At 39.7% G+C, this 141,994-nt stretch overlaps 9 protein-coding genes and 3 long non-coding RNA genes across 26 annotated transcripts; 8 read left to right on the top strand and 4 right to left on the bottom strand.

Annotated features, from left to right (window-relative positions):
• The first annotated feature begins 979 nt into the window (after positions 1-979).
• ephx4 (epoxide hydrolase 4) lies at positions 980-11,438 on the top strand. Of its 2 annotated transcripts, XM_067597882.1 has the most exons (8): positions 992-1,544; positions 1,699-1,826; positions 3,236-3,321; positions 4,943-5,100; positions 7,498-7,626; positions 8,016-8,119; positions 9,039-9,187; positions 10,510-11,438. In XM_067597882.1, the coding sequence occupies exons 3-8, from the start codon at positions 3,290-3,292 to the stop codon at positions 10,748-10,750; spliced, it is 813 nt and encodes a 270-aa protein (XP_067453983.1). In that variant the 5' UTR covers positions 992-1,544; positions 1,699-1,826; positions 3,236-3,289; the 3' UTR covers positions 10,751-11,438. The 2 variants fall into 2 exon arrangements, with proteins under 2 accessions (XP_067453982.1, XP_067453983.1); XM_067597881.1 differs by having other exon boundaries at positions 980-1,826.
• A 1,717-nt stretch (positions 11,439-13,155) lies between these two features.
• btbd8 (BTB domain containing 8) lies at positions 13,156-40,730 on the top strand. Of its 3 annotated transcripts, none has more exons than XM_067597884.1 (19): positions 13,159-13,259; positions 14,171-14,289; positions 17,010-17,189; positions 21,245-21,369; positions 21,766-21,883; positions 23,677-23,766; positions 24,475-24,555; positions 24,641-24,737; positions 25,554-25,642; positions 26,670-26,772; positions 27,254-27,436; positions 27,523-27,693; positions 30,348-30,477; positions 31,461-31,522; positions 32,374-32,917; positions 33,570-33,654; positions 35,334-35,455; positions 35,550-37,505; positions 39,815-40,730. In XM_067597884.1, exons 2-19 carry the CDS (start codon positions 14,186-14,188, stop codon positions 40,312-40,314), a joined length of 4,740 nt encoding a protein of 1,579 aa, XP_067453985.1. In that variant the 5' UTR covers positions 13,159-13,259; positions 14,171-14,185; the 3' UTR covers positions 40,315-40,730. The 3 variants fall into 3 exon arrangements, with proteins under 3 accessions (XP_067453986.1, XP_067453985.1, XP_067453984.1); XM_067597883.1 differs by having other exon boundaries at positions 13,160-13,531; XM_067597885.1 differs by lacking the exon at positions 39,815-40,730 and having other exon boundaries at positions 13,156-13,531; positions 35,550-39,766.
• Positions 40,731-41,226: 496 nt separating this feature from the next.
• On the top strand, positions 41,227-65,816 carry LOC137188290 (protein SPO16 homolog). Of its 3 annotated transcripts, XR_010929343.1 has the most exons (7): positions 41,227-41,386; positions 41,629-41,722; positions 42,088-42,259; positions 42,658-42,736; positions 42,844-42,992; positions 46,532-46,575; positions 65,730-65,780. XR_010929343.1 is itself a non-coding variant. In XM_067597898.1 (6 exons), exons 1-5 carry the CDS (start codon positions 41,321-41,323, stop codon positions 42,949-42,951), a joined length of 519 nt encoding a protein of 172 aa, XP_067453999.1. In that variant the 5' UTR covers positions 41,227-41,320; the 3' UTR covers positions 42,952-42,992; positions 65,730-65,816. The 3 variants fall into 3 exon arrangements, 2 of the variants coding, with proteins under 2 accessions (XP_067453999.1, XP_067453998.1); XM_067597898.1 differs by lacking the exon at positions 46,532-46,575 and having other exon boundaries at positions 65,730-65,816; XM_067597897.1 differs by lacking the exons at positions 46,532-46,575; positions 65,730-65,780 and having other exon boundaries at positions 42,844-43,174.
• Positions 43,107-52,833, bottom strand: LOC137188288 (glomulin-like). Its single transcript, XM_067597892.1, has 18 exons — positions 50,296-52,833; positions 49,355-49,480; positions 48,328-48,438; positions 48,143-48,251; positions 47,355-47,604; positions 46,698-46,788; positions 46,419-46,585; positions 46,252-46,305; positions 46,131-46,161; positions 45,939-46,028; positions 45,508-45,549; positions 45,329-45,402; positions 44,724-44,808; positions 44,472-44,581; positions 43,820-43,883; positions 43,592-43,727; positions 43,380-43,474; positions 43,107-43,285 (listed from the first exon to the last, which is right to left on the bottom strand). Exons 1-18 carry the CDS (start codon positions 50,332-50,334, stop codon positions 43,208-43,210), a joined length of 1,752 nt encoding a protein of 583 aa, XP_067453993.1. The 5' UTR covers positions 50,335-52,833; the 3' UTR covers positions 43,107-43,207.
• gfi1ab (growth factor independent 1A transcription repressor b) lies at positions 64,961-71,679 on the bottom strand. Of its 4 annotated transcripts, none has more exons than XM_067597896.1 (7): positions 71,516-71,679; positions 68,790-68,908; positions 67,979-68,182; positions 66,890-67,260; positions 66,417-66,554; positions 66,114-66,279; positions 64,961-65,869 (listed from the first exon to the last, which is right to left on the bottom strand). In XM_067597896.1, exons 2-7 carry the CDS (start codon positions 68,899-68,901, stop codon positions 65,691-65,693), a joined length of 1,170 nt encoding a protein of 389 aa, XP_067453997.1. In that variant the 5' UTR covers positions 68,902-68,908; positions 71,516-71,679; the 3' UTR covers positions 64,961-65,690. The 4 variants fall into 4 exon arrangements, with proteins under 4 accessions (XP_067453997.1, XP_067453995.1, XP_067453996.1 ...); XM_067597894.1 differs by having other exon boundaries at positions 67,979-68,185; XM_067597895.1 differs by lacking the exon at positions 71,516-71,679 and having other exon boundaries at positions 68,790-69,368.
• LOC137188293 (uncharacterized) lies at positions 68,007-73,289 on the top strand. 2 transcript variants are annotated; one of them, XR_010929347.1, is made up of 3 exons: positions 68,007-68,093; positions 69,368-69,578; positions 73,111-73,289. It is a non-coding gene; the product is annotated as an uncharacterized lncRNA (long non-coding RNA). The 2 variants fall into 2 exon arrangements; XR_010929346.1 differs by lacking the exon at positions 68,007-68,093 and adding an exon at positions 68,985-69,074.
• Positions 71,781-106,018, bottom strand: evi5b (ecotropic viral integration site 5b). Of its 5 annotated transcripts, none has more exons than XM_067597886.1 (20): positions 105,806-106,018; positions 98,737-98,957; positions 91,872-92,061; positions 88,343-88,567; positions 88,055-88,129; positions 87,788-87,913; positions 87,548-87,691; positions 86,864-86,953; positions 86,509-86,606; positions 85,275-85,335; positions 85,134-85,187; positions 84,054-84,086; positions 83,468-83,620; positions 82,463-82,594; positions 82,188-82,328; positions 81,783-81,941; positions 81,223-81,369; positions 80,676-80,771; positions 75,862-75,957; positions 71,781-73,834 (listed from the first exon to the last, which is right to left on the bottom strand). In XM_067597886.1, exons 2-20 carry the CDS (start codon positions 98,886-98,888, stop codon positions 73,553-73,555), a joined length of 2,454 nt encoding a protein of 817 aa, XP_067453987.1. In that variant the 5' UTR covers positions 98,889-98,957; positions 105,806-106,018; the 3' UTR covers positions 71,781-73,552. The 5 variants fall into 5 exon arrangements, with proteins under 5 accessions (XP_067453987.1, XP_067453988.1, XP_067453989.1 ...); XM_067597887.1 differs by lacking the exon at positions 105,806-106,018 and adding an exon at positions 99,785-99,915; XM_067597888.1 differs by lacking the exons at positions 98,737-98,957; positions 105,806-106,018 and adding an exon at positions 96,058-96,177.
• On the top strand, positions 73,598-86,501 carry LOC137188292 (uncharacterized). Of its 2 annotated transcripts, none has more exons than XR_010929344.1 (5): positions 73,598-73,738; positions 74,526-74,624; positions 81,765-81,959; positions 82,206-82,337; positions 82,478-86,501. It is a non-coding gene; the product is annotated as an uncharacterized lncRNA (long non-coding RNA). The 2 variants fall into 2 exon arrangements; XR_010929345.1 differs by having other exon boundaries at positions 73,600-73,738; positions 74,530-74,624.
• A 5,958-nt stretch (positions 106,019-111,976) lies between the features above and the next one.
• LOC137188295 (large ribosomal subunit protein uL18) lies at positions 111,977-117,510 on the top strand. Its single transcript, XM_067597901.1, has 8 exons — positions 111,977-112,108; positions 112,591-112,660; positions 112,751-112,866; positions 113,063-113,197; positions 113,671-113,873; positions 115,851-116,028; positions 117,014-117,102; positions 117,367-117,510. The coding sequence occupies exons 1-8, from the start codon at positions 112,106-112,108 to the stop codon at positions 117,461-117,463; spliced, it is 891 nt and encodes a 296-aa protein (XP_067454002.1). The 5' UTR covers positions 111,977-112,105; the 3' UTR covers positions 117,464-117,510.
• On the bottom strand, positions 117,374-126,047 carry LOC137188294 (divergent protein kinase domain 1A-like). The gene is made up of 5 exons (XM_067597900.1): positions 125,786-126,047; positions 119,537-119,671; positions 119,296-119,403; positions 119,043-119,219; positions 117,374-118,889 (listed from the first exon to the last, which is right to left on the bottom strand). The coding sequence occupies exons 1-5, from the start codon at positions 125,897-125,899 to the stop codon at positions 118,077-118,079; spliced, it is 1,347 nt and encodes a 448-aa protein (XP_067454001.1). The 5' UTR covers positions 125,900-126,047; the 3' UTR covers positions 117,374-118,076.
• Positions 126,048-126,216: 169 nt separating this feature from the next.
• On the top strand, positions 126,217-133,930 carry LOC137188296 (uncharacterized). Its single transcript, XR_010929348.1, has 5 exons — positions 126,217-126,561; positions 126,656-126,719; positions 129,830-129,899; positions 130,968-131,039; positions 132,426-133,930. It is a non-coding gene; the product is annotated as an uncharacterized lncRNA (long non-coding RNA).
• A 105-nt stretch (positions 133,931-134,035) lies between these two features.
• Positions 134,036-136,384, top strand: si:ch73-389b16.1 (coiled-coil domain-containing protein 18). Its single transcript, XM_067598139.1, has 2 exons — positions 134,036-135,159; positions 135,265-136,384. Exons 1-2 carry the CDS (start codon positions 134,979-134,981, stop codon positions 135,480-135,482), a joined length of 399 nt encoding a protein of 132 aa, XP_067454240.1. The 5' UTR covers positions 134,036-134,978; the 3' UTR covers positions 135,483-136,384.
• Positions 136,385-141,994: the final 5,610 nt, after the last annotated feature.

Consider the following 141,994-nt stretch of genomic DNA (forward strand, 5'->3'; position numbering starts at 1 on the left):
AGGAGTATTTTTTTTTTTTTTTTTTACTCAATATAATAAAGCTATTTTCACTAAGCGATCTGCATCACTTCATTACTACATCCAGTCGTAATGAAACACATCACATAGAAATGGAAGATGGATTCTTCCATGTAATACCAAATAATTTGTTTCCAGTAATTAAGCCCATTTTGATAAATCCAGCTTGTATCTCAGGGCACGTCCATCACTGGAGATGCTGGCCCTGCCCTGCTCTATAAGGAACAATGGGTTGTATAGACACAGTCATCATTGTGTGCGTATCTCTTGTATGTCAAGTGGATTTACTAATACTGATGAATACTTCACTTATAGTATACAGGAGTTGCATGATATTGTAGTTTTACTGTAATGAGACTTATTACTGTGGAGCCCTAAAGTGATTAATGTAGAAAAAGGTTGTCAGACAAATCAAGAAAATGGCTGAATACATAAATAAATAATACTATTTGTTAAATAATTAAAATGGACTGTAATAAAAATAAAGCATTTACACGTTTTCTTTAATCTGCAAAGAAAAGTCAGTTTTATTCTTTTCTTTTACAACCAAATTTTGCTTTGGGGGAAAAAGGGAATAGATAAATGATTAAATGTGTGCCAAGACCATAAAATAAATAAATTAAAAAAACAAAGGAGATTTTTTTTTTTTTTTCAAAAATGAGCTGGTGAAAGATGAATAGCAGAGTAAAGTCAATTACATTTTAGTTTATAAATGACGTCAAAGTAAAAAATAAAAAAAAAAACCTAAAAAAAAAATCCAACTAGGAAAGCTTTAGCTATATTTATTTTTACAATCCATTTCATTTTAATGTATTTATGTATTCAGTTATATTTTGTCAGCCTCGGGGCTCCATATGTCGGCGCTGAAGAGTGCAAAGATCTTAATCTGTTACACAGCAGTCACGTGAGAGATTAGGCTAATCTGAAGTTGGTTAACTGGCTCTATTATGTGTGTTATCGTGACCCCAGTTGTGTTTTCTAACAGAAAGTTGAACTGCTCACCTGTGTCTGGTTTACATGACCTGATCATCGCACACCTGCAGAGAAAAACACCAATCAGACTTGCTAATTAAATCACGTGACAGACACTTATTGTTCTAGACCTGCCTGGTGATATAATGGAATATAAATACAATTATTTTTCATTGATGAACAGTGAAATCATGTTTGAACATGTGCGCGCTGTCTTTCTAATAACACCGGCGTGAATCCCCGGTGGTGTGCAGAGATATCTGCCTAACAGCGCCTCTTAGCTGCGCTGAAATCTCTGTAAAGCGCCGCATCGCATCTTTATCGCTTGATTTCGGACTTGCCTTGTATAGTCAACAACACCGTCTCCTGCTAAACAGCCACTGCTGTCACACGCAAGCGTGAAATCTGACGTGATGCTCTTGCCACCGTCCCATTCAACCGCTTGTTGGGATCCTCCCTTCAGACAGTCGTGCGTATGCGCTGGTAACGAAACAACGGCATTGTCAGAGCAGTGCTTAAACAGAAACGACCAATTAACAGAAAGAAATCAATAGGTAACGTGATCTGGATTGATTTCCTGCGGCAATGTAAAGATGGCGAGAGTGCTCCACAACTTGCTCTTATTTCTAATCAGACTTGCGCAGAAAATCAGAGTTTTGGGGTATTGGTCATTGATATACGGTTATTGTGCTCTTTGCACCATCGTAGCCCTGCTCAAACTTTGGTGGAACATCATCTTGAGGCCGACAACAACCTTCCAATGGGTGATTCGTGAAACTCCCCCGGCTTGCCTGAATGACACGTCCTTGGGAACCCACTGTTATGTTCGGATCAAGGTAAGACACACACACACACATGCACTTGGACATGAAAGGTGTCTGGTCTCTGTGAAGGGGAAAAAGCCCATTGTGTGTGTGTGTGTATGTGTGTGTGTACGTGTATGTGTCTGAGCCTCTCCCGTTAGGATTTTCAGCTGTGAAATGCTATAACACCTTGCTTGCCGTGTCGCGTCGTGGACAGCCAAACAGGCCTGATCTTTGAGCAAATCATGAGGCGTCTGTTTGTGTTTTTTGAGACGTTTTCGGCGGAGTCGCGGCTTGCTGGCGCTGCGCTCAGGTGGTGCTGAAAGAACAGCTCCTCCGCCTCACGTCTGCACATGCAGATATCAGCGGCGGGCTGCCAGCCTATAACTAACAACCCACTGTGTGTGTTTAACATTATGTAATTAAATACCCAGGCATGTCTGTTAAAAAAAGCCGAGTGTCAGTAGTGTGAGAAGCATTCAGATCCTTTACCAAGGTTAAAGTACTGCAATATAAAGATACTCCGTCCTGCATCCAAAATATTTCTTAACTAGCTGTATCATTAGCAAAATGAACTTTAAGTATAAATAGTTGTAGTACTCATTAAGCAGCAGGATTGTTCTTGACATTGTTATAGGATTATGATGATTGATGCATTAACATGTAAGAAGCATTTCAAAGTTATAGCTGGTCGAGGGAGATCCAGCACTGTATACCTCTGTTTGGATAGTTTAATCTGTAACATTGCGTCACATTTAATAAGCCGATCATAGGTTTTGTGTGTTAAATGTTAATCTGCAAAGTAACTACTAACTATAGCTGGATAAATGTAGTGGAAGGATTAAAAAGTGCTTTCTGATATGCTGTGAAGTAAAAGTACAAAGTAGCACAAAATGGAAATACTCAAGTTACTCTACATCAAACAGGAAACACTGTCAGGAGAAACAAATGACATATTTTGAAAGATTCCCACTCCGTCTGACTGCAGAAGCCTCATAAATTATCTTCAACTGACTCTCACAATGCATTTTTAAAACAGAACTATTGATTTTCTATTCCCATCGCTTAAATTGGAATTGCTTTTGGACAACAGGAAAAAAACTCACAGCATGTAGGGACAGAAGGAACAACTGTAGTGACCAAGAACTCTTTCATTGTACATTTATGGGCATGTCAGTATTGTCTTAAGAAAGACTTAAACAAATGTGAAGCTATTGGAACAGTTAGATAATATTCTAAGAAAAACAGATCCACAAATATGCATATTACAAGATTGTGATATACTGATTCTCATTTGTGCACTGATTCAGATAATTATATTACTGTCCACTTATGAGGTCATTTATGAATGCTGACTTGTTCTTTCGTGCCCTCTAAGTGGCTTCAGCTAAGACTGCCTGCTTGATGTTTAAGTGCAAATATCTGTGTGTCTTTCCATACAGGAGTCCGGCCTTAGATTTCACTATGTTGCTGCAGGAGAGAGAGGAAAGCCACTCATGCTATTTCTGCACGGCTTCCCTGAGTTCTGGTAGGTCAAAGAGCAATCAGGGTGGGGGGCAGTTACGGTTACAGACAAGCAGACTGTAAGATTTTTTTTTCCCTCAGTGCTCAGCGTTTGTTACATCAGTCAACTCTCTAAAAAAATTCCCCTAACTATGAGAAGTGCTTGGCTCTCTAGCAGTACTGTTAAATCTCTGCGGTTTGGCTCCCGGGCTGCAAAAACAAATCCACGCCAGCTAGGAGTCCTCATTCACACACATGATTTGCCAATGGGGGGGGAAATGGTCTAAACCATTCAAGATCTCTTCCCCCTGATGTGAAATGAAAAACGTTGTCGTTACTCCTGGATTGGGGCCAAAGAGGCTGTCAAGAGCTGTAAGGCTGTCCATATCTCTAACATACTATCTAAGCTGCAGACAGGACAGGGATTAATTAGTGTGTAGAGGGGAGCTGTTTCTGCTTCACTTGCCGTATTCTTCACAGGAATGATGAACTCAACTCTGCTGAGAGTGAGATGGTTGGAAAGAACTCTTAACACTTTCTTAAAATGTGCTAATTCCCTCTTAGAAATGAGAAGGTAGGGTGTGTGTGTCAGAGAGGCTTACTTTGCTTTAAACCTCATCTATATTCTAAGATCTGAGGGTTCAGCGCCGGGATCTTATCCTGACTCATCAGAATCACAGTCAGAGCTCTGCATCATGCTTTCCCCCTTGCTCTGCAGTGGAGGAGGAGGAGGAGGGGGATTTCAGTCCTGATGAAGAGCCTCTACAGCCGACAAGATCTTCAATTAGGAAGTCATCCACATGATCAGTGGGCGGATTCGAATCTAAAACAGCTTCTATTATACTGAGGTGACCTTCACTCAGCTGGAAAGAAAGCTGAGTGTTAGCTTTGAAGAAAAGTTTGTGAAGTTAGTTTGTACCTATCCTAAAATTTGGACAGTATAAAAGTTTAAAGAGGGATGATGCTGATTTTACACTTAAAATTCAGTGTACTTGTCACGCAGAGTACTACTCAACCTGTGCGTGTGTGTGGATCTGAGTATGAAAAAAAGAACCCTGATGATCTAATCAGGGTTGTCCGAGTTTGGGCTTGAAGACTCAACATTCTTGACAGAAAAATTACAAATTTTGCATGACAAACTAGGGGTGTGGATCTTAAAAGACATGCAGACTTACCCAGCAGGGAGGAACAAATGCAAGACACTGTCAAATTGCATCATGGGAAACACAGGATTCAGTGTTTTGGGGGCTTGACCCCAAAACTAGGGACTAGAAGGGGGGGACTAGAAGTCCCTAGTTTTGGCCATTCTTCTTAAAATCTGTCTCTTGTGAGTCCCCTAACTTTATGAAAGTGCAATATTAAATCAGTGAAATACCCCTTTTAAAGGACAGTAATGCTGCTCTCGTATAAATTATATCCTTTGTCTCACCACATATTGAATCATCTGGACCGGCAGAGCCATTTTGCTGGTGCACAGATGTCTTGAGTAATGAGTTTCAGACTAGATTAAGTAAAAGGATAAAAGTGCAGAAAATGTGTGCACTCAGTTTTTGATGCAAATTGAAGAATGTCTCTTTAGGTATGTAAGTAGTTAAAAGAAATAATAGATAAAAGAAGTAATCTTTGTATCTGTTTGTGTGCCTCAGGTTTTCCTGGCGCTACCAGCTGCGGGAGTTTAAGAGTGAATTCCGTGTGGTGGCCATCGACATGCGGGGCTACGGGGAGTCAGACTTGCCACTCTCCACTGAAAGTTACCGCTTCGAGTACCTAGTTACCGACATCAAGGATATCGTGGAGTACTTAGGTGAGGGAATTGTGCATCTGCAATCTGAAATAACTCCAAGGAGTGGACGGATGTTTTGACAGTGTCTAGAGTCAAAAATAAACTTGTTTATCAGTCTTAAACTGCGGACAGCCCTCAAGCCTGGAGAATAGCATGACAAACTTCCTGTGACTCATTCTTACTGAATATGGGACATTGTGCAGATACAGAGCCCACAGCCTGCTGACTGCATGCTAACACTACGGGGAAGCTTCCATGGCTGGCCCGAGGCTGTCTGCACACACCAGCATCCCTTCATAATTATCTGGTCAGAGTGACAGTTTTTGCTCTTTTGCTGGCCAGCACATCACACTTTTTGCTGTTATTTTAGCACTGGTCACAGACTATATCAGATAACCTGTCTCAGCATGGAAACATCAGGGAAATGATTTAATGACTCAAAGTACAGTAGATGGTGTCAAGGAGCTGTTTTGTTGTCTTCTTCTTCACACCTGTCACCTCCTATTTAAGTATATTAAAGCTTCTGTCATGGGGCTGATTACATGAAAACTGAAATAATTCAGACAGTCATGTCTATATTTTGCTACACAGCACAGGAGTCAGGACACATATGCACTGTCACCACTTGTTCAGTATTATTTATTAAAAGACAGTTTTTACAACTTGGGGCTTATTTTTTTATAGATTTGGCCATCATTCCAGTCATTAATGATAACATTGTACTCACCAGGTTAATTGCTGAGATACAGAAAGGTGTTGACTTCACTAAAAAGAAGTCAGATGGGGGAACAAACATGAGCAGTCAGATAATCAGATGGTATTTGGGAGAAAACGAAGGTGAATGGCAAAATTCGTATCCATACTGCCCGTTGTAAACATCCATCAAAGTTTGCAGACAGACTTCTTGCTTCAAAATTGACCTGCTGAACTTACTGTAGTTCCAGCAGTTTTTTTTATCCACTTCCTCCAAATAAAGTGGTTTAGGAAACATGGCTAAACTGCAACCTGTCGGATTGTCTGACTGCTCGTGTGTGTTGGACTTGTCTTTGTGATGGTGTCTTGTTCCCAGATCATATCTTACTTTGGTGAATACAGTGTTATTATAACCTATAGAAATGATGGCCAAGACTATGAAAAAAGGGAACCAAGTTATAATAAAGCGAAATTATCCATTAATTGAAAAATTTCTTACATTCTTCATAATTGATTTTTTTGGGCACTTATTGACATTTCTCATACCTTATAAAGTTGCTGTTGCATCTTAGCAAACAGTTGGCTGTTTAACACATCCAGCAGACAGTGGGCAACATTAGCATTCATGTGGAGACATGTTTATGTCCGCCTGGCGACTGCAGAGCTGAGGAGAACTGCAGAGTCCAGTGATAATTCTCTGTGGGTGTGGGTTCATCACTATGAGCGACCCCTTTCACAGTACACACAGCCAACTGGTCTGCCACTGCTCATATAAAAATACTGAGCAGAGCAGCTTTAGATATGGCAGTAACAAGTCTTTGTTCTACAATTCTAACCTAATGAATGTCCAGAGGCACCATAATGGCCTGTAAATATGCTCAAGTGGCTTTTGAACATGTCTCTCATAAAAAAAAATTACATTCCCTGAGAAAGTGCTGTTGAGAAGGTGTTGTAGTTGATGTTTTGTAGCTTCTTCCATTATTCGAGTTGTTAATTTCTTAACAGACTTTCAAGAGCTAAGCACATATCTGGTGAAGCACATTGCTGTCCAAATGACTAATTTAATGGACATTTCAGAGGAAGTGGGATGCTCGCATTGATGATACTGTGTCATAACTGCTCTTCTCCAGTCTGTGGTTGGACTACAGAAGCCACATAGTCCACATTGTAGTCCACATTTACACTGTGCTGTTCACTAATCACAGGTTTGTCCTTTGACCGTGCATGGCTAGCAGCATTCCCCTTTTCCCTCTTTGGTAACAACTATTAGCACTCTAAGCAAACACTGAAAAACAGTCAGCAGAAACAGCTGTGGCCCTCTTGTCATTTTCCAAAAGTGGCTCCCAAACTCAGCTGTATGACTACCCCTGTCATATCAATGTTGAGATGAGGCTTGCTGGGATGATTCATACCAGTGGGTGTAATTGGTGGTAGGGCAGGTAAGGGGATTAGTTTGTTGGAAGTGGATCCGTAATATGATCAGAATCCCTCATACGGATGCCTTGACCTTGATCTGCATTTGGCTGTATGTCATGAAATACATCCATTTGATGGGTGTCAATGTCCTCTGAGGGAGGAAGCCAGCAATAAAGCAGCAAGAACAGTATTCAGGCAATGTTATGCTCTCATAAACATTAGCATGAACATCCAGCTTCTGTTGTTATTGACAGAATGCTGCTCTTCTATTACATTAACCGTCTAATGTGCATTTGATTTTCTTCCAAGGATACAACAGATGTTGCCTCGTTGGCCATGACTGGGGTGGGACCATCGCGTGGCTGTTTGCTATTCACTACCCAGAGATGGTGACAAAACTCATTGTCCTGAACTGTCCCCATCCATCTGTGTACGCAGGTATGATTCCACTGTGAGCAAACGAACAAACAGATCCTCAGACATTATTTTTAATGTTGTGAAAGAAAACCAATTTTCTTCATTCTAATTAGCGAGGTTCTGGTTTGGCTCTTGGATTATTACCATGATTATTATCATTAATTAGGAAGAATTATTACATCAGTTGCATGTTTGCATCCATCTGGCAAATCTTCTTCTACCTTAAGGGGAAGATGATGAGAAGCTAATTACAGGAGGTTAATGTGAAGCTTGAACAGCTGGTTTAACGGATACAGACCGAGAGGCTAAGTCATTGAGAGTTATCACGTCCACAACCCTGCAGCGTGTACAAACTTGCCCTTTAATTGCAATCGAACAACTGAACTTCTCTCTCCTCTTCTCTCCTTCAGATTACGCTCTGCGTCACCCGAGCCAGCTGCTGAAATCCAGTCATTTCTTTTTCTTCCAGCTGCCCCGCTTCCCGGAGCTCATGCTCTCCATCAATGATTTCAAGGTGGTCTATTGTGTGTGGGCTTAAGCGGTTTCAAGGTCAAGGTTGTGTGTGTGTGTGTTTCTCTGTGTGTGCATGCATGGGTGTTTATATGCATGTGCATTGGTATATGTTGCATGTTGTAACAGTCTATTTTTAGTGTTTGCATCATTGTGAACTCTAAAAATAGTCTGCTGTTAAATAGGTTATTTGTAGTGAACAAGATGATCATACTGGGGAAAATGTATAAACGTAGAGTATTAACAAATCATATGTTGACCTCATTAAGGCCTATATTGATTTTTTTCTTTATTGTTTTTTCTTTTTGCTATTCAAATTCAGTAGCATCACTTACAATACTGAAACATTATCAGTTTTATAATTATGTCAAAAGTGCTCACAGTTCAGGGTTACAAATACAGTTTGGGTCTAAAAATGTTGAATTTAGATTTTGTGTGTGTGTTTTTTTTTCTTTCAATTTATTTGAAGTAGCAGCTTGACATTTTTGGAAATACGCTTATTTACTTTCTTGGTGAGAGTTAGATAAGCGGACTGACCCCACTTTGTAGAGAGTGGGATTGATTCTCTCATCTCTGCAAGAAAGCAAATAAAATGTTTCTTTTTTATATCTAAATCCATTCTCATTGTAAGGACACTGATTTAGTGTTCTCCAGTATTTTAGACATTTGCTATTTAAATGTAAAACTTCATAATATTCCCATATGCCTGAGTTGGAGTTTTCAGGAGTAGAAGCACAGCATGTATTGTTGTTGAGCCAGCAGTTAGTCACGGTGCCAGAGCTTTGACTGAAGGTCATGAAAGCTGATTTCACCACCGAAGTACCTTTTCTGACTCGTATTACAGTGACATGGACGCCCTTCTGAAAATCAAACTGCACCAATCGCACAAACTCACCCGCTGATTTCTGCCGTCTTTTCTGTAGGCTCTGAAAGCCTTGTTCACCAGCCGCAGCACAGGGATCGGGAGGAAAGGCCGATGGCTCACTGCAGAGGACTTGGAGGCATATCTGTATGCACTCTCACAGCCGGGAGCTCTGACTGGAGCCCTCAACTATTACAGGAATGTCTTCAGGTGGGGAACATTTCACTCACCAAAAGACGGATAAACATAGTCATAGTGCAACCACATCTGACATAGCTGATATGTACAAGTCGATTCCTGGATACAGGGATGTTGTACCAGTCTTGTTTTGTAGCGCCCTCTACTGTTGGAGCACTCAAGGGGCGCAAAACCAAACAGCATCTCCCTCTCTCAAGGCCACAACGAAGTCAAATATTTATATTTACAGACACCTTCACTGTTTTATGTATAACTGACTAGCTGGCCAAGACTAATCATCACAAATCAGATCAAAAAGAAAAATCTCAGTGAATGTATTTCTGACATGTGAACTCTACGTGCATGGCTGAGCACGCCATCTGCTCCCTTCTCAAGCAAACGAGTTATCTCAGAATAGCTTTTATATGCTTATATAAAAGAAATATCACTGACCCATGCCCAATTAGCCTCTTCACGAGCGCATACTGTATCTAAGCAGCAGGGACACAAATACATAAACTCATAACAACATCCATCCATCCATTTTATTCACAGTATATTCACGTATCCTGTCCAGGGTTGTGGGGAGCTGGAGTCTTTCCCAGCACGCACCTGGTGAGACACAAAGAAATTCTTTAAAGTTAATGAAGAGGAAACTCTGACGATACGATTCCAATATACTCGATGATAACGTTGGAACCAGTCTCTAAGAACATAGATGACTTACTATTTTTATGTACATAAAAAAACTGAGTGGAAATGCCAGAAATGTGGGAGAAAAAGTGGAAATATCTCAAAACAGTTTACACGCTTGGCTGAAGTAGAAAAGTTGACACTATCACATTGATCTGAGGGTGTTTGCCTCTGCGTCTTCACAGTTACATGTCCCGACTTCACAAGAAAGACCAAAACACCTTTCACGCTGTCAGAGACACATTTGCTCATTCCAAAAACAAGAGAAAACACAAATACTATATTAGGTGGGAGGCAGCAAATGTCAGGATGTATGGCAGTTACTGGTGCCAGGGTAATTATGTTATCTTGTCACATCCTCTTAGCTTGTGGAAACACTCACTGATTCAAGTTTTATTTTGCCAAAACTTTAGAAATTTGCTTAAAAATTGCACAATAATGTAATGCAAACAAAAGTATAAGGCTGTTCACACTGTCCTGGAGACAAATTCATGCTATGAAATTGTCTCTTATTAACATCATATTAATACAACTCATTCTGATGGAATACAGTCAGTGTCAACAAACTCCATAATCACTGAAATATCACAGTGTAAATAATTTTAAAGTTTTCCCTTTAAAATCTCTCAAACAACAAAGTTCTTTTCTCTTTCTGTTCTTAGCTCCCTGCCCCTGAACCAGAATCACGTCAGGTCCCCGGTGCTGTTGCTGTGGGGCGAGCGCGACGCGTTCTTGGAGCAGGAAATGGCCGAGGCATGCCGCCTGTACATCAGAAACCATTTCCGTCTCAACATCATTTCTGGGGCCAGCCACTGGCTACAGCAGGACCAGCCTGATATCGTGAACACCCTCATATGGACCTTCCTCAAGGAGGGAGAGGGACGCAAAAGCTACAGGAACTAAACCCACACCGAGGCCTCCTCCAACCAAGCCCCTCTCTTCCCCTCTCACTTGCCACTCCTGGAAGCCTGGAATATGCCTGTGATACCAAGCAACATAGTGATAATGCAATCATTCTTTAAAATCTTACACATTTCAAATATTTTTTAAAGACGTCAGCAGTAAAGGAAAGAATCAAAGCACACTTCACTGGAGAGGACACTCAGCAGTACGCGTGACACATATTCAAGATGTTTTTTGCACATGACATCCGCCTTAAAGTTTGTCGGTTACAGCATTACAAATGTGTGGCAGAATCTCCTTGTGACTTGTATTGTGTGGTGCCTTTTAACTTTCGAGTTGTTGCAGTGTAAAGATGTCCTGAGAGATTGGGATGTGGCATCGTCTGCTATACTTGTATGTTTCACTGGGTCGCTCCACTCTACTTTGGGCACAGTCCTTTGGGAGCCGTAACTCTCCCACTCCCTTTATCAGGTAGTGTTGTCTAAAGGATTTTTTCTTTTTTGTATATTTTCCTTAAAGATAATTGCTCAAATGTAGAGAATGTTGTTTTCTTGATCTTCCTGTATAGCAATGTCAGTGATGGTTGACTATTGTGCTCTTTTGTATCTCTTCCTACACACTGCATTTTGAAATTCACTGAGCCAGGTCTACACCATTTGATTTTATAAATAAACTAAGTAAGTGTCAATCTGTTGGACTACACAGCTCTTTAAAATTTCCGGCTGGTTTTAAGAAAATAACAGCGGTGGTGTGATTGAAGTTCTGTGGTGTGTCTCATGCCCCCGTGTGTTTGGCACTGTCTCAGAACAGTCCCTGCAAGCTTTTATGAAAAACACCAGAAATAGAAATAGTAAAGAATGTGATGTTAAAAATAGCACTGAGCTGAGTGACACAGCAGTTGAAGTTGGTTATTTTGGGTCTAGTCTGTAGAACAAACATTTAGATATTTTTGAAGGTTCATATTTAAACCTTCATCATGTGATTATATGCCAACAGACCCATTGAGGTGTGTATTCATCAGTCAGATACACAGTCTTACATAAACACACACACACACACATTCACTGCTGGGCCAGTTAGAGAAGCGAACACTCAGACAATGCATGATTATGTCTGTTTTAAACCAATACAAACCATTTACAATTTAGAGCTTTTTTTTTAAAAAAAAAAAAATTGTATTGGATTTATTGCAGTCCAGAGGAGAATACAAGACAAATATACACCTGCCAAATGGAGTTTTTTTACAACTGGGAAACCCAAGAGTTGTCCTTATTGAAAGGTCATTATTTATAATCTATAAAGCATTCATGAATTATTTAAAACCCATTAGTTACAACTTAACCCCATAATGTATGCCTTGTTAGTATTATAAAGTGGTAGTAATATTGCATTTGCATTGCAGTATATCAATGTGTAACCAGACGATTTTTCATCTTTTGTGTAATGCTGATTCAAACATTTACAATCAATTTTTGCACTGACATCATACAATAGGACTAATGATGCAGGAGGAGACAATGACATCAAGGGCAGCTATCGGCAAGTTCTTTTGCTGCCTTCAAAGACAGTAGGAAATATTAAGATTACCAGTTGGGGGTATATAAATGATATTTTCCAGGTCAGTATTTCAAATGAATATTGTACAGATGGGAGTGTATTTCCTCATAATTATTATATTTAACTTTTAGGATGTTTTTGTTTCATTCATAAGGAAATCAATGAGACTGAATACAGAGTTTATACTATAAAACAAAAGCCTATAAGTCTACTTTTTAGCTGTGAATTTTCTTATTCTTACATGTGTTAAAATCCCAACAGTCCAGCCATTTGTCCAATCTATGCTGCTGCTGCTGCTGCTGCAGCTGCACAAACATAATTATTTTCTAGATGATTTTCCCTTTAGGCCCTGTCTATATAAGTGACTAGGTTTTCTGCTGAGAAACAAATTAAAATCTCCACCTCTTATGTGCTTGCTCTCATAGCTGGATCGATGAGTAATGAAGCCAGTTTGCAATGAGCGTTGTGATACAGATTATCCAGGATGACCAATGGCAAATCTTTTCCAGCATAATAGCTGAAGACAAGGTTTTTGGGGGAACATTTAAAACAATACAGAAACAAAAAAGAACCAAGTTTAGTCTGATTAACTGCAAAACAAATAATATACATAGTTTCAGATATGAATGGCGTTGCTACCCTGATATCTCAATGCAGCCTCGTTGATATTCTGAGTCATTCCTTTCTGAGGTAGGGAGAGCACCACCAGAGGACGCTTATGTCATATAACCTTCCCATTATCACCGACCAAATCAAATGCGTTTGTATTGACTGTTTTCTTTACAGTTTCGAGCACGTGAAGGCATCATTTGAGGGCACGACTCACTTCTTACTTGCACTGCGCGTGTGCAGCAGCTTTCAGGCTGTGACGAGTTGTCCGCTCCTTCCCCTTTTTGCAGACCGTGTCTTAGTGGGTGGCGACCAGCGTGCAGCGGTGATGTCAACAACATCGGTTAGTGTGTCAGCCCGTTTACGAAGCTACTACTTCTGCTTTTCGCCGCACCTCATACTGACAGACTGCAGTTTGTTCCTTCAACTCCGCTTTTTGTCACCAGGCATTAAGGGTTTAAGGTTCAAGAACATAAGTAACTCGTAGCGGTGGCTCATGTGTAAAGCTAGCGCTAGCATGCTAGCCGAGAGAGGAAAATGAGAGTGTTTGTAATATTGAGCTCACAGCAAACACAGTGCCGGGCAAAGCGAGACCAAATATATGTGTCTGCGTAGGTATGTGAGTGTGTTTTATTTTGGATGAGGGTTAATTATGAATAAATGAAACTTCTTCTTAAAATGGAAAGAAGCTGGTTGTTTTTGGTGATGTTATCAGTTGTGTTTTCTCCTGGAAGCTAAGGGAGTCTTCCGCCACTACCGAAGTTCGTATAGTCTTTTTAATAATAAGGATAATAATATGTTAAATCATAGACTTGGTCGCACAGCAGTTGCTGTACGTTTCTTAAATTTTTCATTGATTCTCCTAAAATGAGTAAAACAGCGCCCCTCTGGGTTGAAACGGCTGGTAAACGTAAGTCAGTCTGTGTGGTGAAGAAAGGTATTGCACTCTTGACAGCAGTCGACATCATGTTAAGTCATTGAGGGTATCTAGGTGAGGTTAGCATCCGCGTCCTATAATTAAAAAAGAGTAAAGCATATGTGGCTTGTTGTATTCTGTCATATTTGATAGTAAGGCAATGTCAGCTGGCATATTTGCCACAATTTAAGCCTTTTGCCATTTCTTATAGGCCCTGTTTCACTTGACTATACTTGAATAACTCAGTTGTTTTCACATAGCAGCCACTAGTTATCTGGTAGTGTTTTTCTAGAGCTGCTTTACAATTTTACAGGCTAAGCTTTTTGTCTTTGTTTTAGAGAAGAGAATAAACCATGATCACCACAGAGGCTGCAAGAGAGTTCCAGGCCAAAGAGCGCAAACACAAAGAGCAGCTAAAGAGATGTTTATCATCTGCTTTGTCTGCAGACCTTAACAGGTAAGTTACATGACAGTATGCACTCAACTGATTAGACCTGGGTTAAACGTTGACCCTTGTCTTCATGTATTTCCACCCAAGTCAAATCAGTACAAGGCTGTGACACAGAAAAACTCAGATTTTGTGAGCTTGTAAAAGTCAGTTGGCCTTTTCTTTCTGCTGCTGCTTCTCTCTTTAAGGTACTTGAATAGTCACCCAGTCACTAATGGCTTACCAGTGTAAAGAACCTGCTGGTAGATCAAGTTTAATCATGATGATTATAGTCATAGAAAAACAAGTCTAACACTTATTTTCTGGCCCAACCTGCCAGGCAGGTTTATTGATTGCAGGTTTGGTGTCACATTGAGATATGTCCAGCACACTTATGACTGAGTAAAAAGAAGCAGAAGTTTTTCTGTTATTCAGGGAAAATGTGTTTCTTTCTCTGTAGAAGAGGAACTGTGGAAAAAATAGATACATTGTTGCCTTTAAATTCTGTCCTGCTTTGTGTGGATATTGACTTATGACAAATGATCCAAGACGTGTAAACTGACAGTCATATGGACTTTGTACTGTAATGTTATGGGGTTAGTTAGTGTGTGGTCACTGTATGTTTCACCTGTTTAACTCTTTAATGAGGAGCAGCTAAAGTAGACACGCAAATCTCACTTTACATACCTCACTTTGATTTATCAGAGAATCCCTGCACTCACATGCTGATGCGCAAATGTGTTATCATGATTACCAATTATCTTGTATAAAAACAGGCTGTATATTGCTTGTGCAGATCAGGAGATCACTTCCTTGTTCGTTCACAATTAGCAGATGGATTTAATAGTAGTTTAGCTGTAATCCTAAAGTCACATATCTACTATCACAAAATCCAATATATTTAGACAGCATTGACACCAAGCCAAACAAAGAAATGCAAAACCAACTGTGAAACCAAACTAAGCCAAGACCACCTGAAACTGTCTCAGTCTTCTTCCAAGACTCCGGTGTGGTTTATTTGTGGTGTGAAAGTGAAAACTATGAAAATAGATATGTGATTTTAGCAGGGCTTCAAACGCTTAACTACTGTTAAACTCATCATCTGACCCTGAGCTGTCAAGAAAGAGATCTTATAAGAAATGTAAGTAGTCTGTGACTGTAAGTAATCTGTATAAGCGACTGGTCCGTGTATATTTTATGCAAATCATTGTGTAACCATGGTGCAGTGGCTATTTGTCCATAATTATAATCAAACTTGGATTCAAATGACCTCTGATGCACCACAGGAATGTTGTGTACCCAGGCTGAGGAGTCCATTGTCCAAACAAAGTCTTTGCGCTTTCTGGCAAGCAAGCCAGCAATAGAATGAAGAAATCATGGTTCCTGCTGCCTCTCTTGCTCTGATTTAAAAAAAAAAACGACAAAAAAAACATAGATCATCCCAGATGCATTCTGGTCCTATACTTTCTGGTCCTATACCTGACCACCTATATAAACCCTTAGGAGCCTTAAGTGTTTCTCTATTCTTCTTCAAATCTAAATAAACCAAACAAATAACTAACATAAGAAAATTCTAAAAAAGTCTAGTATGAATTATGCAAATACCTTGAATAATCAGACACTCAAAAAATACAAAAAACAACTAACTTGTATGTATTTAAAGCACAGGGATGCAGGGATTTGCCCCAATCAATCATAAAGTCAAAAGAAGTTGAAACAGAGATGTGTTGAGCTTGTGTCACACTAGCAGTTTTAAAACGTAGTTACCACACAGCAACTATCTCTTCCTATAATATTATTATTACTATCTCTATCTGTTAGTATGATTGGTCATAATCAGTTATTTCTTCATGACCTCTTTGTGACACCAGAGAAAATAAGTTGGTACAGAAGAAGCATGAAAGTGCAGCATGACCTGCTGTCAGACAGCAGAATAAGATTTCTCCACATAGCACTGATGATGCAGGATGACAACCACAAAAACCCCTTGATCCAGACAAAATGAACCATACAACAGCTGTGAAAGCGACCCACGTCTTGAGAGCCATAACAATTCACTAACTGCGGAAAAAAGGAGACAAAACAGTCGATGGAAATTTTGTGCAATGGAGAAAGTAAAATCCAGCTCTTTATCACAAAAGTAGTAGCCAGAGGTGGAGTTTTTCCTCAGATAGTAGGATCAGTCAATCTGGAATAGAAAACTTGGCATAGAGCAAAGTAGCAGTAAATTACTCTGATGACTGGAGGCCCACAGTGAACTAGCTCACGTGCTCTTTGAGCAGTTCATGGGGTTTGAGTCAACAGTGATGTGAGTCTCCTTGTTGCACGAGTGGCTCAACGATTTGGGCACTCAGAGGGTTTCAGAGATGGACACAGCACCAGCATTTGAACTCATACCAGCCAATTGGCCTTAAGCGGACTGATTTCTGGGTCACCCATATCAGTCATCGAGGCGCAAGCTAATGATGGTGAAGATGAAATGGACCGCCTCAGGACTGTGCTTGTCTTACTCTGAAGTGGGGAAAATAGGCCATCAGATTAATCTTTGAATTTCATAGATCTTTGAGGTCACTTGAGATGTTAACAAAGCCTCAGTTCATTGTTTATGTTCTTTGTTTACTACATTGAATGTGAAGTTCTTGCCACCTTGTCTCCACCCATAGTTTTGGTATTTTTTTTATAATCAGTAAGAAAAGCTGTTCACGTTCCCCCTGATAAAGTGTTGTGTTTTCCGTAATGTGTTTTCCCAGGTTGCTGCAGGAGGAGTTGGAGGCTGATGTGTGTCTATGTGCTGGCTCTGGCCAACTCCGAGCACACAGAGCTGTACTGTTGGCCAGAGCTCCTAGTGTCCTGCAGGGGCAGATGCACAAAGACCCCAACATCATCCATCTGCCTGACTATGAACTCTCTGGGCTGAAAGATTTCATCAGGTAGGCAGAAGGAACAAGTTATCTGTCATTTGATGGTCACAGCATATATTTTAGTTCTTGAGCTATGCGGTTTCTTTTTCTTGCTCCTCCACAAAGAACTTCTAATGTCTCTTATGAATACAAGCACCTCTTAATAGTGTCATTTGTAGTCTTAACGCCACATCTGCTTTTTTAGAAGGGGGCCACAAGAGACATCATTTATCTTTCCCTCCAAGAGTTGCAGTTTCAGTGACTCTCTGACAGAGGGCGCCAAGTGCTCCTCTTTAATCTGCAGGATGTGCTGCTGCATGGGCACTATGTTGGTTTCAAGGAGCGTTGCAAATGCTGCAATGCTGTTAAATAATAAATTACACATCACACTCTCATGTTGGTGTTGAGACACAATTCCCAAATTGAGTGAGTGTTTATAATGAACTGCAGTAAGTTTCTAATGTAGCAGTTGCCTACTTTTCATCAAGGCTTTGCAGTGTGGTCTCTTAGAGTGCACAAGTCTTTGATCCACTGATTTGTGTCTTTGTATCTTTGTCTCATTAGCAATTTATAATTAGGAGTAGAAGAAAGAGTTGTTCATGTTTTTGCTACATGACCGTGGAGTCAAAGTTTGTTGAAAGGGGACCTATTATGCTTTTTCTTATTTTCTGTCATACATATAATGTTAGTGTTGGATGTCCATATTGAACGTGGCCAAAGTGCCAAATAATGAGGCAAACGTATGTAGACGTAATCTCTGTGAGCAAAAACTGGCTTCAGACTGCTCTGAACGCTCAGTTTCCAACTGTTTTTTCTACTTTCAGCCTGAGCTGACGTCGGCTTGTGACGGATATCTTTATATGGTCATCTGCTCCACACACAGCGTGCGAGTTCACTGCTGGTGTCTTGTCATCCCGGGGTCGGTAGAAAATGTGTTTGGGATGAACAGAGATCTTCCCTTTGATGCCTCCTGGACAAAATTTATTTATTTATTTATTTATTCATTTTAAAATATTGCTTAGCAAATGACAAACTGAACCCAGTGCTGACTACAATAGAGTGCGTCTTCTCATGTTGTTACTATAGTTACTATCACTGGCTGGCTACTCAGCTGGAGACCTGAAATGTTCCTGCGGTACCATCCATCTATCCTCTCAGTCACAAACAGCTTGCTGACAGGACCTCACAAATATGTTGCGCTGGTTAAACAAAACACAGCGCTACTCTGGCTGTGTGTGAGTATATTAGCTAAAGCATAAGTTTAGACCATTTCAATATATTGTTGTGGTCTTTTTTGTCATAAACTAAGCCTTAAACACTTATCAAACATAGTTTATATGTGGACAGTAGTGATGCATGATTGCAGTTATATCTGCGGGCACCACGGTTAATCCGCAGGTCATAAAGAATTACATTCTGATTAAAGCTGGGGTGCAAGACTCTATTCCCCCTCTGGCAATGAGAGTAATTGCAAAAACACTGTTGACATGTGCTCACGTTATAGGCTACGCTGTAGCCTAATTCGTCGCTACTGTTGCGGCTGTAAAATGGTGGATAAATTGCCACAAGGGTCACACAGCCCCCGCGAAATGACTTGTTTCACTATCAGAATTTGATCCACTCAGTCCGATAACATTTGGAAAGACTAGAAGAGCCGCACGATTAAATTATTTGATCCCCGTTCAAGTTAGCAGAGGGCTAACCAGAAGTTAGCTTGCTTGGCTGGGGGATATTTCTGGGTGTGCATTCAAACAGCCAGTGCGGGAATGTCCCTCCCAACATGAGATTTAAAAACTCTGTATACTGTGAAATAAAGTGAGATTTATCTGGCCATGATAGGCTTAATCAGCATTGTGTGAACACGTTTGGCAAGGGCTTGAAAGTAATGGACATTCATTTATATGTAAAAGTTCTGCACTGAAGGTTTAATAGTGGATGGGTCACGAGCGGTGAAATAATACATCATTAATGAGGAAAATATTAATTTCATTCTCTAAAATGTGAACGTAGCAGAGCAATGCTGCAGTCTGCTGCTGCTCTGCAGCAATAACGATTATTTCTGCAGTTATACAAGAGAGATTGCTGGTAAAATTGTTGCGCTCAGCATGCTACAATCTTTCCAGGCTACATGGGTTATCAGGAGCAGAAACAGGACCGCAGCAGGCAGCATACATAGAGGGCTACATAAATATAAAAATGTATTGCAAAGACACAGTTCACACAGACACAGCAGATGTAGTGATTTGGGGGGGCCCAGGTAAAATCTGTCTTACTTTACAAAGTAAAGAAACAAGATTTTGATTTTGGGATGGTTTACATTCACTTTGGGACAGTTAAAATTGTTTTTCAGGATGGTGGTGAAAACAGTTAGTCTGGAGCTCTGGTCATGCTGAGCTATGACTCCAGTCGAGCTGGAACGTTGTGAGTGTTTTTCCATTACGCAACACGGCAAAATAAAATAAGTTGTTTACCTGTTGGAGGTGCTGACCATCTGTCATCAAACATCATCATCACTGTGGCTGTTTCTGCTTGTACTATTCCTCCCTGCACTATTTCTAACTGATGCACTGAACAAAGAGCTCCAAATATCTCCATATGTTTTTGTGACGACTGTAGGGATGTCAACAGTTTACCGTTAATCGGTTAACTCCTGAGAATATTTTTGAACGGTCACGCATGTCGGTCTATAGTTTAATTTGCATACTAGGGTTGGGTGTTGAACTCATTAGAAGAGAGTGGGTTCATCGGGAGGTCTTAAAGAGACAGTAGCTAAGACAGCCTGTTTCAGACAGAGGCTGAACTGAGGGGCATAAAGAGCCAGAATAAGATAAATAAGGAGTTTTCTGAACTATGAATCCTGCAAAGCTACTCTAGTGGAGTCCAGAAATAAAAATATAGAGCCGGAAATGAGTATAATAGGTCCCTTTTAAAGGTCATTTCACACATGGAAACTGTAAAATTGCAGAGTTCAGCTGTCCAGGAGAGGTAGAGGTTTTTGGCTTTCACAGTTCGATCACCAACAATGAGATGTTGAACCACAGGGCATCACTTACTGTAGATGGGTTAGGCTTTTTTTATTACTCTTCATGGTGACAGCACTGCTGGAAAACAGCAGTACGTTGGCAAATTACATTAGTAACACTAGAACAAGAGTGACACTGCTGGGAGACTCTCCCCTGCTTCAACACTGCACAAGAGATGTCAGAATTCCCCATAACAACCAAAGACAATTTAGCATTAATAAAATAGTCTCTTAAATATGACACCGTTTAGAATTAGATTGCTGTTAGCCCATTTTTTAAAATACTGTGAGCAAATGAGATATAAATGAAAAAATGCTGAGATTGAAACCATTATTATACCTGAGTTTTAGTCCTCTTTCAATATCTTGGTTTGAGGAATATAAACACGTTTTTCTACAAAGATTTCAACAAAATACACCAAACTTTTTGTTTCATCTGTGTTTGTCTTTGCCTTAATACAAGCAGCTCTACAAGACCTTTGCATAACTCCAACATTACTTTACATCTCACCAATACCTGAAAAAACAAGCCCTCACCAATGCAGCCTCTTACATTTTTTAGTTTTGGTCTGAACACTCAGTAAGAAGCTGACCATGCATTTGACGCTTTTGAAACTTGACAGTTTTCTGTATTCCAGTCAACTGGGCACAACTGCCTGGTAGGTGACAGAAGGGGTTGCATCTCCATGCTGTGCTGGGAGCATTTGGGGATCTTGCAGTAGGAGGAAGCTGTTTGGGGGGTAAAGATGTTTGGGTTGCTCTGCTCACCTTTTTGTCGCTGTGAGAATAAGCAGGGTGAGCAATTTGAAAACGGACACATGTATAGACAGTGAGGAACTGGAGGAACTAGCCAGAACGCTACAGCATGATTTTGAAGTAGGGAAGGTAAAAGTTGCCTATAATGCAGAATCATTCATAAGGTTGCCACCTCATAGGAAGTTGCCGTTTGGAAGGAAAAAAAAAAAATTCTGTGTAGTTGAAGTCACAGTGCATCAAATGGGATTGTAATTTAAAGGTGTAAAAGGTCTAGTTTTCATTAACCTTTAAAATCTCTCCCCCGCAGGCGAGTGTACACAGCAGACCAGAGCATGCGCTCAGCTGAAATAATCCCACACACGGAGGGCTGTGAGCCAGAAAGTACGCCGTCTGCTCCCGACCCTACGCACCCTCGTAGTTCCACTGACTCAGGTAAACAGATCAACACTCTATTCCACGGAGGGCTTATTCTAGGTTATGTGACCGTTCAGCTGCACGCCCCTCCCTCCCGCTTTCTTCACATCATGTTATCTCAGCCATAATCCACTTTTCCACTAATCGCATTTGGATCCCTGTTGTCGTTACTGCTAATTGCAGCACGGCCAGCGCTACGGATAATTCTAGATTTAGCTGTGCCTCAGAAAACTTTTTGTCAGAAATGTTGTCAGTATTTTCAGTGAAGTGGGTTTTAATGAGAGCTACTTCTGCTCGTTCACACACACAAATACCAGTGTATATGGCTCACACACACACACACACACACAGCCTTTCTCGTCATCACCCTCTCCTTCCTGTCCTTTCTCATTATCCGAATCAACTTCTCCTCAGACGCTGTCGTTCTTGAGCCGGCGTCAGGCCTCGGAGCCGACTTACTGGATCTGTACCAGAGGGGTGAGCAGTGTGACATCACCATCCAAGTGGCGGAGCAGGTCTTCTCCTGCCACAGGTTAGAACTATTCACTGTTGCTCTGAGACATCCGTATAGAAACATCTGGAATACAAAAGCACAATCTCTTAAAAATGTCTTCAGGTGTGGTCAGATTATGTTTATTTCACTATATCTCAGTCACATTTACCAGATGTAACACACTCCAGCTGGAGGTCGCACATCTGCTGCTGACTCTGCCAGTGTGGAGAAGCAGTGGGTGGTCATTCAGTGATGCAGAGGTAGTAGTAGCCGGTAACCATGGAGACTGGTTTCTCCAGGCTCGTGCTCAGGGGAGCAGCCAGCCAGCGAGCGCTTGTCAGAGAGAAGAAGCTGGGCTATTTTTTGGTAGCTCTGCAGCAGTGATCTGTATGACGGCCCACTGTTAGCTGCTGCAGTTGCCTACCAGAGGCTGAGCCACGGCTTCTCCTGCCCCACGCCCAAACCCCCCCCCACCCATTACTGTAGAAAAGACTGCCTCTCACTACTTTGAGCTGTTAATTTTTCTAAGCAAGAGGTATATCTGCTACACATCATGGAGAGTAGAACGGGACAATGAATCAATATGATACTTATCAATATATAAATATGATATGACAAAGATTTAATATGGTCTGGGATTTGGTTATCACAATATCAAGATATATCTCAGATTTAGCTTTTCTAAAGCACTGATGGTTATCCCCAAATTATATTGTTGTATATTGATATTGAGTGAGCTTGTCAACATTCTGAAGGCTAATTTGCCACCTGTATTCATCTATAAAGGATGTCTCAGTTGAAAATATACCGTGCAGTATCACAGTGTACACCACTGTTGTGGTCTAAAATTACATGTATTGCAATAAAGGATTTTATCCATATTGTCAATCCCTAGTGAAGTCACACAAAGGATTAGCAGTGTGAGGTAGGTCAGAGGAGAACGTGATCACAAGGTTGCGACAACAGAATGAACTGACTTCCATGATATGACGGCTCTGAAATGCTTTTAAAGGATAAGGCTAGCATTACTCTATCTCATTCTTATTGTCAATAAACACCATGAAAAGACCAAAGTATAAATGCGTTAGTCTGTCTCTCAATACTCTCTGACTCTCTAACTCTGTGGCAACCAGCCCGTTGGTTCCTACTGAAGATGTAAATTTAAATTTATTTTATTATATTTATAAATAACTGATGTGCTAAAACAGCTGGGCACTGTAGTTTTTCACAATCATTACACAAACAGGAGGAAATAGTGCATTTGTAAGGGACTATTTTCTGTCGCAAATCACTGCTCATTTGGCGTGGTAGTGAGCATTTACAGCAGCAGGATGGTGTATGTGCAATTGAGTCATAATAAACTTCAGTGTGTGTGTTCATGGTAATGAGCGGACATGTCACCCACTGCAACGCTCATTAATGTTATTTTAATAGTTTTTAGACAATAATGGAGCTCCATGGCACAGAGCAATGAGATATATCAGAGTTTGGATACATAGATAATACTTGATAGAAGGATCATTTCATTGTTGGTTTTGTTGACAATAAGATAAATAATAAAAATCACCAGTCTTATCCTTTTAATGTAGCTAATTATGTGCTGTAAACGCCTCATTGGCTGTATATTTCCCTTTCAATGACAGTACAGTCTAGAAACGTCAGAGAGAATAAACAGTCTCCAGAGACCACACAACACACAATAGAATTTTTTTAGTTCTCTTTCTTGTCACTTCAAAGCCACTTAAGTACACACAGGCCTGCCGGATGACATGTGAAATATTAAAATGGTGGGTGGATCTGACATGCAACTGCCTGCTTTATTGGGTTTCTAGGGCAATTCTGTGTGCGCGGTCTCAGTACTTCCGAGCCATGCTGAGCGGGAGTTGGATGGAGAGCTCCAGACAGTGCATCACTCTGCAAGGGTAAGACTGGTTCATCAGCATCAGCAGGACACAGGGATCAATAATACACCTCCAGTCCTGGTCTAACAATTCTACGCTTCGTTCTCGAACAATCAGTTGAATTTCTACATATACCGCATTAATAATTCATGCCCTGCAACAGAGCTGGCTCTGTACAGTATGGGGTTTCACTCACAATGCCATGTTTTAACTCCACATACCCAGACACACACACACACTGGCAGTGGCTCGCTCAGATTTCTATCAACTAAGGTTGCACTGCCTCCTCTGTGAGGCACACAAATGTCTTCTCATCCACTGCCTGCCTGCTGAAAAGCCCCCCCCCCCACCACCACCCAACTCCCCCACTACCACCCGCAGTCTCCTTTCAGAGCGGCAGAGGCAAATGAAGCCCATTTTTTCCTCCGGGGAAAGACATGTCACTCGCCTCACCATTACTGATCTGAGGGTAACGGGGGAAGACACGCCTGTCAGAATAGAGAGCGGCTGGGCTGACGTGCGGGGGAAACCTGTGAAGTGGCCCTCGGGCTGCAGTCACGTGGACCGAGTGCTGCATGATATGTGGATTTTGTTTACAGCATTCTCAGTTGTGTTTATGGAAAGATATGCAGTATTATTGACAGGAAAAAATACATCTACACTGTGTGCCTGAATTCACATAGGGAATATCAGGCTGTGGTTAACAGTTTTTAATGTCAATCTTTTCAGCTTAGGGCCAGAAGAGATGGAGATCCTGCTCCAGTTCATGTACGGGGCAATTGTAGATCTGCCCTCCGGAGCCAGCGCCAGGTACTATATGTGAACAGACTGTCCAAAATTAGAACACAAGCCCAGAAAACAAGCTGACCTGTATTTGGTGTCTTCTGTCCTTTAGTCAGGTGGTGCTGGCAGCAGACATGTTGGGTTTGGAGGGCCTGAAAGATGTAGTGCAGATGGTTCTGACTCGAGACTACTGCCGCTTCTTCCCCAAGGTCAGCTATACTGAAGAGAAACAAATGAATGCCTTAAGGAATGGGTTTCATAATCTTGTGTGTATGACATTAAGAGCAACCTGCCAAATTTAAGATGTGCAGCATTTTGATTCTTCAGAATATATATGTTGAATTTAGGATTATGATAAATATGAAAATAATTTCAGGATGCACATTTATTATCAGCATTATTCTTCCAGATTTGGAAACAAAATTTCAAGAAAATTGATTCACGTCAAACAGTGTGTCTGCCTTAACCCAAGCATAAATAAAATAAAACTTGATAATAACAGTGTGCCACCATGGCATGTAAACAAATTAAAAAGCTTTAACACCTATGTAAAAATGTAGTTGCATTATATTTGCAGGTGTGCTGGGCACTGTAATGTCTGTTGCTTGTAGTTGCAACTGAGTTTGTGAAGCAGAAACCAGTTAAAGTATGTTTGAAATGAAGGCTGATGCGTCACCTGTCAATAGAGTGTTCAGTTGATATACATGGCATGCAGTCTAAATATAAAGTGTCAATATTGTACCATTTAAAATGTTATTAATTCCAAATCATTATTAGGATTTTCAGCATAGTGCTCTCAGTGCAAGACATGTAGCAGTATGTGGAGTATCTGAGATTACAGCTGTCAACACCAAGAACAAATCCCTGTTATTCCTTTTGCTTTGCACTTTATTCAGTGCCTGCATGCTCAGTGTCAATAATTCTGTAACAGCTCTCTGTTTACTTCCCATGTTACTATATGCCTGTTTCTACTGTATGTCACAGAGCCATTAGAGCATCACTGTCTAAAATAACTGTGTTTGCAGCCAATGGATGGGGTTCAGAGGACGGTTCTGGAGTGCCTGTCCCTCACACACGCCTTAGGCCTTCAAAACCTCCACATGCTGTGTAAGAGGTGAGTGTCAGGACTAATTGTTCCACATTTTAGATTTTTTGGAAATGTTTGTAATACAGTGTATACATAAACATTTGGAAAAGCAATTACATTTTATTTCAGGGTCCCTTTATTTTTCTCAAGCTTGACAATAAATTTAAATGTGTTATTTGGAAAAGTGCACCAAAATTGGGGAAAATGCTTGTTTTGAGGTCATGTCACACAATGCAGACCTGTCGCCGTTCCTGCCATGGCAAGTTACATCAGCATCTTGTTGCTAGGTTACCAGCATCCAGCTGCATAATTCTGTATAAGTGACCATGGCAGATGACTGTATAAATGTAAAGAATACACATGCAATTTCAGGCAAAGTGTGTTTACATTCCTGTTAATTTTATTTTTTTAAATCGTAAAAGTTAAATTTATGTGTTGAATTTAAACAATGCTGTTTGTCAGTGTTGTATTTTATAGACACTGCTGCATCAAGCTCAGAGAAGTTTGCTTTTGCACTCAGATGAGACCATTAGTGTGCCTGTAACTTAATTTTTCACTTTGAGACTTCCTTTAGCTGATACTACTGCATGCTAACCGCTGTGTCGCACACTGCAGTGAGCAGGCAAGAAGTGTGTGAATGTAGGTCAGGGGGATAGGATGTGTTGAGCGAGACTGTGAGCTGGTTCTGATTTGAAGTGGTATGTGTGGGGGGTGGGGGGGGGACTTGGCCTTGCCGTGTTGTCTCTGCTGAGTCTGATGAGTCACGCGAGTATGACGAGGAACCGAGCTGCGCTGCTCTGTGCAGCAGTGCGTTACTGACCTTCTCATCCTCACTCATTCTGCTGTTCCCTCAAGCAAAGCTCTGCCAGCCGCCGCTCAGAGCCTCAGGGTTTCTGTGCAGAGATGTAGAAAAAGCATTCATGGGTTCATCTGACTCTGACTGGGGGAAATATTGTGAAATTGCTCAGAATCCAAACTACCCTGTTTAAAAAAAAAAAAACCCCACAAAAGCAAGTAATCTAGTACAGTGACTAAACAACACGTGTATTTTCAGGTGGGTTGCTGAACATTTTGTGAAGACCTGGTGTGAGAGAAACTTTTCCCTCTTGCCCCCTGAGCTACACAGAGCCTGTCTAGCAGCTGTAACTGAAACCATGGTGAGTTCCTCCTTCCTAGAGTCATCAACTATGCCGTATTCATGTAATTGCACTAAATATCATCTAATCATTCTCCAGTGTTTTTCCACAGGAAGGAAATTTGAATGTGATCTAATCTAAGATGACCTTTATTAAATTCTCAGTTATTAAAGGCAGGCTAATTTAGGAATATGATGTCGCTGTAGACAGATGGGGAGTGATCCAGGCTTGTTATTGATAGCCCAATATGTCTTGCATCATTACAAAAGATGTGGTGTTCGTTCTATGAGTAGAGCAAGACAAATGCACCATTGTTCACGTTTGGCAAGTACTGAGATTCAGGTGCCGGCCAAGAATCATTACACAATCAGGGAATCCCTCTACTGATCAGTAGGTCCCTGGCAAGAATACCAGTGAGATTCTGTGTAGGATTGTGTTCATCTGATTTGATTTTGTGTTCTCAGTGAGAGAGTTTGTTTAGCTGATAAATGTTTTCATTCAGACTGTGCAGAACGCAGTAACCATGCTCTGTGGTACTGAGCAGTTGATTGGCAGTCTCCCAGAAGTCAAGTGGGCTCAACAGGTGAGGAGTCTGGCAACAGAGCTGCAAGAGGAGAGCCTCAATGTCATTGTCCAAAACCTCCCCAGAGTCGTCCTAACTCAAGCCTTCCACGACCTTCGCAGGGTAAGGCAGAGAGGTAGAACACTCTCCTTTTTACTGTGAGGATGTTTGGAAAGGTTGTTTTCTCAGTGTTCGTTGGGTCATTACAGAGGGAAGAGTTTACCCGAGAGCCGACCTTGTTGAAGAAGCTGTGTTCAGCTGTCAGAGAAGGTGTGACTGTGGACAACTGCTGTGAACTCTTCGCTGCTGTGCACTATCTGTGTGGAGATGACGTGGAGGACGACTTTCCTCTGGAGCAGGGAGGGCAAAAACAAGAGGAGGTGAAATGAAGCAGATTCTTTTTACTGACCCTTTTGTCGCTCTCTTCAAAAATAGAACCATTGACCTAATGTGACCATTAGGTTGTGTTCACACTCACTAATATGTGTAATGCGGTTAAAATTAAACTTGCTCATTTAGTTCAGTCCATTCAGAGAGCAGCTGCAGACCAAACTAATGCACCAAGACTACCTGAACACATGGGGTTTTGTCTGCTTCTCAGCAAGATGTAGTTTGACAAAAAAAAAAAATCACTCATGGTCCACTTACTAGCTTCTTTTGGACTTATCTCATGGTCCTCCTCAGTGGATGGAGTTTGGAGTAAAAAACATCATTTAAAAACTCTAATTTTAATCAGTGGTGTGATTCCCTGAGAAACTAACTCCTAACGTCTAACTATTTAACTCAATCCATTGAGGAAGAATGTGAGATGCAGTTGAAAGCTACAAAAAAACTAGTAAGTGAACCTTGAGTTATGATTTTGTTTTCTGTCTGCCTGTTGCTATTTATGACAGATAAAGCCCTGTTCATTTTTGATTAATGCTCATATGCAGGTATTTATGTGTGAGCATTGTGAGTTTTATTTAGGAAGCTTTATTTGTCTGGAGAAGAGAAATAAAGCTTCCAAACACAGAACAGCACAGTCTGACCAGCTGTCAGTGACCAGAATAATGCTTTTGACTTGAGTTTACAACCCTTCATTCATTTGTCTTGTGTTGGAAATGTTTGCTCTCTGTCAGATTGCCTCTTTCTTGAAACTAGTTACTTGACAATCTTTACTAACAACCATTTTATGTCTTCATGTGCTTTACTTCATTCTGGATGCAGGTTAGTATACAGCTTTGGAAGAGCAAACTCCACATTTACTTGGCTTTCCAGACCAAAACGAGGACCTTTGGGGTCACATGTGTTTAGGGTTTATCTGAATGGGTTAGCATGGGTTGTCCAACTTGGCTTTGCAACCCTGCTCCTAACCAGGGTGTGGTGCAGGTCTGATGCCGCTCAGCTTTGGTATGAAAGAGTGAACAAAGGTTTCTGAAATGACTATTGAGTGACTGTAGCATAGCTATAATCCTTTAATAGATTCTCAGCTATTAAATGTTTTCTGTGAGTTGTTGAGTTGAGCAAAGAGAAAAAAATCCTACAGTTTCACCTCATTGGCCACACTGTTAACCATGCTGACTTAGTACAACTGTCACATAAGAAACAGAATAAAGAGTATTATTTTATATTCAGATAGAAAAAAATGCATGTTGTCAGTTGAATCTGTTATCAGTAGATACAAATGTAAAGATTCAGGATATTAGTGCTGGTTTAAAAAACAATATTAGTGTAAACCTCACTATATAAAACTCATCTCCTGTGTATTAAATTGCCTCCTGCACCTCTCTAAATTTAACAACACGACATAATATAATAGAAAAGATGCAGCCACCCTGTGGCCAGTGAGTAACAAGAGCATCATAATTGTTCAGAACAAAAAACATTGACCTTTAATTATAACAAGTTAACTTTTAAATGTCAGATCACAGCGCCAGAATGCACAATTCCTTCAACTCTATTTTTTTACTTCAAATATCATCTTAAAGGATAAGTTTGGTGATTTTTTATATTTTTCTTATCATAAAAAAAACACAGTGAGCCACACAGTTGCACTGGGTGACACAGAAATTCATCATGATGAACATGAGCACAGTAGTTTGTACATGTACACTGTCCTGCTGTTGTAGATACTCACTAACACACCAAATCCACCTGTGAAAATAGTGCCTAACAAATGCACTATTTACTCCTGTCGGCGCAACTTCTGCTAAAACTACAGTGACCTGCTGTTTTAGGAAATAATTTAGCCTTTTCAAAAAAGTGAAAGTATATATTCATGGCCTGTTGTTGGTCTCAGCGCCAAGTCCAGGTCGGGGAAATCATAAAGTATTGAGAGACACAGTTTTTGTCTTCACATAGGAATTGTTGACCATAACAAAAGTACAGCCTTATCATTTCTAAATATAAACTGAGTTAACTGTGATTCTGAGTCGATGCATCAACAAGTATTGAAATTTTGGTTTGTGGTAGTCCAACATGTTGTAAAATTGTACCATTAAAATCTTAAACACACTGTCAGCTATGTTAAGGATTGGTAAAAATAATTTTATGTGTAATCAGTCAATAAAAGAACACAGAATAATAAAGTCTATTGTCAGAGGAGGCAGGTTAAGCTCGTGAGATGACTTGCAGGGGAAAGTGACCTGGCTGCACAAGTTAAAGCGCATAACCCCAGTAAATACCGTACAGTATGGCAGAATGGATTAGGCTTCACTAATCTGCCTGTGTATCTGCTGGTGAAAGGGTGTGTGTGGTTAGTGCAGAGGAGGAGGTAGAGGTAGCTCCTCCCTACCTTCCAGCCCTGTTTTTATAATCAGGCGTGGAAACAGGAGTATGGGCATCAGCCGGTGACATCACTGCTTTTGCTCAAGGGAGCTCAAGTGGATTCTGCTACAGAGACAGAGGGGGAGGGAGGGGCAGAGTCAGGGGAGGGAGGGGTTTTTGTTGCCATGGTGAAAGGTTCTTCAAGCAGCTGCTGATTCGCTTGTGCCGTAGCGCACCCCTTTCCATTCTTCTCCTCTCCCTCACTCTCTCTCCTCTGTGTTACCGCCAGCCGTTCAGGCTAGAGATTTGTACGCTACGCGGGCGGCTGTGGACCTTCCTGCTTCAGACCTTTTACGCGGTCCGCCACACGCAGGGATGGGAGACCCTGTCGTCCAAACACAGAGAGAGGATACTGGCAGGTAAGGAAATAATCTGGCAGCTGTATCTCTGAGCTCTCTTTTTCCATACACATGATATACACAGGATATTCATGCTGCGGTGTGTGTGTGTGTGTGTGTGTGTGTGTGTGTGTGTGGATGTGTGTGTGTGTGTGTGTGTTTTTTCTCCCTCTAACCCAGCCTAGTGCTGAAGCAGTGGCTCTGCATCATTAGAGATGAACCAAAGCCCTAGGAAAATATGGTGCTTGCTGATTTAACATTTAATGGCTTCTTTCTACACAGCTACCACATTTATTGTTTGGCCAGTGCTTCTCTCAAATGTTTCTGCTTCATTTCTGAGGTACCTTTTAAACTGTGTTGGATAGATGAGTGTATGCTAACATGGTAAATGCAGCAGATGCGCCATGCTTGTTTTTAAAGGGTGGGAGTGAAAGGCTGAAATTCTGTCTTTGTGAGTCTGCACATGATTAGACACATCCACAAATACAAATAATACGCTGCTTCCTCACTGTTGAGCTAGTTGTGTTGAAATGCACTGCATGAATAATTTATTTGACTGGTATCAGCGTGTGCCTATTACTGGTATATTTCTTGCCAGTGTAATTGGATTCCGGGTCTCAGATGCAAACATTATAAAGGCAGAAATTTCACAATGCTTGTTTTTTTTATTAAATAAGATAAATCTTTAGATTTTGAAATTGTTTGTATATGAAATAAAGAAACAGCTTCGCTTTGTTCACCAGACGTGGCCAACTGATCGATCCATTGATTTAATGTTTGTTTCCTTTTGGTCAAAGCGTCAACACTGGGTGTGGAAATGGGAATTTGTGAATGAAGAGAATGGCTGCTCTCGCTAACATAATGAAGGACCTAGGCAGCCTCCTGAAAGACATCAGTGCAACCCTTTTCATCTGTGTTATGCCCGTATTTGAATATTCTCTTTTGCAGGAAATACCAACTGGTTAACTGATGATTTTTGCCTTCCTTTTATCCTGTTTTGACAGATGCTATTGATAAAGGGGACAGTCGAAGACTTGGTAAAAAGCCTGTATTCACTAGCTCACAGGTAATTTTACTATTCAACAATGCATTAACATTTATTCTTCTATTATAAGTTTTATTTCTGTTTCACAAACAAGAAATCATTGAAGTTTTACTTGTTAATCAGATCTGTGACTTTAACTTGGCTGATGATGTGATCATATGAGCCTTTTTTAGCTCAGAGCAATCCATGTAAGTTTGTGTAATCCCTGGCAGTGATTATAGTCGCTGGCCATCGGAGGCCATATGTCATAAATGCCCCACCCTCATAGCAAAGAGATATAGTATGACATGAACAGCAGGGCCTCTCTAAACAGATGTATAGCTAAGATAAGCTTGGCTGAGGGGATCCAGGCAGGAGTGGTTTAGAGCAGTGAAGCTTCTACAGATTGCAGGAAATGGTTTTATGCAGTCAGAACAGTCACTTTCTAGGCACTCAGTACTAATTCTCTGAACTTTCAAGAAGCAGTTTACAGATAAGGTAATTGTTATACTAACACTAAAAGACAATAAGGAATTACTGATTTGCTAAGTTAACTTGCAAAAGTTCACAAATTGATACATAAAGTAGAGCAAGAAAGAAGCACCAAGGCTTCATCCCATTAACATCTGCTAAACAAAAAAGAAATAAACAAAAAAGAAAATAATCAGCAGGAGCTACAGTAGTGGGATTTTGATTGGCTGATAAGAACAGACTATGGAGTTCTTAACAGACTGCAGACCTTTAAGTTGATGTTACACGCGGTAAGTATGCTCCAGTGTCTCGTACTAATCTGTCCTAATAATACTCAGTTTCGTATGACTGCCCTCTGGTTATTTGCTGATTAATCCAGTCTTACAGTTACATGAGTAATATGTTTGATTTTTTTCTTGCAGCAGAGGGCTGTGAAATGCCCTTCATCTGCACCTGAGAGTCCTCCTGTGCACAGGACCCAGAGGGTGTCCGACTACACTAGTTCTTCCTCCCGTAGCACTGCATCAGCCATGAAGTCTGATGGACTGGGGACAGCTAACAAACCAGGGGATGGTCACACATCCAAGGCAAAGAATGTAAAGAAACCAGGAGACAGGAGTATAGGAGCAAAAGGAAAAACAGCATCGTCTGGCGCACCAGTTGTCAACGGCACAGGAGCTGCAGGGGCCAGGCGGGATGCAGCCAGTGCCAATGGCCTCAGAAGCTCTCATGGGGCTAAAGAGCAAGACAAGAAGCCAAACCCAGGTGCGAGGCCTAAAACCTCTCCCCCAAGCTGCACATCTACAAGCCAGACAGCAGTAATGAAGGCTCAGAAGAGCTCAGCAGGAAAGGCTGACAGTACTGCTGGCACCACCCAAGCTCATCCCAGCGCTTCATCCACATCAGGCAGCGCCTCGCCAGAGAACGGTGCCAGCAGCCCTCGCAACGACACCCACTCCATCCCAGGTTTACACTTTTTATTGACTTCTTAATATTTAATCATTTTGACTGACAATTACAATGCAGGACATCACTGTAGCTAAAGTGAAGTGTTGCCAGTCAGCTTCAGGCATAATACTGTAGCGGAGATATGAAAGGACCTGTGGACCAATTAGTATGATGAATGTTGTGCTATGGCCAAGAGGGATTTTTGGGTAGTGTCATGTATGAATGTTGATTTATTGGGAAAACAAAGCGAATGAGGCTGTCCTTGGCAGCCTGCTGGTATCAGTGAACAGCCGAACAGCATAGGTCAAAGCCCTGTACAGCTGTCACACAGGGGGGTGTGACTGATCGCTTTGAGCCTTTGTGGCAAAAATGGTTTTAGGGAGGTGGGGTAATCCCGACTGATACCCATGTTCACTGCTAAAGTGGGCCTCAGCTGTCTGTCCTGCTGGTACAAAAGATATAGGAACAGAGCAAGAGGGTAGCCTGTGTCTCTGAACCCCACCCTAAAAGTGAATGGCTAAATGTCTGTGATGTGAGTTCATGCACTACCAGCATAGCACGTTCACCGACCCCATGTATCCCTGCTACCCTTTTGGTTGATTGTTCTCAAAACTGTACGCCCTGACAAACTATTTGCAACAGCGCATGTGGTTTATGTTCTGTGTTTTAGGAGCAAAGCCCAAACACCAGGCTAAGGCAGCGAACAAATCCCCACTGACAAAACCTCCGAAATCCGATTCAACAAAGACCAGCAGGTGAGCTTTACTCTCACACTCACAGTGCTCGTCAGTATGCTCTCTCTCATCTGTGCTTGTTTTCAATGAAATACTAGGCATAACGTCTAACAGCCCTAATTCATATCCTTGTCAGTATCCCCTCATCAAGTCATCAAGTACAGTATATGCAGCAATAGAGTTCACGAGTCCCTCCAGAAAGCATTTAGGTTGTTCATAATTGTCTGTGCGCGAACCAAAATCTAGGAAAAATCACTTCAAGCTGCGGATTAACAACCTTCAGAAAATAAATAACCCATTTGAGATGTTTTATTCTCATTTCTGAGCCAAATGAACTCAGCTCTGCTCACTACTCAGACTCTGACTAGACTCTGCCAACTTTATATGCTGTTATGCTGTATCAGTGCTATATTGACAAGTGAGGGACAGCAGTGATTGAGAAACCCAAAAAGTGATTATAAGAATCCAGAAATTTCTGTCATCATGAGAAACTGATGAAATACAACATTTACAAATTAGTAAAATATTGAAATTAGTAAAAACATTAGTAAAGCATTCTAACAACTGTTTTTACAACACGCCAGTCCATACAGCTGCAGGTTGAACTTGAATTTAGTCTGAACAAGTTTGAATCTCAGTAGCATCCTCACTACATTTTCCACATGATGGCCAAGTTGCAATATAAGCTGAATGCCAATATACCCAACATCATTAGAGAACAAATATACACATCTTTACATGTTCATTAATGTGAGTGTAGGAAAAACGAGGCAGATGTTGCAGCACAGTATCACCTGGTTGTTTTTTGGGCCCCATGTAGCTGTCAGGGGGATGAAAGCAGCTGTGGAGCATTTTCTGACAAGCCTCTTATCTGTCCTTCAAAGATGTTAAAAATATCCGTTTCACAATCAGCATCATCCAAACTCCATCTGTTCTTGGAGCACATTAATATTGAATAATCCCATGGAAAGCTTCCATGTAGCCAATATATAGTTGATAGCCTAATAAAACATATTATATATGAGCCTTATTGCATACCAGATTGACATCTTTTGCAAAGAAAAAGATGGCAACGTTAACAGTTCATCCATGCAGTATCCAAATTTTATTTTTCTGGATGTGCTCCAGTCTTCTGGAGTATAATTTTCTTTTCTTCAGTAGTTAACACTGAACTCCCTGCTAAACTAAAATTGCATCAATGTAGGTGATGAGACCAATCATTTGTACATTATGTACTTTTGAAACGTGGTCTGTAATATTATTAACGATGATGTCCATCTAAGGTCAACTCTGTAAACCTGCACTGGGTAAACCTATTCTGGGATGTAAACCAATGAAGAGATTTCAAATTCCATCAACCTTTGGCACACAGTGAATCTCAGACTGTAAAAATGTACTTTCTGTTAGAGTTTGTTAAAAACCTGGGAAGAACATCCTTCACAAGGTCACAAGTATCAACTTGAAATTCTTTGCATTGATAATCAGCTCATGTCTCAGAGGCTTGCCCTTGACAAAATGGGAGAAAAAAACTTTGCTGCCCCCCGCTGGTGTTAAATATGAATTCATGATTTACTTTCCCTGCATCTCAGCTCATAAATATTTTTATGATGATGTTAGTCAGAGGTATTAATTGAAGAGGATGTTGTGGTAAAACATCTGTGGTCATTTTGTTTTATGGTTTTGCCTTTTTGTTATCACAGTCCTACCAATAAGTCAAGTGTGAGAGAAAGTGGCAAAGTCAAGAGTGCAGCAGAGAAAGCATCAACTTCAGCAACAGCAGCAAGAGCAGACACTAAGGGAAGAGGTACACCAGACAGCCATGGTAAGATGTTCAAAGTCTGCTTAATTCAAATGTATGTTCCTACACTGGCGAAGTATTTATGTCCTGCTCACATTGTTTTTTTTTTCTGATTTAGTCTCCAAGCATGGATCCTCCATGAAAAAGCCTGCTTCCCCCAAGAAAGACGACAGCAAAGATGGGTCGAAATCCTCAGCACCAGACAAAGCAGCCAGTGAAGCTCCTAAGAAGAAGATCACAAAACCCACTTCAGCAACTGGAGCCTCAGCTAAATCAAGTACTAAACCAGCAAAAGCCTCTTCAGCCCTCTCCAAGCAGTCTTCTGTAATATCTGCCAAGTCGGGACCAAAGCCGAAAAGTACTACTGAATTGTCTACGGAGAAAGCTTCACCAAAATCTGTAGGAACTTCCAAAACCTCAGCTGCCACAGCCTCCAAGAAGGCAGGAGCTAAAGGAAAAGAGGCAGCGACTGGTAAAACTGAACTCGCTCCAACTGAAAACACTGGTGATGTTGCAGAGCACAAAGCTAGTACAGAGTTAGCGCCCTCTGACCAGCCTGCAGCACACAGTACACAGCCACCAAGCCACGACGGAGGGGATTCACTTAGCCTCTCAGTAGAATCAAGCCCTAAGCAGAGTCTTCAGAAAACTGAAATACAGTCAGGAAACACTGATGAAGCGGAAGATGAGACCAGTGTTACACCAACAGCCAAGGACATCCCCCATGTCAGATTTGTTAATGCAGACACTTGCAAACAGTCTGAAGGGAATAAAGGGAAGCAGTCTCCAAGCGGTGTCATCCCTGCTCACATCAGTGGAGGGCAAGTTCACGAGGTCAGGTCCCCGAATTCACCGAAGGATACTGAACGCCCCATAGACACCCCTTGCAGCATAGGAAGCACTGATACTCCTTTGGAGGACTCCTGGAGTGGCATCCACCATCAGGTCAGCCCAGAGTCTGAGACTGGCAGCACGCACACCACTTCCTCTGACGACATCAAGCCCCGCTCAGAGGACTACGACGCCGGAGGATCACAAGATGACGACTGCTCCAACGACAGAGGTGTGTCCAAATGCGGCACCATGCGCTGTCATGACTTCTTGGGTCGCAGTAGTAGTGATACAAGCACTCCAGAGGAGTTAAAGATGTACGAAGGCGGGGCCGGGTTGAGAGTGGAGGTGCGGCTGCGTGGGCGAGAGGCAGAGACCACCAGTGAGGAGGAGGGAGTAAGACAACGTCCCCGTTCGTGGTTGCAAAGAGATGAGGTTACTTTAGAGGAGGAGCACTCAGAAATCGAGGCCACTGTGACTGTAAAGAGCATCCCCGACCACCAGCTCTTCTCCTCTGAGGAGGAAGAGGAAGACGACGATGAAGAGGAGACAGAAGATGAAAAGTCAGAAGTTGAAGTGGTCCCGGGTCAGGACCCACTGCCACCCACTGATCCCTCACCACACTTTCAGGGGATCGTCAACCTAGCTTTCGATGACGATGGTGCGGACCAGGATAACGAGCAGCCCGACTACCAGTCGACCTCTAACTTCCGGAGGTCAGTGTTGCTCTCTGTTGATGAGTGTGAGGAGTTGGGCTCAGAAGAGGGTGGCATCCAGACTCCACCTCAACAGGCTGATGACGCTGTGACCCCCTGTGATGTTTTTGAGTCTGATTCTACAGCTCCTCAGTCTAATTGTGCCCCTTCCAGTCACCAACGGAATCACCTGCCCTCTCATATTGAAAACGCAGGTATGAAGCACAAAAAACACAACGAGGAACAGGAAGAAAAATCCTCTGTATTCCTTACAGAGATTCAGGAGCCTGTGCAGGAGGAGAGTAATCACATCCAGGTGGATGGAGTGAAGTCCAGCGGCCCTCTCCCAGACGCTGACATGAGAGACATCCCTCCGCAGGAACGGCCATGTCACCTGGATCTGCGACACACTGAACAATACAGCAATGGAGGGCTGCGAAAAAATCACACCCATCCCCCAGAAAGCAAGAAAGCTGATTTACATCTAGACTTAAATGAGCCTCAGCTGACAGGGGACTCTCCTGTACATGCTGCACAATCTCCAGCAGGTAATGTATGATCCTAGACCCCAAATCCAATCCCATCTTCTTTCCCCAAACTCCATCAGTGAAGGTACAGTTTATCCCTGCAAGATTTATTCTCCTTTGCTCTGACTCCTAGACCTTACCTACGTCCAGCATATAACTATCCCTCCTTCAGAAAAAGGATATTATCCAGCATACTAGTTTAGTAACTAGTTATAAATACAAGTTCAAATTCAAATTAAATCAGTAGTCATCATTTTCATAGCTAAAAGCTTGCTCTCATTTCCATGCATTGAATGTATATCTGTTGTAAATTTGAATTTGCAACATCAATATCCTTTTAAACAATCAAACAGTTAAACTGTACATTTTAATCAACTGAACTACCTTTAGGCAGAAGAGCATTTAAGCCTTGGTAACTCAGTTTACACAAAAAAAGGGGAAAGCAGAGTACATTTCACGAAGACTGATCATAGAATTGTATTTGTCAAAAAGAATCTGCCTTTTGACAAGGCCTGTGACATAGTTATACCAATGCACTTTTATGTACATAAAAATAAGATTTTTTGATTATTTTTGTCATTTATTTTATGCAGTGGAACAGCCTTTTTAAGCCATAGATAATTTGACATTGTTGAAGGTGCTATATATAGCACTTGAACATCAACATATCATTGCCAAATTGATTATGATTTGTTGGTATAATTACTTTGACAATTACACCATTGCTGGGATAATTCTATATCATTCTGCTGATAGTGATATTGATGAGGCTTGTGTTTCTTAAAATTAAGACTACATTTCCCATAAACACCATTGCATCTTATCTCAGAAGATGTTGCTACAGCGAGTCTCTTCTTTCTGTATCCATGTGTGTTGCATTTTCTTGCTTTATTGAAAAGGATAAATATGTTCAGCTTTTCATTCACTACACCATTGACATTTTAAGAAACACAAACGTCCGGCTCCATAAGCTACAAACAAATCTTGACCTTGTGGTACACAACGTCAAATACAGTGTAGTGTCACTAGATGGGGCTGGGCCTCTCTGTGATGGTCTTTTTGTTTACAGTAATTGTACCAACATGTCAAAATTCATTTTGAAAGATTAGCTGATGCTGAAATGCTATATGTTGCCCTTTAAAAATTGTGTTCAGGTAAATGACAAGCAAGTAATGATTTTTTTCAAATTTCTGTAGCGTGACTACCTGACATAAAGGACAAATACAAAATGTTTGTACAAAATAGACGACACTAAACTGCCACTGCTTCTCAGAAAAGTGTGTTGTGCTGGGAAACTTTTCCCTTGCATCTCCTGGCTGTTTATCTTTATTTCTATTGGAGAATGTACCTGTTCCTGAGTTTTTTATTTGTTTTTCTTTTTTTTGTTTGTTTGGGTTTTTTTGCACTGCACACATGCATGCTACTATTAAAATTAATTTGCCATTCCCTACATCCACCCGTTATTTTTTGTATTTTTTTTTTCCATTGCCTTCTGTCATGCCCAGTAGACTTGTGTCTAGATATGTAGATGTCCACCTTTTAAGAAAACTGTGTTTTGTTGTCTATAAGCTTTTGTTCAGTAGGTTTTGTGTAGTGTCAGTAGCCTCCTCTGTAAAGTATGTGATGTGTTTCTAGGGCAGCTGTCATGGTTCTGCCATGTCTCTCTTTTTTCACAATCATATTCAGAAAAAGAAATCCTGCTGCACCATTGCCGAGGATATATCCCCATGCAAACATGTCAATTATTTTGTTACTTCATCGTTTGCTGAAATTGTTAAAACTAGAAAAACACAAAGAATGTCAAAAGAAACTTGGTGGTGTGCCATTTTTGTGCTACTAAGTAAATCACTGTTGCTTGCATTTAGGTTTTTGTGACAGTACTGTTCATTAGGTCTGCTCGCTCAATGACCTGCACGTAATCCTCAAAACATATCACTGGTACTTACTGACAAATACAAAGTTTACTGGTGCTGGCAATGCATGGCTTACTTTGTTTGAACAGGTGGATAAAGAGATGCATTCAGAAAAACATCCTCTGTGCATTACCTTTAAGGCAACTGTCTACCCATGACATCCATCTTTCAAGTGATTGGTGACTCTGAAAGTGATTAATTCACTGTTATTAAATTAAACTGTACGAGCATAATGGACCATCAATCACCTCCTCCCCACTGTGCTGTCATCACCTGACTTCACTGTGGGGAAATGACGCAGTTGCATTAAGGGTAAAATTTCAGTAATCTGTTTTATTGTAGTGTCTCTGAAATGAAAAAAGAACTGTGGAGGAATGAATCATTTTGTCATTTTGCAGTATTGTCAATTGTTTTTAGGGGACAATGGTTGTGACAGATTGGATCAAACCTGCAAACATGACCGCCGACCATCCAAAGCCCTCTCTCCCATTTACGAGATGGATGTGGGAGAAACCTTTGAGCACTGTTCGGACAAGGACAGGAATATTAAACTGCAGGGAGAGGAAGACAAGCAGATAGGGGACAATGATAAAAGTAGTGAGTTTGCAGAGCGGGACTGGAGCCTGCTCAGGCAGCTCCTCTCAGACCATGAGTCCAATCTGGGCGTCATAAACCCTGTGCCTGAGGAGCTCAACCTGGCCCAGTACCTTATCAAGCAGACACTATCCCTGTCACGTGACTGCCTGGACTCGCAGGCCTTCTTGTCCCCAGAGAAGGAGACCTTCAAGCGATGGGCAGAGCTCATCTCGCCCATGGAGGACTCCTCCACCAGCATCACTGTGACCAGCTTCTCCCCAGAAGACGCTGCCTCTCCACAGGGAGAATGGACCATCGTGGAACTGGAAACGCATCACTGACTGCACAGAGGAGAGCCTGCCGGACAGTTGACACCTTCTCTATGAACTTTGAACATCTTTACATCAACTTTGTCTTAATTTATTATTATTTATAAGAAATTATTTCTCTGTCTTTATCTGGACACTGCAGAACTCTTTGCAGCAACTGATTTGCATTCCCCATTAACCCTCAGTGGTCTGTTTCTTGACACAAACAGACTGTTATGCATGCTGATATTTTTGTATGTTTGACTGTTTAATTGATGTTGCTTCAAAGTTCTAGAAAAGAATAAGATTATGAAAAAATACAGTCTTTCTCATGGCAGTCTTCTGATAATATGGTTGACTGGAGTTTCTTAAAGAAAAATAATACTGGCCTACTGGCTTGCATTTAATGTCATATTGAAAATAAAGGTTTGTGTTTCTGAAGAAAAGAACACTTGTCACTGTCCAGTCATTGAGGGATTGTTGTTTGGGAGACACAGACATATAGAGAATACTGATTAAGTTCAAAACTGTATTCTCTTTTTTTGTCATTTTTCTTTTATACAACACACAAAAGACCTTTTACATTACAGACTGATGTGTCAAATCAGGAAACAGCTGTAATTAATAACATTAATTAACATTAACATTTGCTTACTAGGACACTTAAATATAGTGGAGTTTTTATTAATGTTAATGTCATATCTCGTTATTACTTCTGCTGCTAACAGAACTTAAATGTTTGTAGTGAAAATGATTTACAGTTACACGTGGAGGGATATTTCATCTTACAAAAACACAGTTGCAGTAAATTAGCATGACTAATAACCACACCTGTGTCCAAAAATGTTTTAATCAGTGTACATAACCTGAAAATAAGAATGGTTGTTTTTGTTACCGTAGAATGAGCCCTTTATATCTATACAGGGAGCGGGTCCTCTTCCACGGAGGCCGCCATGTTGCACCGCCATGTTTCAACTTCACCGCTAGATGCCACTAAATCTCACAAACTGGTCCTTTAACTCTCAGCGACCCGAAGGAAATGGCAACAAACGAAGAAACGACTCCTCAGTGGAAAACAACCGTTGTAGTCAGCACATCACTCCAGGTTGGTCTTAAAATTTGAACTGTAACACATTTTGACAGTTTGGTTTCAGATAACGGTTAATTTGATAACGTGAAGAAAATAGTTTTGCTAGCTAGCGTTATATTGCTAACGTACGTTACTACCACCAAAACAAACCATAAAATTACATGACTGCAGCCAAACATTACTCATTCACGCTTATCTGGCCTTTAACGGAATTTGTAAGATAAGTTGTTTTAATTATGTTTATTTGTTTTTACCAGAACCATGGTACAAGCAGAATGCTGGGCGCGCAGCAGCACCGCATCAGGTTTTCACATAGTGTGGTGTCCGGAGCCTTTATCTTTCCTCTGTCAGGTAACTTAAACACTTCACACTGTCCCCATAGAGCTCTCTGGGCAGTCAGTTTTCCAATGCACTTTTCTTACTGTTTTAAATACAGAATACCACATTAGTACTTTGTGGAGCTGCTAAAATTGAAAACACATAACGTTACTCCTAAACTGTATATCAATAGATCAAACTTGCAAACATTAGCTATATATTATACAATATTTATATACAATCAATACATATACTACAAATATTAAACCTATGTGTTATAGATGTTCTGTCCAAAATAAGCCTCACAGTGAACAAGTAATGCCATTTTTTGTTTTAGTTGAACATAAGATTGATATTTATAATTATTAAATTATGCCATTTATAACTTACTTGCCTAGGTACTGCATTTCTGTTGGTTGACCCTCAAGATCTCCCAGAGCCTTTTGAGGAGTCAGGACTCATTGAGCGGATAAAGAAGTTTGTGGAAGTTCACAGGAACAGCTTTCTACTTCTATATGCCCCCTTCAATGGGAAAAAGGAATTGGAAACTTTGTCACTGATTCAGCACAGGTAAATAAATTTGTGGTTTTTATGACTTCAGTCACTTTCTCAAGTTATAATCTGGGAAAGTTTTACCCCCTTGTTTTGCTCTATTGTAACAAGGATACATATGCACTGTGATTCTTATTTTTATTCTTTATTTGTATCATCATGAGCTGCCACTGAGGTAGCAGCTACTCTTCCTGGGGTCCACACGCAACAAAAACATAACATATATAAGAAGACATATAATACATGTAACTAAACATCACAACACATAAAACTGCATTCCATTCGTGGTTGTTCAGGTCAGTTAATTAACATTAATGTTTTTTATTAGTTTCTTAAAACTTGCCCCACTGATTCTTGGTATGTCATTCATTCAGTCATACATGTATAATTACTGAGAAAGTCTTTTCCTCTTTCAGATTCTTCGGTAGCAATCTCAGGATCTTGCCTGTGCGAAACAATACTGAGATTGTCAACGGTATGTTGACAATTGCCAAGGTAAAGATAACAGCAGCACACAAATGGTAATTCTGTATGATAAATAAAACTATACTTGTGTACTCTTGTGATACTTTTGAAGTAAGCAAAGGCTAATGTGTCTGCAGGCCACCAGTAAGCCCCATGTAGACAGTATCCGAGACCGGATGTCTCTGGCTCGGGCTCACATCATTGAAAGCAGTTCTGTGTGGGAGATGCTAAGAGACATACTGTAAACCTCAGCAGGTGTTCAACCACTGAATATACAAAATCACAGGTAAAAGATGTGTTTGAACATACAATATTAGCAGAGTTTGTTCAGTTTTGACATTATTGAATGGAACAGTTGATGTACATCCTCAAAGAGTTTTGGCAGAGAATAATTCACACATTTGTTAATGATTTTAATGTTTTTATTGTTCAAACAGGACAAATAAAACAAATATGTTTAGATCATAACTCAATGGTTTGAAGTGAAAATTCTGCCGTAAACTATTCTTCTGTGATCTCTTCAATGCGGACAATAAGACTCTCCATCAGGTCGAATGTCACCAAAGCACTCTGCAACACCTGAGACATATGACACATGTAATTAGCTGAATAGTCTTACTGAGGTCAAAATCAAAACAACTGTGACAAGTGACTGGAAAGAAAGTTTCTGTACCTGATTCTGGACATCTGGGGACATATTAGACACTTTCTCACGTTTCACCGTTATGCTCTTGAATAATTTTGTGGATCTAGCAGCAGCTCTGGCCTCTAGAGCAGGACAATAGTAACAGGAAACAGTATGAAAACAGAATGTTAACATTGTACTGCCATGTGCAAGGTTATATGAAAGTCATTTTGTTACACAGATTAGCAGCCAATTCCTACCTTTTGCTTTTAGCTTTTGATCCTCTATCAGCGCCTTCAGTTCAGCTGAATAATATGCTCTTGATATGCTGATACACACACGCAGCATTTTGAGATATTTGTCTTTGATCCTGCACAGCTCTTCCCACACATCTGCCTGAAGGTAGGAGGCGTAAATCATCAGCTTTCTGCATTAACCGAGCTAGCTGTCAGAAGAGCAGTGAAAGTGTTGAATTAGACTCGACTTACATTGCTCCTCAGTTCTTTGTCTCTGATAAGGAGGTAGCGCAGAAGATTCAGACACTCCATTGTCCTGGATAAACAGAGACAAGGCATTGCATAATGGTTTCCAGTTCTCACATTTACAGATCTTTGTTTCTCTGCAGGAAAGCCACATTTCACATGGCTGAGATAGGTTTTCAAAAAATACAAGTAGCCACAGACATCTGTAACTTAATTAGATCTGATTATGTAGTTTTACATCTAAATCTACATTAATTTAGCTCCATATTTCATGAAATGCTGCCTTCATTATAGTTGTAGATATAGTTTTCCATATATCTTACAAAGACCACAACATACTGGAGATACATGTCTATAACTTGCATCTCTTGTATAAATGTGGTTTGTGATCTGACCAAATAAAAGCAGCTATGTGTAGGATTCGAAAAACTTCTGACTTTGGTGACTGTCCAGACTTTGTGTCTCAGATAGTCAGACTGTCAGTAAAGGGACACTGACTCCCCCTGACTGCACTGCCTTCAGTCTAGCAAAGATTTTTGGCCTGCTTTGGAAAACAGCAAAATATGTTATGTGTAGTTAATAGATATGCCTAGTGTAGACTTAAAAGTAGGACATGAGCAGGCCTGTCTGTAAGTTAAACCTTTGTTTATTTAATTACCTGTCCATGTTGTGAAGCAGATCTGTCTCAGCACCCTGTGGCAAACATAACACCAGTCCCAGCAACGAGAGAAACTCCACTCCCAGGAACCATTCATTGGCATTGCCCGGCTAGAGGAGTGTTATCACAGGTTAAACACCCTCAAATTCAATAACAGATCAAACATCCTCTTAGCTGTTAAGACTGAAGAAAAATACAAAGGTGAAAATTCATGCAAATTCATGCATTTGACTTACATACGCCCGCACTCACCTTCAGGGAAAATTCTACTTGATTCCTGATGTTCTTTATGATATAACCTTCTACACCTGAATGGTTGCTGGTTTTTAACATGCACCTGCAATAGAAAATGTGATTCTGTTCATTAACGTAAGATTATCAGTATAACATGCAGTGGCTGCAAATGCTAAGAGAATGCAGCCAAGAAAGTAGAATATAGATATTTCCCTGTCCAATGGAGTTACATAAACATGTGCAACATTTTTAACACTGAAGCACATTAACTAGTTTATTGATAATAAAAAAAGGAATGAGGAAAATATATGGATTAGCACATGATTTTGTGGAACAGATGTAGTTAAGTTTAAACTAGTTCAAACTATGAAAATAAAATTATTATTCAGTATGAAGTAAATAATTAGAAACATCAGTATATAGTAGATACTACATATATCTGACAATGGAATATTTTTAAAAAATTATGTGACTTGAGAGCAAATATACAAATCATAAATCATAACTAGTCCACAGAGAGCATGTTAGCTTAACTTTTGAAAGGCATATCCTGTATTTTTTTGTACTATTAATATATAAACTCATGGTTTGGTGTTTTCTTTCTTCTTTGATGATATTCTCACCTGAAGAACTTGTGCTTTGCTTCAGCATCTAATTTATTGATGAAGAGCTGGAAAACCTGTAGTCCAGATTCTCTCTGAGGAAGCAGTGATCACACAAAGAAAATCCAGAAAATTCATGTGTTTCATATTATCACAGGTGCAGAATACATTCTTCTTATCAATGAATATTGTATACTCACCAAATGTTGCATCGGGCAGTCAGTGAGAAGTTGCCGCAGGTTCTGTGAATTTCAGCACAGCATGAATGTCGTTGATTGGTCCAAAATAATCATACTCTGCATTCGGTACAAGTGTATCATTTGATCACCATGACAGCTGACCTGCAGTATATAGATCACTGGTATTTGGTCATAATTTTTGCCGTAGCAGAGATGTGCCATGTAACATTTTATGACAAATTTGGTTTGTGACCACTGAGACTTATGATAGTTTCTTCAGTCAGTGCCCAAACCCAGAGTACACAAAGTCATTGTTGAGTGAAGAAGTTGTACTGATAAACAACCCTTGAGCCCTGCAGATAAACTGTAGTCATTTTATGATATATGGCGGTAAAATTCTGTAAGCAGCTTATAAGGCTGTAAAACTTGAGCTGATGTCGTGCTTGTCTTACCTGCGGTACATTGTAGAAGCTCTTCAGCTCCAGTAGACTCACTGGAAGGCTGTTGTCCTGCACACTCTCCAAGCTTTTTCTATACAGTGCCTGATTCATACACAATTATGCCCAAGAAAAAATGACTTTAGTTCTGTGTTTCCAGTCAAATCTCAGCTCTGTGAAATTAGAGTAATATTGATATGCACTTACCAGCCCTTTGAGTAAGTGTGATTCCTTTTTGCTGTCAAAGAAACAATATATGACAGATGATACTTAAAAAATCATTTTAAAATAAGAACCTTATTCACTTCATGTTGTTTTAGCAGCGTACCTACTGAGCAGCTGATTGATGTATTCCATGTTGCACTGAAGAACAAACACAGGGCTGGAACAGCAGGAAAAAGTACAATGTAAATATCTTGTTACCGTGCAGTTACAATGAGGATAGTCTCCCGTGTGTCAGCATCAGGCTGACCAGGTTATGTCTTCTCATTTTACCTGAATACTGCTGGGAATCTGTCAATGGCGATGAGCTGGACAAACAGCAAATACGCTAGACATGCTCGTGACTCCATAGACTGACTGATGTCCTGTGATGTTTTTTTCTTCAGTGAGCTGAAGAACAGGAGCTCTGGAAGAGACTCTTGGATTGCAGGTAATGTGACCTGTTGGATTGTGTGGTGGTTGTTAAAAAAAATATATCACACTGAAAAGTCCTCCACTGTATGACTGCTTTCCCTTTGATGGGAAAAGAAGAAGAGAGGATCATGCACTTACCATTATCTCTGTTGCAAAGAGCCACAGTGAGGATTTTCTGTCTCGGGTCAGTTCAGCCTCAAGCAAAGGCTCTCTCAAGCTCCTCAGGCAGCTGCACCGAAAAACAGATCATCACTAAGCCTCTTATGACCATTTGATTTTGATGCTTCACCTCCAAGTTTAATATTGTAAACTAGTAGTAAACTTAAACATGGTGTTAAAAGTGTTAAATATACATTGTCATCAACGGAAACAACACTTAAAACTAAAACCAATAGACCCTTTAGCGGCAGAAATATTGAACTTTCACAGCAGGAAAAGCACAGGTGTGAATGATAACATTAACAATGGCTCCATTCCATTTTCCCAGTAAACCATGTCAGTGACAACACCAGCATTCACAACACCAGAATCTGGAATTGGATCACCTAAATGTAAAGCAGCCATAATGAATGTTATTAATTGCACCTGTGCTTTTCCTGATTTGACCAAAATAATACAGCAAGAGAAGGAACTCTAAACTACAACATTGTTAAAAATTGGTAGATAGATAGATCAACTACGTAAAAACTACAGAGACAAATCTTGATCTCTAAATAACCACACAGGCCATGTGTATTTATCATTAACACCTCATTATGCTGTTTTCAACTCAACCAAACAGAAACAGAAACCTACAACTCGAGAAGCTCCGTCTTAAGCTCCTCATCCTCTGTGCTAGTAACACTGTTTCCGTCTTTCCTCTTCACTTCCTCTATGAAGGGTTTTGTGAGCACAGCTAAGGCGGTGCAGCAGCGACATAGACCGTACTCATCTGCTTCCTCCTGCTGCTGGGTGTAAGGCACAGGCAGCCGGGACAGCTGCTTCTGCAGGGCAGACAGAGCCAAACCCACAGAAGCTGCTTTTCTCTCATCCAACCGCAGCAGCACTTTTCAAGACAGTGTTGTTGTTAGTTGACATTATTACAGCAGGGGGAGCCAAATACCATTTTTTGAACAACTGCTTTATCAACAGCAAAACAGCCATGAGTATGTCGAGAAGTAATGAGACAACTACACATCCAGTTACCTGTATGACTGATAGTGTTCACGGATATATTTGTTGGCCATATTTAATAGTAATAATAATAAAAATACAGGAAGGGTTAATTCATTTTTGTGAAGGGAATATCAGCAGTAAGATTTATAACACTTGCATAATTCATTATAAAGTTGCTACAATCCTTCGTATAATACTTTATTTGTCATACCTAGAGCTGCAACAATGAGTCGATTGACAGAAAATTAATCCACTACCATTTTGATAATCGAATAATAGCTTTAGTCATTTAAAAAAATTTTTTTTTTGGTCGGACAAAACAAGATATTAATTATCATAAAATATAGATGTCACAGACAGTATTTCTGTTTGGAGGGGAGGATGTACAGTACTAGTAAGTAATAGTAGCACATAAAGAGCTTTGATACCTGTTAGAAGATGCGGAACAAGAGCTATGATGGTCTCAGAAATGGCATCTGGATCAATGTCTTCAATTAGTTCAAGCAAGCTATGCAGGAGTTCATCTGGTTTGCAAGTCTAGACAACAGAACAGACATTTAATCTAATGTATAGGAAACATGTCTCATTATATAGATGAATAGTTTGCACCTACCCTGGTCAAATATGTGATGGCAGCCTGGCAGTGATCAAGACTCTTGTCTTTTTTAACTACTTCATTTACCAGAGGTGCCAAGAGAACACAACCCATCGACTTGACAATACTCTGCAAGTGCAAGAGAAAACACAATTGTTATATTCATCAGTGATCAGTAACCAACCCTACTGCTGTGCTTTTGGCAGCCCCTTCCTTCCCATTTGCATGTGTCGCTACATAAACAGGTGCAAGCAACTGCAGTTTCACACAGTTTTTGCATTTGAACTGACAACCAACAGAGCTTCAAGTGTGTTATGAGTGGTTGGGTGCCTTTAAGGCACGTTTGAGCGTCTCAAAGATGGAAAAGATGCAGAGCTTTTTAAAGCTGACAATGTCAAAGGCTACAATTAATTGACTTACCCACAAAATATATTTGTTACTTTATCTGAGAGGGAACCCTTGTTATATGAATAAGGGAGATATTGGTAGATGTCTTTTGCAAGTTCTTTCCCTACATCCATGCTGAAAGCCAAAGATTTCTCATTTGGTAATCATTTGAACCCCTTGAGATTGTTCTCACTTCAGAAAGAGGAAGGAGGAAGAGATGACACATGCTTCTAAAAGTACGCTGGACACAACTGCGTGAAGCATGGAGAGATGGGACAACCAAGGGCACTTAGAGGAGTGCCATATTGAAGAGGTTTATCAGTGGAGCGAGAAATCTGACTGAATATCTGCTCCGTTTCCTCCCCACACCTCCAGGTCAAGAGGCCAGCAAGCACAGAGTAGTGGCTGCATGTTGATGTTTAGCATAGTTGGGTCGTGGGGAAGTGGCTGCTGCTTTCGCTTCACTAGATACGTGACTGCTGTTGCTCAGGAGGCTGCAGTGTGACTGTGTATGCACTTTTAGTCCTGTATGACAGATTAACACTGTCAATCTACTGCAACTCTACATCCGTAAAGTGTGACTACTTCTAGTCAGTGTTTTACCTCTGAGAATGGAGATCTGTCTCTGTTAGATCTGTTAGTGATGGAGGAGAAATACCTGGTTTTTCTTATCTTGAATACATTTCAGGAGTTGTTCACTGTCTCCCTGAGTGAGGCAGGCAGATCCTAAATTCTTGAACCGTTGGTAGTCATCTGGCTTTAAATCTTCTTCTGCAGTACCTCTCTAAATACAGGATGGAGGATTGTCAGATAACTCAATGGATTCTTCACTTTGGCTGATATACAGGATTAATTCAGCTTTAAAATGTGCGTTTCCTGTATGAAACTCAAAGAAAAAAAAACAATTTGGTGTTGACATTTTTACTGGTTACCATGTCACATTAAAAATATAATATCTCCAAATGCATCTTATTCTGAAATATAAAGCCAATATACAGTTTTGAAAAAAATATGATATGATAGTCATAACAGAAACTGTCAAAGAGAAATTTAAAGATAAGCTGCAATACCAGTTCGTCTTCTTTAGATCCAAATGTCAGCAAATTTTGTTTGTTAGTACAAACTATAAAATAGCAAATATGTTGAATTATATATCATGTTTGGCATGTTTGCTTATTTATCTTGATAGTTCCAGGAATCCACAGGAAACAGTGGAAAAGGGCCTCCCAAGTGGGTGATAAACTCAGAAAAAAAGGAAGGGAATATGGAAAAGGAGAGAATGTACAAATTCTCAAAATGTGCACAAATATAGACGTTCAATAGCATGAAGAACAAGTGCTCTACCTCTTCCAGCATCAATGCTCCCCCTTTTTTTTTGAGTATTATCTGGATAGGTTACAATAGGGTGAGGGGGGCAGCGTACAATGCAGACTGAACCACCTGCATGAACAGTAATCATTTTATAAAAACAACACTTTAGATACAACTTTGTGAAAGCGCACACTTGCAATGTTCAGCTGGCAATATCCTACAGGCGATCATAAGTATGATTACCTCAGCTAAATTGTATTACAGTGATGTAGAATATCGATGACTTACCCATCTCTTGATTATGTCATTGACCTGATCCTCATTCATTGTCAGTGTCTGCCTAGTCCTTACAGGCAATCCTATTATCAATATTTCTTTATTTTCAGTGCTCCAAAAAGGGCTTGAGCAATAGCAGCTGTGGCAGCTAGAATAACGTGTCAGAACCAAATGTGCAGCTCTACTGATGTCTCGAAGGACAGCGATTCAGTCCCTAACATAAACCTCTTATCTCCCTTTGTGCTTCACATGTAATAGGATTAAACCAGAGCACTTCTATGTGGACACAGAAAATGTTGGAAGTGTCTGGAAGGAGCCTGTTGAATAACACTCTCAGTTCTGTGAAACAAATATAGCAGAAGTTGTCATTCTTTGGAAGGACTCCAAAGTACTCTTTCAATATGTCATACCAGGGAATCCACTGTGATTATTTTAGTAATTCTCAATCATTCACTGAAATTTTTGCCTCATTTCCTGCACTGTAGGTGGGGATATGCCACTTGAGCACAGTCTGTGACTCATATGTGTTTTCATATTGCACCAGCATCTACTTTGTTCGTTAAATTAATGGGGGTTTTTAATCATTTCACTGAGTGCACGTAGAATCCCTGCCTTTTTCCAAAGTATACTGAGGTGTTGCTTGCGTCAGGTAATCCATCACAGTGAACATCATGTCTGATTTTATTGCATGATAAAGGAGGTTGTGATGTAACGGTTGTCCACCACACTGATACCCACGGTGTGTGGTAAAGCAGCAGAGTGCTGACGGACATGAGAAGAAATTGTAAGTTTAACCAAAATGACGGCAGACGTGATATTTACTCTGATGCATTTCCATTCTCTTGCAATCTTCAAGCCTTATAAGGTTATTTTTATACTTTGCAGATATGAAAGGAAAACAGTGGTTTATTAGGTACATCTAGCTAAAAATAAATCCTACTGTCAGATTACAATGTTGAGCCTTTGTTGAACCTGTTTCAGAGAGGTGTAGATTCAGCTTTGTTATTTTATGCTGTACATTTGGTGCCTTGGTTGCCCTTCGCTTGACACAAATCAAACTACAGTAGTAGAGTTTTATTGCAGGGATTTTTTTAGACTTTAAGCTTGGTTTATGTAATAAACTGGCATCTTAGTGTCAATTGCAATGGCATGCTTTGGGAAAAGATCAACAATAGTGTGATGTATACATGTATATATTTGTAGTAAATGGACTGGTATGGGCCTTTGTAATAGATTTTATGACGGATGAAGAATTTGTTTAGAACCTATAATACGAGCAGCACAGGTCTGAGTGTTTTTGTGCTTTGACAGATTATTAGACGAATGAATCCACCCGGGACGCTTGCTGTGAGCTCCAGACTTCACTATATAATTAAATGGAAGAGTCTGTTGTACACAGAGGCACAAGGATTAAGAATGACTTTCCATGATTGCTTAATGACAACATATTGCTCCTCTGTGTAAACACAAAGGCTTCAAAGGCTTGGATCATCTTTTCCCTCCCAGCGTTCGCATGCATGTGTAATATAATAGAGGTACAATCACTGACTTCCTGCTCCAGTAAAGGAGCAGCTCTAGTCCTGATTTTAGATGAATAGGGAGAGAAGCGTGTTTGAACGGTCGGATTTAGCCAACATCTGCCGCTCAGGTTTGCTTTTGGTATTGCTGTGTGATGAAAGCGTTAGACAAAAGCCACAAAGCAAATACAGTACACAGACTGCCGCTCACTCCATGTTTGTACCTGATTTTGTCATTCTTAATTACTGGCCGATGAGGTTCTGTTTTGACAGCGCTCTCTGAGTGCAGGAAATACAAAATAACATTCAGGATCAGGATCAGTATGTGTTATTATGATATTGCTTATGTATAACTGTAGTTGCTGAAGTATCAAATACACCCAATTAATAGCTTTTTTAAAATTTTAAGTTTTAATAGCTAAACTACAAATAACTTTAGCTTAGACACCATCTAAATGCAACCTAATAATAAATTCTTTTCATTGAAATGGAACTCCTGCTGTGTGTACATTCATGGCTACAAAACACTGAAAAAGCATTAACGTGAGAATCAGCTCGCTTAAATGAAAATTCACAGCTCTATATTAAGAAAGGTGGGCTTAAATTTTCCTTTCCTGTCTAGATGAGTCAGTAAAAGCAGTGATCACTTTCCAACTCAGGAGGGCACTGTTTGTCTGGAGGGCTGTAATACCTAGCCTGCAATACTACAATGTACTGTAAGTGTCCTGCATTCAAAATTATGCTTAAGTAAAAGCACAGAAGTGTCATCAACAAAATGTACGTGAATTATCAAAAGTAAAAAAAAACACGTATTATGCTTATTTTTTAATAGATTTTAATGTTGCATTGGGTCAAAGTGGAGATAATTGTAACTACTTCATTTCATTTTTCGTAGTTTATCTATAACAAAGCATCATATTTTAGCTGATCATATGTTTTAGATGTCCAATTTGCTATTAATTTTAACTTTAAACTTTAAATAGATGTAGTGGGGTAAAATTATATATCCCCCCCTGAAATGCAGTTGATATAAAGTAGAAAATATATGGAAGTGCTCAAGTAAAGTACAAGTACCTCCAAATTGTTCTTGGGTACAGTACTTGAGTCAATGTACTTAGTTCCAGTATATAACAAAACTGAGTATACACCTGTTCCATATCACTAAAATATTAAGTAATTACAAATCATTTCAATTAAATATAATTTTGTGTGATTTTAGACAAATTCAAGAAGAATTAAGCTAATGCACTTGTGATAATGAAAAGTCCATCTTTAAGAATGAACTGCAACAAAAGTCAGCACACCGAGACTCCATTCTTTTATTTTATTTTATATTTTGTATGCCTACCTTTATAAGTGATGACAGATTGGATCCTCCTGGGCAGAGATGATACAAGTCTAGAACAAATCATTCTTCTCAGATGATTCTGTTCAGCTGCTCTTCACTGGAGGGGTTTTCTTGCTCTACCTTCCTCTTTAAAATACTCCAGAGGTGTTCTACTGGATTCAGTTCAGGGGACATACTTGGCCAAGTCATAGTTTTCACTTTTTTATCTTCTTTAAAAACTCTTGTGATTTTTGCAGTGTGTTTGGGAGCATTGTCATGTTGAAAAATTCGTCTCCTGCCAACCCTCTTGTGACTGGTAGTCACCTTTCATTCAGTATTTAGTTATACAAACTTATGTTCATAGTGCTATCTATACATGTTTGCCTCTACATCTTCTGTACTCATGCAGCCCCATATCAGCACACTCCCACCTCCATGTTTCATGTTCGGCACTATGCAGTCACTGTGGTAGTCCCAGCCAGGTCCACGCCAAACATTTTGGACCCCATCTGATCCAAACTAATCTATTTTGGTTTCATCTGACCAAAGAATGTGCTGCCAATAGTCATCAGGCTTCTTCTCATCTTCTTTGGCAAAGTTTAATCTTGCAGTTTTGTTCCATTTTGTGAGCAATGATTTTCTTTTTGGATGTTGTCTGTAGAGGTTGACTTCATGCAATGTCCTTCACACTGTCTGAGCAGACACTGAAACACCAATTTCCACAGATAATCCTTGTGCCAATTCAGAAGCACTTGCCCATCTGTTTTTCAATACAAGGTTGGGTAAATAGTGAATTGTGTGTGCCGTCATTTTTCAGGGACAGCCACTACACCTTCTGTTATTGGTAGTTTGGATTCTACTTTACCTCCTAACCACTGCTGCAACTGTGTTTAGGCTTCTTTTCAGTAGCCTCCTGATGATCTTGTACCCTCTCTCATCTTTATGAAGTCTCACAATCTGGTTTCTTACTTGTTCAGGCAATTCCTCACCATGTGGAGCCATGTTGCATGATACACAACCCAGACCGAAACTGGGGAAGTTGTTGCATTCACAGGTTCTTTTATAACCTTGTTCAAGCAATTAGTCTTAACTGGAAGTCACAGGTTTACTCTCTTTTGTTGCATTGATGTTGTATTTTGAGACCCGTATTTTCAATTTAGTCTATCTAACCTGTTTGATTTTAATTACAAATAAGATTAAATACCCTACACTTCACCCTAAAAATACTATTAATTAGTTATTGATTCAACATCAACAATTATTGTAAGATGGTACAATTTTGAATCATTTAACATTTTAGTGATATTACACAGAGGTGGACTCAGTTTTATTATATACTGTACATTGCACCACTACATATAGAGAACATTTTATACATAACAATACAGAGAAAATCACATTACTTAGTCTAAAGTGTCTGTGTCTTGCTGTATAATGACTCTCAGTTTGGCCTAAATGTCGTCCTGTATTTTTGCACTGGTTTCATTATTAAATGTGGTATAACGGTGGCTTATGAAGTGTGGCCACTAACGTATCTTGCTTCCTGTATCTTTGTTCAGGAGATAAAATATTTCCGTTTGAAATCTGACACAATCTGCAGCTGCACTTTGCACTCACAGATCATTGTAGAGTAGCTAGTAGGTAAATTTATTTTGAAGGATATATTTCTTCAACTATAGTATCCATTTCCATGGATGCATATCATGAGCAATCTTCAGGTCAGGTGATGATACTGTACAACAGTCTGTGTGCTGTCTAGGCATGTGTGGAGCGGTCGGCAGTGTTCAGAGGCATATCTCAGGTCACTGATATCACATATCCATTTATATTTAATTTGCTGGACTACAACAACACAGTTGTGTAACAAGGTGTGTAGAGGATGGCCTTCTATAAGCTCTAGTATGAGAAAAACTGCGCATGAGTTTAGCATCATGGTTTGAGTTTTATTCATTTTTTTAAATTAAAAAAAAAAATTTGAATGTACAGCGTGTGTTCTTGAGGATGAAGTTCAAGGTTTATTACATATTTCCTGATTGAAAACAAGGTACAGTTAAATGAGTTTGTTCTCTGATTTAGAGAACAAGAACGAAGAAAACAGAGAACAAGAAAGAGCAGGAATGAAACATGATTGACTGTATCTCATTTCAGTAGTGCAGCAGATAGTGCAGTATTTATGGAGTAGTCTAATATACAAACAGGGAGCAATCCTATGAGAGCCGGATAAAGCCTCTCCATTTTCCCTCTTCATCCCATATTTCCTTGGTGACCTCTTAGAGAGCAAGAGGTTCTAAGTGAACTATTTATCCAGTCGGCTTCCCCCGGAGGCCTCAGCAGACTGCTGCAAGCTCTCCTGTCTGCCCAAAACCTCCCCAGGCCCCGCTGTGCTTGTCAAGAAAAACTGCCATGTTTAGGGCCTCTCCCAGGGGTCCCACTTCAGCTACACTGCTGCTTTCTGAGCCGCGCAGATGAATTTGATTTTAAGATATTTTTATACAGTCCAGATTTGCTTTAGTGATTGCTGCTTTACCTTTTGAGCGAAAGGATCTTAATTGAATTTAAATGTCTCATAGTTTGAATTTCGTTCAATTCACCCAAATCACAGGAAAGCCATGTATTCTTGTGTAAACCTTGTCTAGCCATAAATGAAGTGCTGTTCATTAAACTATTAAAACTTCTATGTAAAGGCAATATTTACATAAAGTTTTAGGGTTTTAGGGTTAGGAAGCAATTGCTGCTCTTGTTCTGCAGAGGCCCCTCTCCACATTCCACAGTGTACCATGCTTTACTTTTTTAAGGTTTTATGTTTTGTATTGGTCCGTTCTTAATATCCCAGTGTAGATATTTTGATTCTCTTAACTGTGGATTAGGGAGCTATGCAGTGTCTACTTATTGCATATTTGTATATGCATTAAAATATGATGTGTTTTCATAGATTTGTGGAGTTTCATGTAGTAGATTTGGTAGACTGTGTGCACATTTTGTTGCAATCTTAATATGTGATTGCTTGCTAGGTGTAATGCCAATTACCTTGAATTGGTTCACTTGTTTCTTTGCTATTTAAGTGGCCTCTGTTCTGCACAGTTGTGACACTGATGAAGTCGGACGGCTTGAAACGTTTTCTTCTTGCAATCCTGTCCTGCCAAAATGACCTCAGCAGATAAAACTGAAACTACTGTATCTGCATGGCTAGATTATCACTATGTGGAAAAATATGTCTGGATGTAATTTGGGTGAACTGGCGTAAGTCAAAGCCTGTATCCAAGTGATGTGGAGATGATTTTACAGTAAGTGTTTTTTTTTCATCTTCTCTCACTGCTAGTCTTTGGAAGTAGAGTCTAGAAGTAGAATATCTTTAGGGGGAAAGAGATACCCTGGTGAACTGAGAGCTAATGGAGATGGTGGTCTCACAAGGGAAAATCTTGACCTCGGCCCCTTTTTGTAAAAGCTTTGCCCCTGTGGCAAACAATTGCAGGGAGGGGCTGTGCGGGTGTGGTCTGAGTGTGTGAGTGTGTTTGGAGAACATTTGTTTGTGCTCTGGCAAAGGCTGTTGGGGGAATGTACTCCAGTCTTTTTCACATCTTTCAACATGGCGTAATGCTGCTTTATGTACCCGTGTACTATGAGGTGAAAGCTCCCAAGGCGAGACAAAGGACCAGGCCGGACGCCTCTCCTGTGCTGCCACGTTTGTCTGGTATTGAGCACCGCTGGGGGAACTGCATCAACAAATCCATACTGCCTGGACCATGCAGACTTCACCACCACTTGCTCAACCTTTTGTAAATCAGCATTTTGATGACAATTCCTAGTGTCGAGTTGTTCCCAATCAATACACACAGAGCGGACGCCTTATAGACACAGATAACTGCTGCTTGCCTGCTGTATCTCGGGGCTGTGGAGACTGACACCCTGTCTGACTCTGATCAATAAGTGGAGCGTGGCGCGGCGCACAAGCTCTGCCCTGCCCACTCTGCTATCGCACACAGAGCTTGGTTTCCCCCGGCAGCAGGGTAAAACTGCCCAGCAACTCCCCAAGGTGAATGAATCGGAGATGTTACATGTGAACTGGCTGTCAAAACGATTTTGTCATCTCCCCTTCTCTCCGGTGTTTAAAGATGCTGACACACTGTGTTTGGGGTACCAATGTCTTGTTGGAAGTGATGGAGGCTTTTAGCCTTTTTTTTTTTCCAAACTCCCTTTATCCGTTTAAGTGTTCACTTGAGTGTTAGAATTTCTATTTCACCTGCCAAAGATGTCTCCTGGCACTTCCTGCTCACTCACAACTTCCTTTCAGGTCATCTGATCTTGACTGTTCTTTGAATTTGGAGACTTAACAACTTTATTTGGAATCTTTTCATAGTTATGAAGTTCAACTTTTTCCTATATACTGTATTATTTGTCAGATTTCTCAACCTAAACCCACTGTCATTTCAGTTTGATTAAATTTATCCAGAAAAGTTTTGTGACACAACTAATCAGTTCTTTATATTTATCTCAGATGATGTTACATGAATATTATTAGTGGGTAGACGGTTTCAGAGTAAAGATAAAACACTGAGTAAAGAAGGACAGATCAGATTCAGCTTGGGGTCATTAATGTTTCAGAGGATGCCAGAGGGAGAATGGGAGAGTCACTGCACAGCCGGGATCCATTTCTTTTGACTGTGGCTTTGTCGTTTTGGATCAATCCCACCGTATGCAGGCCTGTTGGAAAGTGGCTCATCTCTAATGGAGTGATTGGCAACATACTGGCATGTGATAAAAAGAACAAGAAATATCAAAGGTCGGCTAATGATTCCAGATCACCTTTTCTTTTAGCCATTAAAAACAACCTTTCTCCGGCAGGATTTAAAAAAAAAAAAAAAAGACAAAATATTAATATAGTAATTATTCCCCTCCTTTCTCGCTCCGTCTGCCTCAGCCGCAGCCCAGTGTAAACCTCTGGGGCTGCGGAAGTACTTACCATCCTACTCCTCTATGCTGTGATCTCCACAATGGCATTACTCTGCTTTGATCCTGCTGCAGTCTGACACATGACCACACAGACCCCTGAATGGGCATTAGTGCAGGCTTCAGCAAACCCAACATCTGTGCCTCCCAGCACCGCCACTGCTCAAATCATTCATTAAATCAGAACACAAAAAGTAACTTTACTTGAATGCCTCAGCATAAATATTTGATCATGGCTGAGAATAAATCTTTGTCATTTTGTACTCCTTCCTCCGGTTGCGGGCTCCTCTTATAGATCCTCCTCGCCTCGCACTCTCTTTGCTATTCAGATACAGGCACATGCTTGGCTTGGTCATTTGTGAAATGGATCTTATGAATATTTTAGAAAGATTCATAGCTGCAATCAGGCCAGGTTAAGAGTATGACTGTATCACACAGTAACATCTTGTGCTGCCATGCTCACTCAAATCATTTGCTGTTTGCATAGATAATATAAACAGAATGAGCGTTTTGTGTTTTTCCTGTGTAACAACACAGTTTACAACTTAATTTATATTTTGGATACACAACAGTGGATTCTGTATATGATTTGTTTATTTATGCATAAGTACATTGTAATTTACATGTGCTTTACACTTTTGAGTAGTAGGATCATTGACATCAGTACAACTGTTGAGCTTTATATTTGTTTGGTATCAATGAAAATTTTCAATAGTTTTATTGCTGATACCAAAATGTTACTTTTTAAATACCATTTAACGTATTTAATGTAAACATTTAATATGTTTAATAAAAGAAGCCAAACTTGTCAAATGATAAATGTTTTCTGAACACGGAAGATGTATAAAATATTGTCTAAAATTAGCAAAATTATGATTTGAATCAGAACATTTCTGGACAAAGAATACATTTTTTAAAAAGTAGTAGAATTTGACTAAAAACTTTAGTATGTGACCGTTTTTACGGTCACATACTAAGGACAGTGTACTGGAAATGTGAAGAAAACTAGAAATGTGCTAAGGACACATTTCCATCTGAGCCACAAAATTATTTAGTATGTATTTAGTTCAGTCAACAACCCTGTGTGTGCTGCTCATAGTGTTTTTCTCACATTAGCATGTTAACTGTATAGCATGCATGGATTTGTGCATGAATCTCACAGCGTTATATTCCGCACACCATCTCATCACAAATTCTCAGCGATGTAAAGCCTTTTTCTGAGTGAACAAGAATATCAACTACTGACTAAAAGGCTGTTCTTTCTTGTCACTTGTGTTCAGAGGATTTCCTTTTCATGTTTTTTTTCCCCCCCGAAGAGAAGAGAATCCTTTGTTATCAACCCAGAGTGGATCCTTTTAATGTCACCTTCAGGATTCATTTGTTATTAGACATGACTTTGGATAAAAGACAAAACCAGGCCAACAAGGCGAGAGAGAGAGAGGGGCAAGTTATGTAGCAGCAGATGCAGTAAAAGGATTGAACACAGGTTCTTTTTTTTTGTACAGGTACAGAATATGAAATCTTTTGTGTAAAAGCACCCAGAGAGCAGAGGACACTGACACAGACTCAAACACAGCTGCCTTTTTGTCCGTGACTGACAGCTCACATCCAAATTGTCTACTGATATGTAATGCTAAATGAACCAGATAAACATGTCTTTAAATAAGCGGACAGCCTTACCAACCCCCCTTTCATCAAACCTGTGGGTCCCCATCCCCTACCAGCCTCCCCCACAACAACCCACCCAACAACCCACCCAACCCTCCACCACCAGCCCCCACACGGACTCATGCTGTTCAGGGCCCCAGACCCTCTGAACAGAGCCCGGCTAATGGAAAGCTTTCAAGGCGGCCAGAGAAATATGTCGGCTCTCATTTGGCCTCCACCATTTTCTCATGTCACTAGTGTGTGTGAGAGTGTGTTTGTATGTGTGTGTGTGTGTGTGTGTGGTCACGGCTTTAGAATCACACACACACGCACAAACACCTTGGGACATGCCATTATAAACGGGCCTGAAGACTGAAAACAACATAACTGTCCACCCCCCGTGCACACACACACACACACACACACACACACACACACACACACACACACACTTTCCTGCATGAATGTGTCATATTATGTTATGCGAAGTGATTTCAAGAGGACACAGACTCTGTTAGCTTTGAGTCTGATGCCTAAGAGGCCACTGCTCGAGGATCTTAGGTTACGTTAATGTTTGTATGGACTTAAAGGACCAGTGCGTACAATTTAGTGACATCTAGTGGTGAGGTTGCAGATTGAACTGAATACCCCTCCCCCTCACGATAGTTTTTTTCCTAGGATGGTGAAAACATGAACTGCCCTACTCTGCCTCTGATTGGCCTCTTACCCTGATATTCTTACCCTTACCCTAACCAATCTCACTCCTCATACCTTAACTTAACTAACCCAACCAATGAAGGCAACGAGTACTAGCCAGTCAGAGGCAGAGTAGGGCAGTTTATGTTTTCACCATCCTAGGAAAAAAAAAATTGGCCTCTCCCTCCTCTTCCAAGCGTGTAGGAGAACCTACGATGGCTGAGAAATTTGCGAATAATGCAAAAGGCCCTCTCTAGAACCAGTGTTTGCTTTGTCTGTTCTGGGCTACCGTAGAAACATGGCGGTGCAACATGGCGGGCTCCGTGGAAGAGGACCCGCTCCCTGTGTAGATATAAAGGGCTCATTCTTGTAACAAAAACACAATGATTCTTATTTTCAGGTGATTATACACTAATTAAAAATTACTTATGAATATTATATTCCATTTCTGCCAAGTCTGTTCCTCTAGATCCCACTAAATCTTACACACTGGACCTTTAACAGTTCAGTAATGTGGCTAGGTGCTTTAAAAGTTACAACTTTAAAATCAATTCTGGAACAAACAGGCAGCCAGCGTAGAGAAGCTAAAACAGGTGTAATATGATCCCATGTCTAAGTTTCAGTTAAGAGCCCTGTGGCAGAGTTTTGTGCAATCCGTACCTGTCTAAAACGTTTTGATTAAGGCAGGTGAAAAGAGCATTGACTAGATACCTCACACCTTAAGAAGAGCTGCTTAAGACATGAGGAGATACTAAACTAAGTCACTTACTGATTACTGTTGAAACATGAACTTGAGATAAATGGGCTTATTAATGGGGAAAAAATCTCTTAAACAATATAAAAGTCATAAACACACATTTGCATCCTTGTTTCATGCTACAGTGTAAAAGTCAGTAGGTGTGTCAAAGCGGTCCAGGCAGGCAGGGGAAGCGTGTTGTAGCCACGGCTGGCGCTCCAGGAGGAGGCTTGTCAGCCCGAAGAGGCCCGACTCTCCCCACACGTGTTCAGCCCGTCAGCTGCCTCACTGGTGTCTCTTGTTATTATTTTCCTCTCATTCTGCTGCCTTTTCTTTCCAGAGTCATGAATAATTTGTGTCTACGCCTTGTTGCTTGATGACAGCTGTGCAGAAGGTTTGCAGTCTGTTTTTCAGATCAGGTGAATAATGAATAAGCCTCTGCAACAAAAGAGCTGTGTCCTATATGAGCCCGGCCTCTCTTCATCTGTCCTGGCTTAGTTGGCGTGTCAACTGGGGAGGGGACAGGTGAGAATAAAAGTCTCTCTGATGCAGAAAACTTTCCCAAACGAAGTGTGTATGCAGAGGGTATGAAAACAGTCATCAGTTTATTTAATATCTTTTCATCTTCCAGGAAGCTCTTGTTATCGTCCCCACACAAGAGCATATTAATCAGTGCTTTTTCTCCGAAGCTTGCTCTTTGAAATTCTGTGTCCCTCTCATCTTATCTCTCTATGTATCTGTGAAACCTGTGTGAAATCTGCTGAACAGAGCGTGAGAGCAAGCGCCACATTATTATCACAATATACACAACAGGCCCGCTCACCCTCAGGGGGAACAATCACATTGACTCTCTCTTCATGAAAGTGTCCTCTCTGTCTTCTCTCATGAGCATATTAAGCAGATGTTGCTGATTCCAGATATTGATGCTTGTCAGTTGCGTGTTTGTGATCTTGATCTTTGCTTTCTTTTTAAACGGTATCGCATATGATGTTTTGATCTGATTCTCTCCTTCACTCCGTCAGGCCACATATCATATTTGTAAATCAGGAGATGGAGTCTGGTTTCAAAAGCTGTTGCAGCTTGCTGAGTAATGTCTCTTCAACATTTTTCATGTTCCATTTCAAAATTTTGTGTCTTTACATAGCAAAAAAAAATGTTATATTAAAGTATTTCTTGAATAATCTGAATAAAAACTCTTCTCTACAGTCGTTTGAGACAACAGGCCCTGTCAAAGGTATCTGACAGTAAAACCCATAACAGATATTCTTGTTTTAGTCCAGATTTGGAATTTACGCAGTTTATTTAAACTGTGGAAGATACAGAAAAATCAAACACCAATGTGCTTCTAAAATCCCTCTTTTATAATTCATGTTTAATTTCAGATTAATAATGAATCATCCAAAAACCACGAAACCCAGAATTCTGAACTTTCTAATTGCACAACTGTGTCTGTCAAGAGAAATTAATTCCACTACCTCTGTGTGTACAAACGTGTGGTTGTGTGCACAGATGTGTGTATGTGTGTGTGTGTGTGTGTGTGTTGCACATATTCCTTGAGTGTGTTTGCGTGCACTTCTGGACCAAGATGCAGGCCAAGATTTGAGCCTTTTAGACTGCAATGCTCTGATTACTCGCCCACCCCGATCGATCGAGCCATATTCTATTCATATTTGATATGCCTCGGGGCAGTGGGGTAATGCTTTAAAAAAAATCCACCCCTGCCCTTGGAGGAAATCTGGTCAGCCTAATGGTTTGTTTGAAGATTTTTGCTTGAAAAGCCTCTTTCTGAGATTGTGCTTGAGGAGCTTCTCTCAGAGGGAATCATGCAACACCTTACGAGACAAACAAATCGCTCAGTTTCTAAATAACAAGCTGTCGTTTTAAAGAAGACGCATAAAAAAGTTATGAGAGGAGTTTGATTTCCAAAGTTCAGTTGATGTCTGCCGGCTCTGCACAGCGGTGAGACATCACACCTGAGATGACCCACTTGTCCGTTACTGCTGAGAGTCGTGGTCATGCTGGTGGCTTGAGGCTGCCTCAGAGTGTTAAAGGCACTTAACGACAAACTCTTCATTCCAACAGGAGGAAATTCCCCTGTGCTGTGATTCAACATCAGCCTGAACAGTGCGCGTACCCGTTTTTAGACAGCAGCATTTGTCTAAGTGATTTATCTGTGACGCTTGCAGCAATTTCCTTTATAGTCTGCAGATTTCCTGTTAGGTGAGCCACTCTTTGAAATGACACTTTGTGCACATGTAATTTTAACTAATTTTAGAAATAAAAGTATATGAGCTTTTTCCACATGTAATGTATTTACATCTCAAGAGAACAAATGACGTGGCTCTCTCCCTGCCACGCAGCACCAAGGTGCACAGCTCCAGTAAGTCTTGCATTACATCGCCATCCCTCCAGCTTCAAATGAGCTCGCCTTTTCCTGTTCCCCTTTAGTCTGTTCATCTGGGGGCTTAAAATATTCAGTATTTTCGCAGGCCTGGATGTTGTACGATTTTGGGGGAAGTGAGGCATAGAAAATCTTTGTGAGTCAGTGATTTCAATCAATGTTGAGGGAAGACGACTAACTGATTGTTCCTCTTTTTTTTCTCTTTTGCTGTGTTAGAGTAATAAAGATGAGACGGTAAGTTAGGCAAGTGATTAATCTGACAGTATCAGTGATGCAGTGTATAAAGTCTCAGCCAGCTGTTTCATCCACGTGATGGAAGTTATATGAAAATAATGCTATCTAGAGTGGAAACTCATTTCTCATGAGTAAATTGATTGGTTTTCATGAGTTTATTATGTTCTGATGATGACTAAATGGAAATCACACCTTTTTCTTTACCATCACACTGTGTGTCACTGTCTGTCATAAGGATTTATATACCGGTAGTGTCTTTCATTTGCTGTAAACTCTGTGTCTTTACTGCCAGTGTCTCAATATGACTATTTTTTCCTGATAGTTTCAAACTGCACATCCAAATGAATCTACCCACAGGCCCCATGTGAGATCAATTTCTGCTCATCACTAACTTAACAATTCAGCAAAATTATTAATAAAGTCAAACAAAAAGAATCTATTTTAAACTACTTTCTCTGCACCAATCCCCCAGAGGAGCACAGCTGCTGCATGCGCTGCCAGCTTTCTGCCAAAACTCGTTTTGTTTTGTTTTTTTTGTTTTTTTCTTTTTTTAATAACAGCCATGAGGGTAAAAAGCATCTGGTTAACGGTTAAATCAGCTCAGACTGTTTAAGGTTCAAACACATGGCTGCAGTGGTCAAAACAAACAGGAGCTGCGGTAGCCTCTGGGCAATCCCAATCACAGCAGCAAGATGCTTAAATGTCCAACATCAGCCTAAAGCTTTAATTCCTCTTCATAAACACGTCAGAAAACAAAGATCTTATTGGCTTATTTATTATTATTAGCTTGTTAGTTTTGTTTCGTGGGTGGAAGGTTATAATGAAGCGCTTTACTTTCAAAACTCAATTGCTGCACAAGCGCAATGAGAAATAATTCATAACGACATTAAACTAGCACAATCCGTTACTAATTGAAATAATAATAATAATAATAATAATAATAATAAAGTTGTAAAAAATATAATGTACAAATAAATTGCAATATTTTCTGATATATTATGAATACTATACACACAATAAATGGCGTCAAGGCTACAGAGAGTGTGAGAAAAGAAACAAGCTGTTTCATTTAGGTGTTTGTGGTGAAACTGATGAGCAGTCTGATCTAAACCACCGGTTTTATTCACTCCCTCCGTTTCTGTCATTTGGAAAAAAAAGAAGTCATCTTCTCATTTCATGTTTCACTATTGGAGTTTATTATTGCAGTTTTAATTTCTCTTAAACCAACCAGAAAATAAAATAGCCTGAAAAAAATGTAATTCATATTGTAAACGACTAAAATGACAAAAAAATGTGCAAAATGTAAAAGTGTAAGATGCCAGCATGGTGAGAAAGGCTCAGGCTGTTTTGCCAGCAGCTTCGAACTGAAAACAAAATGCCTCTCTGTTCTTTGGAGAAACGCAGATTTCCATCACTGCTTCTTGGTAGCTTTATTGTCGATCCGGTTATTTAAGTGTGAGTACAAATATTTTGGGTGTAATGCCCTCTAAAGCTGATTCATATCAGTCGACATATAAACATGATAAATGAGTTTATCACGCTTCATCATATCTGATCTGCATTTCTTACAGTTCGCAGCTTATCTCTGGTTTTCTGGACCTTATGAACAATCTGCAGAAGGTTTGTGTTATAGGTAGTGTTGCCGATGTCTCCGCACTGCAAACAAGTCGTTAGGTATTCGTTTTCCTCATTAGAATAAATTATATAGCTATAAATTTCAATGCACTTTCATATGAAGTTTTTACGAAACTAAAAGTGGATCAAAGTGAATCTTGATCCAGAAACTGTCCTCAAGCGTAATGTCTTATGTCTTTGTCAGATTTCTCCTCTCGTTTTTTTTTCCAAAATAAAGACAGGGATTATATGACATGGTGTGCGCGGTGAGCGCGGCTCTTGAACGCTTCATTTCAGTCCGTGCTGCGTCTCTTTGTGTCTCCGCAGATCCACTTTTCTCTGGAAACCTTTGCCGCAGAGGTCGCAGCCGAAAGGTTTGTATCCGGTGTGTTTCCTGCTGTGTGTGATGAGGTTGGAGCTCTGGCTGAACGCTTTCCCGCACACCTGGCACTTGTGCGGTTTCTCACCTGGAAAAAAAACCATATTAAAATATATTTAGTTTCAGTTATATTAGCTAAAGCATCTTTTCTTCTTATAGCCTTGGTTATGAGCAATTTTTCCAATCTGAGTTTTTAAAATGTCTTCAAATCAGGAAGATTTTGGACTTTTGCGCACAGGTGGGAGGCCGGTTACGCACAGATTATTTATCTCCAGTAACAAATAACTCCTGCCAGGTGTACTGCTACGTGTTTCTATCTTTTCTCTACTTGCCTGTGTGAATGAACGTGTGTTTCTTCATATCTGATTTCTGGTGGAACCTCTTTCCGCAGTACTGGCAGGGGTAGGGCCGAGTGTCAGAGTGGATGAGCAGATGCGTCGACAAAGTCGACGACCTCTTAAAACTTTTACCGCATATTTTGCAGTCAAAACTTCTTTCCTGAAACGTGAGCAGAGGCGAGGTTAGTGATGATTTCAAGTCAGCAGTGCACCGCTGACAGGAAAGCAAAAACGACAACGAGAGGAAAAAGACAGGGGAAGGTGTGAATTGGAGGTTTCTTGGGTAAGTGAAGTCACCTGCGAGTGTACAGCTTTGTGTTGCTCGAGGCTGACTGAGTGTCCAAATGTTTTACCGCAGATTTCACACGCAAACGGCCGAGTACCACTGTGAGATCTGCGGACATGCACCTCCAAACCGTGCGGTGTAGAAAATACCTGGTGGACAGACAAACATAATAATGTTAAGGAAGATTTGGAAAGAACAAATCATTTAAAAAATATTTTGCGTAACTGAATATTGATTCCAGTTGGAGGTCAGAGGTCAGTCACAGAGCAGAGCCCCTGTTTGATGTCTTGCTCATACAAACTTTAGCAGTCAGTGTTTGCTTAGTTCCACAGTAATAATTTTGATTTACAATTAAAAACTCAAATGACCCCAAATCATCAAGTTATTGGTGTTTTTCTTTGAAGTTTTCATACCAAAGCCTGTGTAAGTCATCTATTTATTTATCCCGACAAAGCTGAGGTTGTGCAGACGTCTCCATCCTCACCTTACTGCACTCGACACACTTATAAGCACCGTTTAGGATCAGACTGGAACACAGCAGGTCAGACGGGGCCTTCGCATCGTGGCTTTTCCCGTGCAGGCCTCTCTCGGGAAACATCAGAGCAGCAGCAGCTTGCCTCCGGTACTCGCCGTAGGTCTCCTCTCCCAGAGCCCGGTCTGCGTACACGGTGCTCCTGTCCCCGTAAAAGGCCATCGCCGCCGGGCCTCCGTCCACCTCCACGCTCGGATGGAGGCTCTGCTGCATCAGGGGCCTCAGCCTCGGCCCCGGGTAGCTGCTCCACGTGTACGGCCGGAAGGGAACGGTGAAGGGCTGGATCTCATCCACCAGAGGGGACAACGATTTCTCAGAATCAACTGGAGGAAGAAACAGAGAGGTCAGATGAAATTTTAATGATACCAGTGCCATGGCTGAAGGAGGGGAAGGCATTCCCAGGGCTCCACAGGGCTGATACAAGGAGTCATGCAATGTTCTTTCAGAGAATTCCCAGAAGGTGAGACTGTTTGGGAAAATCAGGAATAAGAGGGGAAAAAAGGCGCTCTAATAAAACAAGTCTGGGTAATTTGGCTTAAAGTTATTTCAAGGCCAAAAACACTATTCAGAACTATAAACAAATAAATTATATGACAAAAAATAGTAGCCTAATTAGTTATAGATAGACTACTCACTGTGATGTAATCTACCACCAAGGCTTCATACATTTTTGTGGGAATTAATAGGAATGTGATCATCCCCAAACACAAAGTATCATCGCTTAAAATATATTGAAAAAATAAATGATCTCACAATAGATTTCAAACAGACATAGCCTCATGTAAAAATATAATAATAATCCAGAGACTTTAGCATTAAAAATAATGTGTTTTTTCTTTCTTTTGTAGTGATATCCCTCCTGGGCCTTTGATACTTGCAGTGCTAATGAAAGGAAGTGATGGAGCTGTGTCGGTGTGTGTGTGTGTGTGTGTGTGTGTGTGTGTGTGTGTGTGTGTGTGTGTGTGTGTGTGTGTGTGTGTGTGTGTGTGTGTGTGGGTGGGAGAGTGAGAGAGAGAGAGAGAGAGTGTGTGAGAACGGTACCCGGTGATGCAGAGGGGGACGGAGGCCTCCAGAAGTCTTCGTAGTCCGAGCGAGCGCACACACTGTCGGCGCAGCTCAGCGGGGATTTCGGGGAGAAATGAGCAGCGTCAGCCAGGTGAGAGTCCGGAGAGAAACCGTACCGGTCCACCGACATGTCCACCGACATGTCCGTTGACATGTCCGCCTCGTCTGGGAGCTTATCTGCTTCTGAGCGGACACAAACGACAGTCAGCATCCCAACGAAAAGCAAGTCAACAGGGTAAAATCCTCCATAAATCCATAAATAAATAAATGGCACTTAAATTTAGATTTATTTGGGCACAACAGCGTCACTGTCAAAATGAGTTATTAGTGTCCAAGTTATAAAATGGGAAAGCAAATAATACGTCACTTCTAGCAATATAATGTATCATAATAGAAAAACAATAGAGAATTTTAAAAAAATGATTGTGTCACTATAAATATAATGATGTTTAATTTTATTTTTTGCAGAGGAGATTTTTCTGTGAATTCTGTCTTTTGTTTCAGCACTTTTGGGAGAAAAAAACATTTTAAGGCCTATTTCAATAATCAGAACGGATGTTTTTAGTTCTTTAAACAGTTATATTTCTGATGCTTGTTTCCCTCTCTGTAGCATTACTCAATATGCCTTTAATTGTAATAATGCGTGTGTAAATCGCCTGTGGTTAAAAACTGAATCTTAGTCTTTAAAAAACTATATTTTATATCCTCAGATGGAGTACAAATTTTAACATTTAAAGAAACATTTTACGCAGTGAAGAATATTTCAAAGCAGCATCATTGCACATACCTGAGCATATGTGCGCCAGTATAGTGTCCAGTCTGCTGTAGTCATCCTCTAAACTGCGGGGCTGGTGGTAACTGTGCGCCTTCTTACTCTTCACCAGGAAGGAGCGAGGCATCTCTGAGCTGTGCACAAACAATCAGTGAGAATAATCCGGCTGTATAGAGGAGCTGCGCGATCTGAACCCTGCAAAGATTTGATCTCCACTGCTGGGGAGATGTGGCTGCAAGTGCTTTAAGAGATTTCAACCTGACGACGGAGCATGCGCAGAACGACCGTCCCGTCTGCCAGGTGTTGCACGGACAGGTGTCACTGTAGCCCACTACACTGCAAAAAAATATCCGCCTGTAGTGTTTTTGTCAGCACGTAGCATGGTCACATCATTAAAACAGTCTGCAGCGTAGGCGACTTGTTGTTGCTTCTCCTCAGTCCACCTCATTTCAGGACTTTTTTTAAATAACGTGACGTAGAGATTTGCCTTTACTATCTTCCGCTGAACTTTCAGGAAACACTCGTGGCATTATTAGCAGCTTTTTGAAAATAGAAACCCGACGGTAAGTTTGAATCTGACACTTTTTTTGCAGTGTTGAGGTCACCGCCTGGAGCTGCTGGCTGCCCCTAGGATCAGACTGCAGCTCGTGTCTCCGGAGGAGCTCGTAGCCATCAGGAAGAGTGAAACACGCTTTATCAGCGGCTTGCTCAATCTTAGAGATGGACAGGGGGCGCAGAGGAAACACGGAGGCGCACTCCAGGGTGTCTGGGGACATCGCAGACAGCCTGCAGTTCAACGTAGTGGTAAATAAACGGGTGGGGGAAATTCTGAAAGCTTTATATAGGCTTAGCTCATCGTCAGTTACAGCATATATGCATATATAGCCTACATACAATTTCAACCGCACCACTCTGTGCATCGCTGTTGGCTTCTCAGGAGTGTGTTTTAGTCCGATCTTAAAACGCAGTGACACATTTGTGCCTGACAGGCAATCATTCAGTATAAGAAACAAAATGAGCACCTGTGATTAAACCTCACCAGGGGCTGCGGGGGTCCACACGTTAGGGAGGTTTTGTCCCGGTCTGGTGGTCAGTTGATGAGCCAGTAGACTGTTATTAGCTATGTGACAGACACATGCCGCCCTCACGCCTGCGGGGACAGTTTCATATTACCCCGGACATTATGCTGAAAGGGAAGAATCCCATAACAGAGACAACTTGTTTTCTGCAGGACGCAGATTATAGCGCCTGTTTAGCGTCATTACGCACGGAACAATAGAGCTGTGCGTCCAGGTCCCTTTTATTCTCCGCAGGTGGAATACATGAATCACCTTTAAGGGGGACTTGAATAAAATCAACTATGTTTATTATGCTGCATGTGAATATCAACCAATTTCTGCGCTTAAAACGTCTTACTTTTTACATTTAACTAAAGGATGTCAAATCTTAGATAAAGCTGCAGTAAGGCCTCGTCATACTACACCCGCATTTATTTAAACGTAATGAGCTCAAGTCAAATTTTCCACATCTGTAAAGATTTTTCCATTAAAACACACATTTGCAAACCCACATAGGTTCGGGTACTCTTTCAAACTGTCCAATCAGCTTTAGCGTTTAGTCAGAAGGACACAAAGCTTAATATAGCTCCATAATGAACTCTTACACTTTACAATGAATGCATTTTTACGAGAACAGAACTTTTCTCAGAAAAGCGTTACGGCTGCAGAGTAACCAGCCCATCAGTAAATGAAAGACAGGAAATCAAAGCGCCACATGCCTCAGCTAGATTAGACACATCACGGCGGTGGCATCCGGACACAGTGTTGGTCAAGATATGAAGATATGATAAAAGCAGAAGCAGACGGGCCCTGCTGCCCGCAGAGAGCTGATAGGCCGAGAGTTTCGTAAAGCTGCTTATAACCATCAACGTAAACACAACGGACCCATGAAAACAATAATAATCATAATAACAATTATAATAAAAAAGTTTTTATCACCCGCAGGTCAGCGGGAGCCAAAGTTTGAGTAGAAAGTATTTCTGTTCGTGTAGTTGTAAATTGAATTTTTTTTTCCTGCGTAATTTTTAAAAAATATTTCTTAACCACTGGTGAAATTCAGCGTCACAAACGCCTCTACATGTGAAAACAGCAAATGATTGAAGCGTCCCACTCGGCACCTCAGTGTTAGATTTTAATGCGCCCTGGTGAACGTTAGAGGATTTCATTAGAACAAACATGCGGTTAGTTTCAGTATTTATAAATATAAAAACAGCAGCAGTAACGCAGTCCAGGCTGTACCTTGATTACATCTATTTAATAGCTTACATCATGCGATTTTATCTCTAATTCGGGTAGCGTTAAATTTAAATCTATTACAATTACACACCGATTAAATTAGAAATGATTTAAATCGGATTTTTATGGTAACAGAATCTGGCACTTATCAAACGAACAAAACAAACAAACAAACAAAAATATGTTGAACTGAAATTGTTTCAATGCCGAGGCTTCACACCAGCCTGAACACATCTGTATTAACTAACCGGCTCTCACTGCGTCATGAGATGCATTCAGGGACGTTAGTTTAGTGCTGCATGTTCAAGATATCCGCAAGCATCATCAATCACTGCATTAAATATAAAAAAACACTCTGATCTCACAGTACTTCACTTATTATAACTACACTGCACTCAACGTCTAATACAAAAAAAATCATCAGCGGCATTTGGCAGAAATACAAACCTGGTTAATCTTTCAGAGCGCCCGAAGTGCAATGCTCTCTTAAAATGTGGTTTTCTGCATGAAATGATTAGTAGTTGAGGCTTAGCTCTGAAAACCGCGAAAAATCACTTCCTGAAAGCAGTCAATCTAAGCAAGAATCTTAACAGAGGAAGGCAGAGTTGAGACAAAACATCCCACATGTGCTCACAGTCATCTGAATTAATTTCGGTCTGCACGACTAGACTCAAGTTATTAGTCTACAGCCACAATGAAAAGACACAGGTGGAAGAGTTTATTAAACATTTTTATTGTGAACTCATCATCATCATCACACACACACACACACAACAATCTCATGTAGTCTCCAGAGTGTGCTGAATGCTCCATAGCGTTGCCATTGTGTCCTTACTGCACTGCAGACTCAAAAAAAGTGCCAAAACAAGTTCCTCTCCCATCAAAAGACATAGGATATCTTGTTGATCAACGGGACATCATCATCATCATCACAAACCCAAAGTCAGAATCTTTTCTGTTTCCTGGACATGACGGCCAAGACCGCTGCGTTCACTTCCACCATGTCTGTCAGTGAATACAGGAGTTAGTGTTCAACACGGACATTCAGAGAAACGTTTACACATCCAGGTCCTTGCGTGTGAAATGGAGTGGGACTGGCCTGCTGACAGTATAATGCAGAATATAGTGCTTACTTTGGTAACACTTGACAAAATGCATCTTGGACTCCCCTCCACACTGTGTTATAAAGTGTAGTATGTTGTGTTATCTCGGCTTTATCTCCCAGTTGAAGTTCCCTAGGTCTGTCATCCATTTCCGTGCAAATTTGTGATACACAAAACACATGATAGACATTACTCATTTTTGACTCAACAGCAAAAAGCAATTACTATGCGTAGAATTGATTTTCTGCAGGGCTCATTTTGAAAGTAAAGTCTGGATGCTTTCAGAGAACTCAGAGAACAACAGCAACAGTAGCTAAGAAATAAATCTGTCCCATTTTCTACTGCTCTGAAAACAGTAAGTTGAAGCCTTCTAGTGAGGAAAGATGAGTCTTTTTCTCTTAACAGAAACTGTCCTTTGCTGTCTCTGAAGCAGGTTTTTGTCATTTTAACTAACATGTCCCTTTTTTCTGTATTGTACAATATATTCTAAATGTCAGATATGCAATAGATACATATTTTCAAGTTCAAAGGGAATTGAAAAAAACAAAACAAAACAAGACATAATACACATTTACATATCTACAAGTTTGCAGATGTCATATTGACCTCATGGTACACTAGCCCTCGTTTAAAGGCATGCAGCATGTGCTAAGGCCAAAAAGTCAACGCTGGCTGATCCGAGCGGCTTTGATATTGGGCTCTGATCAAGCTCATCAAGACAATAGATATATATATATATACACACACACATACACACACACACGCACTCACCGCTCATACGTTTCTGCCTCTGCATGATGGACACTTAGTAGTAATGGCATCAATATGTTTGATGTTCATTTATAAAATGCTTTAAAAATATAAAAACACATTGGATGAAGTGTGTAAGATAGCATAAAATATTTTATTGCACAGTCTCTTTCTCTGTGTTGTACCTAGCTGGATGGGGTTAGAGGAGTGACAGAGTGACAACCCTCTACCCCACCCACCACCACCACCACCACCACCACCACCACCAGCTATACCTTGCCCTTCATCCTCTGGTCTCTGTGGTCTCTGTGGCCCAGTTGGGTTTGATATACCCCACATTTTTTCCATTTTCTGCTGAGGTGCAGACTGATGATGTGCTAGCTATCAGTGGTGCTCAGACAGCTGTTTGCCGCCCTCCGGAAGAAAACAAAGACCACAAAAGGGAGGTAACCAAAGAAAAACTAAACCTATAAGTGTAATTCTTATGATATGAAATGATGATGCATTTCCATTCTGAAATTCAGTACTCCAGATCTAAACCTCTCCTCTGAAATGGCTGCTGGGAACACCCTCTCTTCCTCAGTGAGTGCTGACAGCCTGTGTCCTGACTCTGGCAGCCAGCGGGTGCTCGTCACACGGTGGTGGACTTGTGGCTGCCGCTGGAAGGTACAGTGAGCCGCAGGGCCTCCCCATCCTCCTCTTCCTCGCTGTCTGTGTCTTCGAGGTTGGAGCGCAGTCTGATAGGGCCGCCAACGCCGCTCCTCTGCTGGGTGTCCTGGAGGGTGGGGTCCTTGACTCCATCTTCATCTGAAGAATGGTAAGACTCATCATCCCCCACATAGTGATTGACGATATGGATCCCATCAAAAGCGGGCTGTTTGGCCAGGCCCCTCTGCCCTTTTAAGCAGCATATCTGTGGTAGCCAACATGACGAGTGTTAGGGGCAAACTGTTACATCCTGCATGCTAAAATAAACCAAACACATGTACTGACAGAGAGGATATGAATAGATACAATTATCATCAGTGATATTTCTTCAGTATCACTGGCACAAATAGAATGAGATGTCTTTCACAAATCTAACAATCAGAAACCAAATGGGAACAATGTGAGAACATATCACCTGAGTCCCACTCCCATACTTCATACCAACAGCATATAGTATGTATATACTGTTTTTGCTGTTAGTATACTGGGACAATAGTGCTCATTAACCGCACAATCAAAAAGCAGATTTTGTATACTTAATTTTGTCACTTTTCCAGTGTCAATGCACTGTATACTCAAAAATATGTAGTATGGATCTGGGACACAGCGATTGAATCATTTCTTGATGGAGCAGGGCTAGCTCCATTTGGGACTGCGTTGGAGACAGTCCCTGACGCGTCCTGTTGAAAAGTTTAGGGAGGCGGCTGTGCGCTGCTCTTTATCAGACGTAGGGACGCTAACCTGATGTATATTTGCCAAAACAACCAATTACTCCTCATGCCCCAAGTCTTCTCTCTAATAAAACCAAACATTCTGAAAAGGCAGAAATCTGACCTTTATGTGACTTGTCTAAATAAGTTTACTCAACTTCTTCTTCCTCTTTCTGTTGCATTAAGCCAGACTGGACTTACAGTTGGTGAGAACTGTAATCCCCCCCTCCTCGACCACAAGGGGCAGCAGTCAGACCACTGTGGCCACACTCAAACCACACAAAGGTAAGATGACACTTTATTTGAAGCATGTTTTTGTATTACAACAAGATAAAAGGGTGTTGACTAGTGGTTGGTTTGGCAGCTGGTCATTGGGTTAACTTTCCTCAATACCAATAAAGAGCGTAGAGCCACTTCCCTAAGCTTTTCAGTGGGAAGGATCTAGGACTGTCTCCTGTCCCAAACAGGGCTACAGAGCCAAAGAGGTGAGGGTCAACACAAGGTCAGGTTTGAACAACTGTAGGTCACATGGACATCTGTACCAACTCACCTGGGTCGGCCTGCCATGCAACAGACAGACATGTAGGAAGAGACGTATTACACACATATACATTATACATCAGCGAGCAGTAAAATGGAATACAGAAAATATGCCTATGTTTACCTGCACCTGTCTAAACTTGGCCGTGTCTGTCATGTCATGTAAAAAGAAAATTGTGATCTGATCAACATCTCAAAATTTCCAGCAATATGATGCACGTTTGAGCTAAAATTGTGAGTGAGGAGGCGGGTGGGCTTTGTTACTAAGCCACTCTCAACTTTCAGGTTTGCTCAGCAGACACTTGAGTTAGAATGATTCATAGCGAGCCACTCTCTATCCACGATGACCACTAAGTGACAAAGGAAATGACTCTGAATGCGCCTGTCTACTTCTTTGAAGACGCCATCTTAAAAATAAATGCAAGCTTCTCAATCATCAGTGAGAAGAAACTCACCATTTGACATTTGTAATAAAATGCGTCGTCATTTAAGATTTGCTGACATTAACACATTAAAATCAAGGGGAGAAGGCTTTCAGTCCTCTGATGTCAGACAAATTCAGCACTAATCACATTCATTAGTTGTTTTTTTTTTTTTACAATCAAATCTTCACTTCTACTTACAAAGACGTTTTCAAAATACGAACATACATCTTTACTATCTATCTTGGCTTTACACTGTGATAAACCAGGTGAAATCCTGTTGTGGAGAGATGTGTATGTATCTGTGAGGGTGTTTTCAAAAGGTATGCAATAGTAGCTCCGCACAGGAAGTCTCTGGGTGTAGTTAACACTTCTACTAATCTGTTAGCCTCAAAGTAAAACCATATCTGAGGGAATGTTGTGAAATCTTCTGAAATGACAGATCAAAGAAATGGCAACAACAAATCTGAATCTCTAAAAGTGAAAAAAAAAAAAAAAAAAAAAAAAAAAAAAAGGTGCAGAGGAAGGTATTTTGAATACTCATGGACCTGTAGTCTCACCTCATGTTTTAGCTCTGTTATCTGTTCTTTGAGGTCGCGGATGTACTGGCTGGAGTCTGTGTGGTTGAGCTGGCCTTGGACCTTTCCTTCTTCTTTCTGTTGGTAGAAGAGACGTGAGTTTAATAAAAGCCACAGTGATACAGGTGGTTTTCTAAATATTGATACGGTGAAGAACTATTTAGCATCATGTCATGTCTGCGGAGATGAAGTGGTTAAACTTGGGACTTAATGGCACGTGTAAAAAAAAAAAAAAAAAAAAAATCAGCATCACAAAGTGTCCTCCGTGTGTGGCAGATGTCAGGGGAAAACACAAAACTGTGTCATTTGTGCTTGATTTCCTCCCGGGGCCCTGGGGATGAGGCTGGTTGTCAGCTTTAACAGTTAAACAGCCCATGTGATGTTTATCTTCCTCAGTGAAGACATCTGCAGGCTCTGAAGACAAACATCTTCTCGATCTCAAACCTCAAATCACACCCATGAACCTGCCAGCTATATGGTGAGACCAGTGACAGGCGCACAGGGGAGTTCAACTCACAGGCTGTAGCATGAAAACAGTGAGGCAAGAAAGAGAAGATGTTTACATAGCATAGCAGGGGCGGGGTGTAAAGGTAAAGAGGTGAGACTGTCTTCTCTTGCTGGCCAACACCCCAAAATACAGATAGTGCTTCTGATTCCTGTGGTAAAGTGGGGTTGATATGGCCGGTCCCAGAAGGCCTTTTTTTACATGGAGAGGTCTAAACAAGTGAGATTATTCCAAGAATCTGTTGTTTTTGAGGTTTCCCCCCGCTCCAAAACACTGCAACGGTAAAGGCCAGACAGTTAATAAGACTTCCTTGTGCTCAGCTGCGTGAATCAACAGGTGTCAGGCTGTGGCTGGAGATGTCAAACGTCTCACAAAAGTCTGTTGAACTTTGTTTAGTTTCAACGGTGGAGTGATAGAAGAGGAGAAAGTGGGACATCTTTTCCAAGTGCCATGATGAAGTCTTTGTGTACAGTACAGACATGTGCTGACTGCTCTGAACTCGCGTCTTGACCTGGGCTGTGCCAGATTAATGAGATAGATATATCTCCTCTATTAATACAAATACAGAGTAAATCAAAAAGTAATGTCCTTTTTCAGGCTGAAACATTTAGTATAAATCTCTGAGCATGTCATAGAAACCTCAAAATAAACCATGCATATCACCTTTGGTATAGTCTCAGCTTGAAGATGAGAAACCACTTCCTATCATGCCCAGAGACATTGGAGCGGTGGCGTCAAACTGAGGCTATGGCTGTGATAGTGAAAGAGTCCTACACAAAAACCTTATTAGACATCTGAGTTTCACTGACAATGTTCACCATGTTTCTCAGTAGCTGTTGCCATTCAATTCTATCTGTTAAATCAATCTCTGCAGATTAAAAAAAAGTGCACATCATCAAAATGTTCAAAGTGACGAGTTCCTTTATCAATTACTGCCACAGCTCTGTCTTCCTCACTCAGTAATTAGACAAAGCTAATCTGATCATAGTGATGATGCAAACTGTCGTCAACAACATGCGTCACAATCTGAGATGAGGAAGGCAGGAAACTGAAATTTGATTTTATTTAAATTTTCTTGCAACTGAAGCACCCCACAACTTACAGAACAGGTAACCAAACCACAGACCAAGAAGCCAACATTGGCACAGTGATTTCAGCTCAGACACAAGTTAGATCTAATATCCTGCCCCTGCTAGGAAGATAATATGCATGCACATACATACATAAGGCCGTGCACACTTTTGACGTACTGAACTAAAAGTTCGCTATGCAGATTCTAAAAAGCGTGAGGGCGGTAGTGGTAAATTCTGGTGTTGCATGTTTTTGCTCTATCACCTAGTAACAAAACCTCAGACCACACTGTGTGATTGTGTGTGCCTGTGAAGGGGAAGAGGGGGAGGTTTTTGTAGGTGTCATACTTATAAATAGTCTGGGCCTCCAGCTAAGACTACATGAAACATCTTAAACTCAGGAATATATTTGCAACGGTACTCTGCAAAGCATCCGCCACTGGACCAAAGTCACAAATGTTTCCAACAGAACTGTCGCTAACTCCATTCAAAGTTGACCAACGTTTTTGGTTTGACACTCAAGCAACTGATGTTCACAGTTTATCAATCAATATAAGCAACAAACTCTATCAACACTAGATGAATTTATTTAAGCAATAATGTTAATATGAACACTATATAAGGATGAAAGGATTCCTTGCACTGCTGCCCAGTGAGAATCAACACACAATTCTGCTATTTTTGTGCAGATTTTAGACACTTTCAGTTCATTGTTTTGATTGGCCCATCTGTACCAGGCTAAGGTGGAAATCACACTACACATGTTTTGCATGTCAAGTGTTTTTGCTCTGGGAACCTCATGATTTATTTCTTTGGCTTTTCCTTTGCTGCCGTACTCGTAATCGTACTTCTAGTAAGTATTTACTGGAAAACAGTCAACTATTACAATCACTGCTTCTGAGTTTCACATTCATGCTTGATTAATTGGTAAAGATTTTTTTCGACTTTCACATTATGTCTATCTGGCTGATCAGTGCTGATGAGTCAATAAGCTGTGATTCAAAGTTGTAAAACATTAAATCATTCGAAATTCCAAAATATTAATAATTTATAGGTACATATGTGGGCTCAATAACAAGTGTCAGACACTTACTCACAAATGTCTCCTGACTCATCAAAAAAAAAACTCTACATATTCAACCGGCTCAAATCTCAAGCAACAAAGAAAGAATTCCATAAAAGGCTTCAGACACATATTCATACTATAGTGCAATTTAAAGCATATAAAAGATTCACCCCCTACAGCCTGCTGCACTCACTGTTCATAACGAAGCTTTATTCTCTCTCTCTCTCTACTAAAGGAAGTAATCTGTATGTATGTATGTATGTATGTATGTCCTTCGCATATCTCTTGAACTGTTGATCTGATCGAGTCTATACTTGGCGGGTGTATGGCTGGGAGTGCAGTGTCATATTTGGTGCAATTTGGACACACAACATGATCGATATTAATAAACTCGGAATAAAGAAGCCAACAGCAAGCCACTCTGCTCCATGTACACAGTCATATCACATCGGGGCGGGGCTTCAGGGCTCTGACTCTATGCAAGTGCAGTATGGAGCGTCTTTCTTGCCTGCTGCCGACAGCGCTGTCAGCTGAAGAGTCGATCACACTGGATGGTAGAGGAGGAGATGTAGAGACTCTGGTACACGCCTGTTCAAACATGAGTTCATCTGACTTTGCTGCATTTAAAACTGGAGCTGAGAATGCCGGAGTCAGAAACACAGTCACTCTGCGTCACACTGCCCTTCGTTTCCTTCCTCTCTGTCTCATCCCTCTCTGTTTCAGTAACACTTATGTATTTAGTACATTTAGAGACAAGACTGTAAAAGTTTGCGGCCTATCATGTTGTCACACATGTCCAGAGGGATAATGTCAGTAAATTTGAGTAAAATACTGACTTATCTTATCTTATCCAGTGCAAGTGTGCTGCACGAAACATGGGAGAGTAGAAAGGTCTCACTGGTGAAGATTCTGTCTGGATTTAAAACAATTTATTTTTTAATCTATTAATTCCTTATCATTTTAATTGATACATGTGCCAATTAAAACATTTAAACACACACGCACATATATATATATATATATAGATATGTGGTTCTCGAGAAAGCTGCAAGCAGCAATAAGCAATCGGGCACTGCACTAGTTTGAGATAGATTTTTAGATAATTTTATCTTTTATCAATCAGTTCTCTCCCAGAGTTGGTGATGAAGGACCAGGCCTGTATTTGTTTTGGTCACCCTTGTTGTGTGTGGCGTTACATTTGTTTGAGGATAAATATTGGCTTCTTTACTTTCTGTTGTGAAGACGTGTTCACACAGGGATTAAGTTCATCTGCAAGTGTTCAACTTCATTCATCTCCCAATTAAAAGAGTCTTCACACATAACTCCTAAACAAGTTGTATTTACATCTACAATTTGTGCAAAATACACAATAAAAATACAACTAGAAAACTAAACTAATATAGTTACTGTGTTTAAAGCAGCTCCAGACAATCTTGAACTTCATAGATTGTGTGTCTTAACAGATTTATGATTTGGGACATAGTTTTACTTTTATTTTGGAAAGACCACAGCAGTCTGTACTATTTACAGACTGCATCTCCTGGTTAGTTGTTGATCTTACATTTCCACTGCTATATATGTCTCTTACACTTGTGAAACTTAAGTTTCAGATCTTAAATATTTCTGTACAACATTACTAATCTGCTTCATTTGGAGTGCGTGGGTGTGGTTTGATCAGATTTGATTGCTGCTGGTGTCTCCTTAGCAACATAAGCAAAGAACACATCAACTGCTATCAGATTTAGATTCTTATACTGTGATTGGTGGATGGAAATCGATGACATCACCTCTTTCCAACAGAGCTCCGCCCACTTCAAAGAGCTCAAACAAAACACAAATACAGAAATTACTCATGTGAAGTAACCACCGTCATTCTAACTTGCAATCAGATACTATAAAGTCCATGAAGAAGCTCACAGTAAGAAGCTGATGAAATACTAACGACCAAACCTTCATCCCATCAATGAAAAGAAGACAAATTTAACTCAGTTTTGTAACCTCACACTGCTGTGTGGGACATTTTTCTCTTTGTGTGAAGGAAGTTTAGAAATGTTAAATGTGGTTTGTGAGGGAGTTGAGGAAATCCAAAGCTTGTTGCGGAGGCTGCAGTGTGATGTTACAGACACACAGAGCAGGGGGTGCATGTCGACTTTACCTGAATCTCAAGCTCTGAGATCTGTTGCTGGAGTTCAGCCATAGCAGCAATGTTGTCAGCTTCTCGCAGCCTCACTGCCATCACCTCTTCTTTGCTCTGCACAAAACAAGACATTATCTCAACAACAGGTCTGGATCTATGATGCTGAATGTCCATGTTTTGTAGACTATTTAGATGACACTAAAATGTCTATTGAGCTGTTAGTGTGTCAGTGTGAATCTCTCAGGGGGAAAACCCTGAGAGATGGGAGGTGTTGCATCACCAGCACAGACCCATCAGCACTGGGATATCATTGCTAACAACAGAATAAGTTGCTGTTGAAAGATACATATATATAAATATATATATATATATATCATTTATATGATATAAATGAGGCTCAAGGGCGAAGACTTAACACAACTGGACCTTCTTTCTCTTAAGAGTAAAATAATCTATAATATACAAATTTACATGTCACCATGAACTCTGAAGTTTTTAAAATCTTGAGTTATATTTTAAAAATCATGCCTCAATCCTGCCGTGCAGATCAGTAACAGATTCCTACCTTGCACTCAATCTCAGCTTGTCTCCGCTTGATCTCTTGCAGTTGCACGTGTAAATCTTTGTTTTGCACCGTCAGTGTTTGTACACGCTCCTGGAGACACCGGCTCTCCTGTTCCGCCCGTCGCAGGTGGTTGCTGTGAATCTGATTCTGAGAGAGCAAAGAATTATAGATTTATAGATATAAACCTTTTTTTTTTTTACTTTGACAAATCCAACATTTCTGGATATATTCAAACACAAAAGCTGAGTGATGAGTTCTTCTTGCATTGCTTAACACTTTGGTTTCTGAGTTGTTTGGGACAGATGACTGCTGCCCCCTGAAGGCTACTGTGTGACAATACAAGTGGAGAATACACTTATTTTCCAGCTCATTTATTATTTATTAGACATGCTATAGGTAAACATGATTACACCGTACTTACTGATGTGTCCGTACTACAATGCACATTTAATTCCTTATGATTAATGACACTGTAATGAAATAAAAGCTAAGAATCTGATAAAGCAGGACAAGTATTTAATTCAAAGAATCTGTGTGACCAGGTGAATGTGGCCTCTGACCTGTGTCTCCAGCTCCAGCATCCTCTGCCGTGTCTCTCGCAGCTCTGCTTGAGCTTCGGCCTCACGCAGCCTCACGCTCATCAGCTCGTCCTGCAGCTCACTCAGCGTATTCTTCCTGGGGCTGTCCTTCCAGCGACCAGCGGTGCGTGCCAAGTGACGCTGAGGAGAGGTGTTACAGTCAGTCCAATACTTTACACTCTATACTTTTTTCCATTTCCGTTTGACAGCCTTTTGCACTGTAATGTGTGAGGTTTAAGCTGTACTGCATGGTGTGTGCTGTTTTGCATTTTGAACCTTTATTGCCTCTCACCCTGCAAGATATCTCTCTCCAGGTTTTAATCAGATGTTTGATCAATGACTTGTCTTTGTCAGACTTGTCTTGTGAGCTGAAGTGTTAGTACTCACCTGCCAGTGCTCTTCCAGGTCTCTGACCTGCTGTCTCAGCTCCTTCAGGCCCGTCAAAGCCTCCGCCTCCCTCAGCTTCACCCCAATCAGCTCCTCTTGTAGACGCACAACATTGGTGTCATCTGGTAGCGACGTGTTCCTCTAATGGAGGTGTGTAACAAAAAAAAAGAAGTATGTTTTAAAAGCCAGCAAGGGTAATGATAGGTGCACTGTAATGTAGCCCAGTTGTATGGTGGCTGAGATTTGAGAAGTAAAGTGTGTCTGAGGCAACACACCTTTTCCATTTCCAGGATCTTGTCTTGCATTTCCTTGAGAGCACACTGGGACTCTGCCTCCTTCAGCCTGGCCTGCACAAGCTCTCTCTCCAGCTGCAGAACGGACTCCTCAGAGAACCGAGGGGCTCCCTTCTACAACCAACATGACATGTGATTGAGCAGAGACTGCAAAGCAGAGCTACAAGTGTCGATACCTGTGTGTCCTCAATGTCAGCATTTAATGATGAACAAAATATTCAGCCTCCAGTGATGTAAACCAGAGCCCACAAATAATTCCAGTCTATTAATATACTCATCTTATGCCACATACATTATATTCTTCTGGAGAAAATGCACCTCATGGCATCTTCACACTCTACTACACAGAACTCAACCTTAATTTCAGATGACACCAACCATTTTGCCTTTCACTTACACATAAATAATTCATGACTGCTCATTGTGAAACCAGATTACACGTTATGTAAAACATGGTAATGCCTGCACATTAACATCTGGAATCCAACCATCAATAATTAAGACTGTTAGGTCAATATATATGCAAGGAGAGGATTGAGTGAACAGAGTGCCATGTGTGAAATCTACCAACCTGCTGCTAACAAATTCATGAATGCATTTCAGAGAATGCAGAGGACTGTAAATGGTGGCTGAACTGTGTAGTACTCCATGTCCCGATTTGAATTCATGCATACCAAAACAGTTCATTACACAAAGCCCATGTGCAAAGTGAGAAAAGTCCCCTCTGCCACTGCTTAGATTGTGTTGATAGGCAATATATGCCAACCATGACACATCTGAACTCTGGTGAAAACAAACACATTATAACTGATCCAGGTGGCAGTTCTAGCACACCAGATAATCTTTACAGCCTGAGATTTCAGCACTGTACAAAACACAAAGTGATCTGGGAAAGATCCCACTCTCAATGTCACGGCTCCTGTCGCACACTGGGCAGGACCTGAGCCAGTGCAACCTGCCAGCTGGGGACTCTGTGGCCCTCCTTACCGCATGTGGCTGCTGCTGCTGCTGGAGCTGCCTGATGGTGTTCTTGGCCTGCTCCAGCTGAGCACTGGCCTCCTCGCTCTGCTGTTTGACTGTGGCCAGCTCCCGCTTGACCAGGTAGTTCTCCTCTGCCTCCTGAGCTCGAGTCACTTGTCCCTTGGGACGTAACCAACCGAGGAGGGGTAGAGTGAGCACGACAAGAAGTGAAACGAGAGGGCGAAATGGGTGGGCAAATCAGAAGAGAAGATGAGGGATTGGGTTTTCTAAGGACATGCTTGTTTTAACTCTAGAAATTTATGATTCACAGTTTAATTCCTTAGCCTTATTAAGCATTATTTGAGATTCTCTTACTTTGTCTGGCATGCCAAAGTGTATTAATTCCATGCACTTACTCAATACTGTAGTCAGCTATCATAATCTGGTTTAGTTCTTTCACTCAGAGAGTAAATTGCTGGTTAGTTTCTAGATACTGTATTATTACTCTGTCCTTCATTGTGCTAATCATGAGCATGCAATGCTAAAGAGAGAGAGGAGGGAGGAGGAAGGTGAAGCATAAGTAAAAAGGGTAAAGAGAAAATAAGGAATATACCTGGATCAATCTATCTGCCAAGGAAGCACTTTCCTACAAAACAGAAATATCAACAAGAGACAGCAGAGAGAGACAATCCAGAGGACAGTTTAAAGCACACAAAAGAACAATTGATTGTTTTAGAAAAGAAATGCAATGTTCATTTTCCCTCCAGAAATACTCAGCTATTCTTTTTTTTACAAACCACAGGTTTTTGGTTACATTCAGGGGCAGAAAAGGAACATTGCATGCAAGTGCAAATGAACTGGTGACAGTGAAAAATTAGGTGGTGCCGACAACACGAAGACAGGTTTCAGACAGGAAGAAGCACAGGACAGCTCTACTTGAAGCCAAGAGTGAAGTATGGTACAACAGCTCAATAAAAGTGTTAAGGGGCTACATGTTGTTGAAGTTCAACACGTGCTCTGGGCTTTTGATGTGGTTTATTACAGCTTTTCAGCAGTTTCAATTAGTGAAGAGTTGAAAAGGGAATTATGTGACATAGAGCAGCAGCCTCGAGCTGGTTTTAAATAACAGACCACAGTGCTCCTCCTGCAAGCAAACGCGGCACGGCAGACACCCTCGATATCCACGGCAGACCTCATGCATGGTGCCTTTTATCTGGCAGCAGTAGTGCTCATTCAAAGAGACACAAAAAGGTGCAGAATGATACAAACAGTGCAACTTGGCATGCGGTGCTTTGTATCGTCTTGATCAGCGTCAAGCAGCCACTTTCACATTCCAAACCGGCTTGTTACAGTCTCTGTTTCAGTTACCGGTGTCTGGTGAATTTTGAAAGTTTCTCGAGCCACACCGACAGTCACCATGACAACAAGACAACATGAAATCGGAACCCGGCTTCTGTCTCTGATAGTAACTTTATATACAATAAGAAAATTCAGCATACCAGTCAACGATGCCTTATCGTGTAAAAGGATTAACTTTCAACTAACACAGCCCAGTTAGTGAAAGACAAGACTCCATCATTAGGAGGAGATGCATGATGTATGAGCATACACAGCTGGATGGGTTAATGTAAGTTGATGAGCAGGGAGCAGTGTCTGGTGACAGAGCACCACTGATAAACGCTGTTGCACTCACTTTCTCTAGTGTGTCTATCCTCTGCTTCAGAAGTCTGTTCTCAGTCCGCAGCCTCTGCAAAGCAAACAGTTACAAAATCATGTTTGACAGAATTTAAAACAAGCACAGTGGAGCCTTCTTGACATTTCTTTACACACTCACCTTTATCTCCACCTGCTCCTCAATCTCTTTAGTTTTGATTGTAGTGTATTCCTTCTCTAACCTGAAAACAATTCACAAAGAAAAATCAGACAAGATATGATTGTGGGCTGGAGTACTGTCAATAAATATTAACATAAAAACAGGAAATAACAAGATTACAAATATAACATTTAAAGGTTTTGCAGCCTTGATTGGATTCACAATCATATCTAGCAGCTAAAATCCTGAAAGTCTCAAACACAAATTTCCAACATCACAAAATGAGTGAAGGCTGCCTTAGTTCAGTATGCTTCAACAAAGTCCTTGTCAGTAGAACTGAAACAATTAGTTGATTAATCGATTAGTTAATTGACAGAAAAATAATTGGCAGCTATTTTGTTAATGGATTAATAATTTCAATAATTTTTCAGCAAAAAATGCCCAACAATTACTGGTTCCATTTTATCAAATGTGAGGATTTGATGCTTGGTTCAGTCTCATATATATATATATATATATATATATATATATATATATATATATATATATATATATATATATATATATATATATATATATATATATATATATAATAGTTAACTGGAATATCTTTGTGTTTTGGACTGTTGGTTGGAATAAGTTGCATTGGGCTCTGGGAAATTACAACAGGCATTTTTCACAATTATCTGACATTCTATAACTTATGATTAATTAAAAAAATATCCCCAGATTGATTTATAATAACAATGATTGTTGAACAGAGTCTGAAACCCCCTTCTGATGTCTGAATTGTGGGGGCCGCCTCAGATGGTCTCAATGCCTCAATGATCATTTCAACTTCTCTCTCAGCCTTCTTTTTCTATTTATGTCACTTTTTGTGTGTAGTACAACACTGAATTCCTCTGTGGACAGATTGCCTGAGAAGTGTGGGCCATTATCTCCATTTGTACAATTATTGTGTCTCACCCCTCTCTATTTCCCTGCATTCAAGTTTGGCTGCTTTAACATCTTTCATCACTTTTGCCTTTAGATGTGGTTGAAAAACACATCCTATGAACTCATTGGTTTCAAGCATACCACAGTCATTACATGTCAGTGAAGTAGTGAATTAAAATTTGGTGTGAAGTTATGAAGCAGTTACAAAAAAGTTTGGAAAAATCGATTGTAAAGATACATGATGTTTTTCCACATAATGTACGTTTCAAAGGCATAAATAAAAAGGAAGGTCGGTGGGGGATGATGAAGTTATGCTTACTTTTTCATTTTCTTGGCGTTGTATTTAACTTGATAAGCAGCATGGATGACTTTATCTGGTCCGCTGTCGAGCTGGTGTGGGATGACCTTCTGAAAGTGCTGGATCACAGTTAAGAAACAGAGGCAGGATAAGCGGCACACACCCATAAAGCAGCTACTTTCAAACAAATATGCACCTTGATGTCTCAGTCAGGTGTTTCTCTGACCTCAGAGCCCTACATTAGACGCAAACGTGTGCTCAGGTACAAGTTGGGAGTTTATATGTATCATTTAACTGGGTGTGGCAGAGGTTCCTCCCTTTAGAAGAAATCTGAGCTGCTTGAATGACAAGTTACGTGAAGGTTATGATGATATACCTGTAACATTCCCTCCATGTCAAGCTGGATGAGTTCAGTCTGGTTCATCTGAAGGATGGCCAGTCCAACACGGAAAACAATTTCCAGACCCTAAAGACAGACATCACCAGTAATCACAATGAGCATCTTTAGCAATAACGAGTTACACATCTGTGATGTTAAGTGTGCTGTGAAATGCACTTTAAAGTTGATTAAGAATTGACTGAAAAATTGTTACAATAGGTCTCAAGGAAGAAATGAAAGAACTTACAATTACTATTAAATCTGAACCTCTTGTAGCGTTTCTTTTTTTCTCCAACAGGTGGCACTAATGGATAACATTTCCATGACAATCAACCTAATCTGCATTTTATCTGCAATGACTCTTTGCACAGTAGAAGGAATGCTAACCTTGAACCTTACTAAATATTTGTGAACCACAGTGACATACAGTAAGTGCAGCGGTAGGATGACTTTCAACTTTTACATCACAAACATTAGAAACAATCAAAAGTGGATGTGCAAGAGTCAGAGACAGAGCTCTGACAGCATTTCTTCTAGAGTTAACGCTAGAGTAAAATGCAAGCAAATTAAATAGCATGACAAATATGCAAAGATACACATTTTCTGTAGACTGATACCTTTAAGTAAATACAGGATATCATTCAAAGCAGGTGATAAAAGCTGCAGTCCCTTTTAACTGACCTCACACATGAAGATATCGAAGATCCTCGTGGCGACGGCCAGAGGGAAAGAGGTGAGGAAGATGGTGAGGAACCAGGAGGAGGCATACATGGAGGTGTGAAAGCTCTGAGCCTGGAAATGCACGTGCAGCTCGGGGAGTTGCTCCTACAAGACAAAAAAACGGCATAAAATTAATACATCTCTAAATACCTGTCTGCAGCATTTGACGTGCAGTGTGCACGTGTGGTGTGAGGTTTGTACCTGGATCATGCACTCAAACTGATACATGCAGAGTCCCAGCTCAGCCATGCTGGGTTTGAAGAGTTCTCGTAATCTGTAGTCTTGCATCAACTTCACAAACACGCAAAAAGCCTCCTCTTCTGGCATCTAGAAAAATAACAGGATGAAATTAAACCTCAAATCTGTCTGTTATTCAGCTTTGCAAACAGTCAAACTTGCCAAACTGTTTGCTGGAAGCTGATGAATCCGCGTGTCTGTGTGCATGTGTGGTGAGGATGGATTATTTACCTGCATGAGTAGTAGTCCTACAATGAATGCACTTCCTTGACAATAGCCAACCTCACGGTCCACCAGAGAATATGCCTGAGGTAACAGGGATTTGCTTTGGATGAGTCTCAGTGATTGTCACAAAACCTGACCTCAACTATTTTAGTGTTTGCAAGACTCAAACGTCTCTCTGTGGATTTACTCCACCTACAGTTTTTACCCTAAAACAATAGTTTTTGTTATCTGTACACATGATTAGCAGTTTATCTGCGTACAATCTGGTTCCTCAGGCACAAATGAGAGACTTACTTTCATGACATTGAAGAGCACTTCCTGGCCCAAGCTGTCTTTCTCCTTGAAAAATTCGTGTTCAGGATAAGTGCGGGCGATGTCCCTGCGAATCAGCTTCTCGCAAGGTGACGTCATCTTCAAGAGCTCTGAGTACTGATCCTTGATGGGCATATTCTGAGCATTGCACAACAGCTGCCACACTATTGCCCGAAAGTGGTGAGGAATCCCTTTTCTAACGAGATCCTGTGGAAAAAAATAAATGTTTGTAATCTAGCTGTATTTTAAATCTGGCTTGAATTTTAAAGAATTTTAGGAAAAGTGGTCATGTGGTGACTTTCTTTGTTCATTTCTGAATGTGTATAAAAAAGTGTAAGAAAACAGACTGGTCTCCTGTAGAGAAAAAGAACAGACACTTGCATTTCTTACAACAGGATACAGCCTCAGGCATGATTCATGCTCCGGTATTTATTTTCCCATTTCAGCACAATGTGCACCTCATAATAATACAATTTCTACTGACAAATAGAATCTTGTCAACGAGGCACTTGGTAGTGTGATTTGTTTCCATATATTGCTGCTGATACAATTTGATTAAGCAATTTCCTGTGCTGACAGGGAACACTGATCTTTCCTGCTGTGATGGGAGTGTGCATGTGTGTGTGTGTGTGTGTGTGTGTGTGTTGCATCTGGTCAGTCCAGGGTGCATCTGGAGCAGAGGTCCACCCACACAGGCTTTCAGCAGGGGATCTCTCTCTGAGGTCAGACAAGACAAACCGAGCTTTGTACTGGAACAATGCACCATCTCATATCTTGGCTGTGTCTGAACCAAAGCTACTTTAACCATCCTTATTTTCTATTCCCACTAATAATTGGTGACAGGCGCCAATGTAGATATAAAAGCATCCATCTGTAATGTTCAGTGCATTTCAGGACTTAATCGGTGCAGGAAATATTTCAAGATCACCTTAACAGTTAACCAGATAACCACTAAACTAAATACATTTCTCTTCAATAGTAGTGGGTCTTGATGAAATATATAGTATTGAAAAACATGAAGACATCAGACGTTTTGCTGACAAAGACAGAAAAACTAAGGTTCCTTCTTACAAGCCACAGAAACTGTGTTTGTGGAGGCCTCAGCAGCTATGATTAATATCCCCTGCTAGTTGCAGCCATCCGGTCATTACTACTTCTCTGACATTACATAATAACACTCATGCATGTTCATGCTTAGTTTGTAAGACTTCCCCATTTACACACAAAGTGACAAGAAAAACAGACACCCTGCCCATGCTATTAGCACCTGTGTAGCTACAGCGGCAGGTTCATGCGACAGCAACACGTTCGCACTCAACACTCGTTTTTGCATATTAACTGATTACAGACAGTGAGCTTTAAGTGGGACTGATTATGAGAAAGCCACAATCATGGATACTGAGGACACAGTTTCCAGAGTCACCATGACTTTAGAGCTGTTGGACGGCAATTTCAAACAATGAAACAGTGAACAGAGTGGATTTCTGGTGAGTGTTTCAAGATGGCGGCATAGATCGGAAACTCTTGCGGTCAATTTAATAAAAAAACAGAACAAAACAAAAAAAAAAACCCCAAAAAACACACCACCAAAACATGAGTATTGCTCTTACAAGAAACTAAAATTACTTGGAATGAGTGGGGTTAGAAGCAAGACAATTTGGGAAAAAACAAAGACCACAACAAGAGAAAAGAAAACAACAACAAAACCACTGCGGGACGGGTGGAAGCTGGTAGTGAGGAAGGGGACTTTACCACCGCTAAAGCTATCAAAAACCTCGGCAGGGATAGAAAAAACCTGAAAAAGGAACTCGAGCAGGTATTAATGGTCAGAAATGACATTAAACGGAATTAAAGAGTTTCAGAACTGAGATAAATCAAAAGTTACAAGTGTCACCGGGTGTGTCCGTAAACCATGTCTGCCCACTGGTCAATATGCCCTAAACCTCAAGATGAAACTGTCTCAAGATCCATTCTGGTTCATTTCCAGAGATGTGAAATCAAAAACAAAATACTTAACAGCCAGGGCAAAGAAGAACACCTGTGAGGAAAAGTGGTCGATAAACCATACATGTTGATGATGATGAGGTAAATCACCACAACATTTTTTTGAAGCTGGCAAGAGATATTTTGGGAAAGTATTTGGAGAATCATGCAGCATATTCTTGGGCAGCAGATCCGATTGAAGTGCGTTTCACTTTATTCGGGCGATCTGCCAGAATGAATAAGGGGAAATGACAGATACTTCCTGAAAATATTGACTGACCTACAGTAGATAATTGGCTTTCAATCGTCAAAGAGACTCATGAGATGGAAAGACTGACCTTCTGAGACTGAGAAATGACTTGGACAAAATGGACAATATACCTATTTGTTGGAATAAGGAACATGGTTGGTTGCTTCTACCCCCCTCATCCTCACTGCTTAAAATGTCATTTACCTTCCTTCTGCTGCATGCTCTGCCAATCAAGGAAACTTACATACAAATTATGTAGTGCTATATAAAGACCCCCTGTCCATAATCCATAATATATACTGTTTGTTATCTGGATGTTGTGGATATCATGATGCCTGGCAATGATGTTGTTGTACTGTGCTGTTGTATTTATCAAAAAAAATTTGAGGGTTAAAAAAGAAACCATGAACAGACCTGTCATACTGCAAGAAACATTCAAATAAATTAGCAATGAACTCAAATGCAGCAGGTGTAGAGAGGAGCATCTACCCTCACACTTTCCCAGTTGCACTAAGTAGTTTAACATCAGGAAACCACAGGCTGCTTACAGTCATTGCCATTACTTGTGACTATTATCAGGTGGTCCAACATAGAACTGAACAGGGTTTTCTATTTTTCTGGTCACTGTGTTTACACACATTTTGCAATATACAGTGCGGTTTAAATAATACTACCGTTGACAGTCACTGGTCATAGAGTTATCACATGACCTCAGGGAGTAACTGTAGAAACAAGCCACCTAAAATTAGCTGCAAATGTCAAGAACTAAAATAACAAGTTCAATGACAACACTACAGGGTCACCTAGATAAACAACAAAGATAGCCATAGAAATTATTTCTGGACCAAGTAAACATTCAAACAGATATGGCCATTGTAGCATTCAGGCCAGAGCTTTATACAAATGCCCATGAAACACATGTTTATCACAAGAGAGAAAGTGTAGCCTAAAGATTCATTTTATTATAAAGTTTAAAGCCATTTGCACCCAGTAATAATATCATGGAAGCTTCTGCCCATTTCTTTGAGACACCAAATAATGGAAACTTAATATCATTCTTCTCAAATGGGCAATTATTAAAATATCAACACACAAATTCATGTCTAAAAAGTAAATCTATAAAAATCAAAGCTCCACAAATGCCTTAACCTCGTCTTCAGCAGAGTGTCAGATGTGTTGCAGTAAGCTCTTAATGCAGCCAGGTTTCGGTAAGCTGTTAAGCAGGTCTGCACGAGACTCGGCTGTCACTTCACAGGTAGTCATGTGCACTGCTCTCACCTTAAGCTGCTTCTCCTTCTTCTTGCGCACTTCCTCCCACTCATTGACTATTCGTCCCCAGAGGATCCATGAGTCCTCCTCCAAGTGGGAGAGGTTAGAGGAGGCGGAGGAGCTTGACACCAGGGAGGAGCCACTGTTTCTCCTGGAGCCATTCATGGAGCGCAGTGACTTGCTGTCAGTCTCCAGCAGCCTGCATATGTGAAGGTAAGAGATGGGATGTCCTGTTAATATACCATAAATAATATTTTTTTGTGCGCAAAAAGTACATCACGATGTAATATTTGCTTCCAATGTTTACCAAAACCTTATTAAACATCTCTTTTCAGCTGACAAGATTCAAGAATACATAGTTTAGAACTGACAAGAAAGAATTGACCCTTTACAATCATTTAAATCAAACTGATCAGAGACACTATTTGGATCTTTTATTTTTTTAATGTTTATTTGTACAGGGATAAGTATATAGCAGTGTTTCCCCTCGGTTGACTGCTTTGGCCTGGCAGGGTGGGACGACTCAGCAGCCATACATTTCTCTGTTCTCTATTTCTGTTTAGTGTCGTCAGGTTAGGCTAAGCCATTGTTACTAACTTCAGGAATAAATGCTGAGAAGCTTCAGCATTTATTAACTAACACACTGTAGCCTGTACTGTACATTTACTGCCAGATTGACAACTTACTGCTAACCTTTTCCTCTGCTCAGCTCACATTCACTGTCACTTTTCTGCCCCTCATTCTCTCACTAAACCCCTCCCTTGCTATGCACACACATTACACACTGCCCTGTTCCTTAAAAAAGGAGCTATGCTACCAAGAGTTTCCCAGGCAACGGAACAGACATTAACTTATGTTTCGGAAGGCTGTACAGAGGCTCCCAAATGCTATTGATTTCTGAATGAATGGATATATGGCATTATTTTTGGCATTAAAAAAAAATTTTTTGGCTTGATGGGGGTTCTTGTTGGCCTGGCAGCCTGCCAGGCCTGTACAATTATAGGGGAAACACTGTATAGCATGAACTAACGCCACAAACCACAGCCTAAGATAGTTTGCAATGCCCATCAATAGACTGGCCTTTAAAATACATAAAACTCAACAGTAAAATACATATGAAACTACACAAAACTCAACAATACATATGCATACATTAAAGGTGCAGTGTGTAGAATTTAGTGGCATCTAGCGGAACAGACTTAGCAGAAATGGAATATGATATTCATAAGTATGTTTTAATTAGTGTATGATCACTGAAAATAAGAATCATTGTGTTTTCGTTACCTTAGAATGAGCCCTTTATATCTACATAGGGAGTGGGTCCTCTTCCACGGAGCCCACCATAGTTCTACAGTAGCCCTGAATGGACAAACCCAACACTGGCTCTAGAGAGGGCCTTTTACATTTTTTTTCGAGTTTCGTAGCCACTATAGGTTCTCCTACACGCTTGGAAGGGGAGGGGAAGTGGGGAAGGAGGGGGAATTCACTTTATTGCAATCTGCAACCTCATCGCTAGATGCCACTAAATCCTATACACTGCACCTTTGAAGCACAAAACTCAACAACAAAGTACATATAAAGCAGCACAAAACAAAAACAACTCACAAACAATAATAATAAGATCACTTATGACTACATGACTGATCCATCTTTAAAAACTGTTTCAGTTTGAGTTTAAAGTGTTCCCAGTCATGATCCATTACGAGTTCAGTGGTTTAAGAGTTCCACATTTTGTCCCCCAAACAGAAAAACTTTAGATTAACACGTGTTCTTAACACAGTGTGAATTGAGTTGGTCTTTTACCAACTAGGAGATACTGACTAAATCAATATGTTGCTCATTGTTGCCACTGTTAGCACTTTGAAGTGTCAGTATTAGTATCAATATCAGTCAAATGCAAGAACAGACAGACACACACATCAACAGTAACATCTTTATGAAACAATACAGCACGTGCAACCACAATGCAAAGTCCCCTCAACAAAAAGCATCAGAATCCAGTTACTAAAAATATAGTCTTCTAGGAAACAGTGGCCTTAATGGCACCATTTCTCAAACCAGTTTTGCAATGACAAAACAGATTAGCATGGGGTAAAGTACCAAAAATTGCTATAAGGAAGCCATTTTTACAGATGAATCCAAATTTGAACTTTATGGTTGCCATAAGCTGCATGAAATGTTAATGTGATTGTGAAACTATAAAAAAAAATACAGTCAAAACATGGTGTTGTACTTAATTCAGGTGTGGGAGTCTTGGCGCACTGCAGGCATCAGATTTGAAATGTCAACACCACAGAACAACACAGATTTGTCTTGTTGTTCTTTGTATTAACTGCTGCATTAGTTGGATGTAATGAATGAATGAATGAAAAAAAGAAATTCAGAGGAGGAAAAAGAAACTAAGAGCATCTGTTTCCACAGTAGACCATCCGTTGAGTGTTTCATGGTTATTTGTTTGTGTTGTAGAACATAACCGCTGTGAAATAATCAGAATGTAACGTTTTATTTCTCTCATTCACTGGCGTTGTCCTACCGCTTGCTCTCCTAACTCAACCAGTGCCTCTCTCTCTCTCTCTCTCTCTCTCTCTCTCTCACTCCAAAATTGAAACAAGGTCGGAGTAGGGGCATCAAGGCAGTTTGACGTGCCTCATAAAGCTTTTGGTGCATGTTTGGCCATTTAAAACAATAACTGTACTTCAAAATGTGCACCTTCAAACGGGTAGCCCTACTGTACTGGAGATGCAAATCCTTGCCATGCTGGGCTGATGCACTGAGTCAAATCGAGTAATGCCAAGCCAGCGCATGTGTATGGAGAAGGCCTAAAAGTATTAACATCAAAGCCACTCACATTTCTAGTGCTGTGCTAAAAATGGAGGAGCTTATTTAAAAAGCCACTTTGCACTCATGTATTACAGCTTTATGACTGTAAGGAAACCCACTGCATCAAAGTGACTGACGGACAGAGCCTGACAATTAAGAAACAATTAGCAACTATTTCCCCCTAATGACTCTACTCTAAAAATGCCCATCTGAGTCAAGAATTGCAGAGACTAAGAATAAATTTCACAATCACTGCTGGTAAAACAGCAAGCCCAGTTATCTAGCATTAGTTCATCAGCGGCCAGCAGCTGTCACAATGTGATTGTAAACAGGAGGAATTTTGCAACATTCTCAATGAATGTAAGCCTCAGAAATTCTCACAATGACCAGCAGGTTAATACTAACATTAAACTCTTATACTTCGATTGAAAGACTATACAACAAGGATGTGAAGTAGAGAGGTTTGGCACTAATTTAAATTCTACTGGCAGCAGCTTGAAGTGGCTGAAAAGGCTATCTAGCACAGGTCAGTAAAATAACTCCTGACTCATGTCTATTTCAATGAGTGTTTTTATCCATGGTCAGCATCTGAAGTGTGTTGCTGGGGACCAAGAGCTCAACCGATGTGTTTTTCAGCAGGTTAATCTTGAACTGTATCACTTTTATCAGTTTGTTACTGAATATACAGACAGGGTTACCTGATCAAGGATCAGTGTGCAGAGAAAAGAAGTTCTGACTCCCAACCTGTGCACCAGAGAGGAGCTCATGACAGACACACAAAGGCTCAGACACCTGATATCGGAAAAAGGCTGGGGCCTCTCCTCTGGATCCTGTGACATCACCGAGCGTGCTCCAAGAATGGCTAGGGTTACAGCCAAATTTGGGTCATGTGGGAGGGAGTGAAATACATGGCCACAAAGACCTCCCTGTAAAAGAGCTTTTTTACATGTGTTCAGCTCTGACATGAAGCTAAAAAAGTGAAAAAAGGAACATCTTATAGCTAGAGCATAACAAGAGTTGCCAGTTTTCCAAGCATTTTAGTTAGCTTGTGTGAAATAGACATACACACTGCTGTACCAGTCTGTTACACATGAACCCGAACATATTTACAGCTCTGCTAATAATTCACCAGTAGTCAAACACAAGTCTGAAACTTTAAGAATACCAAAGATGAAAAAACTAAATAGAATACATTTTGGTCGACCAACATTTGCATTACTTTAAAAGGAAAATTTCAGTAAAATTATGAGCTAGGACGAGAAGCCAAACAATTAATGCTACATTCTGTTTCAAGTGTGTGACTGTCACAACATCATGACATGAGTTTTAAACTCATTACAGCAGCAAAACAAATCTGAAATACTATACACCTTACCAAGATAAACTCATGATGTACTCCTCATGCCTCTGGTTTTTAGGAATTCTGGAGCAATGGCATGTCTGATTTACAGACTGTGGCAGTCAATGCGGGACTTCCTCATCCATGTGACACTATTGAACCAATGCTCGTGCTTTTTATCTGCGCTGTAGGGTACAAAGGGCTCAGCAAACACACAAACACTAGGTAAGCAAGCACAGGATGCATCAAAGCGTCTGTAACGTTAACACTGAATATCAAAGTCCCCCCATCTCCATGTAGCCTACATGTTGTTGCAGCTGTCTTGCAAATACGTAGATAAAATGATAAGATTTGTGTTCAGTGGGTAACAGTATGTTGCTACAGGGTGATGTAGAAAGAAGAAACTTCATTGTCAGTCAGGAGCAAAGCGTAGCAGCAGAGAAATGTGCCTCATGAAAGGGCCCAGCTGTGGTTCTATATGCTGGGGTGGAGGCAGGGGTCAAAGGGCAGAGGAACTATGAGCCTCTTGACACTACAACTTCTGTTCACCAGATGGGGAGTCTTCACAGAACGTCATTCAGGACATTAGGGAGAAAATGAAACATTTCCCTGATTAGTTTTATCTCTCCTAATGAGGAAAAGCATCACAACAAGTGTCACTTGGCATTCTGGAGCAGTAGCTGTGGGTGTAGCGATGAGTCACCAACCTCTGCATTCAACAGAGCTTTGCTGTCTTCTTTACTGGAGTTAACTGTGAGACAGTCCCGAACTCTGAACTGTACGCTTGGTTTCCATGCTGACACAGAGTGCACTAGCCATGGGTGAGAGTCACAACGGGGGAAGAATTCACAAAGTTGGCAGTAGAGAGGTGTTGCGTCATCCTCTAACAGTACTTTAATCTGACGTGAACAATGGGCAGTTTACTTCTTAATTTACAAAATACTCTTATTTGATCCAATAATCAGATAAATTAATCTATCAATTTGTAGTATACATAATAAGAATCCATAGTTGCATGCCAACAGTTGCAAAATGAACCTGTGTACAACTAAACATGCTGTGATGTGGATTTATGGAGCTGATGCTTTTACTGGTTCCATGTAAGCAAGACGATGATGTAAACATGAATTCACAAATCTTGGCCAACAACAAGTTCTAAAGATTGTTGCAGTCGTATAGGAGCCACAGTCCTAAGAGTGGTCCATTGTTTAACAGACACAGGTTCAGCCATGATGAGCCTATTACAGCCTAGCCAGAGGATGAGTCAGTCCAAAATGCTATAGCTATAGCCTTGTGAGCCAACCATCACACACACACAGATAAAACTTTCAAACCAATCTGTCTGAGTTTACACAAACCAAAATCCTCAAAACAATTTAACCGAAATTCCAGAATTCTCCAGAACCCGTCAAACTGGAGACTATTATAAATATCTTACTCTTTGTATCCTCCAGTTAGCTAGTTGGCAAGTCTTGACCTGTTAGATGTCACTCATGTGTGGATCAGGAGGGGGATGGTGTGGTTGTGAAGAGTGATTCTACAGCACTCTGAGTAGTGCAGGTGTGACAAAATAATAATGAAAATAGAAAAAGAATTGAATACTGATTTGAAAATCTGAATAAAAATGTAACAAATCAATATTCAAATATTTGAGGCCATGCTTTTGTATATCTGTATATGAAAGTTGGAGAAAAATATTCGTATTGTTGTAGTGTGCTAGTAATTATTTTCTGTAGTATCTAGATCTCATAAGTTACAATCAAATAAGCTAATAGTTAATGAATATATCACTATAGCCTGCAAAACCGACCCACTGCAATTATACTTCCTGAGGAAGTTTAACTTGTCTGGGGTGTGTAGGAAGCTAATGACACCACAACTCTATCACTTTTCTGTCATTTCTTCTACATGTTTATCTGCCTGCTGGTGACAACAACGCGGTGCTGCACAGCATAATGACGTCTGAACCTGCCTCCCATTTTTAAACAGGAGGGCGAGCATCCACTCTATCCTCCTTATATCTGAGTGTCTTGCCTTTGGACTTGCATTCAGGCTACCAACAGCAAGTCAAACAGGGCTGTCGAGGTCGACCTGTTAAGCCTTGTGCCATCGGCTTGTTAAAGTCTCACCCACTAGTTGGTGACTGTGCCAAAGAAAACAAGGTTTAGCTTCTGTACTAATGATGAGATAGACGATCATGTTGATGGGTAATGATGTCAACTGCTGAATATAGGCTTAGTAGTTGAATATACAATACTTTATGTTTCTGATTTTATCTGATAGCCTTGATATATACATTTTATTTCATATTCTAAATGTATGTACATTATTTTATTACCCTTTGGCAAGAAGAATTTTCCTTAAGATTTGTCCTCTGACACTATCTTAATATGTTGGAAAAAGCTTAAGGGCGAGCGATCTCACACTGTTTTGGTTCAATGAGTTTACTAAGCAGCTCAAATATCTCACAGTATAGATATGTCTGAACAATCAGAGCAAATATCCAACATTTTGTCTACATATAGTGGAAAACGGCTAACTCTAAATGTGTAATGTTTTTAACAGTCCAAAGATTGGCTTTTATGAGAAAATGTTCATCTACTCATGTATCTATGGTATCGAACCAGCCTTTGAAGAGTCTTCCCTCTACCACGACCTTAAATCAAACCTTGTTAAGGTGACGGGCGGGAGAAGCTTCAGAGACGGACTGCTTACCTGTTCTGCTCCTCAAGCTTAGCAAGCAGCTCCACATCATCTGGACTGAGCTGTGCCGGCGAGGACGGAGAGAGGGCAGGCGAGGACAGAGATGTAGAGGAGGAGGTGGCAGTGGTCTGCAGGGACGTGGGCGTGGCCACCTGACTAGCCATCTGACTGACTGAGTTCTTCACCCATGAGAGAGTAGAACTCAGCTTACCAGCAACCTTGTCTGTCGCCACCTGCAGCAGATGGAAAATGAGCACATATACATCTTGATTCAGTCATGACATCACAGTAATAAAGTAGGTTTAAGTAAATATTTTCCAACCTCTTCACAGAGCTCGAACTAGCATGAATTAGACAAGCTTTTAACTTATCTCTCTGTCAATTATGAGAAGCTCACATTATTCACAGTGAATTAAATATTTAGTTAAACATCTAACTCCTGACAGAACTGTGAAAGTTCCACCGTTCTCATCTAGCAGCTACTGAACAACAGTATAACACCCTTACGTGCTACATTATCAGTTTTGTTAAAGCTGCACCATCGATGCAGCCGTTTAGTTTTCAGACTCAGCATTGGCAAATAAATTTGTCTGTTTCTGATACCACGATCAATACTTTAAATGACATGCCCTTTTCCAGTAAAAGTGTGTTCAATAAGGATCAAATGACATTAATTAATTGCGATTCTGTCTCTATGCAGGTTGTTTTTATCCTACTTGAATGACACATTTATTTGCCTGTAACCTTTAATGCACTACAGGAGTAGTCCATTGTTTGTCATATCTAATATTTCAGTTTTATTGAGGAAGAGCTTCTTGTGCTCAACAGATCACACCAGCACAATAGGTCACAATGAATCACAGAGCATTGTTACAACCTACTGCTGTTACCTGACACACACATTACTCTAAGTTTTACATTTCATGGTAAATTATCAACAACATGAAAAATGAAAAAACAAGTACTTGGATCAGTGCTCAGTAATGGCCCATCTACTATCACCAATCCACCTAGTAACAGCCAAACGACAACTGAATGCAGGGTGTCTCTACATTCCTACCTGCTATTTGAAATAATCCAAAACCATTGGCTTTCAGCTGTTAACATGCTCCATGAGAAATCCAAAATGTATTTGTTAAGAGAACACCGTGTTTAAAAAATTGAATTCAAATGTCAGTAACACAAATGTCAGGTAATCCACTCTTCTGAACCTTCGACCGATTTAATAACACACTGCCCTGTAGTCATATGCTGATCACAGTGTCAGGAAGGGTCAAAGTTCTCTAGCAAAGATAGGACTTCTTTAAGTATACAGCTGAAATCAGTGTACAACAGGAAGTGTACTTCTGTACTCAGCAAGAAACTCAGTCTGAAATTCACCTAACACCTGAGTCTTTTCTTCGGTTTCACCCCAACAGGAAGTCTGGATACTGCCACCAGGCAGGAAACTAATCATTTCATGCATCTAGCTCTGTATAAAAATGATGAGTCATTTCTATGTGATAATCAGGTCTATATAGCGCCAACGACATAAAGCAGAAGGAGAGAAAAACAAAGGGAGGTGGAGGAAAAGACTGTGGTAAATGTGGTGATAGGAATGTGCTACAGTACAGACTGAAAATACTGTTAGCTAAGCGCTTTTTTCCCCTGCTGTGCACAGACAGACACACTGAGTGACTTTACTGTTACCACATAACACACACATGGAAGGGTCCCTGGGTATTTCCTCCGCCAAGTCAATTCTGAGTTGGAAAGAATCAGGAAGTTGGTGCACCAAACTTTTACTGTTTTCATTGCAACACCCTGTTCCTGAGCTGTCACTGTAGGGGGGGTATTTACTGGCCTTCATCAACAACATGACATTCAAGCTAAACTAACAGATCCTCATCCTGTAGATCCTACAGGTGGCTGCATTAAATCAGCATGGATGGATGATTACATGACACCTAAACTATAGAAGAAAACAGACACCTTGTAGCAAAAACATGATAACAGCAACAATGGTCTGCAGAATAAGTGCACAAATACATGTAGATTTATTATGAATTAAAAACTCTTTTGCAAATTCAGCTAATTTCAATTATTCACTTGATCTATCATTTTCTTGTTGAGTATACAAGGCAGTGAGTGGGTGGCTGGACAACAGTATTATTGTTTACCATATATTGTGGGTTTGGTTTTACTGTACATGTTTGCACTACAGAGACATATTTTTTCCCTACATGATTTCTGAGAAATGCAATGCAGCTGAAAATGACAGTTCCTGTTTGATTATGCCAGATACTGTGATATCTAGACTGAGGATCATATCATCATCTATTGTAATATATATTTCATATAACCCAGTACACTGTTCACACAACCAGTAAGTACATCTGAAAATTCAGGTTATATTTACTCACTCAGACTGTTATTAACACAAATAATAGGATCAACACCAGTTACAGGCGTATCTTTATCCTGCATAGAACAAGAATTTCCGATGGTTGTGTGCGGCTATAACTGACTCAGCTGCTGATCAGCACATTTTACACTTCAACAGCAGAAAAGTCAAAGAACGCATAAAAATGTTTAGCCTATATTACAAAGAATTCACAGAGTCATTCTGTGACTAAATTCACCTTAACAGCACACTAAATATAGTACATCTAATCTTCCTTACAGCCAATTTAATCTAATTAACCCAATTATAGTTGACTGCAATCCACTCACAAATTATTACATATTACCAACATGAAAAAGGATCAGCTGTGTCACTAATATGGGAAAATGAACAAAAACTGTTTATCCTGAGAAGTCTCACTCCCAAATTTGTATTTTACATGAACATTTCTTTACACCCTACCCAACTCTTTTTGCACCACTGAGCCAGGCTAGCATTGTGTCTATACTGAAAGCAGAGAGGAGAATGTAAGGGCATGAGGTTCCTTCAAAGACTGATTCCCAATGTGCGAGGCCATGCAGAACTAACTGGGGGGGAGAAAAGATGACCATGTACTGTAGACGAAACACCAGAAAGAACCATGTAAAGTTAGGCCTGGACCTTGCTTTGTCTATGTGTGCTGTTACTTTGTCTGATTAAAGAACCTTGTTAGTTGATTTTCTGATTTACAAAACCTTAAAATGAAATCCCAGTCAGTGTGCCTTATTGCATCTTTTTTTTCTCCATCAGACTAGAAACGACAGGCATTATTCAGGGAGCAAAAGAGCAGGCCTAAAATTTAATCAACTGAGTCAGGACAGGGGAAGGCCATGCTTTGAGAGATGCCAATGTCCAGGTGGCCTAAGAAGACATTCTTTTCTAGCAAGCCCAGCCAACTGAAGCGAGGCGTCCCTATAAATCCTGGGTACAGAGATTGTTTCTGCTTTTGTTTGCCAAAGAACTCAAAGGGGCCCTCAGATGCAGTGCGCATAGCTAATGAAACCCACAGCAAGGCAAGAAGAAAGCCTCAGCAAAACAACTTCAAGACGACTGGGGAACTGAGAAAGACCAAAGGCACAACAGAGCAGCATTTCCTTTCTCCTAATTCAAAATGCACAGCACCTAACAGATGCCTCACGGTGCTGTAAATCCATCAAGCAGAAAGACTGATCAAAACTTTAAAGCCAGGACAAACGTAAAACTACAACATTCAGTTTTTACTTCATTATTATCATTATTTATTTGTTTGGAGATGAAAAATAAGACTAATTTAACTTGCCTTTCTCTATTTACTTGTCTTTCACATGCTATTTCTAAGCAGTGAACCAGAACAAAACCGTCTGGCCCAGCAGGAGAGAGCATGGCCATCTTCAGGGAAACATACTGGTCTATGTGCTGTGTGAGGGTATTAAAACACAGGCCTGACTTACAATAACACACTCACACTGAGGTAGAAAGGCCTTTCACTTCACACAGAGGGGGAAGCTCAGATTTTCCCAGTGTACAATCAGCATTTCAATGGTGTTACTGAAGGCTATTCTTCATTATGCAGCCACATAATGAGAGCTACAAATGCTGGCTAATATTCTACATTTGGCCCACAAAACCTGCACTCTGAAAAGTAGCTTTATAGTAGTGTAGAAAATCAAATGTGCTGGCTTCAGCCTAATTTCAATCAATAACGCCAACTCCTAAATCTCAGCCTTGACTAGTTTATTCTGTGGGAGTGACAGCTAAATCAAAAACACCGACGACAAAGCATTCTGTGAAAGTGTGTGTAATCTCCACTGTCTACATCAGCGACCGGCAGATGGCCTCCCACAGACTACTTCTTAATCTACATCTTCATATACAGCAACTAAACCAGCATCTAAACAGATTTTCAGTTATGAACCTCACATGAGAGAGTGGTGTTGACCAAAACAATATCAAAAGAAGTCTTATCACAAAAGATATTTTGATATGTCATAGCAGGAAGCAGGTATAATTAATAACATTAACAACGGCTTCAACACATTTCATTCATTTGGTTCCAGGATCCTGTTAATGTGTATGTTGGCTTACTGGCAATGCTTAAACGAGACGCAACGATGGGAAAGAACCATTGTTAAAGTTATTAATTACAACTGTGCTTATCCTGCTAGGTCATGTTAACATGTGAAAAGGGCCTGTGGTTCAGATTTTTTTTAACTGATAATGCAATCATATCTTGGCTGTTATTGCTTTCAATACCAGAGGTGGATGACAAGGTTTCCTTGAAAGAAAAACAGAATAACAAGGATGTTATGAGCAAACAATAGTAAATATCATAATATTGCAATAACCATTACGTGTGAAATACTGATATTTTGTCCATCTAATGTACTCTGGTTATGCCCCTGTGACTTTAACTTTAAAAAACTTTAAACTTTAAAAATTGACCTTTTTCATTCAGAGCTGCAACAATTAGTCAATTAATTGATTAGTTGCCTACTATTAAATTAATTGCTGACTATTTTGATAATTGATTCATTGTTTTGAGTTTTTTTTAAAAGGCCATATTCTCTTACTCCATCTTCTCAAATGTGAACAGTTTCTGGTTTCTTTAGTCCTCTATGACAGAAACTGAATATCTTTGGGTTGTGACTATTAGTCAGGACAAAACAAGACATTTGAGGATGTCACCTTGGGCTTTGGGAAACAGCAATCGACATATTTTTTTTACCATTTTCTGACATTTTATGGAACAATTTTGTGGCTTAATCAAGGAAATAATCGACAGATTAATCGATAATGAAAATCATTATTCATCATTAGTTGTAGCACTACTTTCATTTGGACTCACTTCACATTCAAGTCAACTGTTTCTTCTCCATTTACTAATCATTCTAATAAATTTTACATCCATGTGATAATTACAAAATAACACAACTGAAAAGCAGGTACAAAGCATAAAATAAACACATGCTCCTTTCTTCACTAAAGATTTATAACAATGCCCTTCAGCGTCTCCAGGTCTACACTGAGTGTCGGGGGTCAGAGTAAAGCTTTTGAAGCTTTCTGTAGTAATGGCAACAAGTACTGACAAGTGTATCCTCTGACATGACATGGCCATCTCTAGTCTCACAGATGCAACTTACTGTCTGACAAAAAGTTTCAAAGTTGTCCGATACTACTTACAGAAGCCACTAGCCATGACCACTCATTAAACTCATTTACACTTAGAGAAGTAAGTGTTACTAAACCTGCTAATTTAGGCACTGTGACTAAATTAAGACAATAGAAATGGGCTGGTTTAATTAGAGCCATTACTTGCAGAGGTGTAATGAAAACAGAGCTGTAACAATTCGTCAATTCATTGATTTGTTGACAACTATTAAATTAATGGGCAACTATTTTGATAATTGATTAATCGTTTGGAGTCATTTTCTAAGGAAAAATCAAAATTCTCAAATTCAAACTTCTCAAATGTGAATGTTTTCTGGATTTTTTTTTTAATACACATTTTTCACCATTTTCTGACATTTGATTGACCAAACAACTAATCAGATAATCAAGAAAATAATCGACAGAACTTAACACATTCAGACATACCAGTACTTTACTTGAGTATTTTCGTTTGGTGCGACCCAATACTTACACAGTGAAATTTTCTACTCCACTAGTTTTATCTATTAAAATTTTGTCTACATGTGCAACAATCATGAAACTCAGTATGAAAGCTGACATGCCTCACACCTGACCGATGGGACACATTTAATGGGGCATTACTCATTTGTGGTTGGTGTTGGGTATTTCTTCTGCCCCAGTCTTTAAATAGCCCACATCTAAATTCCCCAGTTTACTGAACCACCATGCTGAGATACAGTATCAAGTCTTATTCGCCAAGTTACCCAAAAACCACTGACACCCAGTGACTTCAGACTGATAAATATGTGGGTTGATAAATATATGTGAGTAAGTTGTACAGTAAGCTGCACTTCCGCAGTTTTAACGGTGTTAAACTTTGGTGGGTTTATCGTCCACTACATCTGTGGTCACAGGGCAGCATTGTTGCCGCAACTTGCAGTTTGAGTTAAAGATATTCTTGGCTTTAACACAGCTTGTGCCACTGCTGAGCGGTTTAAATCATTTGCTTGGGCTTCACATCATGTCCTCGTCTATTACAAACACTTTGATTTACAGGCAGAACAGGACCGGTTCATTAGACACAGGAGAAGTCCCTGTTACTCCTTTTATGGCTCGCTGGTGTTATGGGCTGAAATGGAGACCCAGCATCAAACGCAATAGTATGCAGTGTAATTCTCCCGGACAGCTCCAACGTCGACGACGCTGCAGTAACATTAAACTGATAAGCTTATTCGACATTATCGAGCAGAAAAAATATCACTTTACATTAACGCTAAATAGTATTTTCGTTCCAGGCAGTAGCTGGAGTCCTTCTCAAGCCAATTAGGGAGTTCAAACACAAGTATTTGACACAAGTGACAAGCTGTAATACAAGCTGATATTGAGACTAAGAAAATGTGGGAGCTAATTAATGACACCCTATATATAGCTTCGGTGTAATGACACACCATTCACTGGAACGGATAACAGTGATAACAAGGAGTCGTTTTATGAGTTAGTGTTCACTCCAGTTATTAGACAGAGCCCGAAAAAAACTAGAACATCCTTTACCTTGAAGCGATTTTAACCACCAGCAGCAAACGTCGTCTGCTTCCCATGCACGAAAGTACAGTCCTACTATTATGAGAAAAACACACTTTATCCGTGTACATTAGCTATATTTTTCAAGTTAGCCTGGCTAGGTTTCCACCGTTAAGTTAGCTCGTTCCCATCGCCTATCAGGTCCAGCCCATGCAGCCGTAATACGTGTACACAAATGTCTGCGGAGCGGCTCGCGCACAGGCGGCCTACAAAGTGTTTACATCGCACAGAGCATGCGCACCAGCCCCAACCTGGAGCAACACTACCACCAAGTGTTCATGAGGAGCAACTGCACCTCAAAGATGTTTGACTGCTTTTCATTCATTCAGGACGGAGAAATATTTATAAATAAAGACCTTTTATGTCTGGGACAAAAAGGGGAAGTTGTGATGGCCTCAAGGGTGGAATGAACATTATAATAGCCTATCTTTCTTTTTAAAAAAAAAAAAAAAAAAAGAAGTACATTCATAAAGACTATGCCAAATCATTATAATCAGAATCTGTTTATTAGCCAAATATGCAAGCAAACAAAACAAAGAATTTTACTATGCGTTTGCTCCCACAAACGCGACATAGAATAATAAAAATATAATAAGAGTAAGGTAATAATAATAATGAAATAATAAAATGAACAAAGTAGTCCTACAATTAAATGAAAAAAATAAAATCTAAAATCTATTTACAGAATTGAATACTAGTTTTGAAATGAGATATAAAACTTGAAATGAAATATTGACTGTTCAAAGGACATATGGACTGCACTACAGACCAAGAAATGGTGACAAGTGCAAAAATTAAATGTGGCATGTGCAATAAATAATTCAATCATGTAACATTGGAGGTTGAATGCAATGTACAATGTTAAGTCCATTTTACTTCAGTAAAAGTAGATTTATTACTAATACTATTTAAAACCCCTGCCAGTTGCTGTAGTAAGTACTTTCTATCCCTGTAGAAGACAGCTAGGAATATGTCATTGGGGTCATCAAGTGTCAGCATGTCCCATTACTGATTCAATTATGAACATAACATGTCTTACAACATATGAAACACTGGTTTTGAAAGAATTTCAGAGCGAGAAACTGATGTTAGTGTCTGTAAAGACACTGTACAATTATTTTTGAAAAATGTTTCAATATGTCACATTTATCCCACTACAAAATTTAGTTGGGTATTGATACTCTCAGAAACAGGAGGCAAGAAATAGGAACATCTTAGTTTCAGCCAGATTTATCATATTCATTCTTTCACTACATATATGATTAGATACCATCTCACATTGAGATTTACTTTGAAATATTATCAAGTCAAGAAAAATTCCAGTCCTTAAAATGTATGTTTGTGGTTCAACCCAGCACTTTATTAATAGTAAAGGCAGAGAAAAGAGGCTCAAGTTTCTTGTAGCTCTGTGTGTGTAGTGCTTATCTAATCAGCATCTGATCCTCAAAATGTCTTACCTGAAGTTCATTGCTGAGAGAGGAAAAACTTCTGTTTGGGTAGACTGGAGGTTAAAACACCTGAGTCTCACAACTGCTGGCAGCTCTTTCAGTTAAGGCATGTTGTCTTCATTGTAGAAACAGAAAATACCATAAGTCAATTTATGAAAACTCTGTTCTTACTTTGTGGTTAGTCCTCAAAAAATAAACCTATAAACCTAAGTACATGTAACAATACATTAGGTAAAAACTAACTTGAAACTGACTAGAAACTAACTAGAGGCGGCGTCACACAGCTGGGTTTCAGTGAGTGAGAGCAGTCAATAGAAACTCATGATGAACTAACCACATCAGAGTAAAAGTGTTCTGATGAAAATGTGACTAAGCCGACTGCCTTGATTCACATACCAAACAGTCATAAAACCAACTTTTCAGGTTTTACATGGGAGCAGTGACGCATGTCTTTTGTTGGCTGTTAGACACTCCTCTGCACATAGAAGTAGCTGAAAAGCAGCTGACGCTGTAGGCTCAACTCAGCAACACCATGGCGACTGTAGGCCTCTGAATCTGATACACCGTCACAACAATCACATCTCAGTCTGTCAGACACAAATAATTAGATAGCTACGAACACACAGTCAAAGAGTAATTCTCAGTAATGAGGACATTTTGAAAAAAAAAAACAGTTGAGTCACTCAGGCCCTAAAAGAATAAAATTAGATCAAATGAAATGCAACAAAAATATTTCTAGAAAGTGGCTTTTTAAGAATAATTCCACTGTGATGATCTGTGTTAGATGTGTGTTTGATGAGCTGGCAGCGGCCAAAATCATTATGTGGCAGGTGCATCAGATATAATGGTGAATCTAAGTACATTTACTCAACTTTTATTGGATTTGAGTACAATTTTTAGGTACTTGTACTTAACTTGAGTATTTCCATTTTATGCTACTTTATACTTTTACTTCACTTTAATGCAGGGGGAAGTATTGTACTTTTTGCTATTTATTTGACAGCTGTAGTTACATGTAAAATGTTCCAATATTTCACAAAAAGTTCAGAGAAAAGTTAAAAATCAGTCACAGTCACAGCAACTGATTCTCTGCTAAATGTGTACTTTTGCTTTCAATAACTTGTAAGTAAATTTAGCCGATAATACTTCTGTACTTTTACTCAAGTAGGATTTTAAATACAGGAATTTTACTTGTAACAGTCATTTTACATTGTAGTATTGATATTTTTGTACTTCTTCCTCCACCACCGTATAAACTTGACCTTATATTACCTAGTTAACTTTGACTCTGCTATAGGTTTCTATGCACTCATGGCTATCCCCAGACAGGAGTAGGTTTATATTGTATAGACAGTATACATATATATATATATATATATATATATATATATATATATATATATATATATATATATATATATATATATATATATATATATATATATATATATATATACACACACACATATATATACACATACTGTATATATACAGTATATATAGTTTTAGTTATATTTGCAGAGGTTTTGCAATTTCCCTCACTGAGACTTTCTAGCACCCTGACACATTGGAGGTGAAAAGATGTTTGTGGTGCTCAAAGCATTGAATTATTACATTAAAAAAAACAAACAAATGTTCCCTGCACAGAAACATTACACAGGATAATCTACATAACTCATTATGGACATTTCACTGTATTTTTTCTTCAAATGATAAACAGTTCCCATTGACAACTGTTGACAGTCTGGTATGTGGGTTATTTTGAGTAACCAGGACATTGTTTCTAAAAAGGGACATCATCATAAAGTTTTTCAATGCTGTGAACGCTACATATGAAATTCCATTCACCTCCTTTGTATTGTTGTGACGTCAGATGTCTTAGTGGCAGATAATATCTTTAAATGTCATCAGCAATGAAACTTTCTTCATGGCATGGCCAGAAACCACTACTAGCATGTGGTAACGTCTGTTTTTGTGAACGGATTCTTTAATGAATGAGAATCACAAAGACTGGATATACAATGAATAATAAATATTTGTACATATACTAGAAAGTGCATGTAGCCCTTAAAATCTACTTAATTTGCTATGGCCCTTGAAACAAAGGTGTTTGTAACAGATTTTGTTTTCACCTATTTAAATCAATCAGGCATTTAAGAGATCTTGGCTATCATACTCTGTTAGAGTGCATTTTCTGAAGAAAGTGAGGTGTGATTGTTGAGAGTGAAAGTAATCACTTGAAAAGCTGCAAAGAGAAGGACCAGGAACTGTTAGAATAGTAAGAGTGTTATGAGTTATTCGAAAGAACGTAAAAGAAGGAAGGAGGAAAGAAATTTGACCTATCAGTCATAGAAATGCTGTAATAAGCTTGAGTGTAGCCTACTAAAGAGAGATGAGGTGTCAAGTATTAAACAACTGATACTTCAAATGTGTAGGCTGTAGGAATGATTGCAGCAGAAGGATTAGTAATGGTACTTTTAGCAGAAAAAAAGCACTTTCATACTTGCTACTTTCCGCTGAGGTAGACAAGGCTCTTGGGCCCTTGTTGTGTGCATATGACTCACTGATGGCCAGCAAAAATGGAAAAGAGCCATCCTGAATGTTGTGGGGATGTGTTCACTGTGTTTTTGAAGAGTCTATTTGAGTGAACTGCTGATGTGGTATTCATAATTTTATGAGTGGAAATTAAGTTTGAGAGCTCACATGTCATGACATACCTTTTTTTTAAAAAAAAAACGCTGAACCCCATGGAAAATGTTTTATTTTTAACGTTTTTAGGAGGTAGAGTGTTTGCTAATCTAGAGCACCGTCATTGGAATAAACTCCCACTACAAATTTGTGTGCAAGGCTCTTTTGGTATTTTAAAACGAGACTTAAAACCCATATTTTTTCCTCTGTTATCGTGCCTCATAGTTTTACTTATCTCGGTAAACATTCAACTGATTTCTGCTTTCATTAATAGTTAACTCATTTCTGTCACTGTATTTACGTTCTTAATTTCTTAACCACAATCCTGTTGTTATATTAACATATGTTTGGATTCTGCCTCTGTGTGTGTGTGTGTGTGTGTGTGTGTGTGTGTGTGCGTGCGTGTTTTTGTTACCTCATTGGGACCTTTTCCAGTATACATACTGACCTTGTTGGGACCAGTAGTCCTGATGGGGACCAAAGTCTGGTCCTAATGAGGCAAAACATCATTTTTGAGGTCCTGGTTAAGGTGAGGGTCAGGGTTAGGCTGTCCACAGTGAATGGAAGTCAATGCAATGTCCTAACAAGGATAGCTGCACAAACTTCCTAACATGACAATGAAATGCAGAAAATACCAAATCATTAACCATCAGCAACAGTGTTCTGACAACTTAAACCAGTGCCAACAGTGTGCTTGACTTGCATGTTGAAAATATAACCTCACAAGCTCCATTTGAAGGCAACATTATTTCCACCTGTGCTTTTTCTTTTTTCCACGTCTGAAATAGGCAGGACAGGTGGTGCCCATGGGTGGTCCCCCGGAGATGAACTCTGTCGCTCTGTGAGAGATAAATGATCAGCCCAATTCTCCGGAGATGAGAAATGAGCTTCCAGAATGAGAGTTTAAATGAACTCCTTGAAGAGGGGTTGAACTTTAAAATAATCATAAAGAGCTGAAATTCTCTCTTATCCTTTTATTTTTGTTGCTATAAAACAAACAAAAACATGCAACTAACAAAAAACATGCCCTTAATGAGCTGGACCTTTTTATTGTTTGTATGAAATTATATGGAAGAAGTTGAGAAAGACAAAAAAACAACAACATACAAATGGTGATTAGAATGGCTTCAAAAAAATGTTTTCCCCCAACTTTATTTAGATACGTTGGTACGTTGGTAATTTCTAGTAGGAACATGTATAACATGTATAACACATTCCTCAAGAAACAGAAACAGATTGAAACAACAGCAAGGCTACAACAACAGTAGCCTATACAAAAAAGTGCATACATATGAATAAAAATAAATATATTTAAAACAAAATATCTTTACATTCCAGGGGTCAGTATATTGAGTTTCAATTATCCAAACTGAATCAGAATCAGAATCATCTTTATTGACCAAGTATGTTACGATACAATAAATTTGACTCTGGTTTAGTGGCTTTCAGTGTACTTACACAAAAATAACAACACAACAATATTCAGAAATATACACAAGGAATGACTATATACAGTTCTCTGAACTGTAAAAAGGATACAAATAGTGCAAAGAAGTGAAGAGTGCAAGGAGTGATGAGATGAATATGTATCATTTGTAGGTGCAGTGTTACAGTGTTACAGGGTTATTGCAGAGTGCCTGAGTTAACTGTTTGTAAACATATCCATTGTACCATAAATCATTTATATATAGAGACCCTATGAACAAATCCCACAGATGACCCATGTTGTGGCAAAAAAGCTTTTTGTTTTGGTCAAAACACTAGAACCGCTGACATAGCTTGCCAAAGTTTTTGTACTGGCTGGTGTGTATCAGCTAGTATTAGTTAAGAAGAAACTCATTTATAAACCAAGTTAGTGAGGGTGTCTGATTTTTACATGAATGAATGTGATATTTATCCATAATTATGCTGATATTGAGAATGGCTTGAAAATGAGTTGTTTAGGTAAGTGGCCGCCCCGGCTCGATAGGGGGCAGAATGATGAATCCTCTGCAGCATGGCCTCTCTGCGGCTCATCCTGTGACACGGTATTTACTGAGCATGCGCACGTCTATCTTCCTTTTTCCAGTGCAGCGGAGTCAATCGCCGGTCTTTGGCTCCGGGCTCCTTCATAAGGAGACGAAAAGACTGCAAAATGGTTTGTAATTCGTCCCAATATGTGCCTACATACATACCTAACACATACATTGTGAGCTCTATGGTGTCAGATGTCTGAAAGCATGTCGCTGATGTTCAGATGAACATAGATTCAGTCCCGCTAGTGCTAACCTGGGGCTGCTTAAACGTGGCCTAATGGCCACCTTAACAAACTCACTGCTTCCTGTTGCCTGTAAACTGCCTTAATGTGATATTTTCATCAGTATGTGACCATTAAGTTGTAACGTTCACGTCCCCTGAATTTCCACTTACTACAGCTTACCATTAGCCCGTTTGCTGGTCGTTAAGTCGTTCATTTCCATTGGCTCAACTTGCTAATGTTAGCATGGAGCACCCGGTGACAGTGACAACCCAGCTAACTAACATTAATTTAACAACTACGTAGTAAAGCAACATAAAGTGTGCTTTTGTTCCACTGGATGTTAATTCCTAATGCTGAGTGAATTGATGTCCTTTTTGTAGGGTTTTGTTAAGGTGGTGAAGAATAAGGCCTACTTCAAGAGGTACCAGGTCAAATTTAGGAGGAGGAGAGGTAAGTAACCCCTGCCTGTTATCATATTAATGTTCAACTGTTGGGGTACACAGTCATTTGTAAGTAACTTGAAGTATGTGTTCCTTTCAGAGGGAAAGACTGACTTCTTTGCTCGCAAGCGCCTGGTCGTACAAGATAAGAACAAGTACAACACACCTAAGTACCGGATGATTGTCCGTTTCTCTAACAGGGACATCATCTGCCAGGTGAGCGTTATGTTTTTATCCAAAGGGACATTGCTCTCTCTTTGCCTTTACCACAACATCTGAACTTTTGTGGGACATTTCATTCATGCTTTAGAGCAATTATATGGTCTAATTTGGCCACTAGTGAAGATTTTTGCATTCCATGTAAGCAGCGTCATGACTGTGCTTTTAATTTCCGATTATCTGATTGTTGTAGATCGCCTATGCCAAGATTGAGGGTGACATGATCGTGTGTGCGGCCTACTCACACGAGCTGCCAAAATACGGAATCTCCGTGGGTCTGACAAACTACGCAGCAGCCTACTGCACTGGTCTGCTGCTGGCCCGCAGAGTAAGTATACTGGTCCTTTTGAACCCCACATTTCAGTGTTTTTAAATGTTGGAGATCCAGGTAGTGAATGGTGAATGCCTCACTGTGTTAACTTCCACTGAAAGTTTTCAAGATGAGTCACTGTAAAAGTAAAAGATTGGTTTTGGCCAAAGAAAATACATTCGGGGCAAATTGTACTTAACAAAGTGTAAGTTGCATTGGTGTGACATGTTGAACATAACAAATTTAAAAGTAGTTTAAGGTGAGCTTAACTTAAGTTTTTCAAGTAGTTTATTATGTGTAAAATGTGAATTTTGGCACTAGGGCATGAAGAAACTGATATATCTAAATTAATGAAATACTGGCCCAAGTACAAGTCATTATCTTACTGGCTGTTAAAGGGAGTTTTGTGTAAAGCAGAGTAAAAGTTCAAGTGTTCCTGAACCAGATATCAATTTAAATCTCATGAATGTTGTAATGTTGGGTGTTCTCAGCTCCTGAACAAGTTTGGCCTGGACAAGGTGTACGAAGGCCAGGTGGAGGTGACAGGTGATGAGTTCAACGTGGAGAGCATTGATGGTCAGCCAGGTGCTTTCACCTGCTACCTGGATGCTGGCCTCGCCAGAACCACTACAGGCAACAAGGTGTTCGGTGCCCTGAAGGGGGCTGTGGATGGAGGCCTTTCTATCCCACACAGGTAACCTGTCCCTCTAACCGTCCATAACATGTTTAGATTTGCTGTGCTTGGTGCTGCGGGCTATATGAGAAAATGTGGTTTCACTCGAAAATGATTTTGTGCTTGAATGATGCACAGTCTTTTCAAGTGACACCTTGGGTGAAATGTTGCATCATTATCTAATTCAAGGCTGTAAAGGCCACAGAAAGTGTTTTTATAATGCGTCAGTGTGGTTCCTTTGTCCTTCTGGTGTGAAATTACACCATCGGCTTTTTTTATTGGAAGACAGTTTTGACATGTCACAGTATGAAAAACACAGATTTAAATAATTAATGAAGGCTAAATTTCATTTAGCTGCCTCAGTTTCAGGGTCCTGTTGGTGTGCCTGCTGGCTCGCTGTCACACTGTCATGGTTTACTGGGACATTTGAATAGAACAAAGTCATGGTTAACACCTGTGCTTTTCCTACCATGACAAGTGAATGTCTCTCAAGCTGATGAAGTGTGCAGGCACCCTGTCCTAATTGAACTCAGTATGAAATAGCACTGGTACAGTGAGGAGTGCTGTAGTTTAGTGAATTCAACTTTAGAATGAAACAGTTATGTTGAGTTTATCGTCTGTCAGACTGATGTGAATGTATTTCCAGGCATGTGCCCACGCTGCTTTGTCAGATATTGAACTATGATTGGTTTCATCTAGTCTATGGCAGCTGCTTTTAGTTGTCTCAAACAGATTTTTTGCGTGGAACATCTAAATATCACTACCAACACTCTTCTTCCCACCCTCAATGACTGCAGGTTGGACACTGCCCACATTGTCTAAAAGTTATGTAGTGATATGGACGTTTAAAGTCTGTAAACCTCTGTGGTAGTCTTGGTTTAGCAGTGAGGTGTATGAAACTCTACTGCAGGCTGGAGTCTTAACGGTGACAGATTACACCGTGACAAAAGGCTCAAAAATGTGTTCAACAGGAGTTGAGTGCTCGCTCAGTAGTTTGCCTGCATTTCCTAATTTTAGAGTGGTTATAGTAGAACAGTATCAACTGCGCTCAGACATCGGGCTCACAAGTTTGTTTTCGCCGTCTAGGCAAGTTATCAGTCACCTGTTGAATTGTTCGTCAGGATAAGAGACTGAATTCTGGATTAATTGGCCCCGACATCCCATCAGATGTGTTTTCCTAAAGGTGGCAATTAGGAGATGAATGTAATGAATAAAAAATGCAAAACTTTCATATATGCTACATTTCCTATTGGTATCTGTATGTGCAGTTTACAGTAAATACAATATCTGGCATACACAGACCTGATTACTGGCAGTACTGTGATAAGACATTCAAAAAGTAAATCTAGTAAGTGCAATAAAATGTTGAGAAAAAAACACTAAAACACGACTTCACACAGATGTTTCTCAATACCTCAAAGTGAACTGAATGTCAGTCATTCGGTTCCAAAAGATCAATTTAGGTTTCAGTTCAGGTTTAATTTCCAGTAGTTCTGTTTGTACCTAGCTAAAGCATGCTTTTCATTTGCAGCGTAATGGATCTCACTCACACGGTTGTTTTCGTTTTTATTTTTTGTCTTAGATTTAAACGTGTCTGTACTGCTTGCTTGAATTAATGCAAAAGCAAGTTGGATACAGCAGGTGGCAGTCTGACAACTGACATCAACCCAGCTTACCTCCTCCCCCCCTATTCAGTCACCGTTTAGAGTGTAAAAGAACAAATGAACACCCGGTGTGAATGCAAACGGCATTGTGGGATGTTTCCTGCTGACATGTCAAGATAGAGCGTATAAATGACACCCAGGTGGAATTTTGATGTAAAGCTGTTTTAACAGCACATGATTGAGGAAAGATTAATTGTACATGCCAAAATGCATTTCATTATCCCTTCAATTAATTATGCCTCTAAGATATCTGGAGGCTCTGTGGGGTGATTTTGAATATTATAATATTGCACTGAACCTGGAGATTTACCTTTTTTTTTCTTCTTCTTCTCAGCACCAAGCGCTTCCCTGGGTATGACACAGAGAGCAAGGAGTTCAACGCTGAGGTCCACCGCAAGCACATCATGGGCATCAATGTGTCTGAGTACATGAGCTACCTGATGGAGGAGGATGAGGATGCTTACAAGAAGCAGTTCTCCCGCTTCATCAAGAATGGAGTCACCCCTGATTCGGCAAGTCCTCTTTACACACCGTTAATGTGCCTTTCCACTCGGTATTACGTCCAAAAACAGTCAGTAGATAGGTGTTCTTGAGTTGACTTCTTGATCAAATAAAGAACCCTCGGAAAGCTTGAGTGAAAGTATGAGCTCATGAGCTAAGAGCTTTTAATTATCAAGGGAAATTACTTTGTGTCATTAGAGGCAATTTTCACACATTGATATTAGATTTCAGGGTCATGGTGCGGTCACACCATCACATTCAAGAGAGAAAAAGTGAACTGCAAAATAATTTGAGTTGGGTCCAGTCGCTTGTGTTAGATGATGCATGGTTTACCATTTGCAAATGCATCTTGGCCTCCACAACCAGCTTTAATTCAGCCATAGCTCATGTTTAACTCATCTTTTGTCTAATTAATTCATACTTATGAACTTGAAGTGAGATTTATATTTTCAAATGTTGCACTCAGATTGAGATCATAATTGCCTCATGCAGATGATATGGTTTTTCATCACATTTAAGAAGATGACCAGTTTACAAATCCAAGACCAATCACCATGCCGTGTAAATAACATAAAAAGTAGAACATTTGCCCAAACAGTGTGCTGTCAGATGGGCTTTTGTGTGTATTGGGACTTGGGCCACAAGCTACACCAGCTGTTCACACTGGAAAGGAGGCAGAAAAGATTTGGCCACACAGACTAATGTGGGAAACGGCATCACAGAATGCTTGTTAAATCATGCTTCATGAGATATGGATTTGTGAAAACAGATGTGGTCTGAGGAGGAAAATGACAAGAGCTAACACAACCTTGAAGCTACGAGACCAAAGTCTGAAACGACAACAGAAAAATACAATCATATAAATTCATCTGCTAAGAAACATGAAATTCTGTAAAATGTATTTAGTACGACTAGTGAAAGCGAAGAATGAATTTACACCCATATCAGATGTTATACATTTTTGGGCAGGAGATTGACTGGTTGTCTTTCTTTCAGATTGAGGAAATGTACAAAAAGGCTCATGCTACCATTCGTGAGAACCCAGTCCATGAAAAGAAGCCTCCCAAAGAAATCAAGAAGAAGAGGTAAGACAATAAAATGCTGACATCTTAATGTTTCAAGTTTGAGATCTTTGTTCTAAGACCTCATATTTATCAAATTCATTTATATAGATTTATATTCATAGAGGTTGCAGGTTATATTGATCCCCTATGTGAACTATACACCCATAAGGCTATCGTACTAAAACAATTTGGAATCAAAGTTGAGCCTAATGACATACTTGGAAGGCACAGATATCAGATATGATAAAACAATAAATGCTAATTGTGCTTGTTTTTGTGACCTAGATGGAACCGTGCCAAGCTCTCTCTGGCCCAGAGGAAAGACCGCGTCGCCCAGAAGAAGGCCAGCTTCCTCCGGGCTCAGGAACAGGAGGAAGATTAAGGCGTCGGTCCAAATTTGTTCTAATAAATATGTTGAAAAGCGTCAAATCTCACGTGTACTTTTTATACTGTACTTTATCTATCATTAACAGTGTAAGGGGCTTCACCCTTTTTAATTTGAGATTTAATTTTTATAGGATAGTTATTGGAAATGACTGCATAGTTGATTTATCCAGTGATATTTGAGCAAATTGACGAACCTCCCGCCCAGAAAAAGTGAGTCTTGTCAAGTGCTGATGAGTAAAGGAAAACTGTAAAGTTAATATAAAATCAATGAGCACAAATTACCCAAATGACTGCAAAAGTTGAAGCAAGCACTCACTGTTGAGGCTTATCCAATTAAGTCAAATTTATTAACCATTAATATGGTTTGAAAAATTGTCACTTTTCTCCTGTACATTAGGAAATTTAACACATGATTTAAGCTGAAATTGACTTTCCTTGACAGAACGAACCGCTTCAAGATAAGATACTGATACATGTAAAGTTGAATAGAAAGGAAATCTTATCTGCATAATGTCCTCCTGTTCTCATGTGAAAATGAGTCCATTATTTTACTGGAAAACTTAAGGGGACAGATGTAGGTCTTTGTGCTTCTGTGCAACGCCTGCTCGTTAAGAGTCTTTTGTATGAGAAATTTTCTTCCATAACAAAGTCTTTAGATTGTTCAGAATAAGCGAGTGCTCAATTTCCATTTGTTCTGCTGCACCTTTCAGGGCAATGCAGGCGTACAGCTGCTTCTCGAGCTCCTCGCTCACATCAGATGGTGCACCTCTCAGAATATAGTCCTTGAGTGCGTCACAGGCTTTGGCTAAGTTTGGCCTGGTGACCTCAGGCGTGCAGCGGTGCTTGGTGAGGTCACAGGAAGTGAGGCAGTCAGCCCCATAGAGACAGTCCTCGTCCACATCGCAGCGCTGTTGCCTAATGCCTTCTTGGAAGATGGCCTCGGGAACAATGTACCGTGCGTCCATCACCTTCAAATCATGACGGTCGTTATAACCGAAGCTGGTGGCGCTCACGTCGCACATGAGGAAGCTGCCAAAGGTGCCGTGGAAAACGTCCTCAACCAGTTCCAGCAGGCCGATGGAGATCTTTGCCTTGTGTGGCCATGAGGGAGTGAACCACTGGTCCATGCTGCGGCGCAGACCCGCAGGAATCCACACCTCGATAACCCAGGGTAGACTGACGCCGTACAGAGGAGAGTATGGCACCTTCTCCATCACGTACAGGTCTCCACAGAAACCCAGTAACTTGGGTGTGTGCTCTCTGTCTTGTAGCACTAATGCCAGCAGGAACTCGTTGAGCTGCAGCAGAGCCCACGTGGAGCGAGCCTCGGGCAGTGAGATATGGCCGTCCCTGTTGGCATCTGCTATAGACAATACTTGAGTTGCCAGGTCTGCGAGGTTGGTCTGATCCCCCACTTTGGCCTGTAAAGAAAGAAAATGAAAAAGAAAATGTTTGATAAACCTAAGCCTCTTGGGTATTTTATTACCTCAACATGTTTTTACACTGCTATTGTGATGCTGGAAGATGAAAAAGCTTAAAATTCAGTTTTGTCTAGAAAATGAGGGATTCCTGACCTTCAGGTGGTTGAGGATCATCTCTCTGAACTTCTCCACAGAGGTCCCCTTGGTGGGCTTGTTGAAGGCCACAGCCTCCTTCCTGGGCTCCATCTCAGTTCCCAAATCATAATGAGGAGCTTCCTCCATCTGGCATTTAATGACCCCCTCCAGGTCTCCCCAGCTGCCCGAGTACACCTAAAATAATCAGAGTAAGGTATGAGACAAGGCCGGATTATTAACAATCTGGCTGTCTGGTTTAAAAAATACTGACCTGGCTGTTGGGCTTGGCAGTGAAACACTTCCCTAGGTACAGCGTGTCTTTCTCACACAGGCTGCTGCAGGCTGAGCCGTCAATGACTCCTTTTCTGTATTTGTCACACTGTAAACACAATGGAAATATTGGGTAAGCTGCACAAGGGTGTATGAGTTGTAAAATCGACTAAACTTGTTAAGAACAGTTTTTTTTTTAGGGCGCAGTCTGGATGGATGGATATAAGAGATAAAATACTCACTATTGAATTTTTGCACTCGTGCCCACGACACAGCTCTGTGTAGGAGGAGTACTCCACATACACTATCCAGCTCCCCACGAACACTGCCAGCCAGGAAAAGAACAGGTACTTCATATGTAGATAAGAGAATCTGGCCTGTTGGAGACATATTTTAATGATTTGTATCACTGCTGGAACGAATGAGAGCTTGAAAAATGACATAAAAGTGTTAAATTCCAGGAGCTAACATACTTAGATTCAGTGTTGTCATATCTTCTCTAAACAGAAAACTGCATCGCCTTCTCGCTCATTAAATTATCTGCAGGGTAGTGTGCTTTCTTTGGATGTTTGTGGTACAATATAATGGCCAGGGTGATCTGAGGACAGCCTGTTAAGTTGTATTTTACAGATGACACAGATCATGATGGAGATTAATTAGAGGATGAGAGTCATGTTGTTGCCTGAGGCCGGTTCATCAGTCCCTTCTTTCATGTGAAGAGCACACAGTGAGCTCTAAACATAAACACTTTTTATTTAGTTTTTTTGTCTAGCAAACCACTGGCCTTTGCATTAACCTACGTATTCTTAGAGGCGATGTTAAGTCGGAGGATAAATGCACAATACACTACAGGAAAATAACAAAGTTCCAAATTTGCTGCCTCACACACTTAAAGTCAGAGCACTAAATGTTCACTATTTAAAAGGCTACGCCACCAATATTACATGTAAAAGTCTGAGAAAGTGACTCAAGTGACATAACTTGAATAATCTCAGTTTGAGCTTAGAATGTACAATATCTGACCAGAAAGTGGAGGAGTTTGAAAGACACCAGTATGTAGTTTACCAGGCAAGGAGATGAAAGAGTTGCATAATGGGAAATGTAGGATCCAGTGTTTTAGGAGCTTGACCCACATAAGGGTATCTGCTTGTCTTATTCTGACAATATTTTAAATTCCCCTAAAGTCCCCTAACTGTACTTAGCTGTTTGTTTGAGTAATGCCTCTAGCTATGAAACAGTATTCATAAAATAATTTCAGTAGGGAATATGACAATAAATTATTTTGTGGTGGAACATTCATATACAACCTAATGTGAAGACTGTAGGCACATTTCTTTAAAGCAGGGTCCCTTCATCTCAGGACTATTATTAATGGAAAGCAGCACCAAATTATAGGAAAATGTTAAAATGTGTGTTTTCAGATATCACTATCTTATAAAAGTCAATATGGCAAACTTTTTTATTGTTATGATAGTCATTAGGCCTATCAGTGGGGAAACAGGCCTGTAAGTGGAATACAAATTAGAGACTCCAAACTGAGTTGTATCACAGAGTACATCATTAATGAAATTGCTTCTAAATAGGTGCTCCGTAATTAACAGTAAATGCTGTTGTGGTCTGGCACAGCAACAGTGGGACATTTAGAGCAACTCCAGACTCATTACCTTGTCTTTTGATTTTCTTTCTAATTCCCCAACCAATAAATACAGACTGCTTAGATCCATAATGGCAATTCTCCAACTGGAGAACATTAGTGAGAAATAACAGACTTTTTAGCAGTCCTACTTTCCTGTCTGTTAATGATTCTTGCACTCAGTACTTGACAGTGATGGACTCCCTTGCTTCTACCCTCTGCTCCTTTCACTTCCAATTTTCTTTATTGGCATAAGTCTCTCTATCTCCCTCCCCTCTTCTTCTTTTTCCTTTACGTAATACCCTGCACTTTATCTATCTGTGATCCATTTGACTACTTAAACAGAATATAGCTTGTCGGTCGCTCTGCTCTTTATACATGCTTTCAACGTTATTAAAAAAAAAAGCAAATTTAGAAGCACAAATATAAGGTTTATTTTCAGTGTTGAAAAGAGATTAGATTTTTATTTGTCATTCGTGTCCGTCGCCAAATGGATCTTCCATCCATTTTCTGCTTTTGACACCAGAGATAATGCAGAAATCGAGCTTTCAGACAGCCTATATGCCACTCTCTAATCTCATTTCTCTCCATGCAGTGACCTGTAATCTTATTTTAGTCTATATGAGTGTATTTCTCTGCCACCAGAGTCATAGCTGCCGTTGAGGACATGGGGTTGTGTTCTCTTTTTTATTTCTGAGAATTGTTGGATTTTAACAACTTGAGGAGTGTATGTTTTGTAATTACACAGTGGTGGTATTTAAAGGACAATTCTGATCATTTTAACGCCACACATTTGGCCCATTGGGCTAAATGCTCCACTATATTCACCAGCTAGTTGCTAACTTTGTTGTTTGGTGCTGGGCAGGTAGCATTCAGCTGGTTTATCAGAGCTTCTTTAACTGAAAACTGGTGCCTACTGTGGCGATGTTGACAAGAGTGGCGAGACTGAACCAAAACAGTAAAGTTGCGAGCCGTAAAACCAAAACAATGAGCTGAAAGATGCTAAAACACTGAGGGGAGCCTGGTGCATAGTCAGGTAATAATGCTCAGTGGGTTCATCACTACCAGCGACTCTTCATACACATACTCATTTGATTCATTATTAATATAAAAATGTTGATTAGAACAGCTTGAAATTTGCAATAATATTAAATGAAATAAAATATAACAAAGGAATTATATATTGATAGTATGGAGGGGCTTTGAGGCAGCATTTATGGTAAATAAAATGTACAGAATTCACAAATAATATGAGTAAACTGTTACTTAGGAAAGTCAGACTTCACAGACTTTTCATGGTGTCTAGTCAAAAATTCTTAGGTGGGTGCGGCTGCATTTTGGACTCATGACTCCAGTAATGAGGGGTTTTCTAAAATCCCAAGTACAGTCCTGATTTCCACTCACATCTTTGATACTGACATGTCTCCACCTCTTTTATTTCCTTAATCAATATCAATATTATATAATATTCAAATCAATAAATGTATATATTACGTGCATACATATCGTCCTATAAACCTGCATCATAAATAGAAAATGATCCAATTATCAATGACAAGCTATTTAAGCCATGCTATTTCAAATCAGATTTTTCTACAGCTTTATGTATTGATTGGTTTACTTACAAATCTGACCATGCTGGCCCTCAGAAAATTTAACAGCAGTGACCACACAAGTGAGTGCTGTGCATACCTCCCATTGATTTTTCTGTAGGTGAAATGCATCAACAGCAAAAGCATTATGGAAATAACACTGCATGAGGAAACAAATGTATGGTTGGCCTTCCGATCGATAACTTGTGGCTTTCATTTCAGCTCTGGACGATTCTATCTCTGGGATTACGTATTGACCCTTTGTGAGGGGAGAGTTACACAAACATGGCTAATGAGGTGATATTGATTGTGGCTGCTGTGACAGCTATTAATTAGAGACTGACTGGGAGCTGTGGCTGTATGCTGAGGTGGGCGGAAAGAATCGGTCTGTCCTGTCTGGTTGAACTCTGCTAGACCCACCCACGGCCCTGTCAGAGAGCTGGAGCATTCAAACCATATTAACCTTGAATGTTCAGCTGAACTGATATTAAGAGTATAAAAAATAGATATACAGAATATGTACCGTACAGGTACAGAATGCCAGCTGATGTTGAACTACTGAGGCAGAGAGGAGATTAAAGCTGATGAAGAGCAACACATTACTGTTCTGACACTGTTTTTGCAGCCTGCACACCATTCATCCATTATGTATGATTATAAAGCTATCCCTCAGAGGTTGCTGCTTAATGGGCTCCGTTGGCTGCTGTGCAGAGTAGAGAAAGCCATGAAAACAGAAGAAACATAAGACTGAAGAGGGCTGGGAGACTAAACAATATCACTAGCAAATATAAAAACAGTCATGCAGTATGCACACAAACAGTGATCCAGGTATAATGTTGATGGAAATGACCACCTGAGAGAGTTGCGCACCAGCAGCGGCTCAGCGTGCTTCTCCGCTTGTCACAGAACACAGACTCTCTGAAGGAAAAAAGGATGCCACACTGTCTGCACCGACACTACAAAGATCTGACTCATCACAGTCCAGACAGCAGGCAAACCCCCCACCACTCACACACACACACACATACAAAGCACGCATTGCCATGCTGACTAAATCCTGCGACATTGACGCATGTGAAGTTCACTTTATCAGCAGTTTTTCCATCTGTGGTGACGCTGTAAGTCTAACGATCCAACACCAAGAGCATGTTGTCAACACAGACACAATACACGCAATAAATGCTGGCGCATGTTATTCTTGTGGGGACTGCAGTTTCCTGTTAAGGGAAACTTGCTCCCATATCTGAGCCAAGAAATCAGAGCTGTAGTGTGCAGAGACATCCAAGTAGAGAAGGGCGACTGAAGGTTTGTCTCCAGCATAAATGTGGTCAGAATCAAAATTCTAAAATCTATCAAATCAGATTTTTACCAAATTTTAATTTCCATACACAAGTGTTAAATAAGTTTCCGCTCAGCTGCAGTTACAAGGCTCTCTCACTATCTCTCATATACTGTCTCAGCAGTGAAGAAATATGGCCAACATGTCACTGTCAGCAATTGGCAGTTTGTGCAACTTTATTCATTAGTCATCATAATTTCTCAACCAGTTCAGAATGCAACAGTCTGTTTTGGAGACATTTTTTTTTTTTACTGGCACTGAAAATCCATTATTGTTGGTGCAAAAGGCTGATGGCTTTCTATACAAAACACTACATATAGGTTATTTTAAATGTAAAATACTGAAAATAATATGACATTTAATTCATGATATGAAGACAGGGAACCTGAGGAAAAAATAATACAACAATGACAGTTTGAAGTAGGTCTGCAAAAAAGTAATAATGTTTACATATTGTGGTAATTGTGGAAATATCAAATTGCTGTCATCAAGTGAAATTTCCAGAAAGAGCAAAGTTCTTAACAAAATGAAGATCAGTCTCAGTAGATGTAAATATTCAGCACCAGCTTGACTGATGGACAGTACAGTTCCCATTTGGCATTACATGCTTTTTCCAACTTACTTTTAAACTCAAAGCATGTGTTTGGAGCATCTCTGCAGTATGATATGAAGACATTTTATCACTTGTTGAGGGATGAAAATGCTAAGCACTATTTATCAGTATATTTGATTGTAATATCTGCACTTGATTGTAAACTATAACTATGAAAAATAAAAGAGAATCCATATTAAATTGTTAGCTTATGTGCAATTGTCTGTTTTTGTGTTTCTGTGGAAATAGCTTCTCTCCAAGGATCACTGAATGACACTTCTTAAGTTGTCACTGGGAGGCTGAGGTGGCCTAGAAAACTGAGCGATGCACTGGCTGTCCCTTGAGACTGGCTGTCTCTTCCTCTATTCGCTACCCTTGACAGTTTTTTGAGTCTAACATACAGGGGCACAGGCAGGAAGCAAGCGGCAGCAGCTGAGATGAGACTATGTTCGACCAAAATTAGTGAAGCAAATAGTGGAATGCTTCAAAAATATAGATGTAACCGAGCTTTAAAGAATAAATGCAGTCAGAATAATCTGGTGATGTAGGGAGGCATTTTTACCTCTCCATTCAGCCGGAGACTGTGTTCAGGTCGACTTTCTATAAATGATCTCTGTTTCCTAAATCTGGGTTTCTGAGACCTCCAGGTGTCCTTGGGGGGCTTCCCCGGCAGAATTTCATTTTACTTATGAGAAATGCCACTTCACCTAATTTCACTCACTGTTGCCTCACTGTTGCACAATGTTCTTCAACAGATTCCCAGATGAGAATCATCAAGGCAGCATCATATCAAATGCAGCTTGCATGGCATGAAAGCTTTGATAATGGTTTCTAAGTAAGTGATGGTAAAGCAGCGCACAACTCACACACTCACATCCATCCTCTATAGCAAACGAAATGTCACACAAAAACTACTGAAACAATATTAGACTAATGTTATATAATGCGATGATAAAACTTTTGTAGCCTCAGAGACAGCCTCACTTAAATGTATGACGGTACCAGCTGGATGCATCATGGAAGTGGTTGCTACAGCAACGGGGATCAGGAGGATGGTTGATTCCTGTCGAGCCGTCGAGCATCAAGTGACTTTATGATTCAGTCTGAAACGTATACAGTAATAGCCTACCTACAAATTACCACCAATCTGTATGCAACATATGAAGGTCAAATCATTAAATAGTAGAGGCTGTAATAATAGTCAGTCGCGTCGTCGCTTGTATCTACCCGAAACACCCGAGTGTGTAAAGACAGCCTATAGCCTGCATACACAGAGCCGGGGTGGATTCCCAGTTGGACTTTCCACCGGATAAGAGGGATTTCCCAGCAGCTTACCTGGATGTGCAGAGGCTTTCTGAGGAGCCCCCATGGAAACAGACCTCTTGCCATGGCAGATGCAGACCATCTCACAACAGCCGCTGAAGGAATAACAATTGGCGTACACTTCATACGGTGTCAGGCAACGCCTACTGGACCGACCCTGGAAAATTTCCAAATATTTAACATTATTAATTCAGTCGGCAGCAGCGTGGATGCGCGCTCTGATGCAGCGCGGCGGCACACTGAGCTGCGCCGCTGTCTGCAGCGAAGTGAGGCTCATGTACTGGCCATGATCACTTGTGGGGCATTTTGACCAATTACAGAAGGAGGATGGGTCACAGCATGTAACCTTATGTGTTTCATTTTCATTTTGGAAAACAGCTTACATGCTGGTTTCATGTGTGCTAGGGTTTCTCGAGAAAAACTCTTCATTTAAGGGAAGTTTGTTTTTTTTCTCTTAAAAGCAGCTTTTTGTTTTTTTTCGAGGGATTTTTTTTGGCTCTATTTTTGGGAATTGGCTGTAAATTATTTTAGCTCGGGGTTTGATTTCGCAAGTGCAGTGTCCGCAAAAATCATATTATGTAGACCTACTTAGTTTATTACAAGTGAAACTATGAAATAAGACGTTAACTTTAAGACAACATCGTGTGGCATCATCAATTTCACACATTTTCACACTTTTTTTTTAGGGTAAATATTCCATATGTGAATTTTTCCACATTTGAGAAATAGCCCATATATTGTACACAATATAGCACAGTGTTACTAGTGACCTTTACTAAAGCTAACTGGTATGTCTTTTTTTTTCTTCAAAGTACCAGTGCAAATAAGACAAATATAGTGCAAATGGAGCTGAAAGATGTGCAAATAATATGTCATCCACAGGATGAGGATATCAGGATATTTCCCTCAGGACTTGGTAGAGACCAAGATAGAGCTGAGAGGAAAGGTAATATTCATCAGGTGGACAGACACATGACTCCAAATGAACAATAATGTTGCTCCTCCTCAGCTGGATGTGTAAATAAGCAATTATAAACATTCATCATAACAACTTTTTCAGGTGATAATATGTCAATTTTGTGTTACAGCGTGTTCCACTAATACCCACAGACTTATAATACATTAAGTTATACAGGTATGCAGAGTACTGGATGTCATTAAGCCTGATTATGTTTGCTATAAGTGATTTTTTATTCAAGTGAATTAACTGTAAGCTAAAGATGAAGATGTAATTTACCACAATGGTAAGATATTAGGCAGAGGTAGAGAGAAAATTCTGAATTGACCCACTTGCTAGCTCACTGAAGCTATAAAGGGAGCTTAAAAATTTTGCTTTGCTGCATTTTAAAATGACCTTACACAAGTTACCCCAGTTCCCAGGAAAACTGGCTTCAGGGGAGATTTGTAATGCTTTGCTGGTTTAAAAACAACACACAAAAACAAAAAGTCATTTCAAGCAGACTATCACAGTCTCATTGGAGGGTAGGGCAAATCTCTTGAGGCACTCTTGAGGGACATGGAGTCCAAACTCTCACAGCTCAGAGGGAATTAAGCTTGTGTCAACAGAGGAGCAGGAAGGAGGATGAGAAGCTTTCAGCTCCAATACCACAGTATCATACCTCCTTTTGATTTATGATTTATGGAGTATAGGCTACATCTGTATTCAATGTGTGTTTTTCTTCTTGTTATTGCACACTTGTCAACAGTAGAAGTAACATCCTGGCAACTTGTCTTTATGCGCACAGATGATGTCAGACGCACTATATTTGATATCATTTGCATAATAATAAGTATCATTTTAGAAATTTAGCATTTCTCAGATTCTTACCCTGTTGTTTCTGAAAAAGTGTTTGTAACTGATGCTGCTGTGGGATGTGAAACCTCTCGCTGGCATCTTATAAATGAAGAGATACGAGGCTGCATCTCAAGGGAATGCACCAAGGAAAGATAATAGGCACTCTGTTATACAGTACATTAATATGAACAGCACATGCAGTACCATCCATCAAACAACACAACACCACAACACAGCAGTTTGTCTTGACAGTTAGATACGGTAGTTTCAATGGCACAAGAATAAAGAAATTATTTATAGAGAGAACATTAAGACAAGACAAAAACAAAGCTGGCATCAAAGCCTGCGGTATTTGATTTGCTGAGAGTTTGAAGGAGAGTTTGGAGCTGAGAGGACAGAAACTGGAAGCAGATAAGGTGTTTCCTGCGATTATATAATGCTGATTACCTTGAGGCACTCTGAGTGGGCAGATAAAAAATTCTATTTCCATATAAGAACAAACAAATAACAACCTTGCTGATGCAGAGACGAAGGCAGAGGCGCCACTGAAGTACACAGAGAATATAGAAGAGAAAAATTCCAATCTCATAGTCCTCTTTAGGTGCCTGATGAAGACAGGTGTAGATAATTATGTATAAACGTCTTCTCCGCAAACATAACCTTTCAGATTAATTACTGCACTGGAAGACATCTGCATAGATTCCAGATTTTCATGCCTAAATTCAATTTGCCTTTCATTAACAGCAATAATGCTTGTTTAGTCTTACAGCCCACACCTGCTCATTACCTTGACCTTCCATTAACATCCAGCAAAACCTAATAAGTAGCCTTGGTAACATATGACAGGAAGTGTCCGTCCCACAGCCCATCAGAAATCATCTCTCATCTCAACATTTCTGATTTTGGAACAATTTGTACCTGTGATGCAATTATCATTGACAGAGATCATGAGGTGTTTGCAGCAGTCGATGTCTGAGGATTGATGACTCATTTTAAACCCTCACATGGAGGCTAAAAGTGAGAACGTGATTCACAAAAGTTAAATATTACATTATTAAGCCTGCATTGACGAGAGAGCAGACAGACACGTAAGATATAAGTGTTGTCAGTCTTCCCTCTCATGGTGAGAGTTCTGTATTACAGTTTTACGGCCATAGTCAGCTTTCTTTGAAGTCACTCTGGATTGCTCAAGTGATGAGTGTTGTGGTGGGTTCAAGTCTGGAAAATGTCAGGAGCTAGAAGGATACAAGAAAGAATTTTTTTGTAATTATTTTGTTGTTTTTTTGCGGTGGCTCTTGTCTGTGAAGGTTTAGCAGTGACTGGAGGGATTGTCAGACTTCTAAAAGCAAAACAGGAAAGAAAAGGTCCAGTGTGGAGCAGATTACCAGGTTGTTAAATGGACTGACTGATTTTTATAGACTACTTCTTGTCTGTAAACCATCTTTTTCTTCTTATAACAGGCAGTCACACTGTGTCATGCTTAATTTCATTTAGGACCATGAAATCCTGCTTTTATATTCTGTTTATGATATGGGGAAAGCACCTCTTTCATTTGCACAATGCTCACTAGTAAAAATATTATACATATAAACCTGAATTACTCAAATAAAATCAGTAAGCTTTATTAACTCTTATTAGTAACATATGTGTACTCTGCATGCAGGACACGTGTCCTTTGAGTCACATATGTTTCCAAACTAGCTATAATTCCTCAGTCATCTCTGGTAAGGAGGCACAGATGATTTAATATTCTCCAGTCAGATTTGACTGGTTCCGTCAAAACATTGAACATTACATTTGGGAAGTTACAAATTTATTCACGGAGCAGCATTTCTGGAAATAAGCCGTTTTCACTTAAAATGACACATCAGATGGCGTGTATTGCTTTGAGTGTGTTTTATGTAAATTTTATGTGATGAGATACAGATGGAGACACTGAGGTATTATTTAGAGTGACCTTTTTATGTCCTACTCTCTTTCCTCTAAATGTGATGGATTTTGAAGACCACAACTTGTGACAAATTGAACTGTTGAGCAGCAAAATTTTTTTTTTTTTTAGATTAGTGCAAAATGACATATTAGAAAGGGTAAAGTAGAGGTCATGAGTTATGTAGTTGTTTAAGTTAACAGGAATACTACAGTATGTATTAACGTATTTGTACGTTTGTGTATATGTGTATGAAAGTCTGTTATAGTATGTCTTGTATGAATGTGACCAACTATCCTTTAAACTTGTGCTGACCCAGTACTTCCTTCAAAAGGTCTTTCACCACAACAACACAGTCTGAGATAAGAACTGGGTCAGATGGAAGAGCTGCAGGCAGAGCAGAGGTAAGGAACATCCATAGGAACAGCTTTTATATGTGAACTCAGCTGAAGCACCAGAGCCTCAAGACTTTCAGGGCACTCCACACCACAGCAAGACACGCTGCAGCAGAGCACAGACTTGTTGACACTGAACCACCAGATCAGGTTCAAATGTGATCAACAATGCTATATGTTCTTTCAAAAAATCTGTCATGTGCATGTATGGGGATTTCTGGGACACAATCGCTTCATTGTAGATGTGAAGTGTTTCAAATGTATTCACTCACATTCTAACACAGCAAGCTTTTATGGGTTCCTCTTCAAACAGAATTGCCTAGAAGGAAGAGGTGTTTTTTTCTTGAAATAGATCCCATATAATTTAATGACATTTTGTTTTTTGTCCCCCCCCTCCTTTGGGTTTTAAAATTACATTGCTTTATTGGAAAGGAAGTAAAAATGTGACTATGGCTAAGTAAGATCTAATGGATGAAACAGTCCATAGTATAATATTTTATTATTTTGTAATTGAGCCACATGGGAACAGATATTCAATCGGTGTGTTTGAAGTAAGTGAGAGCAACAACTCATTTTACAGTGATTTTGTATATATTGTACCTATTGTTTGTGTGTATTTATGTTTTCCCCCTCATCAATATAATATAGTTTCTTTTTTGTTTCTTCCTTCAATGCCATTTTAACTGTACCTTGTTCTATTTTATTATTTTATTCTATTGTAATTTAAATCATTTGAACTTTGTATCATTTTTCTCTGTGTGTAGCACAGAGGGCGGTGCAAATACATTTCATTGTGCTTTCCTGTAATGTATAATGACAATAAAGATGAACCTTGAACAATTTTACATTCAGTCTAAGTATTAACTGAAGTTATAATGTTTCTCGTGCTACTTCAAGTCTGTTTACTTAACTGAGCTTCACTCAGTCAAGATACCATTGCGGCCAAGCATGTCTGATCTCGATTCTCCTCAGGAGCTGACTGTATTGTATAGCATTCATGGTTTTATAAGGTTTGGGTTTAAGTTTACAAGAATAAAAGTTATTTTGTTTGTGTTTCTGCATGTGGCCGGCCTGAAGGAAGTGAGGTGGAGACACAGAAAGTGCTAGTCACACTGAAGAGAAGACAAGAAGCCACAGAAAGCCCAGGAGGTGAGTGACCTTCATGCAGAGACATGTGGCAAAGTAATAATAGCACAGGAAGTTGAAAACTAAGAGCATGGCCCCCAACCCAAATCACTCATTAAAGTACAATCTAAGTAATCAGGGAGAAGCTTACATCTATTTCTAATCAGTACCTACTGATTAAGCTCTGCTTGACGCCAGAGAGATGTGCATATCAGTGCATACGACAGAGAAACAGCTGAGGGAAGAGAAAATGCTGGCTTTGATAGCACCAGCAACACAGGAACCTGACAGACTCTAGGCTAGGCTCTATTTTAATTGATCAAGGTACAGCACTGTCAAGTTTGCAGCGTCCAGAGGACCTGATGTCTCCCTGTTGCTATTTGTTCAATAAATCTTGACACTATAATTGCAGTGCACATGTGGATTGCCAATCACACTCCCCCTGCTGTGCCTCTCCTCCCACTGCATCTCATAGCCAGTCACCAAAACACCAAACAGGCTCAGGCCAGGAAAAACCCGCACTGTGCCCCAGGAAAATACCACTTCACAACATGCCCTTACTGAAAATATATACCCTATGAATGACTCCCAGTAGAGGAAGGCAGCATATTAACCCAACTGTGACCCAACTGTAAACAAAAGGGTCAACCCTGTAACAATGCAAAACTGGTACCTGCATGACTCCTAAATTGATTGACAGGTCTGGACTAATACTAGACAACAGACAACAGAGTCTTATTTATTAATGTTTTCTGTGGTTTTTAAAGGTTTATTTAAAACACAAATATTTGTGATTATGGTAAAACAGCAACCACTGAAATCTAAAATCTAAAAAATCCAAATAAATAAATATTTAATGGGTAAATGCATGTAATATTGTACATATAATAACTACAATAAGACATTCTTTACAAAGACTTTGGCGTTGTAACTAATGACTTTATTATGGGTTTAGCTCATTATAAAGTCATGAAGTCATGGGTCACTTTATAAGCCATCAGGTGTGCAGTTATAATTAATAGTTGGTCATTAATAAAGGGATAGTCTCCACTAAAATAATCCAGCACATCTTGTTTATAGTGTAATGTTATCAAATGTGCAGCAGACTGCAGTTCACATACTTCAGAGCATTAAAGTGTGAATAAGGGATGGGAGATGGGGGGCATTGACTGGAGTGACTGGAACTCATGGCTACTCCTAGCTCTCCATGACACATGGTTGGTCACATGGTTGCATCTGTTTGCTTTAATATGTCTATAGTTTATCATAATTGCTTTATTGCTACATGTACAATATGACTATGGAACAGTTCTGCTGGTCTGTGGGATGAGATAAAAGTAAGCTCAATTTAATATAACAAACTGGAACATTACATGCATCTAACATGCTCCTACTTCCTCTTCAACTTAGAAGATCACCTTTATGTATCCTGACCACTGTCCATGGTACTGATCTTGGGGTCACTGAGAATGCAGCAAAAAGACAGGATCATTGTTGTGTTTTCTACTGTATTTGTGCCTTACTGCTCTGTATTTATTTTGGACATGCAGAAACTGGTTTGCACTCCGCTCTTCATTTGTGAGGACTGCAAAGCGTCACTGTTGATTAGCTGTTAAAATAGTGTGATGCCTCTAATGTGTGATGATGAGAAGATTAGTTACACCCTTATGTTCCACTTTACCCAACCATTTATGTGCAACTCCTATATGAACACAACATTCTCAGATGTTGGGCAAAGGCTTGCACATGCGACTAAGCACTTTGCCAAGCCTGAAACAAAAAGGTGTGTTGAGTCTGAACATGCTCTATTTTTGTGAATCAAGACTTAGAACGCCATTGTCAGCAAAATGGAATTAAAGTAAAGTAAAAGTACTCATTATGCAGCAGTATGATATTAATACATGTTATGTGATTTTTAATGAGTTTTTTCTTTCTTTTTAGCACAGTTAATATGCAAACATTTCAACTGATAGTCTTTTGTTTTTTAGCAAACACTTAATTGCCTGACAGTTGCATGCAAATATTAGTGCACACATTTTAGTGAAACATCATTAACTCTGATATTTGCTTTATTTAATTTATGTCATACCTTTGTTCTTTCTCGTGGTTCCACGCTGATTTCATGGATAGCGTAGGGTTAACTGTTTATTCTTACTGCTGTGTGTGTGTCTTTGTAGTTCAGCCTTAGTCTGTATAAACCCTCTCTTTGTGGCATTTGTTAGCTCAGTTATGATTAGTTCTGTCATAAGTTGCTGTTTGTTTAGTTGAACTCAATTTAACTTGAAGAGTTTAAGAGTTCTCAAATAAATTTCTCTGGTTTTCCTATATTTGTATTTTGCATAATTTGCTACTTTGTTAATTGCAAGTTAAGTTGTAAATAAATTACTATTTTTGCTTTTCACACCTTGAGCCTTACTGCTTGGTCCCTGACAATGATAATTACTGATGCATTAACATGTAAGCATCATTTTAATGTTGTAGCTGGTGAGAGGGAGCCAATTTTAATTAATTTACATAAATTTGGGCAGTTTATTCTTTAACAGTTACAATTATATTTTATAAACTGGTCATGGGTTTTATATGTGCAACCAGGTGGTAAAATAAAAATATCTATGGGAAATAGTCCATGTGGATCAAGTTGTCTGTTGGGGATCCTTACTTTGGACAGCAGGGGGCGGGGATTCACCATGTCTTGGAGTGGGGTTACCCTGGGTTAACCCTGCTGAGTGGTCAGGGAACACTGGGAAAATACGGCAAGTACAACATAATGTGCTACTTTTCTCTTTTCTCTTGGGCAACACAAATAAAGAAACAACAGAGCACCTGTTTTATGCTTGTGACACGATCCAAAGCTTATGGAAGTCCTTGTATGATTGGCTGAGCTCCAAATCCATACATATAGATTTCTTCTCTTTCAAACGTATCCAGGAAGAGATCTTGGAGAATAGCAATTAAATTCCTAGGTAATAATATCATCATCATAACAAAATACTATATACATAAATGTCATGGAGTGGAGGTGGAGGAGCCATGAGAAACCAGTTTGTGAGGAAGAGACTATTGTAATCTACCTCATCATACGAGACAAGATTCTCTCCTTGTGCTGGAACACCAATAACTATCAGAAGCATATGAATAAACCACAGTCATTTTCACCCAGCAGAAGTGAATGCTGGCATGGCATGTGGGAATAAGCATGACTATTGTGAAGTTCTTTCACATGCAGCTGGATAGCTTTTCATTTACTTTCTAAGTAGGCCACTGACATACACGCTGACTGACTTCCTCCACTTATGATGTGGTATGAAACCAGATTACATTGACTGAGGGCATGTTAAGATGCTGCTCTGTAGCTGCAGTTTGTATCATTTTCTACTTTCTCATTATTATGTCATGTTTGGCCTGTTTTTGCTTCAAATGCTCAAAGTATCGTGCTCACACTCATGTAATGTCACGTATAGCTTGCAGTTGTCACTGCTATGGTTTCACATTGCTTTCAAGTTCTTCTTCAGGTGTGACTATAGATGGATGTTTTATCTGTTTTAAATGATCCAAAGAGTTGGGACAAACTGGCCAACGTCTGTTCTTCCTAAGAACTTTGTCATCAGTGAGTAAGTGTAAGAATCCAATACAAAAATTCGAATCTCAGTTTTGCTCGAGGGCTTTGTGAAGACAGTCTTATGACTTGCCGATTGTAATGTTGTGCACTGAGAGTTGGCTGTTTTCAGATGACTTCCAGACATGAGCTGGGGTTATGGCCTATAAAAAGCCATGTATCACCAGCAGTGCAGTACATTTGCAAACAAACCAGCAGAGAAGAAGAGAAGCCTACACTGTTCAGAGGTGTGAAACATCATTGGATGTTGAAATCAGTTTCAGAGGCATCATCCTTGTGTCTGACATTCACTGAGGTGCTGTGGTGTTGAGTTCCAAGTCGTGCTGTTTAGATTTTTACCACTTAACATGAGTAAGTATGGTAGTGAACTGACTCAGAAGGAGAAGGAGTTGCTGAAAATTCGTCGAGACAGTGACACCAAAGCCGCTGAACTTGTCAAGATGGAGAAGATGCTGCAACAGACCAAGAATCTGTTGGACAAGAAGACAGAGTCTGGTACAGAGAGCATGGGCTACCAGGAGAACATGGGTGTGTATCACAAACACAGTATTGTAATTTAATCTTTTAAATGCTTTCAAAGACTCTTGTTGGTGGTTGTAGTTTGTGACTGTGTTTTCTCGTTGCTTGTTGCAGTGGAGGACCTAGAGGAAAAGGTGCGCTCCAGTAGGCGGTACAGGAGAAACTCCCTCCATCACACGCAAATGCTGGAGAGCCAGATGAAAACAGTGAAAGGTGAACTGGTGGGAACGCTGGACCATCTTCAGGAGCTGCGGAACGTCCTGCGCCGCTCACAGCAGAAAGCAGAGGAGCGCAAAGCCACGATGGAGAAGCTGGCAGCAGGGCTCAGGTGAACCACCTGCTGAAACCAGGCCTCAACCTTTTCAAGCTCTGCTACGCCAACTGAATATCTGACCCCACATTTTACATCTTCCATCCTGCTGTGCAGAGTTTACATCTACAATAAGAAGACCGCACCCATTCTCTGGTTAAATGGTAGAAGAAAGAGACTTGAGCTGCTGTGTTGGTCCTCCATCTGAGTGAGGCCATGACATCCGAAAACTACATTTTAGAAAAAGAAAAAAAGACTGTTAGACAGCCTGCTTCTGGCAAACGATTAGAAATATATTCTTCTTTCTTTCCTTCCCCATTTTTGCACCTCTCTCATTAAACTCTTCTTTTGAAGGCTTGTGGCTTTGAAGGCTTTGAATTTGTCAGTTTTTGCCCAGCACCTGCTTCTCCGTGTCTCCTGGAAACATTCTGAAGATGATTATAAGTCACTGGTGCTTATACCACTGGTCAAGACAAAGAACAGGTTTGAGACTGAATGTTAAATTCCTACATATGTAATTCCATATCTCTGTGATGTTATAAAATCATTTTACTTCTGAAACACAGAGATTTCTCTTCTCAGAGGCAATAATGAATGTGAGTGTTTCCTTTGGGTTAGTTGGATTGGATTGGGTTGTCATTTTTGCATGCTCATCCGTTTATGAAAAGGAATTATCTCCACAATATCAACTTTATTTGGACAGTTTTTATCTCCTCACAGGGATCAACTGCATGTTATGCTTCATAAACCCAACTTTGCTCATATTCCTACAGTGCCGGAAACTCAAATTGTAATTACAATATGTAACTTAATTATCATTGTGATGTTATTAAATTCTTACAAATTGATTCATCTCATGTTGTATGAATTGTTTCTTGGACAATAATAGCTATATTTGTATCTACATAGAGTATATCCACAGAAAATGTGTACGATCAATGGTATTAATATTTTTGCAGGACTAACATATAGGAAAAAAACTGTTCAGATTTGTCTGCTAAATGAACTATGATAATTGATTGACAGGGACACAAAAATAAATCAGTCTTGGATGTGAACATTAAACACAGTATTACAGCTAGATCTGAAGACTCAGATGCAGAGATGGAGAGAGGGTGTGTTTTGTAATGTATCTTCCCCCTGATGACAGAAAAGTGTTTTCGGTGCTGTACAGAAGCTCTCAGTGTTTTGACTCCCTCTGGGATCAATAGAGTGTTGTCTGTTTCCTGTGGTGAGTCATCTGAAAGCTTTATTTGTGCTTTCCCTGTGGCTGAGACTTGATCACACCTAATTTAGCACAGCTTGTTTCACACAGTGTCACATGCTGTGAGGCTATGGGGGGATTTCAGTCACTGACCTGGCCTAGACATTTTACTGTTATTATAACACCATTACAGGGAAAAGACTGTTCATTATGTACAGCTGTGCTCTAACTTGCTTTCTCTGTCTCTGATTTTGAATGATGTCTGCTTCTGGAATCAGATTTTATTCAGTATTATTGAACAAACTACCAAGAAAAAAATAGATAAATTTAGAATGAATGAAAATAACTGAAAAATTATAATTCTATACAAGAGTCTATTGTATAGTTAATTAAAGTAACAACATTTTTAGAGCAATTAAGTATTTTGTGCACCTAAAGACATGAAACTCAAGATATAATTTAGGCTGCTACACCTGCTTTACTGCTGTGAGTATGCACATCTGCCTTTTGTCTGACAGTACAACGGTTTGTTTGTAAAGTTTATTTACTTGCATCATGTGACATTATTTTTACTCGTGACATTATTTTTACTCAGTCTCAATTTATTTATTAATAATAAACATAATAATATATCAAATCCTGTATAGCTTTCCTCTCAAATCCAAAATATCTTCATACTTTTGCCCATAAGTGTTGATATATGTATGATTTAAATGTATGAGTTTATTCTCTGTGTGAGATGCTTATGCGTGTATATGTGAATTATCTGAAAGACAAAAAGTGAAGTGAAGTGAAGCTCATTTGTCATCATTTAGGAGAGAAACAAACAGGAACAGCCAATGCACAAACATTCATCATTACATAGTGTTCCTGACAGATTCATTCACATCCTATTGTTAAAGAAGAAATATATTATTTATTTTTTGTTTCTTTGTTTTGTTACTTGCACTAAATAGTGCAGAGGTGTTTTTTAGGCAGATGTAGAGGATCACAGCAAATGATCCTGCAAGGTGCACTGGAGGCTTCTCAGAAAACAGTCTGGTAAAGAAAACAAGCTCAAGGCATTAATTGATTTAACTGATTTTTCTCTCGCCTAAGTTATGATTTACCTGAGTTCCCCAACTGAATTACAGTGAATTATTATTGTCATAGGGCTTAATGGCACTGTTGGTCCCATGATGATCACAGTTCCTCACAGTGGATGGTCCCACACATCCCCAAAGATTCTGACCTGCTACACAAGCTCTACATGGCCAAAGTCAGTGACTGCATTGGTTACAGTTACATAGAAGAGTGGCCCATATGGAGAAACAACAGCTATCCCTCATACACCATGGCTATCTATAGTATTCAAGGAGATCCTAAATACAAGGACCTGGATGGCAGGCTGCAAAGAAGGTCAAGGGTGGTGTGAGTGTGACGCAGGAAGCTGGCAGGGACCATGCTCTGGAGGAGGATGAGCTGGAAGTAGACTAACCAGCTCTTTCTTTGCTTTTCCAGTTCCTCCAGATACTTAAGGCTCAGGATTCAAATCTATTCTCAGACCCTCTTTTTTCCCATTCCTTGTGTCTCTCTTTGACATTTAGCGCACATTTTGTTGTGGGCAAAACTTTTTTCTTTTTTTTCCCAAGCTAACAGTTTGTAAGCTAGGTTCACTGACTCTGATGTGGTTAAACCCTTTGTTTTGTATTTTGTTCAGTAGTGCAAGCCTACCTTCTATAAATAACATACAAATGCATCATTTAAAACATCTGGTACTCGGTAAATGTCTAAGAGCTTAAAAGATATCATCTGCACAGGTCACCATCTTACATCCCCAAAATATCTTGTTTCTGGGAGCTGACATCTTGCTTGTGACATCATTTAGAGTCTGCAGCCAGATGATACACAGTCCATGCTCCAAAATGTTGATTTCTACAGAACTTTGAAAAAGAACCATGATTTGGCTATTATGTAATTTTGAGTGCACCCAAAGGTTTTAATATGGCTTCATTCAGGGTTCAACAATTTTCCCCAACCAATCCATTATTTAAATTAAGTTAGGATTTGGAAATTGGGTTGCACCAGAAATATTTTTGCATTGCTGGTACAAGGTTTAAAATTATACCAAGTCCTCTGTGCAAAATATAATAATATGAAAATAAAGTCTACCAGTATTGCCTTTTGATATTCCAACATACAAAACTGTATTAAATCAATGGAAAAGGTGAAAATATTAGGTAAAACATAAACCTTTAAAACAAAAGTGAGACAGTTCATCTCTTTTTACTTTTTCTTTATTTTACTTTTATTTTTTGCATGATTTGGTCATGCCAAAATAATTGTGGATATTCATGGGTCTCTTGATTGTACTTTCAGTGGCAGTTCAGAGTTTTCTTCGTTTGGTCAGCTCACTGTTAAGAAAAAGTGGGAAAAAACATTGAACACTAACAAGACTTCCTTCAGAATGCTCAGAATTCAATAATTCTTGAACCATTGCTCCTAAACGCACTTGTCTGTTTACAGGTGTGCAAAGACTACTCCCTTACAATTCAGTTTCTAACATGTCTAAAAATTCATCTTTATGCACATGATATTTGTCAGGTTTGGTGGTAGATATAATGGGGTAAATATGGTTACTTTATTAGATAAGTAATTAACAACGACGGCTACATGGCTGAATAGTAATATGAAAAAACATCTCAAAAATTCCTATCAGCAACAATCCTATATCAAATTTGAAAACATCAACCTATGACAACTGATGTCAATGGCATTGACAAGTTGGAATAACTTTCTAATCTTAATATTTTATTTCCATTGTGAATAACAAACATAATCCCTGAAGAGGATTGTCACAATGATTACACCAATAATTAAAGAATATTTATATATTAAAGAATCACTGAAAACCGCTCATTGTATATGAGGTTATGAGAGAAAGAACAGAAACCCTACAAAGTTCATGCATGTGGTCATAAGAGGGCATAAGATGGAGAGAGATGAGAGACTTGTATACATTACCACAAATCCTCCATTTTGGAAGTGGAGGATTTGTGGTAAGGGTTCCCAAGGGTTCTCAGCTAACTTACACTAAAGTGAAATAATCATACTTTCATTATATGGACTCATACATTGTGTGAACAGGTACATAAGAACATAACTTTCTCATGAGTGGGTTCACATACTTATATTTTTTCAACCCTTTCTTCTCATCTCGTCACTTCTTTCTTCTCTCCTCTACCCTAACTTGTGCTGAAATTATGTTTCCCCATCACCACAAAGTGATGGGAAAACATAATAAAAAAAAATACTTCGGTTTTAAAAAAACCCAAAACAGAATGATAATACAAAAATTAAAGCAAAATGTAAATACATTAAGGAAACCTAAAATAAGTATTACAATGAAATACAGTGAAAGAAAAAATATAAAATAAGAAAGAAAATAATGAACTGAAGAAAAAGTAAGTGATAAAGATAATTCAAATAAAAAAAACAACAGAAAAAACAATTCAAATAAAAAATTATATAGGAAAAATAAGAGGAGAAAATCAAATTAAATGAGGAATTGAAATTAGATACCAAGTGACATAAAATGAAAAGAGAACAATCAAAATGAAAAATGAATTAATAAATTGAGGAAAAAGAAAATACAATAAAGATTTTTTAAAATTACAATCAAGCACAATGGAAAGAAAGTTAAGGTAAGTACTAAAGAAAATACAACGGAAAGGGAAGATACTAAAATAACAAAAAGTTAAACAAAACAGCAAAAGCAAAGCAAAACTTAAAATAAGAAATTAAATGAAGTACAATGACAGCAAGAAAATTAAATCAAAATGGGGAAAAAGACTGAAAAAGTCAATGCAAAGGAAGCTTAAGTAAAAAACTAAACTAAAACTGAAATACAATAGAGATAAAAAATATGACATCAAAAAAGAAAGATAATAAACTGTGAACACAAAGGTAAAAAGAAAAGGAAACTTAAAATGAGAACTTAAATGAAGTACAATGTCAGGAAAAAAGATCATAAAATCATAATGAAAAGAAAATACATTGAAGAAAAAGTAAATACAAGAGGAAAGTTAAAGTACAAAATGAAATGAAGTACAATGGAAAGAAAAACAATTAAAAAAGGAAAAAATTAACAAAAATGTAAATACAATAAGGAAAGTTAAAATGAAAAACTGAATAAATACAATGGAATAAAACAAGGGAGTAAAAGAAGGACAATGAAAAAAGACAAGAGAAAATAAAAAAAAATGAAAGAAAATAATTTATGGAAGGAAGAGTAAATAGCCTACAAAAAAAAGTTCAGGTAAAAATCTAAATGAAATACAATGTAAAGAAAAAAATAAAATAAAAACTGAAAAAAATCAATTGGACAAAAAAAATAAATGAAATAGAATGGAAAACTAAGATAGTAAAATGAAAAAAATAAATTATTTAAAAAAAACTCAAACAAAAGGAAACTTAACACATGAGATTAAGGAAGGAGAGAAAATACACTGAAGAAAAAGTATAAAAATAAAAGAGAAAGTTTAAGTAAAAACCTAAATGAAAAACAATGGAAAGAAAAAATAAACAAAAAGTAAACACAAAAGGAAACTTAAAATATGTGATTAAATGAAGTGCAATGAAAGGAAGAAAATTAAATAAAAAGAAAAAAATAAATTGAAAAGTAAATACAAAAGTAAAGTTAAAGTCAAAAGCTCAATGAAATACAATGGAAAAAAATACTGAAATGAAATAAGAAACAACAAGGTAAATACAATATGAAAGGTAAAATGGAATACTAAATGAAACAGGACAGTGGAAAGAAAAAATAAAATCTAAAATAAAATAAAGTGATGAAAAAGTAACATCAAAGAAAAGTAAAGGTAAAAATCTAAATGAAATACAATGGAAAAGAAAGATATTAAAATGACAAAACATTAAACAAAAAACATAAAAACAAGAGTTAAATTTAAGTAAAATGAAATACAATGGACAAAAAAGAATTAAAATGAAATTAAAATTCAAACAACTAAAAGCAAAAGGAAACTTAAAAAGAAGAAATTAAATGAAGTACAATGAAAGAAAAAACATTAAATCAAAAAAGAAACAAAATAGATTGAAGAAAAAGTAAATACAAGAGCAAAGTTAAAGTAAAAGGAAAAATGAAACACAATTGAAAGAAAAAAGAATGTAAATACAAAAAGAAAGTTAAAATAAAAAAAGAAATACAATGGGATGAAAAAATGAAATAAAAATAAATAAACAAAATTGTAAATACAATGAGGGAGTTAAAATGAAAAAACTAAATGAAATACAATGGAAGGAAAAAAAACAAAAAAACAAAGACAAAAATG

This window comes from Thunnus thynnus, chromosome 8, assembly GCF_963924715.1.
Source record: "Thunnus thynnus chromosome 8, fThuThy2.1, whole genome shotgun sequence".
Taxonomy (NCBI): Eukaryota; Metazoa; Chordata; class Actinopteri; order Scombriformes; family Scombridae; genus Thunnus; species Thunnus thynnus.

Excerpts from the sequence above, each read along its gene's own strand:
- ephx4 (XM_067597881.1), top strand. The coding sequence starts at position 1,584 with ATGGCGAGAGTGCTCCACAACTTGCTCTTATTTCTAATCAGACTTGCG. Across the intron at positions 3,322-4,942 it reads CACGGCTTCCCTGAGTTCTG|GTTTTCCTGGCGCTACCAGC; the intron begins GTAGGTCAAAGA and ends TGTGTGCCTCAG. Across the intron at positions 9,188-10,509 it reads TATTACAGGAATGTCTTCAG|CTCCCTGCCCCTGAACCAGA; the intron begins GTGGGGAACATT and ends TTCTGTTCTTAG.
- btbd8 (XM_067597884.1), top strand. The coding sequence starts at position 14,186 with ATGATCACCACAGAGGCTGCAAGAGAGTTCCAGGCCAAAGAGCGCAAA. Across the intron at positions 24,738-25,553 it reads ACTGCCGCTTCTTCCCCAAG|CCAATGGATGGGGTTCAGAG; the intron begins GTCAGCTATACT and ends CTGTGTTTGCAG. Across the intron at positions 27,437-27,522 it reads CCTTCCACGACCTTCGCAGG|AGGGAAGAGTTTACCCGAGA; the intron begins GTAAGGCAGAGA and ends GGGTCATTACAG.
- LOC137188290 (XM_067597898.1), top strand. The coding sequence starts at position 41,321 with ATGGCAACAAACGAAGAAACGACTCCTCAGTGGAAAACAACCGTTGTA. Across the intron at positions 41,387-41,628 it reads TAGTCAGCACATCACTCCAG|AACCATGGTACAAGCAGAAT; the intron begins GTTGGTCTTAAA and ends TGTTTTTACCAG. Across the intron at positions 42,260-42,657 it reads TTGTCACTGATTCAGCACAG|ATTCTTCGGTAGCAATCTCA; the intron begins GTAAATAAATTT and ends TTCCTCTTTCAG.
- LOC137188288 (XM_067597892.1), bottom strand. The coding sequence starts at position 50,334 with ATGAATGAGGATCAGGTCAATGACATAATCAAGAGATGG. Across the intron at positions 48,439-49,354 it reads TTCAAGATAAGAAAAACCAG|AGTATTGTCAAGTCGATGGG; the intron begins GTATTTCTCCTC and ends TTGCACTTGCAG. Across the intron at positions 46,306-46,418 it reads AGATTCCCAGCAGTATTCAG|CCCTGTGTTTGTTCTTCAGT; the intron begins GTAAAATGAGAA and ends CTGCTGTTCCAG.
- gfi1ab (XM_067597894.1), bottom strand. The coding sequence starts at position 68,901 with ATGCCTCGCTCCTTCCTGGTGAAGAGTAAGAAGGCGCACAGTTACCAC. Across the intron at positions 67,261-67,978 it reads GTCCCCCTCTGCATCACCGG|TTGATTCTGAGAAATCGTTG; the intron begins GTACCGTTCTCA and ends TTCTTCCTCCAG. Across the intron at positions 66,555-66,889 it reads AGTGTGTCGAGTGCAGTAAG|GTATTTTCTACACCGCACGG; the intron begins GTGAGGATGGAG and ends TCTGTCCACCAG.
- evi5b (XM_067597886.1), bottom strand. The coding sequence starts at position 98,888 with ATGGCTAGTCAGGTGGCCACGCCCACGTCCCTGCAGACCACTGCCACC. Across the intron at positions 86,954-87,547 it reads TCGATATCTTCATGTGTGAG|GGTCTGGAAATTGTTTTCCG; the intron begins GTCAGTTAAAAG and ends GTCTGTCTTTAG. Across the intron at positions 73,835-75,861 it reads TAACAGAGCTAAAACATGAG|ATATGCTGCTTAAAAGGGCA; the intron begins GTGAGACTACAG and ends TGGCTACCACAG.
- LOC137188295 (XM_067597901.1), top strand. Across the intron at positions 112,661-112,750 it reads CAAATTTAGGAGGAGGAGAG|AGGGAAAGACTGACTTCTTT; the intron begins GTAAGTAACCCC and ends TGTTCCTTTCAG. Across the intron at positions 112,867-113,062 it reads ACAGGGACATCATCTGCCAG|ATCGCCTATGCCAAGATTGA; the intron begins GTGAGCGTTATG and ends TGATTGTTGTAG.
- LOC137188294 (XM_067597900.1), bottom strand. The coding sequence starts at position 125,899 with ATGAAGTGTACGCCAATTGTTATTCCTTCAGCGGCTGTTGTGAGATGG. Across the intron at positions 119,672-125,785 it reads GAAAGCCTCTGCACATCCAG|GCCAGATTCTCTTATCTACA; the intron begins GTAAGCTGCTGG and ends TGTCTCCAACAG. Across the intron at positions 119,404-119,536 it reads ACGAGTGCAAAAATTCAATA|TGTGACAAATACAGAAAAGG; the intron begins GTGAGTATTTTA and ends TTGTGTTTACAG.
- si:ch73-389b16.1 (XM_067598139.1), top strand. The coding sequence starts at position 134,979 with ATGAGTAAGTATGGTAGTGAACTGACTCAGAAGGAGAAGGAGTTGCTG. Across the intron at positions 135,160-135,264 it reads GGGCTACCAGGAGAACATGG|TGGAGGACCTAGAGGAAAAG; the intron begins GTGTGTATCACA and ends TGCTTGTTGCAG.